Below are 121,896 nucleotides of genomic sequence, written 5' to 3' on the forward strand. Positions count from 1 at the left end.
GCACTTCCTCAACAGATTGCACCCCAGCCAGCCACTCACAGGGGGTGACTTCTTCCTCCAATATGTGAGGCACCGCAGCCTCAGAAGGGTCATCCCTACTTTTTCTCACGATGTTTTCCAGGCTGAGGGATTTCCCCTCCCCAGGACCTCATATAAATGCTCAGCAAATCTGCAAACCTGTTCCTGGGGGTCGGAGATTGGATCACCGTTCTTTCCCCTAATGATGGTAATAGGTGTGGCACAGTAGGTTACTTTTTTGTTGGAATTAAAGAGCGATTTGTGATTGCGGGCCATTGAGGCAGACTCCATCTCCTCAGCAACTCGCGACCACCAATCATCCGTGCAGCGCCTCATGGCTCTCTGAACCTCCGAGCGAAGGCTGCGGTAAACCTCCTCATTCTGCCCCTCACAATTTCGCACTGACTGGTGTTCTCGGTAATAACCTTAGTGATCACTCCTTCATTTTTTGGGTGAGATCACCAGCCAGACCCAAAGCCCCCCCTAAATTGGTTTAGAAGCACTCTATGAGACACTTCAGGACTCAGGCATTTACTAATGATGTGCTTCACTCAGATATTGACAAGGTCTGTGATATCCCCAACCTGACTACGGCTTGGGAGACCTTCAGGTACACGTTTCTCCAAATTCTTTACAAACATGCTCCGTTGGTTAGATTTAAAACTAAAGGCAACCGCCCACCATGGTTTGATCCTTTGATTACAAAGCTCATGAAAACTAGGGACAAGCCTTGGGCATGTGCTCAGAAAAATAATTTGGTCAATGACTGGCTAGAATACAGGATTTTAAAGAATAGATAATAAGCAGTACTGTGCCTGTCTTTTTCTTGACCTTTGCAAAGCTTTTGATACAGTAGACCACAACACCCTGCTTAGTAAACTAAGTTGCGTCGGTTTTTCCGAAAACGCAGTAAAATGGTAAAAAATTACCTCTTTTCTCGCACTCAAACTGTATTCACAGATGGTTGGAGGTCAAACAGTGTTAAGATAACAAAAGGGGTTCCACAGGGTTCCATCCTCGGCCCGCTCTTGTTCTCTCGATATGTCAACGACTTGGGCACTGACCTGGATCATTCCAGGATAAATCTTTTTGCAGATGACACGATACTGATTACTGCTGGCCGCTCTCCGGATGACGTGATTGCTAAGCTACAGGGTGATTTCAACAAACTACAACATCAGCTAGTTGCTCTAAAACTAGTCCTGAATACCTCCAAAACCAAAGTGCTATGCTTCTCACCAGGACTAAAGCAGGAAGTTATTTTTCCCCAATTAGATTCCTTAAATAATTATCAAATAGAGCAATTCAAGATCTATAAGTATATTGGGGTCATCCTGGATTCAAAACTGAATTTTGAAGATCACATTGATTATATTGGTAAAAAGACAAGAATATAAATTGGTTTTCTGTATCGACACAAGCACTGCTTCCCCCCAATGTTCCGTTTGGAATGGATAAAAGCTACCATACTGCCTCTACTTGACTACTGTGACATCGTGTATAAATCAGCCCCAAGTACTGTACTGAAGAAGCTTGATTCCATCTATCACTCGGCCTTAAGATTTGCATTGAACTGCCCATATAGGACTCACCACTGTGATCTCTACATTGGGTCAAACTTAACAATTCTTAATGTTCGACGGCTTGTGCACCAGATCTTATTTATTCACGATGTACTTACAAAAAAAATCCGCAGACTACCTGCTGGATCTCCTCTCTGTTTCAAAGAACAAATTTGAACTCAGGTCTTCGCTCATTTACCAGCTTCACATTCCCTATTGCCGTACAAAAACTGGAGGAAGGGTCTTTGCCTTTGATGCCCCCAGGGTCTGGAATGCTATTGCCAATAAACTGCAACTTGAATCGCTACCAATGAGATCTTCACTCTGCTTTAGAGGAGTTGTACACCCCTAGCTGCCACTGCTATTCAGTGGCCTAAAATAAAATAAAATGTTTCGCTCCGGATGACCGCTGCAAAGTATTATCTGTATTTTGATTTAGTGTGCTGATCTTAAAGGTGCATTGAAAAATGTGATACTCCGACTGATGCTCCTCTTGTTGTGAGTGACTCATGCAGCCAGCTATGGCTCTAGGGTTTGGTGTTACATGTTGTTTATGTCGTTTATTGTGAAAATTCGGTCACAGTTCCTATGATCACTGTTACATTGATTTTATGACTTTATTTTGGTGTTGTTTCAGAACATTACTTTCGTAGATTGGCTGGAAACTAAATTCGTTTAATGTTTGTCGAAAAGTTTTTTGGTTTGGCCATGTTTGTTTGTTGTAGTACGGAGTTAAACTGATGACCTTAGCTAAGTTGTCTTGTGGTTGTTGTTGTTGTTGCTTGACTTGCATCCCACTGGGATTTTTGCACACAGCGTTGGTGTACGGTGCTATTTCAGGAATATTTGCTGTTTTTTCCTGGATTTTCTGTTTGCACAGTCACATAGTCACTTTAAGATGTTTTCTTGTTCATGTTTTTGTTTTTTGTTTGTTGCGGTTGCACCCGATTCAAGAGCCGAATGGCTCACAGGGCTATACCAAATAAATGAAACTCAAATTCTCTGACATGGGATGCTGTAGACGATGAGAGTGGGCCTGTCGGTTTTTCTCAGCCAGCCTGAACACCTCCTCTGTCAGCCAGGGTCTCTAAGGAGGTATGGACTGTATACCCTAAGCAGCCATTGTAGCTGCATGAGTCACAGTCCTAAACCTCGCCCATTTCCCCTCGACATCAGGAGGAGTGGGGGACGATGCCATCCCCAATGATGAAATTCTCGCTTGCAACTATCATCAGCTAACTGAGACCAGGCCACCTTAGGTTTGAATGGGGTCTTGGGTGTACACCCACCACCGGAGTAAAAGAATGGCAGTCGCATCTTACAGATGACAAGTCGATGGTCAGAGGACAGATCAGCTCTACAGTAGGTCATGGTGTGTCACGGACAGCAGATGGTCTTGCTTGGACCCGGCATGCATCCATGATGTTGTGTGGATGCGCCGATGCCATAACAGCATGTTGGTAATTACAAGCCCATGGGCTGCACAATAATCTATCAGCCTCCTACCGTTGTTATTGAGCTGATCTGGCCCATGTCTTCCAATCACTCCAGACCAGGTGCTAGCATCATGACCAACTCGGGCATTGAAGTCACCCAACAAGATTATTCAATCCCGAGGGGCCACTTTAGCCAGCACCTGTGAAAGGAGGTCATGGAGGGCATCTGACTCATCGGCCTTGCCTGCATCCCTCCACGGATGTTCTTCTTCGGTGGGGGCATAAGTAACCACGACCACCACTCCTCGCCTCTGGTTAATGGGAAGGAGAGCCCAAAGTAGCCTGGGGCTTACAGCTTCCCACACCTCACCGCCATGCTCCCACGCCCCTTTCATTCTTTTGTTCAGAAGAAGGGCCACTCCCTGTTGTTTGGAAGTCTCCTGCCCCGAGTAGAGGACTGTCCACCCCTCATGGTGGCAGGAGCCAGAGCCGGACCTCCTGAATACCACAGAGATCCAGGTGGTACCGGTCCAGCTCCCGACAGAGGAGTGGCAGCCTCTCCTCTGCAGTGAGCGTTCGAACATTCCACGTGGCCATCAGTAAGTGGCTTTTCGTTGTTTCTGGAGGAGCCCCGAGGGTAGAGATTCCGTCTCCTGGCTCCGCCAAATGGGGTTTGGCCAGGAGACGTCATAGACGCCTGTCCCCCTGAGGCCTCCGGCACAAGCTTAATAAATGTTTTGCCTCCTAGTTTAGTGGTAGTTAATTGAAGGTGGAGGGGTTACCAGCCCCTCGCACCCATCCAGAGCCCCCATTTAGCCGCTGTGGTGGTTACAATCGCCATGAAGGGAAAGGGCCAATCTACATTGGCCCTTCCCCTACGACACTGCCCACCACAACGTTGCCGTCTGGCACCATGAGGAGGTATGGGGTTGTTATTGCCGGACTCACACACCCTTACACAGACAATCACACACACCCTTACACACTCACATGAAGATCCCCCGTATAGCCTGAACAGACTTTTGGGGCAAGTGCTGTTAGCGAGCACCTATGAAGGCCGGCACGGCACACGAGGGGGTGGGTGGCCAGCATCACGTCCGGCCGCCTTTGTCTCCACAGTGGCGATGTTTACTACACCGCACCAGGTACTCATTTGAGGCTGAGTCGACCTAGGGAAGGCCCAGTACCGGTTCAGATAATCGTCACTGGTGTTGGCCGTGAGCACGAATCGAACCCCGGGTCGCTGGGTTTGTAGCGCAGCGCGCTAACCGCTACACCACAACACTCACACACACCCTTACACACACTCACCCTTACACACTCACACACACCCTTATACACACACTCACACACACCCTTGCACACTCATACACACTCACACACCCTTACACACACTCATACACACCTTTACACACACACTCACACACTCCTTTACACACACGCACTCACACACACACTCACACACCGTTACACACACTCACCCTTGCACACTCATACACACTCACACACCCTTACACACACTCATACACACCTACTCACACACCCTTACACACACACACACGCACTCACACACGCACTCACACACAAACACCGTTACACACACACACTCACACACAAACACCGTTACACAAACAAAGATCCCCCATATAGCCTTAACAGATTGTAGGGGCAAGTGCTGTTAGCGAGCACCTATGAAGGCCGGAACGGTACACGAGGGGGTGGGTGGCCAGCACCACGCCCGACCGCCTTTGTCTCCCCAGTGGCAATGTTTTCATCCACCGCACAAGGTACTCGTTTGAGGCTGAGTCGACCTAGGGGAGGCCCAGGACCGGTTCAGATAATCGTCACTGGTGTTGGCCGTGAGCGGGAATCGAACCCGGGTCGCCAGGTTCATAGCGCAGCGCGCTCACTCACACACAAACACCGTTACACACACACACAAACACCGTTACACACACACACGTACACACACTCACACACCCTTACACTCACACACCGTTACACACACACACACGTACACACACTCACACACCCTTACACTCACACACCGTTACACACACACACGTACACACAAAGCAAGGGAGAGTGGTAGCTTAGCGCCGAGGCTATTTTTATCAAAGGGCCTGGGAATTCGTAATCCTAGCTGCTGTTTAACAATGGCCTCTGAGTTGGCGTGTGGGGTTCGTGTCGGGGTGAGCTGCAAAGGTGGAGAGAAGGCCGGAGGGAAGGGGTTCTGTATGGGGAAGGCGATAAGAGAGGAGAGATTGGTAGGATATCTCTAAAATAGTATTCATGAGAGTAGTGGAGAATATTCCGAGGAAACTAGTTATCGTTTCACTCAGGGTGGAGGCCCGATGAGTAACGTGGCCCAACGAGGTGTCTTATCATAGTCGTGTGGACATTTCAGTCAAATCCTCGAAACGCGTGATGTTCATTAAAACATGTGGAGGGGGGAAAACAGGAGGGCCCGGATAAAACTGCCACACGACGCCGGGGAGAGAGAGAGAGAGACAAACGCAGACTCCAGAGATACAGCAGGCATCGTCAGGGTCGGGATCGAACTCGCGATGTTCACGTGCGGGAGTAAACTCGAGCACCCGGAGAGAAAACCGACGCACGTGCGAGGGGGAAACACTCTATCCGCCATGCCACGAATAGGGTTAACATGTAAATGGATTAGGGTTGACATTTAAATAACGTTTAAATGGACTTATGGTTAACATTTACATAATAAAACTTACACAATTATACAATGTTGGATTTCAGACCTGAACATCTGAGCTCACATTTGAATTCGCGTTTAACTGACTCCTATCTAAACGAGAGGGCCCTTGCCTATAAACATCTGGGCAGTTCGCCAGCATTGGTTCAAGCAGAGCCCGACTCTGATGCTGATGAGACACTACATGTCAAAACCAATCCTTGCCTATAAACATCTGGGCGGTTCGCCAGCATTGGTTCAAGCAGAGCACGACTCTGATGCTGATGAGACACTGCACGTCAAAACCAATCCTTGCCTATAAACATCTGGGCGGTTCGCCAGCATTGGTTCAAGCAGAGCCCGACTCTGATGCTGATGAGACACTGCATGGCGAAATCGGGTCCAAAGCTTTGTGCTTGTAGCGAGCGAATGCTGCGGGAATGCAGACACTCTCCGCGGGTTGCGTGGCTTGATGGGACGTGGGAATAACTGAATGAATGGTGCGAGGGGGGGTACAAAAAATGGGGCGGAGGAAGATCGCCTGTGAGTGGTCATCAGGCGCAGTCACAGCGCTGACTGGAGGGCGAAAGGTGAATTGACAAGCGCAACTGTTTGTTTTATTTCACACGAAAAACTATGTTTTATTCAACCCGGTAAGGCCCTACTGAGCAACACGGCTCTTTATCAGAAGCCACCACTTGTGCTATCACAAATGATAGCTCAACGAAGTGGCGTGTCATGCTAGATGAAAAACAGAAATAGCAGCCAAATACTCTGAAACACGTGATGTTGATTCTAAATATGGAGGGGGGAAAACCCGGAGGACCCGGAGGAAAATCCACGCGACCACGGGGAGAGAGACACCGCAGACTCCAAATATACAGCAGCAGGCATTAGGGTCGGGATCTAAGCCACGACCTCCTGCATACCAGGCGAGGTCGCTAACATCTTCTAGACAGCGTGATGATGATGATGAGAGAGACGTAGACTCCAAATATACAGCAGCAGGCGTCGTCAGGGTCGGGATCGAACCCACGACTTTCTGTATACCAGGCGAAGTCGCCAACATCTTCTAGCCAGCGTGATGATGATGATGATGAGAAAGACGCAGACTCCAAAAAAAGCAACAGCAGGCGTAGTCGGGGTCGAGATCGAACCTACGACCTCCTGTATACCATGCGAGGTCGTTAACATCTCCTAGCCACCGTGACGCCCCTTAATAGACTATTGAAGACCCGTAGTCTCACACAGAGACACATAGATTCACATCGAGACATAGACTCATCGAGACACGTATAGCCTCACATAGAGAAGCATAGACTCACACAGAGACCAATAGACTGGCATAGAGACGCTTAGACTTACATAGCGACACATAGACTCACATAGAGACACGTTGGACTTACATAGAGATACATAAATACCCATAGGCTGATATATAGACCCATAGACTCACATAGACATTCATAGACTCACGCAGAGACCCATAGACTCACACGGAGACGCTTCGACTCACAGAGATGCATGGACTCACACAGAAACGTTTAGACTCACAGAAACGCTTAGACTCACACATAGACTCATAGACTCACACAGAGACTCATAGACTCACACAGAGACCAATCGACTCACACAGAGACTCATAGACTCAAACAGAGACCTCGGCCACAACCATCGCCAACCACTATCACCACAACTGTAATTACAACAACAATTACCAATCACTGTCACAGCCACCATCGTCACCACCACGATCGCCACAACCACCACCATGACAACCACCAGCGCCACCATTACCACCAACACCATGACAACCACCAACACCATGACAACCATATTCTTTGGTTCTTTCCGTAAAGTCACGTAGATAAAATAATAATAATGAAAATAATAAAATGAAAATCACGACGTTTCGGGCGCAACAACAAGCGTCCGTCATCAGGTCGTGATTTAATTTAGTTATTTTAATTTTATTACTTTCATTATTTTTTTTTCATCTACGTGACTTCACCGAAAGAATCCTTGCAACCATGGCAACCACCAACACCATGAGTGGTGGTTTAACCGGGATGTCGAGAGTTGGGAGTCAATGTTCTCATCACGGCGACCGTGAGACGTACCTCTCCACCTACCCTACCCACCTACCTATACACACACCGACATTCCTATAGACTCATTTACCAAAACGTTAAATACAAAAAATCCCCCACAGTAGCCTGTAACAGACTATTGCGCCAAGTGCTGTTTAGCGAAGTAGCAGCACCTAAGAGGGCCGGCACGTGGCACACGAGGGGGTGGGTGGTCAGCCCCACGCCCGGCCGCCTTTGTCTCCCCGCTGTCGATGTTTTGCACAAGGCACCAGCTAGAGTGCCCATGTTGAGGCTGAGTCGACCTAGGGGAGACCCAAGACCGGTTCCGATAACCGTCACTGCGGGTTGGTGGTCGTGAGCGACGGATCTTTCTCGGCTGGCGCGGTTCGCTTATCGCCACCCTAACCGCTCATTCCTACACACCCGTGCCGCTCACGCGTGAACGAGCATTTGCATACAAAGATCACCCGTATAGCCCACGGGGGCTGTTGGGACAAGGGAGCTTGCCTCTTTTTTTTTCGTCTCCCCGCTGCTAGCATGCTCAGCCCAGGCCAGCGCAGTCCACCGAGGTAATGGAACTCTGCTCACACATCGACAAAGATCCCCCCAAGTACGAGCTTTAACAGACTGTTGGGGCGAGTGCTGTTAAAGCGAATAGCGCCTATGCAGGCCGGCACAGCGCACGTGGGGGTGGGTGGCCGACACACACACAGGCACACACACACACAGACACACACACAGACAAAGACAAAATCCCCCGTATATCCTTAACAGACTGTTGGGGCAAGTGCTGTTAGCGAGTAGCGCCTATGAAAGCCGGCACGGCACACGTGGGGGTGGGTGGCCAACACACACACAGACACACACACACAGACGACACACACACAGACACACACACACAGATAGACACACACAGACATACACACAAAGATAAAGATAAAGATCCCCCGTACATCCTTAACTGACTGTTGGTGCAAGTGCTGTTAGCGAGTAGCGCCTATGCAGGCCGGAATAGCACACGAGAGGGTGGGTGGCCAGCACCACGCCCGGCCGCTTTTGTCTCCCCCAGAGCTGATGAATTTATTTTTTACACACCGTACCAGGTACTCATTTAACGCTGAGTCGACTTAGCAGAAACCCTGGACTAGTTCACATATAATCGTCACTGGTGATTGTGACCGTGAGCGTGGAATCGAACTCGGGTGGCCGGGGTTCGTGGCCGCGGCGTTGCTAACCGCTGCGCCACCGCTCCCCGCACGCACACCCAGCCCACCTACACAAACACGCGCGCACAGGTGCACGCAGCCTACTGTTGCTGCTTGCTGTTGGTGACACGTGGTGGTGGTGGTTGGTGGTGGTGGTGGCGATGCTGTTAGCTCCGTGCAGGTGTTGGGGACGCGCCCGTTTGCACAACGCGAGGCGTGCCACGCACACAGAGGCAAAGACAAATGCCCCCCGTGTAGCCTCGGCGGACTGCTGGGGCAAGTGCTGTTAGCGAGTAGCAGGACTTATGAAGGCCGGTACGGCACACGAGGGGGTGGGTGGCCATCACCACGCCCGGCTGCCTTTGTCTTCCGAGTGGCATACAAAGACAAAGATCCCCCGTATAGCCTTAACAGAGTGTTGGGGCAAGTGCTGTTAGCGAGTAGCACCGATGAAGGCAGGTTACGGCACACGAGGGGGTGGGTGGTCAGCGCCACGCCCGGCCGCCTTTGTCTCCCCAGTTGGCGATGTTTACACACCGCACCAGGGACTCATTTGAGTCGACCTAGGGGAGGTCCAGCACCGGTTCAAATATTCGTCACTGGTGTGCTACACACACAGCACACACGCACATACTACATGTGTGTGTACATGCTACATGTGTGTGTGTGCGCGCGCGTGCAATGGGGAGCGGTGGAGCAGTGGTTAGCGCCCTGCACTGCGAATTCGGTGACCGCGGTCACAGAATTTGATTCCCCTTCAAGTGCAACACCCAGTGACGATTATGTAAACCGGCACTGGGCCTCCCCTAGGTAGACTCAGCCTCAAATGAGTACCTGTGTGCGGTGTGTAAACATCGCCACTAGGGGAGACAAAGGCGGACGGGCGTGGCGCTGACCAACCACCCCATCGTGTGCCACAGTGCCGGCCTTCATTAGGAGCTGCTACTCGCAAACAGCATAAAGACAAAGATGCCCCGTATAGCCTTGAAGCGACTGTTGGGGAAAGTGCTGTTAGCGAGCACCTATTAAGGCTGTCCCGGCACACGAGGGGGTTGGTGGCCACAGCACCACGCCCGACCGCCTTTGTCTCCCCAATGCTGATAGGGGGAGTGGGAGGGAGGGACAAACACTCTCACACCCACACACAAAAACAAAGATGACCCGTGTAGCCTTTAACAGACACAAACACACGCACGTACACCTGCACACACACACGCACGGTGCAGAGGCCACTTCTGTGCATCTGTTTGTCTATGCTTGTATTGAATGGATGTTATAACGACTCCTCTCTCTCTCTCTCGCACGCACGGACCCACCCAGCCACCATCAGTCACGGAAGCCAGTGACCCCGGTACCGCCTCTGTCAAACCCAAAGCCTCGTTTTAGTCACGCGCGACTTGGAACACAGCACGTGGGGTCCCAGCCAAGCGCGACGTCTCGCGTCTCCGTGTCCCTGCGTCTCCTCCTCCACCTCCACCACCCTCCTTGTCTCCGTGTCTCCGTGCCTCCTCCACCACCCTCCTTGTCTCCGTGTCTCCGTGTCTCCTCCACCACCCTCCCGTATCTCCGTGTCCCTGCGTCTCCTCCACCTCCACCACCCTCCGTGTCTCCGTGTCTCCTCCACCACCATCCTTGTCTCCGTGTCTCCGTGTCTCCTCCACCACCCCCCGTGTCTCCGTGTCTCCTCCACCTGCACCACCCCCCGTGTCCCCGTGTCTCCTCCACCTCCACCACCCCCGTGTTCCCGTGTCTCCTCCACCTCCACCACCCCCGTGTCCCCGTGTCTCCTCCACCTGCACCACCCCCCGTGTCCCCGTGTCTCCTCCACCTCCACCACCCCCGTGTTCCCGTGTCTCCTCCACCTCCACCACCCCCGTGTCCCCGTGTCTCCTCCACCTGCACCACCCCCCGTGTCCCCGTGTCTCCTCCACCTGCACCACCCCCCGTGTCCCCGTGTCTCCTCCACCTGCACCACCCCCCGTGTCCCCGTGTCTCCTCCACCTGCACCACCCCCCGTGTCCCCGTGTCTCCTCCACCTGCACCACCCCCCGTGTCCCCGTGTCTCCTCCACCTGCACCACCCCCCGTGTCCCCGTGTCTCCTCCACCTGCACCACCCCCCGTGTCCCCGTGTCTCCTCCACCTGCACCACCCCCCGTGTCCCCGTGTCTCCTCCACCTGCACCACCCCCCGTGTCCCCGTGTCTCCTCCACCTGCACCACCCCCCGTGTCCCCGTGTCTCCTCCACCTGCACCACCCCCCGTGTCCCCGTGTCTCCTCCACCTGCACCACCCCCCGTGTCCCCGTGTCTCCTCCACCTGCACCACCCCCGTGTCCCCGTGTCTCCTCCACCTGCACCACCCCCCGTGTCCCCGTGTCTCCTCCACCTGCACCACCCCCCGTGTCCCCGTGTCTCCTCCACCTGCACCACCCCCCGTGTCCCCGTGTCTCCTCCACCTGCACCACCCCCCGTGTCCCCGTGTCTCCTCCACCTGCACCACCCCCCGTGTCCCCGTGTCTCCTCCACCTGCACCACCCCCCGTGTCCCCGTGTCTCCTCCACCTGCACCACCCCCCGTGTCCCCGTGTCTCCTCCACCTGCACCACCCCCCGTGTCCCCGTGTCTCCTCCACCTGCACCACCCCCCGTGTCCCCGTGTGTCCCCCTCCCCCGAGGCCCATTGGTCTACAAGCGACCGAGACCTCCCAGCAACGACGCAGACGTTGACCCCTCCCCCTCGTGTGTGGGGGCGGTGATTGTGGTGGTTGTCATGGTGATAGTGGTTGTCATGGTGTTGATGGTGGTAGTGGTTGTCATGGTGTTGATGGTGGTGATAGTGGTTGTCATGGTGGTGGTGGTTGTCATGGTGATGATGGTGGTGGTGATAGTGGTTGTCATGGTGGTGGTGGTTGTCATGGTGTTGATGGTGGTGGTGGTGATAGTGGTTGTCATGGTGGTGGTGGTTGTCATGGTGTTGATGGTGGTGGTGGTTGTCATGGTGTTGATGGTGGTGATAGCAGTTGTCATGGTGTTGATGGTGGTGGTGGTAGTTGTCATGGTGTTGATGGTGGTGGTGGTGATAGTGGTTGTCATGTTGTTGGTGGTGGTGATAGTAGTTGTCATGGTGTTGATGGTGGTAGTGGTGGTGGTGATAGTGGTTGTCATGGTGTTGATGGTGGTGGTGGTGATAGTGGTTGTCATGGTGTTGATGGTGGTGGTGGTGATAGTGGTTGTCATGGTGTTGGTGGTGGTGGTGATAGTGGTTATCATGGTGGTGGTGGTTGTCATGGTGTTGATGGTGGTGGTGGTGGTGATAGTGGTTGTCATGGTATTGGTGGTGGTGGTGATAGTAGTTGTCATGGTGGTGGTGGTAGTGGTGGTGGTGATAGTGGTTGTCATAGTGTTGGTGGTGGTGATAGTAGTTGTCATGGTGTTGATGGTGGTGGTGGTAGTTGTCATGGTGTTGATGGTGGTGGTGGTGATAGTGGTTGTCATGGTGTTGGTGGTGGTGATAGTGGTTGTCATGTTGTTGGTGGTGGTGATAGTAGTTGTCATGGTGTTGATGGTGGTGGTGGTGATAGTGGTTGTCATGATGTTGATGGTGGTGGTGGTGATAGTGGTTGTCATGGTGTTGGTGGTGGTGGTGGTGATAGTGGTTATCATGGTGGTGGTGGTTGTCATGGTGTTGATGGTGGTGATAGTGGTTGTCATAGTGTTGGTGGTGGTGATAGTAGTTGTCATGGTGGTGGTGGTGGTAATAGTGGTTGTCATGGTGTTGGTGGTGGTGGTAATAGTGGTCGTCATGGTGGTGGTGGTTGTCATGGTGTTGATGGTGGTGGTGGTGGTGGTGATAGTGGTTGTCATGGTGTTGGTGGTGGTGATAGTAGTTGTCATGGTGTTGGTGGTGGTGATAGTAGTTGTCATGGTGTTGATGGTGGTGGTGGTGATCGTAGTTGTCATGGTGTTGGTGGTGGTGATCGTAGTTGTCATGGTGTTGGTGGTGGTGGTGGTTGTCATGGTGTTGGTGGTGGTGGTGATAGTGGTTGTCATGTTGTTGGTGGTGGTGATAGTAGTTGTCATGGTGTTGATGGTGGTGGTGGTGATAGTGGTTGTCATGGTGTTGATGGTGGTGGTGGTGATAGTGGTTGTCATGGTGTTGGTGGTGGTGACAGTGGTTGTCATGGTGTTGATGGTGGTGGTGATAGTGGTTTTCATGGTGTTGGTGGTTGTCATGTTGTTGGTGGTAATGGTGGCGCTGGTGGTTATCATGGTGGTGGTTGTGGCGATCGTGGTGGTGACGATGGTGGCTGTGACAGTGATTGGTAATTGTTGTTGTAATTACAGTTGTGGTGATAGTGGTTGGCGATGGCAGTGGTGGTTGTGGCTTAGGTCTCTTTGTGAGTCTATGAGTCTCTGTGTGAGTCTGTGAGCCTCTGCGTGAGTCTATGAGTCTCTGTGTGAGTCTATGGGTCTCTGTCTGAATCTATGGGTCTCTGTGTGAGTCTATGGGTCTCTGTGTGAGTCTATAGGTCTCTGTGTGAGTCTGTGAGCCTCTGCGTGAGTCTATGAGTCTCTGTGTGAGTCTATGGGTCTCTGTCTGAATCTATGGGTCTCTGTGTGAGTCTATGGGTCTCTGTGTGAGTCTATGGGCCTCTGTGTGAGTCTATGGGTCTCTGTTTGAATCTATGGGTATCTGTGTGAGTCTATGGGTCCCTGTGTGAGTCTATGGGTCTCTGTGTGAGTCTATGAGTCTCTGTGTGAGTTTATGGGTCTCTGTCTGAATCTATGGATCTCTGTGTGAGAATATGGGTCTCTGTGTGAGTCTATCATTCTCTGTGTAATTCTATGAGTGTCTTTGTGAGTGTATGGGTCTCTGTGTGAGTCTATCGGTCTCTGTGTGAGTCTATGGATCTTTGTTTGAGTCTATAGGTCTCTGTGTGAGTCTATGGTTCTCTGTGTGAATCTATGGGACTCTGTGTGAGTCAATGGGACTCTGCTTAAGTCTATGAACCTCTGTGTGAGTCTATGTGTCTCTGTGTGAGTCTATGGATCTCTGCTTGAGTCTATGGTTCTCTGTGTGAGTCTATGGGTCTCTGTGTGAGTCTATGGGTCTCTGTGTGAATCTATGGGTGTCTGTGTGAGTCTATGTAATGGTATGTATAATATAGTATGTTATCTATAATATGATATGATAACTAATATTTACCATACAAGGCATACTTATCACAATCATCACGATCGTCATCACCATCACTCTCATTACACTCTTCACTCACTGTTGCTGGCTCGGTGTTGTTGCTATGACTACGCTGCTATTGTGACGACACGCGCCGAGTCGGCCACCCACGTGGTAATTCCTCGCTCCTAAACTCTCCTAATTCACTCTCGAGTGCCACGGCTTGCACACAGACTCCACCACGGGTCGCTTCCCTCTCTCTCTCTCTCCGCTCTCTCTCTCTCTCTATCCCCACTCTCTCTCCCGCTCTCTCTCTCTCTCTCCCCTCTCTCTCTATCGCTTTCTCTTTTTTTCGATCGGTGTAGTCGGCACTTTGCTTCGTTCATCATTTCGGTTTTTTTTATTTTTTTAATGCTTTGCTTTATGTAACACCCCCCCCCCCCCCCCCAATGTCACTCTCGCTCGCTCTCTCCCTCTCGTTTTTTAACTACGACAGCAGCCCTTCTCGCAGTCCATCGGCCTCCGACGGGTAGCTCATAGCTGCATGCAGAGCTCTCCGTCATCTGCCACCGAGCACACGGCCCTCCTCCAGCGCCCACAGCTCCTTGAAGGCCGGCACGGCGTGGGTCAGCCGCGCATGGCGGAACTCCGGCCCACACACCCTGGCTCCGACCAGAGCACCGGAAGATGCCCAGGCTGCTGGCCGGACGTTGCCCCTCCAGGGCCACCTTCCTCGCCCTGCATACGGCGAGCTTGGCGTGGCCGACGAGCCTCTCCCGCTCTCTCTCTCTCAACTCCACTCCTATGCCGGGGAGGCGCACGCCGTGTCCCTTGAACGTTGGGGGGCCGGTCAGGCCCTCTGCGCCAACACAAAAGGTGCTCGTGGCGGTGTTGGGCACGTGCCGCGGTTGTGCAATGGCGACGTCGCTGTACTCGATGCTGGTGACCCCGTATCGAAAGTGGCACCAGAACCGTTGCTGCTGGCAGCAAATAAAATTGGTTTAAAAGTCACGTCTCTCAACTCCATCATCTAGCTACCCGCTATGTATCTCTCTACATATCTCAACTCCCCACTCTCTATTTCCATCTCTCTCTCTCTCTCTCCCAACTATCTCTACACACACTTTCGCTCCGCACTCTCTCCATTTCTCTCTCCACACTCTCCTCTCACTTCCCACTATATCTCTCTCCCCCTACTCCCGGTCTCTCTCTCTCATCCATCTCTGAACTCTCCAATCTCTACTCTCTCACCACACACGGTCTCGTTCCACACTATCTCTATACCCCACCATCTCTCCACTCGCTCTCTCCACCCTCTACACACTCTTGCTCCAGACTCTCACTCCGCACTCTCCTCTCGCTTCCCGCTATCGCTCTCTCCACTCTCTCCACACTCTCCACACTCTCCCTGTGTTTGTCTGGAGTTGTGTTTCACCGAATAGGGCACATGCGGGTTGGGTTCGGGACGAGTGGCGTTCGAGAGCACCTTGTGTGGCTATGCGTGGGGCTCTGTGTGTGTGTGTGGGGCTCTGTGTGTGTGTGCATGGGGCTCTGTGTGTGTGTGTGTGCATGGGGCTCTGTGTGTGTGTGTGGGGCTCTGTGTGTGCGTGGGGCTCTGTGTGTGTGTGCGTGGGGCTCTGTGTGTGTGTGTGCGTGGGGCTCTGTGTGTGTGTGGGGCTCTGTGTGTGTGCATGGGGCTCTGTGTGTGCGTGTGCATGGGGCTCTATGTGTGTGTGTGTGCGTGGGGCTCTGTGTGTGTGTGTGGGGCTCTGTGTGTGTGTGCATGGGGCTCTGTGTGTGTGTGTGCATGGGGCTCTGTGTGTGCGTGGGGCTATGTGTGTGCGTGGGGCTCTGTGTGTGTGTGTGCGTGGGGATCTGTGTGTGTGTGCGTGGGGCTCTGTGTGTGTGTGTGCGTGGGGCTCTGTGTGTGTGTGGGGCTCTGTGTGTGTGCATGGGGCTCTGTGTGTGCGTGTGCATGGGGCTCTGTGTGTGTGTGTGTGCGTGGGGCTCTGTGTGTGTGTGTGGGGCTCTGTGTGTGTGTGCATGGGGCTCTGTGTGTGTATGTGCATGGGGCTCTGTGTGTGCGTGGGGCTATGTGTGTGCGTGGGGCTCTGTGTGTGTGTGTGCGTGGGGCTCTGTGTGTGCGTGGGGCTGTGTGTGTATGTGTGGCTGTGTGTGCGTGGGGCTGTGTGTGTATGTGTGGCTGTGTGTGCGTGGGGCTGTGTGTGTATGTGTGGGTGTGTCTGCGTGGGGCTGTGTGTGCGTGGGGCTCTGTGTGTGCGTGGGGCTGTGTGTATGTGTGGCTGTGTGTGTGGCTGTGTAGCGGGGCGTTGGTGTAGCGGTTAGCGCGCTGCGCTACGAACCTGGCCCCCCGAGTTCAATTCCCGTTCACGGCCAACACCAGTGGCGATTATCTGAACCGGTCCTAGGCCTCCCCTAGGTCGACTCAGCTTCAAATGAGTACCTGGTGCGGTGTGTAAACATCGCCACTAGGGAAACAAAGGCGGCCGGGCGTGGTGTTTGCCACCTACCCTCTTGCGTGCCGTGCCGGCCTTTATAGGTGCTCGCTAACAGCACTTGCCCCTACAGTCTGTTAAGGCTGCACGGGGGATCTTTGTGGCTGTGTGTGTGGCTGTGTGTGTGGCTGTGTGTGTGGCTGTGTGTGTGGCTGTGTGTGTGGCTGTGTGTGTGGCTGTGTGTGTGGCTGTGTGTGTGGCTGTGTGTGTGGCTGTGTGTGTGGCTGTGTGTGTGGCTGTGTGTGTGGCTGTGTGTGTGGCTGTGTGTGTGGCTGTGTGTGTGGCTGTGTGTGTGGCTGTGTGTGTGGCTGTGTGTGTGGCTGTGTGTGTGGCTGTGTGTGTGGCTGTGTGTGTGGCTGTGTGTGTGGCTGTGTGTGTGGCTGTGTGTGTGGCTGTGTGTGTGGCTGTGTGTGTGGCTGTGTGTGTGGCTGTGTGTGTGGCTGTGTGTGTGGCTGTGTGTGTGGCTGTGTGTGTGGCTGTGTGTGTGGCTGTGTGTGTGGCTGTGTGTGTGGCTGTGTGTGTGGCTGTGTGTGTGGCTGTGTGTGTGGCTGTGTGTGTGGCTGTGTGTGTGGCTGTGTGTGTGGCTGTGTGTGTGGCTGTGTGTGTGGCTGTGTGTGTGGCTGTGTGTGTGGCTGTGTGTGTGGCTGTGTGTGTGGCTGTGTGTGTGGCTGTGTGTGTGGCTGTGTGTGTGGCTGTGTGTGTGGCTGTGTGTGTGGCTGTGTGTGTGGCTGTGTGTGTGGCTGTGTGTGTGGCTGTGTGTGTGGCTGTGTGTGTGGCTGTGTGTGTGGCTGTGTGTGTGGCTGTGTGTGTGGCTGTGTGTGTGGCTGTGTGTGTGGCTGTGTGTGTGGCTGTGTGTGTGGCTGTATGTGTGGCTGTGTATGTGGCTGTGTGCGAATTGAAACCGGCTGCCCAAATTCGATTCCCGCTCACCAGTGACGATTATCTGAACCGGTCCTTGGCCGTTCATAAATGACGTCACACGGCGTCCCACGGCGTCACAAATGATGTCTCAAAGATCTGCCCCCCCCCAAACAAATATAAAACATGCTTCAAATCGCTTTAAACTATTGTCATTGTAGTGCGTATTTAATGTGGCGCTGCACTCTGATGTTGCAGGAGAAAACATTTATCAAAACGTCTATTTAATTAAGTGGAACGTGTTGTCTATATTCATTTAAAGTTGCGCATTTTTACGTGACGTCACATTTCTCAACCCCCCCCCCCCCCTTGTCACACATCGTCACAAATGTCTGACCCCCCCCCCCCCCGGTGCGTGACGTCATTTATGGACGGCCCCATAGGCGGCCGGGCGTGGTGCTGGCCACCCACCCCCTCGTATCCCGCACTGGCCTTCATAGGTGCTACTCGCTAACAGCACTCGCCCCAACAGTCTGGTTAGCTGGGGGGTTGAATTAAAACTGGAAATAATCCGGGAGGCTCAACTGGGAACACATTCTGAACGGTCAGCCCCGCCCACTTTTACATCGCCACGCCCAGTCCACGACTAGCCCCACCCACTACTCAGGGAACCAACACCCTTCTACCTGTGTCATGAGTTGAGGATGAGGCCAGGACATTTGTGACGGTTTGGGACACTGGATCAGTCGTTCGTCGCCTCAACTCAGAATCTTTCATGAGACTGGAGGCATCCGATTAGCGATGACGTTCTTATTCACAGATGTCCAGGATGAGTCAGCTCACGCTCCTCAAACGGACTCTGCTCTGGTCCCTTGAGTTCTCAGCTGGTTCCACCACAACTCGTACTTGAAAACTGAGCCATTTCGGAAACCAGCAGGTCTGGCCCCTTCAGGTTGAGTGCACTTCACCTGTGTGACCGCTAGGGGTCAGATAAAACATTTCAATAAAATGTCGCCCTCATAAGAGAACGCTCAATGTGGCCTTGCAAGCCCACTGCAAGCCTGTGCGTGGCCAGTTTTATATATCTATATAGGCTGAAGCCTCCCGTAACTCCACGTGACTTATGTGCGTGGCCAACTCCTACTCTGAGTCGCTTCCCATCTCCCTGCCCGCTGTGAAAACAGACGCCGCTCCTCCTCTGTGCTCTATCAGCAGCATCGATGACCTGATGCAGCCTCTTAAACAAAAAAACAAAACTATGAACTGTAAAAACTGTTTTTTTTTTAAATATATTTTACCAGGTAAGAACCACCGAGCTCTATAAGTCTTGTTCAGAAGCGACCTGGCCGCAAATGATAGCTCAACGAAGTGGCTTATCACGTGGAAATGTATGGCAGCCAAATACTTCTAAACGCCTGATGTTAATTATAAATGTGGAGGGAAAAACAGGAGGATCCGGAGAAAAATCTACGCGACCACGTGGAGAGGGACATACGCAAACTCAAAATCCATACAGCAGGCGTCAGGGACGGAATCGAAAGCACAACCTCCTGAATTCCAGGCGATGCAATTAACATCTCGCCACCGTGGCGCCCATACTCCTCCTACTCCTCACCTCGCCCTCTTTTCTCTCGCTTCTCATCACCACCACCACCGTCTCATCCCCAGTGTCTTGGCCCGGCCATTCCTTCTCCCTCTCGGCGCTCCCCGTTTCTCTACTCCTTTCCCATCCTATTTCCTCTCATTCCCCGTTCGTTCTCTCTTCTCTTCCTGCATTTCCAATAAATTATACGATCGACTCTACCCTAAGTGCATAAGTACTCGCCTACCAGGGGCGTGCCACGGGCGAATAAAAACGTTCCTTAGTTTGTTGTTGTTTTCCGTAATAGAGGTGTTTAGGTTAGAGTGCGTCAACATAAACGCGTCGCTAATACCCGCCACCACCGGACACAGCCAATTAGCAAGGTTTGCCACGTAAACAAAACGTGCCAATTCGTTACGAGTCTAGCTCACCGATTGTGTGTTGGAGAGAAAAACCCGCAAAATGTGCAATTCTCATTGCGACGTTTCGCCAAGTAATTACGACAACGAGCATCTTCAGGCAACAGCCAGAGTTGGTCGCGAAACCCTACCTGTTAAAGTTGTCGTTGTTGTTGTTGTTATTTGTCACGCAGGAAAATGTCCGCCCTCGGAAACGTGGCCCGAAATCCCAATTAAACGTAACTTTCTGATGTCCATGGATTGAAGCGGGGTGACTGGGAGCAGTGGGGCAGCAGTTGGCGCCGAGCTACAAACCCGGCCAGAGACCCGAGTTCGATTCCCGCTCACGGCCACAAACATCAGTGGCGAATATTTGAACCCGAGTCTTGGGCCTCCCCCGCCCAAGTCGACTCGCTAACAGATTTAACTAAACTACGTTTTAGTTTAGCTCTGTTACAGGTGCGACCTGGCCACAAATCATGGCCCAACGTCGTGGGCGTATCATCACGTTGACATTCATAGCAGAAGCCAAATACTCTCAACGCGTGGCGCTGATTTCTAAATGTGGAGGGAAATTCTACCTGGGAGGTTTCTAATGAGGACTTCAACTTAACTCTCCAACCTTCCGTGGCTATCTTTTGCAACTTGAACGGAAAACTAACCCCAAACGGGCGATGTTTATCTCTGTAGAGGCAGAGGTGCCCAGTCGTCGTGATATCGGCGATTTGTCTGTTAAAGAATCAAGACGACAACTGTGGCACATTCTAAAGCCCTCGCCGCTGTTATTCTGTTGCCATAGCGACCCCGAGATAAGAATGCAGAATTTAGATGTTCGTATTCGCGTTGATTCAATCTGTGCTCGCAATGTGACGGTTTGCGTGCGTTGTGGTGTGGCGAGCGATAGTTCGGTAGAGGCGTAGCGCACTGAGACTACGACGAATCCGCCGACCCGAGTTCGATTCCCGCTCACCAGTGTCGATTATCTGAACCCGGTCCTGGCCCTACTCGAGGTCGACTCAGCCTCAAATGAGTTCCCTGGTGTAGCGGTGTGTAGTAAACATCACCACTGGTTAGATAAAAGCGGCCAAAAGCGGCCGGGCGTGGTGCTGGCCACCCACCCACACGTGTGCCTTGCCGGCTTTCATAGGTGCTCGCTAACAGCACTTACCCCAACAGTATGTTGAGGCTATAGGGAGATATTTGTCTTTGTGGTGTGTGTGGTGGTGTGTGTGGTGGTAGTGGTGTGTGGTGGTGGTGGTGATTTGTGTTTTGGGATGATGTGTGTTTGGTGTGGTGGTGGTGGTGGTGGTGTGCTGTGTGTGCTATCCGTGGGTTCTTTGTCTTTATCTATTTTATTTTATTCTCCAAGGAGGGCGTCTGCCAGTCACCTGGTTCTGTCCCATGACCAGAACACTTGAGCTGGCACCGTTGAGTCGCAGATTCCGATCTGGGGTTATCAGCCACGCGCGATTAAACTGATTTCTCACGTGTAGCGAGTCGATGTGAACTCACCAACGTGGTGGATACACGACTGCAGGCATACAATTAATATCAACGTACATTTTTTACCACTTCATATGGCCAAATTCAGAAACAAAATCAAATTTTATCCTGGAGGAATCCGATGAGCCATGAAGCTCTTTGGGGAAGTGGAGAGATCCCCTCGTGTGCGGATGAGAGGTAACTTGCAGGGATTCTCAGGAGTTGTTCTGTGGTGTCAACTTCCACGGGCCCTTATTCTATTTTTATTGTAGCTCTTCTTTCAGAAGGGACCCCGGCAATCGCAAACGATAGCTCAACGAAGTGGACTTATCATCATCATCATCACGTGGACACTTATAGCAACAGCCAAATGATCTAAACGCGTGATGTCGATTCCAAATATGGAGGGGAAAACCGGAGGTACCCGGAGAAACATGCACGCGACCACGGGAGGAGAGACACGCAAACTCCAAATAAACAACAAGCGACAGATTCGAACCCGCGATCCCCTTTATACCTGGCGACGTAGTTAACATTTCGCCACCGTGATGATGATGATGAGAGAGAGAGAGAGAGACATGCAAACTCCAAATATAGAGGTGTCTGGGTCGAACCCACGACCTCCTGTATACCAGGCGAGGTAGTTAACATCTCCTAGCCACCATGATGATGATGAGAGAAAGAGAGACACGCAAACTCCAAATATCGAGGTGTCAGGGTCGAACCCACGACCTCCTGTATGCCAGGCGAGGTAGTTAACATCTCCTAGCCACCGTGATGATGAGAGAAAGAGAGACACGACCTCCTGTATACCAGGCGAGGTAGTTAACATCTCCTAGCCACCATGATGATGATGAGAGAAAGAGAGATACGCAAACTCCAAATATCGAGGTGTCAGGGTCGAACCCACGACCTCCTGTATACCAGGCGAGGTAGTTAACATCTCCTAGCCACCGTGATGATGATGAGAGAAAGAGAGACACGCAAACTCCAAATATAGAGGTGTCAGGGTCGAACCCACGACCTCCTGTATACCAGGCGAGGTAGTTAACATCTCGCCACCATGATGATGATGAGAGAAAGAGAGACACGCAAACTCCAAATATAGAGATGTCAGGGTCGAACCCACGACCTCCTGTATACCAGGCGAGGTAGTTAACATCTCCTAGCCACCGTGATAATGATGAGAGAAAGAGAGACACGACCTCCAGTATACCAGGCGAGGCAGATAAAATCTTTAGTCACCATGATGATGATAAGAGAATGAGAGACACGCAAACTCCAAATATAGAGGTGTCAGGGTCGAACCCACGACCTCCTGTATACCAGGCGAGGTAGTTAACATCTAACCACCGTGGCGAGGGGGGGTGTTACTGCTCTGCAAGAGTCCTCAACGGATACCTCATCCTATAACATAGACGAGATGATGTTTTATAAAAATATAGGCTATATGATACACGTGCAATATATGACACGTAGATGATGCAAACACAATCGCGTATCTGAATCGGCTCAAGCCTCCCGTAAATCACGTGACTTCTGAATTTTTTTGTTGTACACCGCACCAGGTACTAATTTGAGGCCGAGTCTACCTAGGGAACGGCCCAGCACCGCTTCAAATATGAATCCACCGGATCTCTCACGATAGCGCCTGTCACGCGGGGAGGAATGATACAATCAGCCCCCGTGTGTGTGTGGGCAGGTGCCGTGTGGATGTGTTACATAGCCGGAGATCAACTCACCACCACGAAACATCCCCCCCCTCCCCCACCCCTACAACAACCAAGACAAAGGTCCCCCTTATAGCCTCAACAGACTGTTGGGGGAAGTGCGGGGCGCCACGGTGGTTAGGAAATGGTAACTACCTCACCTGATATGAAGTAGGGCGTGCGTTCGATCCCGACCCTGACGCCTGTTGTGTACTTGGAGTTTGCGCCATCATGGACCTCCCTGTACAAGAGAGAGAGAGCTAGACCCAGGGCTCAAACCAAGCATCTCATCTTTGCCGACTCGGTCTCTCTGACGCAGACATTAGCAGAATTTGTATTCATACTGGAAGGGTTTTGCGTGTCTTTTTCTCTCTCTCTCTCCAGGTCCTACGGATTTCCCTCCACATTTAAAATCAGCGTCACGCGTTGAGAGTATTTGGCTTCTGCTATAAATGTCCACGTGATGATACGCCCACGACGTTGAGCCATGATTTGTGGCCAGGTCGCTTCTGTAACAGAGCCAAACTAAAACGTAGTTTAGTTAAATCTGTTAGCCGGTCGACTTGGGCGGGGGAGGCCCAAGACCCGGTTCAAATATTCGCCACTGATGTTTGTGGCCGTGAGCGGGAATCGAACTCGGGTCTCTGGCCGGGTTCGTAGCTCGGCGCCAACTGCTGCCCCACTGCTCCCAGGCACCCCACTTCAATCCCTGGAAATCAGAAAGGAAAAAATCGAACCGGCTTTCACGTCTCTGTTGCGACAGGTGCTGTTAGCGAGTAGCACCTATGAAGGCCAGGCACGGCACACGAGGGGGTGGGTGGCCAGCACCACGCCCGACCGCCTTTGTCTCCCCAGTGGCGATGTTTTCCACAGGCTGAGTCGACCTACGGGAGGCCCATGACCGGTTCAGATAATCGTCACTGGTGCTGGCCGTGAGCGGGTATCCAACTCGTGTCGCCGGGTTCGTAGCACAGCGCGCTTACCACGAGACTACTGCTCATAACCACGTAACCATCTCTCTCCCTCTCCTGTGTTATTCCGCCTTCGTCAGCCACGCACCTATTAAGTAAGTCAAGGTGATTGCACTCAGGATGGGCACGTAACGATGAGCAAGTAATTTACGGAAGACGAGTTTAATTTACAACTTTAGGAGCAGCAACAACAGACTCTGCCTTTATACGGGCTACACAGGGGATGTTTGTCTTGTGAGTCTATGGGTCTCTGTGTGGGTCTATGGGTCTATGCGTGAGTTTGTGGGTTTCTGTTTGGGTCTATGGCTCTATGTGTGAGTCTCTGGGTCTCTGTGTGAGTCTATGGGTCTCTGTGTGAGTCTATGGATGTATGTGTGGGTCTATGGGTCTATGCGTGAGTTAGTGGGTTTCTGTGTGGATCTATGGGTCTATGTGTGAGTCTCTGGGTCTCTGTGTGAGTCTATGGATGTATGTGTGGGTCTATGCATTCTTATGAAGATGGGTCTGCATATAATCCATGATTCGCGGGTAGCATGTCAGATGCTCATCATGAGGCTACTCTAGCGTGGACATGTACACAATCTCCTCGCCGCATTATACAATGTTAGACTGAACATAGATTGAATAATGTATGATCAGCATCACCGCAATCATTGTGATAATCGTGACTAAGCCGTGCTGGTGGTGGTAGTGGTGATGATCATGGTGACAGTGCTGCTATTATTAATAGATGGCAAAGATGATGATGATGGTGCTGGTGCGAGTGGTGGAAATGATGGTGTAATCTTTAAAATCTAGATCGCTTTGCCACCCACCCCGTCAAACACACGCACGCTCGCACAAATACAAATATACCCCGTATAGCCTGAACAGCATGTCGAGGCAAGTGCTGTTAGCGGGTAGCACACAAGGTGGCCAGGGTCACGCCCGGCCGCCTTTGTCTCCCCAGTGTTGATGTTTACGACACACTGCACCAGGTACTCGTTTGAGGCTGAGTCGACCTAGGGGAGGCACAAGACCTGATTTGGTTAATCGTCACTGGTGTTGGCCGTGAGCGGGATCGTAGCGCAGCGCGCTAATCGCTACACCACTGCTCCCCACACCCACACACCATCACACTCACACCCACACACCATCACAGCCACGCACACTCACACCCACACACCATCACAGCCACGCACACTCACACCCACACACCATCACACTAACTCACACCCACAAACCATCACAGCCACGCACACTCACACCCACACACCATCACAGCCACGCACACTCACACCCACACACCCACACACCATCACACTCACTTACACCCACACACCATCACACTCACTCACACCCACACATCATCACACTCACGCACCCACACACCATCACACTGCCACCTTCACACCATCACAGTCACGCACACACCTACACACCATCACACTTACACCCACACACCATCACACTCACTCACACCCACACACCATCACACTCACGCACCCACACACCATCACATTGCCACCTTCACACCATCACTCCTGCCCACACCATCTCACTCATGTACCCACACATCATCACAGCCACGCATACTTACACCCACACACCATCACACCATTACACTCACTCACACCCACACAACATCACACCATCACACTGCCACCTTCACAACACCACAGTCACGCACACTCACACCCAAACACCCACACACCATCACACTCACTCACACCCACACACCATCACACTGCTACCTTCACACCATCACTCCTGCCCACACCATCTCACTAATGTACCCACACACCATCACAGTCACGCACACACCCACACCATCACACTCACGCACACACCATCACACTCACACACACTGCCACCCACACACCATCACAGTCACGCACACACCATCACACTCACACACACTGCCACCCACACACCATCACAGTCACGCACACACACCATCACATCACACTGTCACCCACACACCATCACACTCACACACACTGCCACCCACACACCATCACGCTGCCACCCACACACCATCACAGTCACGCACACACCATCACACTCACACACACTGCCACCCACACACCATCACAGTCACGCACACACCATCACATCTGCCACCCACACACCATCACAGTCACATCCACACAGGTGACCCTAACTCACGGGTCACAGAGAAGGCGTCAGCACAAAAGACAAAGACCCCCCGCATAGCCTCAACCGACTGTTGGGGCAAGTGCTGTTTGCGAGTAGCACCTACGAAGGCCGGCACGGCACACCAGGGGGTTGTGTGGCCACACCACAACTCCCGGCCGCCTTTGTATCCCTAGTGGCGATGTTTACACACCGCACCAGGTACTAATTTGAGGCCAAGTCAACCTAGTGGAGGCCCAGGACAGGTTCAGATTTTCGTCACTTGGTGGTCCTGGACGTACGCGGGAATCGAACTCGGGTGGCCTGGTTGCTTGGTGTGTGACTCGTGGTGGGGTTGTGTTTGTACGGTGTGTGTATGTACGGTGTGTGTGTGTGTATGTACGGTGTGTGTGTTTACGGAGTGAGTTTGTACGGTGCGTGTATGTACGGGGTGTGTATGTACGGGGTGTGTACGGTGTGTTTATGTATGGGTGTGTGTATGAACGGTGTGTCTATGTACGGTGTGTGTATGTACGGTGTGTGTTTGCACGGTGTGTGTTTGTACGGGGTTGTGTATGTACGGGTGTGTGTGTATGTACGGTGTGTTTATGTATGGGTGTGTGTATGTACGGTGTGTGTATGTACTGGTGTGTGTATATACGGTGTGTGTATGTACGGTTGGGTATATGTACGGGTGTATGTTTGCACGGTGTGTGTATGTACGGGGTTGTGTATGTACGGAGTGTGTGTGTACGGTGTGTGTATGTACGGTGTGTGTGTTTATGGAGTGTGTGTATTGGGTGTGTGTGTGTACGGAGTGTGTATGTACGGTGTGTTTATGTACGGTTTGTGTATGTACGGTGTGTGTGTACGGTGTGTGTATGTACGGTGTGTGTATGTCGTGTGTGTTTACCTACGGTGTGTGTATGTACGGTGTGTATGTACGGTGTGTGTGTATATACGGTGTGTGCATGTACGGTGTGTGTGTGTACGGTGTGTGTGTGTATGTACGGTGTGTGTGTATGTACGGTGTGTGTGTATATGTACGGTGTGTGTGTTTGTGTATATGTACGGTGTGTGTGTATGTATGTACGGTGTGTATGTACGGTGTGTGTGCATGTACAGTGTGTGTGTATGTACGGTGTGTATGTATGTACGGTGTGTGTATGTACGGTGTGTGTGTATGTACGGTGTGTGTATGCACGGTGTGTGTGTGTATGTACGGTGTGTGTGTATGTACGGTGTGCGTATGTACGGTGTGTGTATGTACGGTGTGTGTATGTACGGTGTGTGTGTGTGTATGTACGGTGTGTGTATGTACGGTGTGTGTATGTACGGTGTGTGTGTGTATGTACGGTGTGTGTGAATGTACGGTGTGTGTGTATGTACGGTGTATGTACGGAGGGTGTATGTACGGTGTGTGTATGTACGGTGTGTGTGTATGTACGGTGTGTGTGTATGTACGGTGTGCGTATGTACGGTGTGTGTGTGTGTATGTACGGTGTGTGTATGTACGGTGTGTGTGTGTATGTACGGTGTGTGTGTGTGTGTGTACGGTGTGTGTGAATGTACGGTTTGTGTGTATGTACGGTGTGTGTATGTACGGTGTGTGTGTGTGTATGTACGGTGTGTGTATGTACAGTGTGTGTATGTACGGTGTGTGTGTATGTACGGTGTGTGTGTGTATGTACGGTGTGTGTGAATGTACGGTGTGTGTGTATGTACGGTGTGTGTGTGTATGTACGGTGTGTGTATGTACGGTGTGTGTGTATGTACGGTGTGTGTATGTACGGTGTGTGTGTATGTACGGTGTGTGTGTATGTACGGTGTGTGTATGTACGGTGTGTGTGTATATGTACGGTGTGTTTGTGTGTATATGTCCGGTGTGTGTGTGTATGTATGTACGGTGTGTATGTACGGTGTGTGTGCATGTACAGTGTGTGTGTATGTACGGTGTGTGTGTATGTACGGTGTGTGTATGTACGGTGTGTGTGTATGTACGGTGTGTGTATGTACGGTGTGTGTATGCACGGTGTGTGTGTGTATGTACGGTGTGTGTGTATGTACGGTGTGCGTATGTACGGTGTGTGTATGTACGGTGTGTGTATGTACGGTGTGTGTGTGTATGTACGGTGTGTGTATGTACGGTGTGTGTATGTACGGTGTGTGTGTATGTACGGTGTGTGTGAATGTACGGTGTGTGTGTATGTACGGTGTATGTACGGAGGGTGTATGTACGGTGTGTGTATGTACGATGTGTGTGTATGTACGGTGTGTGTGTATGTACGGTGTGCGTATGTACGGTGTGTGTGTGTATATGTACGGTGTGTGTATGTACGGTGTGTGTGTGTATGTACGGTGTGTGTGTGTGTACGGTGTGTGTGAATGTACGGTGTGTGTGTATGTACGGTGTGTGTGTGTATGTACGGTGTGTGTGTGTATGTACGGTGTGTGTATGTACGGTGTGTGTATGTACGGTGTGTGTGTATGTACGGTGTGTGTGCGTATGTACGGTGTGTGTGAATGTACGGTGTGTGTGTATGTACGGTGTGTGTGTGTATGTACGGTGTGTGTATGTACGGTGTGTGTGTATGTACGGTGTGTGTATGTACGGTGTGTGTGTATGTACGGTGTGTGTGTGTATGTACGGTGTCTGTGTATGTACGGTGTGTGTGTGTATGTACGGTGTATGTACGGTGTGTGTATGTAAGGTGTGTGTATGTACGGTGTGTGTATGTACGGTGTGTGTGTGTATGTACGGTGTGTGTATGTACGGTGGGTGTGTATATACGGTGTGTGTGTATGTACGGTGTGTGTATGTACGGTGTGTATATGTACGGTGTGTGTGTATGTACGGTGTGTGTATGTACGGTGTGTGTGTATGTACGGTGTGTGTGTATGTACGGTGTGTGTGTATGTACGGTGTGTGTATGTACGGTGTGTGTGTGTATGTACGGTGTGTGTATGTACGGTGTGTGTGTGTATGTACGGTGTGTGTGTGTACGGTGTGTGTGTATGTACGGTGTGTGTGTATGTACGGTGTGTGTATGTACGGTGTGTGTGTGTATGTACGGTGTGTGTGTGTACGGTGTGTGTGTATGTACGGTGTGTGTGTATGTACGGTGTGTGTATGTACGGTGTGTGTGTGTGTATGTACGGTGTGTGTGTGTATGTTGAACATTCCAACGCGACTCAGTGTAGGACCGATGCGCGTAGCTCTCTCTCTCTCCGCGTCTCTCCGTCACGTGTCCCCCCCCCCCGCCCAGACCCAATCTTACCGCATTCTTTAATCGCACGACACGTCGAGGGCTTATCTCTCCGCCCCTTGGTCAAAATCTCCCCTTCCTTCCCTTCGAGGGAGGGGAGGAGGAGGTGGGTGGGTGGGTTGCCTCTTTGTCTAATTTTTTTCCCTTTCGAATTATTTTCCCAAAGCGTTCCGTCTTGGTAATTTTTTGTTCAACACTACGAGGACTTCTAGCTGGGTGGGCTTCGGTGACTCGTGCGTTCTATATATTTTTTTGTTGGTGTTCTTCTTCCTCTTCTCCTGCTCCCTGTTTTCTTTTCGTAATTGTTGACGACCAGAGTGCCGCGGGTGCTGAAACTCAACAAACACCGGCCAACGATTCACCCGCAGAGCCTCCAAGCAGACTGTTCAGAGCGAGCGACACCTATGCTGGGAGGCACCCTGGCACACGAGGGGAGGGGGTGGGTGGCCAGCACCACCCCCGGCCGCCTTTGTCTCCCTAGTGGCGTTGCTCACACATCGCGCCAGGTACTCATTTGGGGCCGTCCATAAATGACGTCACGCGATTTTGAACGATTTTTACCCCTCCTCCTCGTCACACGGCGTCACAGAAAGTCAGACCCCCCCCCTCAAATATGACGTCACAAAGCTCTGCCCCCCCACAAAAAAACATGCTTCAAATCGCTTTAAACTATTGTCATTGTAGTGCGTATTTAACGTGACGCTGCACTCTGATGCTGTAGGAGAAAACATTTATATAAAAAAAAAGTATTTTGATTTAAAGCTTTCGTGACTGCAGGGATTCATATTCTTGGTTATTTCGGTAAAGTCACGTAGAAGGGAAACAATAAAATAATAAAAAAAACATAAAACAATAAAATTATCACGACGTTTCGACTGCAACACAAGCAATCATCATCATATTTTTATTATTTTATTGTTTCCCTTCTACGTGACTTTACCGAAAGAACCAAGAATATTAAAAAAGTATATTTAATTAAGTAGTACGTGTTGTCTATATTTAAAGTTGCGCATTTTGATGTGACGTCACATTTCTCAAACCCCCTCCCTCCCCCTCGTCACACATCGTCACAAATGTCTGACCCCCCCCCCCCTTAGGTGCGTGACGTCATTTATGGACGGCCCCTTTAAGGCTGAGTCGACCTCGGGGAGGCCCAGGACGGGGTACGGATAATCCGTCACTGGTGTTCGTGGCCGTGAGAGGGAATCGAACTCGGATATTCGGGTTCATAGCGCAGCGCACTAACCACCGCTGGTGATAGTGTGTGTCTATCTGGGGAGCGGTAGTGTAGCGGTTAGCGCGCTGCGCTATGAACCTGGCGACCCGGGTTCGATTCCCGCTCACGGCCAACACCGATAACGATTATGGTCGATTCAGCCTAAAATGAGTACCTGGTGCGGTGTGTAGTAAACATCGCCACTGGGGAGACAAAGGCGGTCGGGCGTGGTGCTGGCCACCCATCCCCTCGTGTACCGTTCTGGCCTTTATAGGTGCTCGCTAACAGCACTTGCCCCTACAGTCTATGAAGGCTATACGGGTGATCTTTGTATTTGTAGCGGTTAGCGCGCTAACCGCGCTGCGCTATGAACCCGGCGACCCGGGATTGAGGTAATACGGCGAATCTTTTATAATTGGAGAGACAAATGCGGAAAGGAGGCGTAGCGTCTGACTCATTCTTCTTCGTAATGTCACGTCGGAGAAAAGCCGACTCTGATGATTTGCGTTGGACTCGTGCAGTGATGCGGTCCTAGAGTGACCTCTAGAGATCGTTAACACGCATAGCATCCCCACGGGCATCACCAGCATCAGCAGCAGTACAATCTCAACCCGGTCCCAGAGTATTCACTCATAGAGCGAGATGGGACGGCTCAGTGAGAGAGAGAGGGCGACTCAGAGAGAGAGGACGACTCAGAGAGAGAGAGAGAGGACGACTCAGAGAGAGAGGGGACGACTCAGAGAGAGGGGACGACTCAGAGAGAGAGGACGACTCAGAGAGAGAGAGGACGACTCAGAGAGAGAGGGCGACTCAGAGAGAGAGGAGGAACCACAGACGATGAACGGGAATGCAGCAGCAGCCACGTAGTGGTCAGGAGCCGGCGCTACCAACAATCTCGCAGGCTCTGCGGTCCTCATAGATGAAGGTGTTATCGCTCCCATTGAAGAGCGTTAATTTGTGATTATTTTTAGTTTGTTGTCCTACCCCCGCACGGTTGGCTACGTAAGGTGGTAAGAAGTGCAAAGTACCCAAAGATAAAGACACCACGTGCATATACACGTGGGAGGAAACTGGCGCATCCGGAGAAAACTGACGAGTGCGAGGGAGCAACACTCAATCCCGGCTGGAGCCAATACACCCGGCACTGTGATAAGCCATTGCGTTGATACTCATGATAGAGCTGCTCACCCCGAGCTATGAATGCTCTGATACGTGTGGCATTGTCCTGGTACTGTTCACCGTTTGGCGTTCTCTGGTCTGACACGGGTAGTGAGACTGGGCCCTAAAGAAGGCTGTCTCTGGTGTAGGCCAATCCGTTTCAAAGACAATGCCATATTTGTTAGAATGTTCACCACAAGTACAGCGTAACGGTTAACGCAGACTTAATTCCTCGCAAAAGGGTATCTAGTTGGTGTTTGAGCATCTTAACACCCCATGTTGTATTGCCAGAAAGGGTCAGACCGACTCTTATTGTTTCATCATTTTGATACTGGCAAAAAAAAGGTCCCATAGATCAGGGGTCCCTGACCCCCGGGCCACGGACCGGTACCGGTCCCGTGGCCTGTTCGGAACCGGGCCGCACAGCAGCAGGAGGAGGTGAGAGCGGTGAAGTCCGATCACGTGGCCCGCCCACATTATTTTATTATACTGGTAGGAACGAAGTTGTAAACTGAGTGTACCAGCCTGCAATAGATTCATGTGTCCGTCCGTCCGTCCCCTTTCAATACTTTAACGAAGTGAAATCTCGTGCTGTTGGGGTGTAAAAATTAAATTGCGCAAAATTCCAATGTTCCTACCAGCCCACCCTGCAGGGGACCTGTTACCACTTCCATCCGCGCCTCTTTCCCGCACTGCGCACTCAGTCTCAGTCACGTGGTGTTGGTAAGCCCACAAGCTCTAACCCCCTTAGTAGCCGCAATGAGTTAAAAAAACAAACGTCGCTGGAGAGCTTCTTTGAATAGGGGAAAAGACTCATTGATGAACCCCCCCCCCCCCGGTCCGTTAAAATAATAATTGTCTTCCACGAAACCGGTCCATGGTGCCAACAAGGTTGGGGACCGCTCCCATAGATAATACAGGTAGTCCCCGGTTTACGATGGAGATGCGTTACGACGACCCCATCGTAACTCAAAAATATCGTAAGTCGAAGATAGCCTGACCTTCCCAGGAGTCTTACAGAATGGTGATAATTTAGCAAAACAGAGCAATTTACAGTACCGTACTGTATAAACTATATACTGTATGTATGTATTAATTACAATACTGTATTGCACAGTAACATTTCGAGTAAAACAAAAAACAAGGTAAATTTTTTTGCCTAATTATATGAACTGCAATTTAATAGAAAGTTTTTTTTTTCAGGAAACAATCCTATCTGCTATATTTAAAAAAACGTACAGTATCGTACCTCGTACGCTGCCGCGTTTGTCTGCAGCGCGAAATTTAAAATATTTCACAATTTTGTCGTGTCGCTATCGTAAGATCGAAATATCGTAAGTCGGAGCATCGTAACTCGGGGACTATCTGTAATTACCCGGATGGATCGAACCCTGCGGTAGACCGGAGACGAACGACTGCCGCCATCTATTGGTTGGAGCTGCTACGTTTGTAATGTACGAAGATTTGTATATTTGCCATCAGCACTAACAGGGGGGCCGTCCATAAATGACGTCACGCACCTGGGGGGGGGGGGGGGTCAGACATTTGTGACGATGTGTGACGAGGGGGGGGGGGTGTTTGAGAAATGTGACGTCACATCAAAATGCGCAACTTTAAATAAATATAGACAACACGTTCTACTTAATTAAATAGACTTTTTAATAGATGTTTTTCTCCTACAACATCAGAGTGCAGCGCCACATTAAATACGCACTACAATGACAATAGTTTAAAGCAATTTGAAGCATGTTATATTTTTTTACGTCATATTTGAGGGGGGGTCTCACTTTTTGTGACGCCGTGTGACGAAGGGGGATGGGATCAAACATCGTCCAAAATCATTTATGGACGGCCACAAGGTTTGTAGTCCGATTTGTGATCCACGTATTGTAGATCACTGTATATATGAAGGTGTTATCAGACAATTTAAGGGTGTTTACGGACACCGCTGACTATCCCACCAAAGACAAAGATCGCCCGTATAGCTTTAATGGACTGTTGGGGCAAGTGCTGATAACGAGTAGCACCTTTGAAGGCCGGCACGGCACACGAAGGTGCGTGGGTGGCCAGCACCACGCCCGACCGCCTTCGTCTCCCCAGTGGCGATGTTTACTACACGCCGCACCAGGCACTCATTTGAGGCTGAGTTGACCTAGGGGGAGGCCCAGTTCGCAGGCCAGGGTGCTAAGTCACCTCGTGCTGCACAGGGACAGCTGCCACTGGGGGTGCCCCCTTTTCAAATGTGATGATGCACTTTCTCGTAGGCCGCGCGGCTGGCTGGTGGCATGAGTGAGAAATACTTACAGGTGGAGAGAGCCAGACGTGCTAAGGAGACATTGTCTGTTATACGCAAATTGTAATCGTTATTTGGGTTTCCTCTTCAACACGCACCCGGAACAATCTATACTATGGATAATATTGTTCGCGAAAGCCATATAGAGGGTGCTTCAAAAGAATGTTAGCACTTACATGGGACTATCGTTTTCAATGGAAAAAGCACGGATAACACGCTGTGACATGATAACAAATGTAATGTTAATAGATTTTAAAAGTCGACAGAGTCTCTCCCACTTGCTCGCCATCGTTGTCAACGCGTGGCCTGGAATCTTCTCCAGGTGGTCTCGAGAGCCCGAGAGGCAGCAGCACGTGTCACGTGGTTATTGTTGCAAATTCTCACAAGTGTTAAAATATTGCTGACGCACCCTGCATATTAATACCGATAATAGGTTGAAACAAAATTAACAATTAAATGTTTCAATGCCAGCGTGTAAGTAAAGGAAATAGCCCTGCGCGTCCTGACTTTCAGGCCATCGCGCCTGCGATTGCACCACAACAAAGCAGCCCGGCCGGCGCTGTTTCCCCCTAACCACCCCCCACATGAACACACACACACACACCCACGTAGGACCTCGTGGGGAAGTCACCTGGCCTCCAGGCTTTCACCCAGGAGCCCTCGTGGGAACATCCTCCACGGTTTCCTGGGGCCAGGGAATTGGCCGACTTCCCCCAGGTTGAATTGCACTGCGGCGCCGTGAATTGACGTGACATTGCATGGTCACGACGAGCCTACTCAGCCAGCGCGGTTAGAACACACACAGCACGGCAGGTAGAGGGGGCACGGGGCCACGAACGATGGCCTAGAGCACACAGGTGGCAGAATCAGCCGGGTAGGCGCCTGATTGGCTGGGGATCTGCGTGAGCACCAGGGTAAGCGTCCGATTGGCAGGACAAGTGTGCTCGTGCGCCCCTGCCAATGCAGCAGCCCAGCGGCGGCCCCTTTGATGTGTCAAGAGGGATGCGGACGGCGCTGAGACCACCGGTGTGAGGGGATCGATCTGATTGGCCGTGAAGGCCGCCGGATCAGCCGAGCGGTTCCTTTGATGTCGAGGGGGATAAAATGACTTTACAGCCACTCGAACTTCCGTGAGACGAGTCGCAGTGCAGCCAGGATTCGCCCCAAGGAGCTCCGTACGAGTCGAACCGTGGGTACAGGAGATAGAGAGAGAGAGAGAGATTGAGACCAGTGTGAGAATTCCTCGAGAGGGTAACTCAAAATAGGCAGGGCGGATTGGGTTTAGGCTGTCGAGAGATAGAGCGGTTTCCTCACCGATTTCAGCCCTGAGTCACATAGTGGTTAATCCAAGTCACACCGGGAATAAATCGTGAGTGAGCAATAACCTTTTCGTCTGGTTTTTCTGCGAGTGTGGGCAGAGCGTATGGTGGCGTGAGTCCGCTCGTCGTAACACGGAGATGTGCGCGCGAACAACTCTATCGGGGCGACCATTTAAAAATGTGCGAATCCGACGGACGTTCCTCCGCCGTTGTGCCGAGTTTGCGCGCGAATCCGGTCGCCAGTATTCATCATTGCGCAGAGGAGCCGGAGAACGATTAAATACTCGTTCTAAAACCAATCCCGAATACGCGCCCCACCGCCCTTTAAATCATCTCCATTACACACCTTGCGGTGGAAACACGTGCGTGAGTGACGTCACTGCCCTTTGACCCCTGACCCCTCCGTTCAGTTCAGTTCAGTTTCAGTTCAGTTTATTTTGGTATAGCCCTGTGAGCCATCCGGCTCTTGAATCGGGTGCAACCACAACAAACAAACAAAAACAAAAACACGAACAAGAAAAACATCTTAAAGTGACTATGTGTGACTGCAAACAGAAAATCCATGGAAAAAAAACAGCTAAAATTTTCCTGAAAAAAGCACCGTACACCAACGCTGTGTGCAAAAAATCCCAGTGGGATGCAAGTCAAACAACAACAACCACAAAAACTTAGATTAAGGCCATCAGTCTAACTCCGTACTACAACAAAACAAACATGTCCAAACCAAAAAAACTTTTCCAAATCACCAATAAATAAAACCATAATTGCAACGTAACAGTGATCACAAGGACTGTGACCGAATTTTTACAATAAACTACATAAATAACATGTAACACCAAATCCTAAAGCCATAGCTGGCTGCATGAGTTACTCCACAACAACAGAAGCATCGGTCGGAGTATCAAAATTTTCAATGCACCATTAAAATCAGCACGCTAAATCAAAATACAGATAATACTTTGCAGCGTCATCCGGAGCGAAACATTTTATTTTGTTTTACGCCAATGAATAGCAGTGGCAGCTAGGGGTGTACAACTCCTCTAGAGCAGTTTTGAGAGATCTCATTGGTAGCGATTCAACTTGCAGTTTATTGGCAATAGCATTCCAGACTCTGGGGGCATCAATAGCAAAGGCCCTTCCTCCAGTTTTTGTACGGCAATAGGGAATGTGAAGCTGGTAAATGAGCGAAGACCTTAGGTCAAATTTGTTCTTTGAAACAGAGAGGAGATCCAGCAGGTAGTCTGCGGATTTTTTTGTAAGTACATTGTGAATAAATAAGATCTGGTGCACAAGCCGTCGAACATTAAGAGATGTTAAGTTTGACCCAATGTAGAGATCACAGTGGTGAGTCCTATATGGACAGTTCAATGTAAATCTTAAGGCCGAGTGATAGATGGAATCAAGCTTCTTCAGTACAGTACTTGGGGCTTATTTATACACGATGTCACAGTAGTCAAGTAGAGGCAGTATGGTAACTTTTATCAATTCCAAACGGAACATTGGGGGGAAGCAGTGCTTGTGTCGATACAGAAAACCAATTTTTATTTTTGTCTTTTTACCAATATAATCAATGTGATCTTCAAAATTCAGTTTTGAATCCAGGATGACCCCAAGACACTTATAGATCTTGACTTGCTCTCTTTGACAATTATTTAAGGAATGTAATTGTGGAAAAATAACTTCCTGCTTTAGTCCTGGTGAGAAGCATAGCACCTTGGTTTTGGAGGTATTCAGGACTAGTTTAAGAGCAACTAGCTGATATTGTAGTTTGTTGAAATCACCCTGGAGCTTAGCAATCACGTCATCCGGAGAGCGGCCAGCAGTAATCAGTATCGTGTCATCTGCAAAAAGATTTACCCTGGAATGATCCAGGTCAGCGCCCAAGTCATTGACATGAAGAGAGAACAAAAGGGGGCCGAGGATGGAACCCTGTGGAACCTCTTTTGTTACCTTAACACTGTTTGACCTCCAACCATCTGTGAATACAGTTTGGGTGCGAGAAAAGAGGTAATTTTGTAACCATTTTACTGCGTTTTCGGGAAAACCGAGGCAACTTAGTTTACTCAGCAGGGTGTTGTGTTCCGCGCGTACGAGTGGTTCGCGGTACCGTGAGAGAGAGAGAGGCGACGCCGGATCTGAGCGACTGCGTGTAGGCGCGAGTGTGAGCAACAAAGTGCGGGGAGTCTCCTGCGAACGTTTGCAGGAGCGGACGCGTGGAGGCGAGCGATTAATCCCAGGTGGCCGAGCGCCCGCCGCGAGTTATGCCTCACAGGGAGGACCCTGGGGGCGGCGGGTGCCGCGGACTCGAGGGGCACGAGAAGGGGAGTCGGGGGGAGCAGCAGCCCTCACCCCAACGAGGTGACGGGGAGCGGCGACTCTCAAGGGACGGAGGAGTCGGGGTGGGCAGCAGCTGCCCTGGGATCAACCCTCCATCGGGGGAGGAGCCGGAGGCCGGCAGCCTCCACGACACCCTCTACGGACGAAGACTTGACGTTTTTTTAAACGTTTTCCCCCACCCACCAACCCACACGTCCGGCACGGCGTTTAAATTAAATTTCCACTCCGTGGCCGCGTTTCGTAAATGTTACTTTAATTTGTGTCGCACAAATCGACTAAGCCAGGCATGAGAGATCAGAGACAGCGGATAGCACTGAACTGCCTCGCAAAACACCTCGCCGCCTTATCTCGCCGTCACTCGAGGCGTCTGACGGAGCTTTTACAAACACGATGACACAGGGTGGAATGATCAATACGGGGAATTGAGGAATGAGTGACGGCTGCGACGGAGAGGTGCTTGGGATGGTCGCGAATGGGTTAATAGGGGAGGGACGGGAAGGGGTGGAGGGGCGAGGGGAGGGGCGAGGGGAGGGAATGGGCGAGGGAGAAGAAGTGAGGCCTGAAGAGAGGAAAGGTGAAGGAGAGGGACTGCTTCATGTAAATGGGCAGTGTTGAGTCTATGGGCAGTGTTGAGTCTGTGGGCAATGTTGAGTCTATGGGCAGTGTTGAGTCTATGGGCAGTGTTGAGTCTATGGGCAGTGTTGAGTCTATGGGCAGTGTTGAGTCTATGGGCAGTGTTGAGTCTATGGGCAGTGCTGAGTCTATGGGCAGTGTTGAGTCTATGGGCAATGCTGAGTCTGGTGCAGTGTTGAGTCTATGGGTGTCAGCGTTGAGTCTATGGGTAGCAGTGTTGAGTCTATGGGCAGTGCTGAGTCTATGGGCAATGCTGAGTCTGGTGCAGTGTTGAGTCTATGGGTGTCAGCGTTGAGTCTATGGGTAGCAGTGTTGAGTCTATGGGCAGTGCTGAGTCTATGGTGCAGTGTTGAGTCTATGGTGCACTGTTGAGTCTATGGGTAGCAGGGTTGAGTCTGTGGTGCAGTGTTGAGTCTATGGGCAGTGTTGAGTCTGCGGGCAGTGCAGAGTCTATAAACAGTGGTGAGTCTACGGACAATTTTTAGTCTATGGGCAGCGTTGAATCTATGTTCAGCATTGAATCTATGGGCAGTGTTGAGTCTTTTGTTCAGTGTTGAGTCTATGGTGCAGTGTTGAGTCCATGGTGCAGTGTTGAGTCTTTAGGCAGTGTTGAGTCTATGGGCAGTGTTGAGTCTATGGGCAGTGTTCAATCTATGGGCAGTGTTGAGTCTATGGGCATTGTTGAGTCTATGGGCAGCGTTGAGTCGCGGGGCAGTGTTGAGTCTATGGGCAGTGTTGAGTCTATGGAGCAGTGTTGAGTCTATGAGCAGTGTTGAGTCTATGGGCAGTGCTGAGTCTATGGGCATTGTTGAGTCTATGGGCAGTCTATGATGTCGTGAACGGGAAGCCAGTGGGGTTGAAGGAGGAGGAGAGACGGCGTTTGAACCGCGACCACTGAGAATCCGCCTCTTCGTGCCCGCTCAGGGTACCGCAGCCAAGGGGAGAGTTCGTGGCACGATAGAATCATCGACAGCAACAGGGGTTAGAGTCCTCAAAATGATGGACCACGCCGGTCTTTCCATGGGGCGTCACATACATTGCTCCAAAATGTATCATCACCGCACCATTATAGCCAACTTGAAAGAGCACGCTCCCCCAACACTGCAGGAATTGGCCAATAAGTTTAAACAAAAACACGTGTTGCTCTAGAGCATCTACAGTGAGGGAAACAAGTTTTTGATCCCCTGCTGATTTTGTACGTTTGTCCACTGACAAAGAAATGATCAGTCTATAATTTTAATGACAGAATAACAACAACAAAATCCAGAAAAACGCATGTCAAAAATGTTATAAATAGATTTTCATGAGGGAAATAAGCATTTGACTCCCTCTCAATCGGAAAGATGTCTGGCTCCCAGGTGTCTTTTATACAGGTAACGAGCTGAGATTAGGAGCACACTCTTAAAGGGAGTGCTCCTAATCTCAGCTTGTTACCTGTATAAAAGACACCTGTCCACAGAAGCAATCAATCAATCAGATTCCAAACTCTCCAACATGGCCAAGACCAAAGAGCTCTCCAAGGATGTCAGGGACAAGATTGTAGACCTACACAAGGCTGGAATGGGCTACAAGACCATTGCCAAGCAGCTTGGTGAGAAGGTGACAACAGTTGGTGCAATTATTTGCAAATGGAAGAAACACAAAAGAACTGTCAATCTCCCTCGGCCTGGGGCTCCATGCAAGATCTCACCTCGTGGAGTTGCAATGATCATGAGAACGGTGAGGAATCAGCCCAGAACTACAGGGGAGGATCTTGTCAATGATTTCAAGGCAGCTGGGAGTATAGTCACCAAGAAAACAATTGGTAACACTACGCCGTGAAGGACTGAAATCCTGCAGCGCCCGCAAGGTCCCCCTGCTCAAGAAAACACATACATGCCCGTCTGAAGTTTGCCAATGAACATCTGAATGATTCAGAGGACAACTGGGTGAAAGTGTTGTGGTCAGTTGAGACCAAAATGGAACTCTTTGGCATCAACTCAACTCGCCGTGTTTGGAGGAGGAGGAATGCTGCCTATGACCCCAAGAACACCATTCCCACCGTCAAACATGGAGGTGGAAACATTATGCTTTGGGGGTGTTTTTCTGCTAGGGGGACAGGACAACTTCACCGCATCAAAGGGACGATGGACGGGGCCATGTACTGTCAAATCTTGGGTGAGAACCTCCTTCCCTCAGCCAGGGCATTGAAAATGGGTCGTGGATGGGTATTCCTGCATGACAATGACCCAAAACACACGGCCAAGGCAACAAAGTAGTGGCTCAAGAAGAAGCACATTAAGGTCCTGGAGTGGCCTAGCCAGTCTCCAGACCTTAATCCCATAGAAAACCTGTGGAGGGAGCTGAAAGTTCGAGTTGCCAAACGTCGGCCTCGAAACCTTAATGACTTGGAGAAGATCTGCAAAGAGGAGTGGGACAAAATCCCTCCTGAGATGTGTGCAAACCTGGTGGCCAACCACAAGAAACGTCTGACCTCTGTGATTGCCAACAAGGGTTTTGCCACCAAGTACTAAGTCATGTTTTGCAGAGGGGTCAAATACTTATTTCCCTCATTAAAATGCAAATCAAATTATAACATTTTTGACATGCGTTTTTTCTGGATTTTTTTGTTGTTATTCTGTCTCTCACTGTTGAAAAAAACCTACCATTAAAATTATAGACGTACAAAATCAGCAGGGGATCAAATACTTGTTTTTCCCTCACTGTAGGTTCAACACGTAGGCTTTCGCGACCAATATAATCCGTGATAGAGGTTTGTTTTAGGTTAGATCGCGTACAGATGTAAAGGTATTATTGGGCGAAGCTCCATGCAGTTAGCCGGTAGTGCCGGCCACCTGCCAATAGGGGGCAGAAGCGGGGCTGAGCCCCAGGGCTAAGGGACTCTGGCCCACAGGGCCCAACGGTAACCCCCTCTGGAACGACATGCAGACCCCATACCCCAGGGGATGACATCACCCCCAGGTCCTGCTGGAAGGTTCGAGAAGGAAGGCGTGGCCGGGGGCGGAGCGAGCCACGGCTCTGTATAAAAGCCGGACCTCTGAACGGTCCCGGCAGTCTTCGTTCGCTTAAAGACTGAAGAGGGCTACTGAAGACAAGAGCCCAAGGGGCGGAGCCGAGCCCCTGGCAAGGGGTGGAGCCGAGCCCCTGGCAAGGGGCAGCTCCAGCTTCTGCCAGTGAAGGCTCAAGCCTTACTTAAGAAGATGTATATTAGTGAGCGAGAGACGTAATTGTCCGGAGGGGCTACCTCTTTAGCGTATCGGGTGTAAGGGACCCGTTACCACTTAGTGTTAGCAGTTGCTGTTAATAAACCGTGTTGCTTCAAAGAAACGTCTCCAGTTATTTACCCGCTACACATATCTTAATGTGTCTTTAAACCCGCCACCACACTAGTAAGGGTTGTCACGTAAATAAGTTGCAACACTAAGGGACAAGGGGAGGGTGTTTACCACCAAACATGGAACCCCCTTCACTCCGTCTCCTCCAGTGAGCACCCCATTCTTAAGAGCATTCATGGGGGCATTTCCGCACCCGCCCACCTTCACATGTCCGCTTGCTTTTATTTTTCTTCAGGGGCATCCGAACTCAGCAAGAGGGTTGCAGAGTTCATTGAAACATGCGGTTCTAAGACGGGTTTCAGTTGTCGCTGTGATCCGCAATGTGCGTTGTGTGTGCTGGTGTCACCCACCTCGCCCTCCACGCTTTCATAACTTCTGCGTTGTTTCGTACCTGATATCGTTTTTTTATTAATCCACGAAGGGGTGGGTGGCCAGCACCACGGCCGGCCGCCTTTATCTCCCCAGTGGCGATGTTGACACACCACAGCAGTTACTCGTTTGAGGCTGAGTCGACCTAGGGGAGGCCCGAGACAGGTTAAAATAATCGTCACCGGTGGTGGCCGTGAGCGGGAATCGAACTCGGGTCGCCGGGTTCGTAACGCGGCGCGCTAACCACTACACTACAATGCGTTACGCTTCCACGTGCGCGGGTCACATGACAGATTTGACGTCACAGCTCACTGCCGTGCAAAAAATAAATGCATTCTTGAGCTCCCCCCCAAAACAAAAGTATATTTTCATAATGTTTGCATGGTGTACAGTCTGGAAAGTACCCACTTGGCAAATTTCTAGTTGGTTGCATGTCGGGAAGAACGCTAAACACTTTGAACAGACACACATAATCACAACTTTGCCTTTTACATACATGGAGATTGAAACAAAAATACTTTTGAATTACGGACGACAGCAGTGAAAGCGTGGAACCCCGAGGTGGCGGGCAGGGCAGGGCAGGTTTGCGGTGGGAAGTTATCACGTGGTGCTGCAGGGACACGTGCGGAGCGGATCGGACCCATCCCCCCACCGTCTCGGGATCGGTGTGCGTGGGGAGGGGGGCCCCCTCGTCCAGCGGTGGATTGAGCATGCGCCCAAGATGCCGATGAGTCGTAATGAATGGTTCTTTTTTATTTGGTTGGGTTAGAGTCGCGTCAGCATAGTTGTGTCGTTAATCCCGCCACCACCTGACACAGCCCGCCGTTGGGTTTTGTCATAGTTGTAGTGTCGGCGATTCAGAGACAGAGTTTATAGGCGTCACCTTCCTTATTAACCCAACTTCCACGGTCTCGTCCACACACTCTCCACAGCTCAGCCCCAGCCTGTACACGACACGTGCCGTCTAACACCGAGACAGCCAACAACTCTCCCCCCGTAGCGCAGCGTCTAGCGGAGACGTTCAGCGACGAGGGGCGACGAGGCGACAGCGACGACGAGACGAGTTCACTCCCAGCACCGGTGGCCTCGAGCCCCCCCCCCCCTCCCCACGCCGCTCTCGGCTCCTTTGATGCTCCCAGCGCGGCCTGGCTCCGCCCTGGCTGCGCCTCCCCTCTCGAACCCGCCAGTAGCAGGTCCCAGGGCCCTCCAGACGGGGTCCTCCGTGACCCTTGCCCAAGTTCCTCCGCCCTGCCAACACGCCCCCTGTGTGCTGTCTGTCCAACACAGATGCCACTGCTGTCCACCAGCCTGTCCACCAGCCCCCAGACGGGGTCCTCCGTGACCCTTGCCCCAGTTCCTCCGCCCAGCCAACACGCCCCCTGTGTGCTGTCTGTCCAACACAGATGCCACTGCTGTCCACCAGCCTGTCCACCAGCCTCCAGACGGGGTCCTCCGTGACCCTTGCCCCAGTTCCTCCGCCCTGCCAACACGCCCCCTGTGTGCTGTCTGTCCAACACAGATGCCACTGCTGTCCACCAGCCGGTGGTGGTGAAAGCTTTAAATAAAAAAAGGTATATATCTGCTTCGTGTTTGAACATCTTAGCACCTTCTGTTTAATGCCAGAAGGGGTACAGCCTATCCTTATTTTTCATTATTTTAGATACCGACTAAAAGGTCCCATTAATAAATCCAGTAGACCGAATTGATCTAGTATGCTGATTGCCCGCACAACGTAGTAATAACTCAAAGATGTTTCACTTAAGCTCAAACTAATCATCTAAAAACAGTTAAAGAACATTGTTATTCTTGCAAATGTGTATTACAAGTCACGTGCTTAAACCGAACGAATATGTTGCTCCGGTTAATTTTGTGATCTCCCCTACAGTACAGTAGTTGCCAGATCTTTACAACAGTGGGCGGGGTTTGATTGGCGTTGATTGACGTGGCTCTGCTGGGCGGGAGCCGGGGAAGTTTTATAATCACTGAGCACGCGCATCATCGATCGGTCGATCGTTTAGTATTCCTTCTAAATCGAAAGAGCAACAATCGCCATGGTTAGCTGTGCTTCATGTTGAGTGATTTGCCCGATCATTTATTTTTTGAGAAATCCACTGCAGGAGTTGTCAAACCCGTTTAAGTGAGATTGTGTGTTTTTGTATGGATTTTTCGCGATAAACCAAGACCAATACATTCCTCACTTATAAATGTTTGTTTTGTACATTAACAAATTAAATGTTGTTAACTTTAACATAATTGGCATCTATATTAGTGGGGTGGGGGGGGATTGTTGGCATAAAGATCCGTGGAAAACGATTACATATTGTTTTTAATTATCCGCTGCCAGATAATCGAGAATCGAACCGTAGTTTAATCATTTGAACAGTGGTGGGGGGGGGGGGAGCGGGGGTGGTGATGGAGGGTGCAACGTACAAGACACGAGCGATTGAACTGATTGTGAAACGAGGCAGGCATATAGCGGTTGTGGTTTTCTTAAGAGGGTGGGGGTGATTGTGAGTTTATTGCTCTTCACTGCCTGCGCTGCGGGTGATGGCGATGCATTTTCAACTCGCGCCGCGCCAGTCGCGCCTCGAGTTATCGCTCGCAACCTTTGCACAGGATCCAGGCACGGTATTTGCCTTGGAACAAGAAACACAAAGACTAAAATCCCCCCACCCCCCGCACTACCACCCCGTATAGCCTCGGACAGTCGTTCACGAGCGGCACCGGGGCGGGGTTGACGAACACCCCGCCGCCTCGGCCGCCTTTGTCTTCCCCGAGCGGGCTACGTTGTTGACACACCGCACCGGGTGCTCGTTTGAGGCTGAGTCGACCTAAGGGGGAGCCCAGGGTGGCTGTCCAAATCATCCGTCGGCACGCGTTGGCCGTGGCCCGTGACCGGGAATGGAACTCGGGTGGCCGGGTTCGTAGCGCAGCGCCGCTCACTCACAAAGACCACCCTCCCCCCACAGCCTTTAACGCAAGCACAGCAAAAAAAGACAAAGATCCCCCGTATAGCCTTAACAAACTGTTGTGGGGCAAGTGCTGTGAGCGAGTAGCAGCACCTGTGAAGGTCGGCACGGTTACGACAAGGGGGGTTGGGGTGGCCGGCACCACGCCCTACCGCACACGATCAACGCGTACACACACGCACACACTCACACACGCACACACTCACGCACTTCGCTACACTCGCAAGCACAGGCGGACGACACAACAGCACTTTCCCATCCATCCACTGAGACGCGCCGTCTTTCCTCCTCTTAACCGATTTTCGGTTTTCGCTCCGCGTAAAGGGGTCCGGTTTGTTGTTATTTTTTTTGGGGGGGGGAGAGGAGGTAGTGGTGTGACAGTGGTGGTGGTGGTGGAGTGAACGGAGGGCTGCGTGGACCGTTGGTGTGATATTTGTTGCTGTTGTTGTGCGCGCGTGCGTGTGTGTGCGCGTGCGTGTGTACGCGTGCGTGTGTGAGCGTGCGTGTGTACGTGTGTGTGCGCGTGTACGTGTACGTGTGTGTACGTGTGTTTACGTGTGTGTGTGTTGTGTGTGTGTGTCCGGGTGGGATCGCAAAAAAAGCAAAACACCTTTTGCGCGTGTGTGGGTGACCTGGGAAAGATGTGCACGGGAAAATGTACGATGGTCATCGGGGCGGCCCTGGTCCCCATGGCCCTCTTGGCCATCGTGGCCAACGTGCTGCTCTTCTTCCCCAACGCCGAGGTGACCCACCTGGAACAGGGACACCTTTCCGACTTCACCTGGTACATGGCCGGCATCGCCGGAGGCGGGCTGCTGGTGAGTGGTGGTGGGTGGTGGTGGTGGTGGTGATGGTGTTGATGGTGGTGATGGTGGTGGTGGCGGTGATGGTGAGTAGTGGTTGGTGGTGGTGGTGGTGGTGGGTGGTGGTGGTGGTGATGGTGGTGGGTGGTGGTGGTGGGTGGTGGTGATGGTGGTGGGTGGTGGTGGCGGTGATGGTGGTGATGGTGGGTGGTGGTGGCGGTGATGGTGAGTGGTGGTGGGTGGTGGTGGTGATGGTGGTGATGGTGGTGATGGTGGTGGCGGTGGTGGTGGTGGGTGGTGGTGGCGGTGATGGTGAGTGGTGGTGGGTGGTGGTGGTGGTGGTGGAGATGGTGGTGGTGGTGGTGAGTGGTGGTGGCGGTGATGGTGGTGGTGGGTGGTGGTGGTCGTGGGTGGTGGTGATGGTGGCGGTGGTGGTGGCGGTGGTGGTGGTGGTGGTGATGGTGGCGGTGGCGGTGATGGTGGTGGTGGTGGCGGTGATAGTGGTGGTGATAGTGGTGGTGGTGGCGGTGGAGGTGGTGGTGGTGGGTGGTGGTGATAGTGGTGGTGGTGGTGGTGGCGGTGATGGGTGGTGGTGGTGGTGGGTGGTGGTGGCGGTGGTGGTGGCGGTGGTGGTGGTGATGGTGGCGGTGGTGGGTGGTGGTGGCGGTGGTGGTGGCGGTGATGGTGGCGGTGGTGGTGGCGGTGATGGTGGCGGTGGTGGGTGGTGGTGGTGGCGGTGGTGGTGGTGGTGGTGATGGTGGTGGTGGTGGGTGGTGGTGGCGGTGATGGTGGTGGTGGTGGTGGTGGGTGGTGGTGGTGATGGTGGTGGTAATGGTGGTGGGTGGTGGTGGTGATGGTGGTGGTGGTGATGGTGTTGATGGTGGTGATGGTGGTGGTGGGTGGTGGTGGCGGTGATGGTGAGTGGTGGTGGGTGGTGGTGGCGGTGATGGTGATGGTGGTGGTGGTGGGTGGTGGTGGTGGTGGTGATGGTGGTGGTGATGGTGGTGGTGTTGATGGTGGTGGTGCTGATGGTGTTGATGGTGGTGGTGGTGCTGATGGTGTTGATGGTGGTGGTGTTGATGGTGGTGGTGGTGGTGCTGATGGTGTTGATGGTGGTGGTGGTGGTGGTGGTGTTGATGGTGGTGGTGATGATGGTGGTGGTGCTGATGGTGTGGATGGTGGTGGTGGTGGTGGTGTTGATGGTGTTGATGGTGGTGGTGCTGATGGTGGTAGTGCTGATGGTGTTGATGGTGGTGGTGGTGATGATGGTGGTGGTGCTGATGGTGTTGATGGTGGTGCTGATGGTGTTGATGGTGGTGATGGCGGTTGGGTGAGTTGCGACGGTGAGTTCGCTGGTGAGATGGTGAGCTCGTTGTTGAGATGGTGAGCACGCTGGTGAGATGGTGAGCACGCTGGTGAGTTGGTGAGCTCGCTGGTGAGATGGTGAGCATCCTGGTGAGATGGTGAGCACGCTGGTGAGATGGTGAGCACGCTGGTGAGATGGTGAGCACGCTGGTGAGTTGGTGAGCTCGCTGGTGAGATGGTGAGCACCCTGGTGAGATGGTGAGCATGTTGGTGAGATGGTGAGTTCGCTGGTGAGATGGTGAGCTCGTTTTTGAGATGGTGAGCACGCTGGTGAGATGGTGAGAACGCTGGTGAGTTGGTGAGCTCGCTGGTGAGATGGTGAGCACCCTGGTGAGATGGTGAGCACGCTGGTGAGATGGTGTGCACGCTGGTGAGATGGTGAGCACGCTGGTGAGTTGGTGAGCTCGCTGGTGAGATGGTGAGCACGCTGGTGAGATGGTGAGCTCGCTGGTGAGATGGTGAGCACCCTGTTGAGATGGTGAGCACGCTGGCGAGATGGTGAGCTCGCTGGTGAGATGGTGAGCACGCTGGTGAGTTGATGAGCTCGCTGGTGAGATGGTGAGCACGCTGGTGAGATGGTGAGCACGCTGGTGAGATGTGAGCTCGTTTTTGAGATGGTGAACACGCTGGTGAGATGGTGAGCACGCTGGTGAGATGGTGAGCACGCAAGTGAGATGGTGAGCACGCCGGTGAAATGGTGAGCACGTTGGTGAGATGGTGAGCACGCTGGTGAGATGGTGAGCACGCCGGTGAGATGGTGAGCACGCCGGTGAGATGGTGAGCTCGCCGATGAGATGGTGAGCACGCTGGTGAGATGTTGAGCACCCTGGTGAGATGGTGAGCACCCTGGTGAGATGGTGAGCACGCTGGTGAGATGGTGAGCTCGCTGGTGAGATGGTGAGCACGCTGGTGAGATGGTGAGCTAGCTGGTGAGATGGTCAGCACGCCGGTGAGATGGTGAGCACGCCGGTGAGATGGTGAGCACGTTGGTGAGATGGTGAGCACGCTGGTGAGATGGTGAGCACGCTGGTGAGATGGTGAACACGCTGGTGAGATCTCTGGCGAGATGGTGAGCACGCTGGTGAGATGTGAGCTCGCCCGTGAGATGGTGAGCTCGCTGGTGAGATGGTGAGCACGCTTTTGAGACGGTGAGTTGGCTGGTGAGATGGTGAGCTCGTTTTTGAGATGGTGAACACGCTGGTGAGTTGGTGAGCCCGCTGGTGAGATGGTGAGCACCCTGGTGAGATAGTGAGCACCCTGGTGAGATGGTGAGCACTGGTGAGATAGTGAGCACGCTGGTGAGATGGTGAGCTCGCTGGTGAGATGGTGAGCACCCTGGTGAGATGGTGAGCACGCTGGTGAGATGGTGAGCACGCTGGTGAGATGGTGAGCACTGGTGAGATAGTGAGCACGCTGGTGAGATGGTGAGCTCGCTGGTGAGATGGTGAGCACCCTGGTGAGATGGTGAGCACGCTGGTGAGATGGTGAGCACGCTGGTGAGATGGTGAGCACTGGTGAGATAGTGAGCTCGCTGGTGAGATGGTGAGCACCCTGGTGAGATGGTGAGCACCCTGGTGAGATGGTGAGCACGCTGGTGAGATGGTGAGCACGCTGGTGAGATGGTGAGCACTGGTGAGATAGTGAGCTCGCTGGTGAGATGGTGAGCACCCTGGTGAGATGGTGAGCACCCTGGTGGGATGGTGAGCACTGGTGAGATAGTGAGCACGCTGGTGAGATGGTGAGCTCGCCAGTGAGATGGTGAGCTCGCTGGTGAGATGGTGAGTGCGATGGTGAGCACGGTCGTGAGTATGATGGTGAGCATGGTGGTGAGTATGATGGTGAGCACACGGGACTTGCAATCCAGGCGGAGCGGAATTCACCCACGCGGTCATCTCATGGAGGTGGTGATAGATGTGGTGGTTGTGGTGGTTATGATGGTTTTGGTGGTTGTGGTGGTGATGATTGTTGTGGTGGTAGAGGTGGTTGTAGTATTCATGAATGTTGAATTTGTTTGAAGTGGCTGTGGTGGTGGCGTTGGTGTGTCCTGGCATCAACGAATTCCACACTGCTCGTGATGATGGTGTTTGTCGTGTTATTTATGAAGGTTGCCCTTGATGATGCTGATTACACTGATGGTGATGATGGTGACGATGATGATGTTTATAACCCCATGAGTTGCCTCTGACGTGCCCCTGCACTGCTGTGATGGGAGCGGCCCTGTAGATTATCGTGCCGGCCATGCAGCTTATCGGAGCCGGGTCTCGGGACGGCTGCTGCTCCAACAGATGTGGGGTGAGTGGACAGGGTCGTGGTGGTGGTGGTGGTCTGGGTGTTGGTGGTAGTGGTATGGGTGTTGGTGGTAGTGGTCTGGGTGTTGGTGGTAGTGGTCTGGGTGTTGGTGGTAGTGGTCTGGGTGTTGGTGGTAGTGGTTCTGGGTGTTGGTGGTAGTGGTCTGGGTGTTGGTGGTAGTGGTCTGGGTGTTGGTGGTAGTGGTCTGGGTGTTGGTGGTAGTGGTCTGGGTGTTGGTGGTAGTGGTCTGGGTGTTGGTGGTAGTGGTCTGGGTGTTGGTGGTAGTGGTCTGGGTGTTGGTGGTAGTGGTCTGGGTGTTGGTGGTAGTGGTCTGGGTGTTGGTGGTAGTGGTTCTGGGTGTTGGTGGTAGTGGTCTGGGTGTTGGTGGTAGTGGTTCTGGGTGTTGGTGGTCGTGGTCTGGGTGTTGGTGGTAGTGGTCTGGGTGTTGGTGGTAGTGGTTCTGGGTGTTGGTGGTAGTGGTCTGGATGTTGGTTGTAGTGGTCTGGGTGTTGGTGGTAGTGGTCTGGGTGTTGGTGGTAGTGGTCTGGGTGTTGGTGGTAGTGGTTCTGGGTGTTGGTGGTAGTGGTCTGGGTGTTGGTAGTAGTGGTCTGGGTGTTGGTGGTAGTGGTCTGGGTGTTGGTGGTAGTGGTCTGGGTGTTGGTGGTCGTGGTCTGGGTGTTGGTGGTAGTGGTCTGGATGGTGGTGGTAGTGGTCTGGGTGTTGGTGGTAGTGGTTCTGGGTGTTGGTGGTAGTGGTCTGGGTGTTGGTGGTAGTGGTCTGGGTGTTGGTGGTCGTGGTCTGGGTGTTGGTGGTAGTGGTCTGGGTGTTGGTGGTAGTGGTCTGGATGTTGGTGGTAGTGGTCTGGGTGTTGGTCGTAGTGGTCTGGGTGTTGGTGGTAGTGGTCTGGATGGTGGTGGTAGTGGTCTGGGTGTTGGTGGTAGTGGTTCTGGGTGTTGGTGGTAGTGGTCTGGGTGTTGGTGGTAGTGGTTCTGGGTGTTGGTGGTAGTGGTCTGGATGTTGGTGGTAGTGGTCTGGGTGTTGGTGGTAGTGGTCTGGGTGTTGGTGGTAGTGGTCTGGGTGTTGGTGGAAGTGGTCTGGGTGTTGGTGGTAGTGGTCTGGGTGTTGGTCGTCGTGGTGGTGGTGGTGGTGGTGGTGGTCTGGGTGTTGGTGGTAGTGGTCTGGATGTTGGTGGTAGTGGTTCTGGGTGTTGGTGGTAGTGGTCTGGGTGTTGGTAGTAGTGGTCTGGGTGTTGGTGGTAGTGGTCTGGGTGTTGGTGGTAGTGGTCTGGGTGTTGGTGGTAGTGGTATGGGTGTTGGTGGTAGTGGTCTGGGTGTTGGTGGTAGTGGTCTGGGTGTTGGTGGTCTTGGTCTGGGTGTTGGTGGTAGTGGTCTGGGTGTTGGTGGTAGTGGTCTGGATGGTGGTGGTAGTGGTCTGGGTGTTGGTGGTAGTGGTTCTGGGTGTTGGTGGTAGTGGTCTGGATGTTGGTGGTAGTGGTCTGGGTGTTGGTGGTAGTGGTCTGGGTGTTGGTGGTAGTGGTCTGGATGTTGGTGGTAGTGGTCTGGGTGTTGGTCGTAGTGGTCTGGGTGTTGGTGGTAGTGGTCTGGATGGTGGTGGTAGTGGTCTGGGTGTTGGTGGTAGTGGTTCTGGGTGTTGGTGGTAGTGGTCTGGGTGTTGGTGGTAGTGGTTCTGGGTGTTGGTGGTAGTGGTCTGGATGTTGGTGGTAGTGGTCTGGGTGTTGGTGGTAGTGGTCTGGGTGTTGGTGGTAGTGGTCTGGGTGTTGGTGGTAGTGGTCTGGGTGTTGGTGGTAGTGGTATGGGTGTTGGTGGTAGTGGTCTGGGTGTTGGTGGTAGTGGTCTGGGTGTTGGTGGTAGTGGTATGGGTGTTGGTGGTAGTGGTCTGGGTGTTGGTGGTAGTGGTCTGGGTGTTGGTGGTAGTGGTATGGGTGTTGGTGGTAGTGGTCTGGGTGTTGGTGGTAGTGGTCTGGGTGTTGGTGGTCTTGGTCTGGGTGTTGGTGGTAGTGGTCTGGGTGTTGGTGGTAGTGGTCTGGATGGTGGTGGTAGTGGTCTGGGTGTTGGTGGTAGTGGTTCTGGGTGTTGGTGGTAGTGGTCTGGATGTTGGTGGTAGTGGTCTGGGTGTTGGTGGTAGTGGTCTGGGTGTTGGTGGTAGTGGTATGGGTGTTGGTGGTAGTGGTCTGGGTGTTGGTGGTAGTGGTCTGGGTGTTGGTGGTCGTGGTCTGGGTGTTGGTGGTAGTGGTCTGGATGGTGGTGGTAGTGGTCTGGGTGTTGGTGGTCGTGGTCTGGGTGTTGGTGGTAGTGGTCTGGGTGTTGGTGGTAGTGGTTCTGGGTGTTGGTGGTAGTGGTCTGGATGTTGGTGGTAGTGGTCTGGGTGTTGGTGGTAGTGGTCTGGGTGTTGGTGGTAGTGGTCTGGGAGTTGGTGGTAGTGGTATGGGTGTTGGTGGTAGTGGTCTGGGTGTTGGTGGTAGTGGTCTGGGTGTTGGTGGTAGTGGTCTGGGTGTTGGTGGTAGTGGTATGGGTGTTGGTGGTAGTGGTTCTGGGTGTTGGTGGTAGTGGTCTGGGTGTTGGTGGTAGTGGTCTGGGTGTTGGTGGTAGTGGTCTGGGTGTTGGTAGTAGTGGTCTGGGTGTTGGTGGTAGTGGTCTGGGTGTTGGTGGTAGTGGTCTGGGTGTTGGTGGTAGTGGTCTGGGTGTTGGTGGTAGTGGTCTGGGTGTTGGTGGTCGTGGTCTGGGTGTTGGTGCTAGTGGTCTGGATGGTGGTGGTAGTGGTCTGGGTGTTGGTGGTAGTGGTTCTGGGTGTTGGTGGTAGTGGTCTGGATGTTGGTGGTAGTGGTCTGGGTGTTGGTGGTAGTGGTCTGGATGGTGGTGGTAGTGGTCTGGGTGTTGGTGGTAGTGGTCTGGATGTTGGTGGTAGTGGTCTGGGTGTTGGTGGTAGTGGTCTGGATGGTGGTGGTAGTGGTCTGGGTGTTGGTGGTAGTGGTTCTGGGTGTTGGTGGTAGTGGTCTGGGTGTTGGTGGTAGTGGTCTGGGTGTTGGTGGTAGTGGTCTGGATGCTGGTGGTAGTGGTCTGGGTGTTGGTGGTAGTGGTTCTGGGTGTTGGTGGTAGTGGTCTGGATGTTGGTGGTAGTGGTCTGGGTGTTGGTGGTAGTGGTCTGGGTGTTGGTGGTAGTGGTCTGGGTGTTGGTGGTAGTGGTATGGGTGTTGGTGGTAGTGGTATGGGTGTTGGTGGTGGTGGTCTGGGTGTTGGTGGTCGTGGTCTGGGTGTTGGTGGTAGTGGTCTGGATGGTGGTGGTAGTGGTCTGGGTGTTGGTGGTAGTGGTTCTGGGTGTTGGTGGTAGTGGTCTGGGTGTTGGTGGTAGTGGTCTGGGTGTTGGTGGTAGTGGTCTGGATGGTGGTGGTAGTGGTCTGGGTGTTGGTGGTAGTGGTTCTGGGTGTTGGTGGAAGTGGTCTGGATGTTGGTGGTAGTGGTCTGGGTGTTGGTGGTAGTGGTCTGGGTGTTGGTGGTAGTGGTCTGGGTGTTGGTGGTAGTGGTATGGGTGTTGGTGGTAGTGGTCTGGGTGTTGGTGGTAGTGGTCTGGGTGTTGGTGGTCGTGGTCTGGGTGTTGGTGGTAGTGGTCTGGATGGTGGTGGTAGTGGTCTGGGTGTTGGTGGTAGTGGTTCTGGGTGTTGGTGGTAGTGGTCTGGATGTTGGTGGTAGTGGTCTGGGTGTTGGTGGTAGTGGTCTGGGTGTTGGTGGTAGTGGTCTGGGTGTTGGTGGTAGTGGTATGGGTGTTGGTGGTAGTGGTCTGGGTGTTGGTGGTAGTGGTCTGGGTGTTGGTGGTAGTGGTCTGGATGGTGGTGGTAGTGGTCTGGGTGTTGGTGGTAGTGGTTCTGGGTGTTGGTGGTAGTGGTCTGGATGTTGGTGGTAGTGGTCTGGGTGTTGGTGGTAGTGGTCTGGGTGTTGGTGGTAGTGGTTCTGGGTGTTGGTGGTAGTGGTCTGGGTGTTGGTGGTCGTGGTTCTGGGTGTTTGTGGTAGTGGTCTGGGTGTTGGTGGTAGTGGTTCTGGGTGTTGATGGTAGTGGTCTGGGTGTTGGTGGTAGTGGTCTGGGTGTTGGTGGTAGTGGTTCTGGGTGTTGGTGGTAGTGGTCTGGGTGTTGGTGGTAGTGGTCTGGGTGTTGGTGGTAGTGGTCTGGGTGTTGGTGGTAGTGGTCTAGGTGTTGGTGGTAGTGGTTCTGGGTGTTTGTGGTAGTGGTCTGTGTGTTGGTAGTAGTGGTCTGGGTGTTGGTGGTAGTGGTTCTGGGTGTTGGTGGTAGTGGTCTGGATGTTGGTGTTAGTGGTCTGGGTGTTGGTGGTAGTGGTCTGGGTCTTGGTGCTAGTGGTCTGGATGTTGGTGGTAGTGGTCTGGGTGTTGGTGGTAGTGGTCTGGGTGTTGGTGGTAGTGGTTCTGGGTGTTGGTGGTAGTGGTCTGAGTGTTGGTGGTCTGGGTGTTTGTGGTAGTGGTCTGGGTGTTGGTGGTAGTGGTCTGGGTGTTGGTGGTAGTGGTCTGGGTGTTGGTGGTAGTGGTCTGGGTGTTGGTGGTAGTGGTCTGGGTGTTGGTGGTAGTGGTCTGGGTGTTGGTGGTAGTGGTCTGGGTGTTGGTGGTAGTGGTCTGGGTGGTGGTGGTAGTGGTCTGCGTGGAGGTGGTAGTGGTAGTGGACTGGGTGTTGGTGGTAGTGGTCTGGGTGTTGGTGGTAGTGGTCTGGGTGTTGGTGGTAGTGGTCTGGGTGTTGGTGGTAGTGCTCTGGGTGTTGGTGGTAGTGGTTCTGGGTGTTGATGGTAGTGGTCTGGGTGTTGGTGGTAGTGGTCTGGGTGTTGGTGCTAGTGGTCTGGGTGTTGGTGGTAGTGCTCTGGGTGTTGGTGGTAGTGGTTCTGGGTGTTGATCGTAGTGGTCTGGGTGTTGGTGGTAGTGGTCTGGGTGTTGGTGGTAGTGGTCTGGGTGTTGGTGGTAGTGGTCTGGGTGTTGATGGTAGTGGTCTGGGTGTTGGTGGTAGTGGTCTGGGTGTTGGTGGTAGTGGTCTGGGTGTTGGTGGTAGTGGTCTGGGTGTTGGTGGTAGTGGTCTGGGTGTTGGTGGTAGTGGTCTGGGTGTTGGTGGTAGTGGTCTGGATGTTGGTGGTAGTGGTCTGGGTGTTTGTGGTAGTGGTCTGGGTGGTGGTGGTAGTGGTCTGGGTATTGATGGTAGTGGTCTGGGTGGAGGTGGAAGTGGTAGTGGTCTGGGTGTTAGTGGTAGTGGTCTGGGTGTTGGTGGTAGTGGTCTGGGTGTTGGTGGTAGTGGTCTGGGTGTTGGTAGTAGTGTCTGGGTGTTGGTGGTAGTGGTTCTGGGTGTTGGTGGTAGTGGTCTGGGTGTTGGTGGTAGTGGTCTGGGTGTTGGTGGTAGTGGTCTGGGTGTTGGTGGTAGTGCTCTGGGTGTTGGTGGTAGTGGTTCTGGGTGTTGGTGGTAGTGGTCTGGGTGTTGGTAGTTGTGGTCTGGGTGTTGATGGTAGTGGTCTGGGTGTTGGTGGTAGTGGTCTGGGTGTTGGTGGTCTGGGTGTTTGTGGTAGTGGTCTGGGTGTTGGTGGTAGTGGTCTGGGTGTTGGTGGTAGTGGTCTGGGTGTTGGTGGTAGTGGTCTGGGTGTTGGTGGTAGTGGTTCTGGGTGTTGGTGGTAGTGGTCTGGGTGTTGGTGGTCTGGGTGTTGGTGGTAGTGGTCTGGGTGTTGGTGGTAGTGGTCTGGGTGTTGGTGGTAGTGGTCTGGGTGTTGGTGGTAGTGGTCTGGGTGGTGGTGGTAGTGGTCTGCGTGGAGGTGGTAGTGGTAGTGGTCTGGGTGTTGGTGGTAGTGGTCTGGGTGTTGGTGGTAGTGGTCTGGGTGTTGGTGGTAGTGGTCTGGGTGTTGGTGGTAGTGCTCTGGGTGTTGGTGGTAGTGGTTCTGGGTGTTGATGGTAGTGGTCTGGGTGTTGGTGGTAGTGGTCTGGGTGTTGGTGGTAGTGGTCTGGGTGTTGGTGGTAGTGCTCTGGGTGTTGGTGGTAGTGGTTCTGGGTGTTGATCGTAGTGGTCTGGGTGTTGGTGGTAGTGGTCTGGGTGTTGGTGGTAGTGGTCTGGGTGTTGGTGGTAGTGGTCTGGGTGTTGGTGGTAGTGGTCTGGGTGTTGATGGTAGTGGTCTGGGTGTTGGTGGAAGTGGTCTGGGTGTTGGTGGTAGTGGTCTGGGTGTTGGTGGTAGTGGTCTGGGTGTTGGTGGTAGTGGTCTGGGTGTTGGTGGTATTGGTCTGGATGTTGGTGGTAGTGGTCTGGGTGTTTGTGGTAGTGGTCTGGGTGGTGGTGGTATTGGTCTGGGTATTGATGGTAGTGGTCTGGGTGGAGGTGGAAGTGGTAGTGGTCTGGGTGTTAGTGGTAGTGGTCTGGGTGTTGGTGGTAGTGGTCTGGGTGTTGGTGGTAGTGGTCTGGGTGTTGGTAGTAGTGTCTGGGTGTTGGTGGTAGTGGTTCTGGGTGTTGGTGGTAGTGGTCTGGGTGTTGGTGGTAGTGGTCTGGGTGTTGGTGGTAGTGGTCTGGGTGTTGGTGGTAGTGCTCTGGGTGTTGGTGGTAGTGGTTCTGGGTGTTGATGGTAGTGGTCTGGGTGTTGGTGGTAGTGGTCTGGGTGTTGGTGGTAGTGGTCTGGGTGTTGGTGGTAGTGGTCTGGGTGTTGGTGGTTGTGGTCTGGGTGTTGATGGTAGTGGTCTGGGTGTTGGTGGTAGTGGTCTGGGTGTTGGTGGTAGTGGTCTGGGTGTTGGTGGTAGTGGTCTGGGTGTTGGTGGTAGTGGTCTGGGTGTTGGTGGTAGTGGTCTGGATGTTGGTGGTAGTGGTCTGGATGTTTGTGGTAGTGGTCTGGGTGTTGGTGGTCTGGGTGTTGGTGGTAGTGGTCTGGGTGTTGGTGGTAGTGGTCTGGGTGTTGGTGGTAGTGGTCTGGGTGTTGGTGGTAGTGGTCTGGGTGTTGGTGGTAGTGGTCTGGGTGTTGGTGGTAGTGGTCTGGGTGTTGGTGGTAGTGGTTCTGGGTGTTGGTGGTAGTGGTCTGGGTGTTGGTGGTCTGGGTGTTGGTGGTAGTGGTCTGGGTGTTGGTTGTAGTGGTCTGGGTGTTGGTGGTAGTGGTCTGGGTGTTGGTGGTAGTGGTCTGGGTGTTGGTGGTAGTGGTCTGGGTGGTGGTGGTAGTGGTCTGGGTGGAGGTGGTAGTGGTCTGGGTGTTGGTGGTAGTGGTCTGGGTGTTGGTGGTAGTGGTCTGGGTGTTGGTGGTAGTGGTCTTGTTGTTGGTGGTAGTGGTCTGGGTGGTGGTGGTAGTGGTCTGGGTGGAGGTGGTAGTGGTAGTGGTCTGGGTGTTGGTGGTAGTGGTCTGGGTGTTGGTGGTAGTGGTCTGGGTGTTGGTGGTAGTGCTCTGGGTGTTGGTGGTAGTGGTCTGGGTGTTGGTGGTAGTGGTCTGGGTGTTGGTGGTAGTGGTCTGGGTGTTGGTGGTAGTGGTCTGGGTGTTGGTGGTAGTGGTCTGGGTGTTGATGGTAGTGGTCTGGGTGTTGGTGGTAGTGGTCTGGGTGTTGGTGGTAGTGGTCTGGGTGTTGGTGGTAGTGGTCTGGGTGTTGGTGGTAGTGCTCTGGGTGTTGGTGGTAGTGGTTCTGGGTGTTGATGGTAGTGGTCTGGGTGTTGGTGGTAGTGGTCTGGGTGTTGGTGCTAGTGGTCTGGGTGTTGGTGGTAGTGCTCTGGGTGTTGGTGGTAGTGGTTCTGGGTGTTGATCGTAGTGGTCTGGGTGTTGGTGGTAGTGGTCTGGGTGTTGGTGGTAGTGGTCTGGGTGTTGGTGGTAGTGGTCTGGGTGTTGATGGTAGTGGTCTGGGTGTTGGTGGTAGTGGTCTGGGTGTTGGTGGTAGTGGTCTGGGTGTTGGTGGTAGTGGTCTGGGTGTTGGTGGTAGTGGTCTGGGTGTTGGTGGTAGTGGTCTGGGTGTTGGTGGTAGTGGTCTGGATGTTGGTGGTAGTGGTCTGGGTGTTTGTGGTAGTGGTCTGGGTGGTGGTGGTAGTGGTCTGGGTATTGATGGTAGTGGTCTGGGTGGAGGTGGAAGTGGTAGTGGTCTGGGTGTTAGTGGTAGTGGTCTGGGTGTTGGTGGTAGTGGTCTGGGTGTTGGTGGTAGTGGTCTGGGTGTTGGTAGTAGTGTCTGGGTGTTGGTGGTAGTGGTTCTGGGTGTTGGTGGTAGTGGTCTGGGTGTTGGTGGTAGTGGTCTGGGTGTTGGTGGTAGTGGTCTGGGTGTTGGTGGTAGTGCTCTGGGTGTTGGTGGTAGTGGTTCTGGGTGTTGGTGGTAGTGGTCTGGGTGTTGGTAGTTGTGGTCTGGGTGTTGATGGTAGTGGTCTGGGTGTTGGTGGTAGTGGTCTGGGTGTTGGTGGTCTGGGTGTTTGTGGTAGTGGTCTGGGTGTTGGTGGTAGTGGTCTGGGTGTTGGTGGTAGTGGTCTGGGTGTTGGTGGTAGTGGTCTGGGTGTTGGTGGTAGTGGTTCTGGGTGTTGGTGGTAGTGGTCTGGGTGTTGGTGGTCTGGGTGTTGGTGGTAGTGGTCTGGGTGTTGGTGGTAGTGGTCTGGGTGTTGGTGGTAGTGGTCTGGGTGTTGGTGGTAGTGGTCTGGGTGGTGGTGGTAGTGGTCTGCGTGGAGGTGGTAGTGGTAGTGGTCTGGGTGTTGGTGGTAGTGGTCTGGGTGTTGGTGGTAGTGGTCTGGGTGTTGGTGGTAGTGGTCTGGGTGTTGGTGGTAGTGCTCTGGGTGTTGGTGGTAGTGGTTCTGGGTGTTGATGGTAGTGGTCTGGGTGTTGGTGGTAGTGGTCTGGGTGTTGGTGGTAGTGGTCTGGGTGTTGGTGGTAGTGCTCTGGGTGTTGGTGGTAGTGGTTCTGGGTGTTGATCGTAGTGGTCTGGGTGTTGGTGGTAGTGGTCTGGGTGTTGGTGGTAGTGGTCTGGGTGTTGGTGGTAGTGGTCTGGGTGTTGGTGGTAGTGGTCTGGGTGTTGATGGTAGTGGTCTGGGTGTTGGTGGAAGTGGTCTGGGTGTTGGTGGTAGTGGTCTGGGTGTTGGTGGTAGTGGTCTGGGTGTTGGTGGTAGTGGTCTGGGTGTTGGTGGTATTGGTCTGGATGTTGGTGGTAGTGGTCTGGGTGTTTGTGGTAGTGGTCTGGGTGGTGGTGGTATTGGTCTGGGTATTGATGGTAGTGGTCTGGGTGGAGGTGGAAGTGGTAGTGGTCTGGGTGGTAGTGGTAGTGGTCTGGGTGTTGGTGGTAGTGGTCTGGGTGTTGGTGGTAGTGGTCTGGGTGTTGGTAGTAGTGTCTGGGTGTTGGTGGTAGTGGTTCTGGGTGTTGGTGGTAGTGGTCTGGGTGTTGGTGGTAGTGGTCTGGGTGTTGGTGGTAGTGGTCTGGGTGTTGGTGGTAGTGCTCTGGGTGTTGGTGGTAGTGGTTCTGGGTGTTGATGGTAGTGGTCTGGGTGTTGGTGGTAGTGGTCTGGGTGTTGGTGGTAGTGGTCTGGGTGTTGGTGGTAGTGGTCTGGGTGTTGGTGGTTGTGGTCTGGGTGTTGATGGTAGTGGTCTGGGTGTTGGTGGTAGTGGTCTGGGTGTTGGTGGTAGTGGTCTGGGTGTTGGTGGTAGTGGTCTGGGTGTTGGTGGTAGTGGTCTGGGTGTTGGTGGTAGTGGTCTGGATGTTGGTGGTAGTGGTCTGGATGTTTGTGGTAGTGGTCTGGGTGTTGGTGGTCTGGGTGTTGGTGGTAGTGGTCTGGGTGTTGGTGGTAGTGGTCTGGGTGTTGGTGGTAGTGGTCTGGGTGTTGGTGGTAGTGGTCTGGGTGTTGGTGGTAGTGGTCTGGGTGTTGGTGGTAGTGGTCTGGGTGTTGGTGGTAGTGGTTCTGGGTGTTGGTGGTAGTGGTCTGGGTGTTGGTGGTCTGGGTGTTGGTGGTAGTGGTCTGGGTGTTGGTTGTAGTGGTCTGGGTGTTGGTGGTAGTGGTCTGGGTGTTGGTGGTAGTGGTCTGGGTGTTGGTGGTAGTGGTCTGGGTGGTGGTGGTAGTGGTCTGGGTGGAGGTGGTAGTGGTCTGGGTGTTGGTGGTAGTGGTCTGGGTGTTGGTGGTAGTGGTCTGGGTGTTGGTGGTAGTGGTCTTGTTGTTGGTGGTAGTGGTCTGGGTGGTGGTGGTAGTGGTCTGGGTGGAGGTGGTAGTGGTAGTGGTCTGGGTGTTGGTGGTAGTGGTCTGGGTGTTGGTGGTAGTGGTCTGGGTGTTGGTGGTAGTGCTCTGGGTGTTGGTGGTAGTGGTCTGGGTGTTGGTGGTAGTGGTCTGGGTGTTGGTGGTAGTGGTCTGGGTGTTGGTGGTAGTGGTCTGGGTGTTGGTGGTAGTGGTCTGAGTGTTGATGGTAGTGGTCTGGGTGTTGGTGGTAGTGGTCTGGGTGTTGGTGGTAGTGGTCTGGGTGTTGGTGGTAGTGGTCTGGGTGTTGGTGGTAGTGGTCTGGGTGTTGGTGGTAGTGGTCTGGGTGTTGGTGGTAGTGGTCTGGATGTTGGTGGTAGTGGTCTGGGTGTTTGTGGTAGTGGTCTGGGTGGTGGTGGTAGTGGTCTGGGTATTGATGGTAGTGGTCTGGGTGGAGGTGGAAGTGGTAGTGGTCTGGGTGTTAGTGGTAGTGGTCTGGGTGTTGGTGGTAGTGGTCTGGGTGTTGGTGGTAGTGGTCTGGGTGTTGGTAGTAGTGTCTGGGTGTTGGTGGTAGTGGTCTGGGTGTTGGTGGTAGTGGTTCTGGGTGTTGGTGGTAGTGGTCTGGGTGTTGGTGGTAGTGGTCTGGGTGTTGGTGGTAGTGGTCTGGGTGTTGGTGGTAGTGGTCTAGGTGTTGGTGGTAGTGGTTCTGGGTGTTTGTGGTAGTGGTCTGGGTGTTGGTAGTAGTGGTCTGGGTGTTGGTGGTAGTGGTTCTGGGTGTTGGTGGTAGTGGTCTGGGTGTTGGTGGTAGTGGTCTGGGTGTTGGTGCTAGTGGTCTGGATGTTGGTGTTAGTGGTCTGGGTGTTGGTGGTAGTGGTCTGGGTCTTGGTGCTAGTGGTCTGGATGTTGGTGGTAGTGGTCTGGGTGTTGGTGGTAGTGGTCTGGGTGTTGGTGGTAGTGGTTCTGGGTGTTGGTGGTAGTGGTCTGAGTGTTGGTGGTCTGGGTGTTTGTGGTAGTGGTCTGGGTGTTGGTGGTAGTGGTCTGGGTGTTGGTGGTAGTGGTCTGGGTGTTGGTGGTAGTGGTTCTGGGTGTTGGTGGTAGTGGTCTTGGTGTTGGTGGTCTGGGTGTTGGTGGTAGTGGTCTGGGTGTTGGTGGTAGTGGTCTGGGTGTTGGTGGTATTGGTCTGGGTGTTGGTGGTAGTGGTCTGGGTGTTGGTGGTAGTGGTCTGGGTGGTGGTGGTAGTGGTCTGCGTGGAGGTGGTAGTGGTAGTGGACTGGGTGTTGGTGGTAGTGGTCTGGGTGTTGGTGGTAGTGGTCTGGGTGTTGGTGGTAGTGGTCTGGGTGTTGGTGGTAATGCTCTGGGTGTTGGTGGTAGTGGTTCTGGGTGTTGATGGTAGTGGTCTGGGTGTTGGTGGTAGTGGTCTGGGTGTTGGTGCTAGTGGTCTGGGTGTTGGTGGTAGTGCTCTGGGTGTTGGTGGTAGTGGTTCTGGGTGTTGATCGTAGTGGTCTGGGTGTTGGTGGTAGTGGTCTGGGTGTTGGTGGTAGTGGTCTGGGTGTTGGTGGTAGTGGTCTGGGTGTTGGTGGTAGTGGTCTGGGTGTTGATGGTAGTGGTCTGGGTGTTGGTGGTAGTGGTCTGGGTGTTGGTGTTAGTGGTCTGGGTGTTGGTGGTAGTGGTCTGGGTGTTGGTGGTAGTGGTCTGGGTGTTGGTGGTAGTGGTCTGGGTGTTGTTGGTAGTGGTCTGGATGTTGGTGGTAGTGGTCTGGGTGTTTGTGGTAGTGGTCTGGGTGGTGGTGGTAGTGGTCTGGGTATTGATGGTAGTGGTCTGGGTGGAGGTGGAAGTGGTAGTGGTCTGGGTGTTAGTGGTAGTGGTCTGGGTGTTGGTGGTAGTGGTCTGGGTGTTGGTGGTAGTGGTCTGGGTGTTGGTAGTAGTGTCTGGGTGTTGGTGGTAGTGGTTCTGGGTGTTGGTGGTAGTGGTCTGGGTGTTGGTGGTAGTGGTCTGGGTGTTGGTGGTAGTGGTCTGGGTGTTGGTGGTAGTGCTCTGGGTGTTGGTGGTAGTGGTTCTGGGTGTTGGTGGTAGTGGTCTGGGTGTTGGTGGTTGTGGTCTGGGTGTTGATGGTAGTGGTCTGGGTGTTGGTGGTAGTGGTCTGGGTGTTGGTGGTCTGGGTGTTTGTGGTAGTGGTCTGGGTGTTGGTGGTAGTGGTCTGGGTGTTGGTGGTAGTGGTCTGGGTGTTGGTGGTAGTGGTCTGGGTGTTGGTGGTAGTGGTTCTGGGTGTTGGTGGTAGTGGTCTGGGTGTTGGTGGTCTGGGTGTTGGTGGTAGTGGTCTGGGTGTTGGTGGTAGTGGTCTGGGTGTTGGTGGTAGTGGTCTGGGTGTTGGTGGTAGTGGTCTGGGTGGTGGTGGTAGTGGTCTGCGTGGAGGTGGTAGTGGTAGTGGTCTGGGTGTTGGTGGTAGTGGTCTGGGTGTTGGTGGTAGTGGTCTGGGTGTTGGTGGTAGTGGTCTGGGTGTTGGTGGTAGTGCTCTGGGTGTTGGTGGTAGTGGTTCTGGGTGTTGATGGTAGTGGTCTGGGTGTTGGTGGTAGTGGTCTGGGTGTTGGTGGTAGTGGTCTGGGTGTTGGTGGTAGTGCTCTGGGTGTTGGTGGTAGTGGTTCTGGGTGTTGATCGTAGTGGTCTGGGTGTTGGTGGTAGTGGTCTGGGTGTTGGTGGTAGTGGTCTGGGTGTTGGTGGTAGTGGTCTGGGTGTTGGTGGTAGTGGTCTGGGTGTTGATGGTAGTGGTCTGGGTGTTGGTGGAAGTGGTCTGGGTGTTGGTGGTAGTGGTCTGGGTGTTGGTGGTAGTGGTCTGGGTGTTGGTGGTAGTGGTCTGGGTGTTGGTGGTATTGGTCTGGATGTTGGTGGTAGTGGTCTGGGTGTTTGTGGTAGTGGTCTGGGTGGTGGTGGTATTGGTCTGGGTATTGATGGTAGTGGTCTGGGTGGAGGTGGAAGTGGTAGTGGTCTGGGTGTTAGTGGTAGTGGTCTGGGTGTTGGTGGTAGTGGTCTGGGTGTTGGTGGTAGTGGTCTGGGTGTTGGTAGTAGTGTCTGGGTGTTGGTGGTAGTGGTTCTGGGTGTTGGTGGTAGTGGTCTGGGTGTTGGTGGTAGTGGTCTGGGTGTTGGTGGTAGTGGTCTGGGTGTTGGTGGTAGTGCTCTGGGTGTTGGTGGTAGTGGTTCTGGGTGTTGATGGTAGTGGTCTGGGTGTTGGTGGTAGTGGTCTGGGTGTTGGTGGTAGTGGTCTGGGTGTTGGTGGTAGTGGTCTGGGTGTTGGTGGTTGTGGTCTGGGTGTTGATGGTAGTGGTCTGGGTGTTGGTGGTAGTGGTCTGGGTGTTGGTGGTAGTGGTCTGGGTGTTGGTGGTCTGGGTGTTGGTGGTAGTGGTCTAAGTGTTGGTGGTAGTGGTTTGGGTGTTGGTGGTAGTGGTCTGGGTGTTGGTGGTAGTGGTCTGGGTGTTGGTGGTAGTGGTTCTGGGTGTTGGTGGTAGTGGTCTGGGTGTTGGTGGTCTGGGTGTTGGTGGTAGTGGTCTGAGTGTTGGTGGTAGTGGTCTGGGTGTTGGTGGTAGTGGTCTGGGTGTTGGTGGTAGTGGTCTTTGTGTTGGTGGTAGTGGTCTGGATGTTGGTGGTAGTGGTCTGGGTGTTGGTGGTAGTGGTCTGGATGTTGGTGGTAGTGGTCTGGGTGTTTGTGGTAGTGGTCTGGGTGGTGGTGGTAGTGGTCTGGGTATTGATGGTAGTGGTTTGGGTGGAGGTGGTAGTGGTAGTGGTCTGGGTGTTGGTGGTAGTGGTCTGGGTGTTGGTGGTAGTGATTTGGGTGTTGGTGGTAGTGGTCTGGGTGTTGGTGGTAGTGGTCTGGGTGTTGGTGGTAGTGGTTCTGGGTGTTGGTGGTAGTGGTCTGGGTGTTGGTGGTCTGGGTGTTGGTGGTAGTGGTCTGGGTGTTGGTGGTAGTGGTCTGGGTGTTGGTGGTAGTGGTCTGGGTGTTGGTGGTAGTGGTCTGGGTGTTGGTGGTAGTGGTCTGGGTGTTGGTGGTAGTGGTTCTGGGTGTTGCTGGTAGTGGTCTGGGTGTTGGTGGTCTGGGTGTTGGTGGTAGTGGTCTGGGTGTTGGTGGTAGTGGTCTGGGTGTTGGTGGTAGTGGTCTGGGTGTTGGTGGTAGTGGTCTGGGTGTTGGTGGTAGTGGTCTGGGTGGAGGTGGTAGTGGTCTGGGTGGAGGTGGTAGTGGTAGTGGTCTGGGTGTTGGTGGTAGTGGTCTGGGTGTTGGTGGTAGTGGTCTGGGTGTTGGTGGTAGTGGTCTGGGTGTTGGTGGTAGTGGTCTGGGTGTTGGTGGTAGTGGTCTGGGTGTTGGTGGTAGTGGTCTGGTTGTTGATGGTAGTGGTCTGGGTGTTGGTGGTAGTGGTCTGGGTGTTGGTGGTAGTGGTCTGGGTGTTGGTGGTAGTGGTCTGGGTGTTGGTGGTAGTGGTCTGGGTGTTGGTGGTAGTGGTCTGGGTGTTGGTGGTAGTGGTCTGGATGTTGGTGGTAGTGGTCTGGGTGTTTGTGGTAGTGGTCTGGGTGGTGGTGGTAGTGGTCTGGGTATTGATGGTAGTGGTCTGGGTGGAGGTGGAAGTGGTAGTGGTCTGGGTGTTAGTGGTAGTGGTCTGGGTGTTGGTGGTAGTGGTCTGGGTGTTGGTGGTAGTGGTCTGGGTGTTGGTAGTAGTGTCTGGGTGTTGGTGGTAGTGGTTCTGGGTGTTGGTGGTAGTGGTCTGGGTGTTGGTGGTAGTGGTCTGGGTGTTGGTGGTAGTGGTCTGGGTGTTGGTGGTAGTGCTCTGGGTGTTGGTGGTAGTGGTTCTGGGTGTTGGTGGTAGTGGTCTGGGTGTTGGTGGTTGTGGTCTGGGTGTCGATGGTAGTGGTGTGGGTGTTGGTGGTAGTGGTCTGGGTGTTGGTGGTCTGGGTGTTTGTGGTAGTGGTCTGGGTGTTGGTGGTAGTGGTCTGGGTGTTGGTGGTAGTGGTCTGGGTGTTGGTGGTAGTGGTCTGGGTGTTGGTGGTAGTGGTTCTGGGTGTTGGTGGTAGTGGTCTGGGTGTTGGTGGTCTGGGTGTTGGTGGTAGTGGTCTGGGTGTTGGTGGTAGTGGTCTGGGTGTTGGTGGTAGTGGTCTGGGTGTTGGTGGTAGTGGTCTGGGTGGTGGTGGTAGTGGTCTGCGTGGAGGTGGTAGTGGTAGTGGTCTGGGTGTTGGTGGTAGTGGTCTGGGTGTTGGTGGTAGTGGTCTGGGTGTTGGTGGTAGTGGTCTGGGTGTTGGTGGTAGTGCTCTGGGTGTTGGTGGTAGTGGTTCTGGGTGTTGATGGTAGTGGTCTGGGTGTTGGTGGTAGTGGTCTGGGTGTTGGTGGTAGTGGTCTGGGTGTTGGTGGTAGTGCTCTGGGTGTTGGTGGTAGTGGTTCTGGGTGTTGATCGTAGTGGTCTGGGTGTTGGTGGTAGTGGTCTGGGTGTTGGTGGTAGTGGTCTGGGTGTTGATGGTAGTGGTCTGGGTGTTGGTGGAAGTGGTCTGGGTGTTGGTGGTAGTGGTCTGGGTGTTGGTGGTAGTGGTCTGGGTGTTGGTGGTAGTGGTCTGGGTGTTGGTGGTAGTGGTCTGGGTGTTGGTGGTAGTGGTTCTGGGTGTTGGTGGTAGTGGTCTGGGTGTTGGTGGTCTGGGTGTTGGTGGTAGTGGTCTGGGTGTTGGTGGTAGTGGTCTGGGTGTTGGTGGTAGTGGTCTGGGTGTTGGTGGTAGTGGTCTGGGTGGTGGTGGTAGTGGTCTGCGTGGAGGTGGTAGTGGTAGTGGTCTGGGTGTTGGTGGTAGTGGTCTGGGTGTTGGTGGTAGTGGTCTGGGTGTTGGTGGTAGTGGTCTGGGTGTTGGTGGTAGTGCTCTGGGTGTTGGTGGTAGTGGTTCTGGGTGTTGATGGTAGTGGTCTGGGTGTTGGTGGTAGTGGTCTGGGTGTTGGTGGTAGTGGTCTGGGTGTTGGTGGTAGTGCTCTGGGTGTTGGTGGTAGTGGTTCTGGGTGTTGATCGTAGTGGTCTGGGTGTTGGTGGTAGTGGTCTGGGTGTTGGTGGTAGTGGTCTGGGTGTTGATGGTAGTGGTCTGGGTGTTGGTGGAAGTGGTCTGGGTGTTGGTGGTAGTGGTCTGGGTGTTGGTGGTAGTGGTCTGGGTGTTGGTGGTAGTGGTCTGGGTGTTGGTGGTCTGGGTGTTTGTGGTAGTGGTCTGGGTGTTGGTGGTAGTGGTCTGGGTGTTGGTGGTCTGGGTGTTTGTGGTAGTGGTCTGGGTGTTGGTGGTAGTGGTCTGGGTGTTGGTGGTAGTGGTCTGGGTGTTGGTGGTAGTGGTCTGGGTGTTGGTGGTAGTGGTTCTGGGTGTTGGTGGTAGTGGTCTGGGTGTTGGTGGTCTGGGTGTTGGTGGTAGTGGTCTGGGTGTTGGTGGTAGTGGTCTGGGTGTTGGTGGTAGTGGTCTGGGTGTTGGTGGTAGTGGTCTGGGTGGTGGTGGTAGTGGTCTGCGTGGAGGTGGTAGTGGTAGTGGTCTGGGTGTTGGTGGTAGTGGTCTGGGTGTTGGTGGTAGTGGTCTGGGTGTTGGTGGTAGTGGTCTGGGTGTTGGTGGTAGCGCTCTGGGTGTTGGTGGTAGTGGTTCTGGGTGTTGATGGTAGTGGTCTGGGTGTTGGTGGTAGTGGTCTGGGTGTTGGTGGTAGTGGTCTGGGTGTTGGTGGTAGTGCTCTGGGTGTTGGTGGTAGTGGTTCTGGGTGTTGATCGTAGTGGTCTGGGTGTTGGTGGTAGTGGTCTGGGTGTTGGTGGTAGTGGTCTGGGTGTTGATGGTAGTGGTCTGGGTGTTGGTGGAAGTGGTCTGGGTGTTGGTGGTAGTGGTCTGGGTGTTGGTGGTAGTGGTCTGGGTGTTGGTGGTAGTGGTCTGGGTGTTGGTGGTAGTGGTCTGGGTGTTGGTGGTAGTGGTTCTGGGTGTTGGTGGTAGTGGTCTGGGTGTTGGTGGTCTGGGTGTTGGTGGTAGTGGTCTGGGTGTTGGTGGTAGTGGTCTGGGTGTTGGTGGTAGTGGTCTGGGTGTTGGTGGTAGTGGTCTGGGTGGTGGTGGTAGTGGTCTGCGTGGAGGTGGTAGTGGTAGTGGTCTGGGTGTTGGTGGTAGTGGTCTGGGTGTTGGTGGTAGTGGTCTGGGTGTTGGTGGTAGTGGTCTGGGTGTTGGTGGTAGTGCTCTGGGTGTTGGTGGTAGTGGTTCTGGGTGTTGATGGTAGTGGTCTGGGTGTTGGTGGTAGTGGTCTGGGTGTTGGTGGTAGTGGTCTGGGTGTTGGTGGTAGTGCTCTGGGTGTTGGTGGTAGTGGTTCTGGGTGTTGATCGTAGTGGTCTGGGTGTTGGTGGTAGTGGTCTGGGTGTTGGTGGTAGTGGTCTGGGTGTTGATGGTAGTGGTCTGGGTGTTGGTGGAAGTGGTCTGGGTGTTGGTGGTAGTGGTCTGGGTGTTGGTGGTAGTGGTCTGGGTGTTGGTGGTAGTGGTCTGGGTGTTGGTGGTATTGGTCTGGATGTTGGTGGTAGTGGTCTGGGTGTTTGTGGTAGTGGTCTGGGTGGTGGTGGTATTGGTCTGGGTATTGATGGTAGTGGTCTGGGTGGAGGTGGAAGTGGTAGTGGTCTGGGTGTTAGTGGTAGTGGTCTGGGTGTTGGTGGTAGTGGTCTGTGTGTTGGTGGTAGTGGTCTGGGTGTTGGTAGTAGTGTCTGGGTGTTGGTGGTAGTGGTTCTGGGTGTTGGTGGTAGTGGTCTGGGTGTTGGTGGTAGTGGTCTGGGTGTTGGTGGTAGTGGTCTGGGTGTTGGTGGTAGTGCTCTGGGTGTTGGTGGTAGTGGTTCTGGGTGTTGATGGTAGTGGTCTGGGTGTTGGTGGTAGTGGTCTGGGTGTTGGTGGTAGTGGTCTGGGTGTTGGTGGTTGTGGTCTGGGTGTTGATGGTAGTGGTCTGGGTGTTGGTGGTAGTGGTCTGGGTGTTGGTGGTAGTGGTCTGGGTGTTGGTGGTAGTGGTCTGGGTGTTGGTGGTAGTGGTCTGGGTGTTGGTGGTAGTGGTCTGGGTGGTGGTGGTAGTGGTCTGGGTATTGATGGTAGTGGTTTGGGTGGAGGTGGTAGTGGTAGTGGTCTGGGTGTTGGTGGTAGTGGTCTGGGTGTTGGTGGTAGTGGTTTGGGTGTTGGTGGTAGTGGTCTGGGTGTTGGTGGTAGTGGTCTGGGTGTTGGTGGTAGTGGTTCTGGGTGTTGGTGGTAGTGGTCTGGGTGTTGGTGGTCTGGGTGTTGGTGGTAGTGGTCTGGGTGTTGGTGGTAGTGGTCTGGGTGTTGGTGGTAGTGGTCTGGGTGTTGGTGGTAGTGGTCTGGGTGTTGGTGGTAGTGGTCTGGATGTTGGTGGTAGTGGTCTGGGTGTTGGTGGTAGTGGTTCTGGGTGTTGGTGGTAGTGGTCTGGGTGTTGGTGGTCTGGGTGTTGGTGGTAGTGGTCTGGGTGTTGGTGGTAGTGGTCTGGGTGTTGGTGGTAGTGGTCTGGGTGTTGGTGGTAGTGGTCTGGGTGTTGGTGGTAGTGGTCTGGGTGGTGGTGGTAGTGGTCTGGGTGGAGGTGGCAGTGGTCTGGGTGTTGGTGGTAGTGGTCTGGGTGTTGGTGGTAGTGGTCTGGGTGTTGGTGGTAGTGGTCTTGTTGTTGGTGGTAGTGGTCTGGGTGGTGGTGGTAGTGGTCTGGGTGGAGGTGGTAGTGGTAGTGGTCTGGGTGTTGGTGGTAGTGGTCTGGGTGTTGGTGGTAGTGGTCTGGGTGTTGGTGGTAGTGGTCTGGGTGTTGGTGGTAGTGGTCTGGGTGTTGGTGGTAGTGGTCTGGGTGTTGGTGGTAGTGCTCTGGGTGTTGGTGGTAGTGGTTCTGGGTGTTGGTGGTAGTGGTCTGGGTGTTGGTGGTCTGGGTGTTGGTGGTAGTGGTCTGGGTGTTGGTGGTAGTGGTCTGGGTGTTGGTGGTAGTGGTCTGGGTGTTGGTGGTAGTGGTCTGGGTGGTGGTGGTAGTGGTCTGCGTGGAGGTGGTAGTGGTAGTGGTCTGGGTGTTGGTGGTAGTGGTCTGGGTGTTGGTGGTAGTGGTCTGGGTGTTGGTGGTAGTGGTCTGGGTGTTGGTGGTAGTGCTCTGGGTGTTGGTGGTAGTGGTTCTGGGTGTTGATGGTAGTGGTCTGGGTGTTGGTGGTAGTGGTCTGGGTGTTGGTGGTAGTGGTCTGGGTGTTGGTGGTAGTGCTCTGGGTGTTGGTGGTAGTGGTTCTGGGTGTTGATCGTAGTGGTCTGGGTGTTGGTGGTAGTGGTCTGGGTGTTGGTGGTAGTGGTCTGGGTGTTGATGGTAGTGGTCTGGGTGTTGGTGGAAGTGGTCTGGGTGTTGGTGGTAGTGGTCTGGGTGTTGGTGGTAGTGGTCTGGGTGTTGGTGGTAGTGGTCTGGGTGTTGGTGGTATTGGTCTGGATGTTGGTGGTAGTGGTCTGGGTGTTTGTGGTAGTGGTCTGGGTGGTGGTGGTATTGGTCTGGGTATTGATGGTAGTGGTCTGGGTGGAGGTGGAAGTGGTAGTGGTCTGGGTGTTAGTGGTAGTGGTCTGGGTGTTGGTGGTAGTGGTCTGTGTGTTGGTGGTAGTGGTCTGGGTGTTGGTAGTAGTGTCTGGGTGTTGGTGGTAGTGGTTCTGGGTGTTGGTGGTAGTGGTCTGGGTGTTGGTGGTAGTGGTCTGGGTGTTGGTGGTAGTGGTCTGGGTGTTGGTGGTAGTGCTCTGGGTGTTGGTGGTAGTGGTTCTGGGTGTTGATGGTAGTGGTCTGGGTGTTGGTGGTAGTGGTCTGGGTGTTGGTGGTAGTGGTCTGGGTGTTGGTGGTTGTGGTCTGGGTGTTGATGGTAGTGGTCTGGGTGTTGGTGGTAGTGGTCTGGGTGTTGGTGGTAGTGGTCTGGGTGTTGGTGGTAGTGGTCTGGGTGTTGGTGGTAGTGGTCTGGGTGTTGGTGGTAGTGGTCTGGGTGGTGGTGGTAGTGGTCTGGGTATTGATGGTAGTGGTTTGGGTGGAGGTGGTAGTGGTAGTGGTCTGGGTGTTGGTGGTAGTGGTCTGGGTGTTGGTGGTAGTGGTTTGGGTGTTGGTGGTAGTGGTCTGGGTGTTGGTGGTAGTGGTCTGGGTGTTGGTGGTAGTGGTTCTGGGTGTTGGTGGTAGTGGTCTGGGTGTTGGTGGTCTGGGTGTTGGTGGTAGTGGTCTGGGTGTTGGTGGTAGTGGTCTGGGTGTTGGTGGTAGTGGTCTGGGTGTTGGTGGTAGTGGTCTGGGTGTTGGTGGTAGTGGTCTGGATGTTGGTGGTAGTGGTCTGGGTGTTGGTGGTAGTGGTTCTGGGTGTTGGTGGTAGTGGTCTGGGTGTTGGTGGTCTGGGTGTTGGTGGTAGTGGTCTGGGTGTTGGTGGTAGTGGTCTGGGTGTTGGTGGTAGTGGTCTGGGTGTTGGTGGTAGTGGTCTGGGTGTTGGTGGTAGTGGTCTGGGTGGTGGTGGTAGTGGTCTGGGTGGAGGTGGTAGTGGTCTGGGTGTTGGTGGTAGTGGTCTGGGTGTTGGTGGTAGTGGTCTGGGTGTTGGTGGTAGTGGTCTTGTTGTTGGTGGTAGTGGTCTGGGTGGTGGTGGTAGTGGTCTGGGTGGAGGTGGTAGTGGTAGTGGTCTGGGTGTTGGTGGTAGTGGTCTGGGTGTTGGTGGTAGTGGTCTGGGTGTTGGTGGTAGTGGTCTGGGTGTTGGTGGTAGTGGTCTGGGTGTTGGTGGTAGTGGTCTGGGTGTTGGTGGTAGTGCTCTGGGTGTTGGTGGTAGTGGTTCTGGGTGTTGGTGGTAGTGGTCTGGGTGTTGGTGGTTGTGGTCTGGGTGTTGATGGTAGTGGTGTGGGTGTTGGTGGTAGTGGTCTGGGTGTTGGTGGTCTGGGTGTTTGTGGTAGTGGTCTGGGTGTTGGTGGTAGTGGTCTGGGTGTTGGTGGTAGTGGTCTGGGTGTTGGTGGTAGTGGTCTGGGTGTTGGTGGTAGTGGTTCTGGGTGTTGGTGGTAGTGGTCTGGGTGTTGGTGGTCTGGGTGTTGGTGGTAGTGGTCTGGGTGTTGGTGGTAGTGGTCTGGGTGTTGGTGGTAGTGGTCTGGGTGTTGGTGGTAGTGGTCTGGGTGGTGGTGGTAGTGGTCTGCGTGGAGGTGGTAGTGGTAGTGGTCTGGGTGTTGGTGGTAGTGGTCTGGGTGTTGGTGGTAGTGGTCTGGGTGTTGGTGGTAGTGGTCTGGGTGTTGGTGGTAGTGCTCTGGGTGTTGGTGGTAGTGGTTCTGGGTGTTGATGGTAGTGGTCTGGGTGTTGGTGGTAGTGGTCTGGGTGTTGGTGGTAGTGGTCTGGGTGTTGGTGGTAGTGCTCTGGGTGTTGGTGGTAGTGGTTCTGGGTGTTGATCGTAGTGGTCTGGGTGTTGGTGGTAGTGGTCTGGGTGTTGGTGGTAGTGGTCTGGGTGTTGATGGTAGTGGTCTGGGTGTTGGTGGAAGTGGTCTGGGTGTTGGTGGTAGTGGTCTGGGTGTTGGTGGTAGTGGTCTGGGTGTTGGTGGTAGTGGTCTGGGTGTTGGTGGTATTGGTCTGGATGTTGGTGGTAGTGGTCTGGGTGTTTGTGGTAGTGGTCTGGGTGGTGGTGGTATTGGTCTGGGTATTGATGGTAGTGGTCTGGGTGGAGGTGGAAGTGGTAGTGGTCTGGGTGTTAGTGGTAGTGGTCTGGGTGTTGGTGGTAGTGGTCTGGGTGTTGGTGGTAGTGGTCTGGGTGTTGGTAGTAGTGTCTGGGTGTTGGTGGTAGTGGTTCTGGGTGTTGGTGGTAGTGGTCTGGGTGTTGGTGGTAGTGGTCTGGGTGTTGGTGGTAGTGGTCTGGGTGTTGGTGGTAGTGCTCTGGGTGTTGGTGGTAGTGGTTCTGGGTGTTGATGGTAGTGGTCTGGGTGTTGGTGGTAGTGGTCTGGGTGTTGGTGGTAGTGGTCTGGGTGTTGGTGATTGTGGTCTGGGTGTTGATGGTAGTGGTCTGGGTGTTGGTGGTAGTGGTCTGGGTGTTGGTGGTAGTGGTCTGGGTGTTGGTGGTAGTGGTCTGGGTGTTGGTGGTAGTGGTCTGGGTGTTGGTGGTAGTGGTCTGGGTGGTGGTGGTAGTGGTCTGGGTATTGATGGTAGTGGTTTGGGTGGAGGTGGTAGTGGTAGTGGTCTGGGTGTTGGTGGTAGTGGTCTGGGTGTTGGTGGTAGTGGTTTGGGTGTTGGTGGTAGTGGTCTGGGTGTTGGTGGTAGTGGTCTGGGTGTTGGTGGTAGTGGTTCTGGGTGTTGGTGGTAGTGGTCTGGGTGTTGGTGGTCTGGGTGTTGGTGGTAGTGGTCTGGGTGTTGGTGGTAGTGGTCTGGGTGTTGGTGGTAGTGGTCTGGGTGTTGGTGGTAGTGGTCTGGGTGTTGGTGGTAGTGGTCTGGATGTTGGTGGTAGTGGTCTGGGTGTTGGTGGTAGTGGTTCTGGGTGTTGGTGGTAGTGGTCTGGGTGTTGGTGGTCTGGGTGTTGGTGGTAGTGGTCTGCGTGATGGTGGTAGTGGTCTGGGTGTTGGTGGTAGTGGTCTGGGTGTTGGTGGTAGTGGTCTGGGTGTTGGTGGTAGTGGTCTGGGTGGTGGTGGTAGTGGTCTGGGTGGAGGTGGTAGTGGTCTGGGTGTTGGTGGTAGTGGTCTGGGTGTTGGTGGTAGTGGTCTGGGTGTTGGTGGTAGTGGTCTTGTTGTTGGTGGTAGTGGTCTGGGTGGTGGTGGTAGTGGTCTGGGTGGAGGTGGTAGTGGTAGTGGTCTGGGTGTTGGTGGTAGTGGTCTGGGTGTTGGTGGTAGTGGTCTGGGTGTTGGTGGTAGTGGTCTGGGTGTTGGTGGTAGTGCTCTGGGTGTTGGTGGTAGTGGTTCTGGGTGTTGATGGTAGTGATCTGGGTGTTGGTGGTAGTGGTCTAGGTGTTGGTGGTAGTGGTCTGGGTGTTGGTGGTAGTGGTCTGGGTGTTGGTGGTAGTGGTCTGGGTGTTGGTGGTAGTGGTCTGGGTGTTGGTGGTAGTGGTCTGGGTGTTGGTGGTGGTGGTCTGGGTGTTGGTGGTAGTGGTTCTGGGTGTTGGTGGTAGTGGTCTGGGTGTTGGTGGTAGTGGTCTGGGTGTTGGTGGTAGTGGTCTGGGTGTTGGTGGTAGTGGTCTGGGTGTTGGTGGTAGTGGTCTGGGTGTTGGTGGTAGTGGTCTGGGTGTTGGTGGTAGTGGTCTGGGTGTTGGTGGTAGTGGTCTGGGTGTTGGTGGTAGTGGTCTGGGTGTTGGTGGTAGTGGTCTGGGTGTTGGTGGTAGTGGTCTGGGTGTTGGTGGTAGTGGTCTGGGTGTTGGTGGTAGTGGTCTGGGTGGTGGTGGTAGTGGTAGTGGTCTGGGTGGTGGTGGTAGTGGTAGTGGTCTGGGTGTTGGTGGTAGTGGTCTGGGTGTTGGTGCTAGTGGTCTGGGTGTTGGTGGTAGTGGTCTGGGTGTTGGTGGTAGTGGTCTGGGTGTTGGTGGTAGTGGTCTGGGTGTTGGTGGTAGTGGTCTGGTGTTGGTGGTAGTGGTCTGGGTGTTGGTGGTGGTGGTCTGGGTGTTGGTGGTAGTGGTTCTGGGTGTTGGTGGTAGTGGTCTGGGTGTTGGTGGTAGTGGTCTGGGTGTTGGTGGTAGTGGTCTGGGTGTTGGTGGTAGTGGTCTGGGTGTTGGTGGTAGTGGTCTGGGTGTTGGTGGTAGTGGTCTGGGTGTTGGTGCTAGTGGTCTGGGTGTTGGTGGTAGTGGTCTGGGTGTTGGTGGTAGTGGTCTGGGTGTTGGTGGTAGTGGTCTGGGTGTTGGTGGTAGTGGTCTGGGTGGTGGTGGTAGTGGTAGTGGTCTGGGTGGTGGTGGTAGTGGTAGTGGTCTGGGTGTTGGTGGTAGTGGTCTGGGTGTTGGTGGTAGTGGTCTGGGTGTTGGTGGTAGTGGTCTGGGTGTTGGTGGTAGTGGTCTGGTGTTGGTGGTAGTGGTCTGGGTGTTGGTGGTAGTGGTTTGGGTGTTGGTGGTAGTGGTCTGGGTGTTGGTGGTAGTGGTCTGGGTGTTGGTGGTAGTGGTCTGGGTGGTGGTGGTAGTGGTCTGGGTGTTGGTGGTAGTGGTCTGGGTGTTGGTGGTAGTGGTCTGGGTGTTGGTGGTAGTGGTCTGGGTGTTGGTGGTAGTGCTCTGGGTGTTGGTGGTAGTGGTTCCGGGTGTTGATGGTAGTGGTCTGGGTATTGGTGGTAGTGGTCTGGGTGTTGGTGGTAGTGCTCTGGGTGTTGGTGGTAGTGGTTCTGGGTGTTGATGGTAGTGGTTCTGGGTGTTGATGGTAGTGGTCTGGGTGTTGGTGGTAGTGGTCTGGGTGTTGGTGGTAGTGGTCTGGGTGTTGGTGGTAGTGGTCTTGGTGTTGGTGGTAGTGGTCTGGATGTTGGTGGTAGTGGTCTGGGTGTTTGTGGTAGTGGTCTGGGTGGTGGTGGTAGTGGTCTGGGTATTGATGGTAGTGGTCTGGGTGGAGGTGGTAGTGGTAGTGGTCTGGGTGTTGGTGGTAGTGGTCTGGGTGTTGGTGGTAGTGGTCTGGGTGTTGGTGGTAGTGGTCTGGGTGTTGGTGTTAGTGGTCTGGGTGTTGGTGGTAGTGGTTCTGGGTGTTGGTGGTAGTGGTCTGGGTGTTGGTGGTCTGGGAGTTGGTGGTAGTGGTTTGGGTGTTGGTGGTAGTGGTCTGGGTGTTGGTGGTAGTGGTCTGGGTGTTGGTGGTAGTGGTCTGGGTGTTGGTGGTAGTGCTCTGGGTGTTGGTGGTAGTGGTTCTGGGTGTTGATGGTAGTGGTTCTGGGTGTTGATGGTAGTGGTCTGGCTGTTGGTGGTAGTGGTCTGGGTGTTGGTGGTAGTGGTCTGGGTGTTGGTGGTAGTGGTCTGGGTGTTGGTGGTAGTGGTCTGGGTGTTGGTGGTAGTGGTATGGGTGTTGGTGGTAGTGGTCTGGGTGTTGGTGGTAGTGGTCTGGGTGTTGGTGGTAGTGGTCTGGATGTTGGTGTTAGTGGTCTGGGTGTTTGTGGTAGTGGTCTGGGTGGTGGTGGTAGTGGTCTGGGTGTTGATGGTAGTGGTCTGGGTGGAGGTGGTAGTGGTAGTGGTCTGGGTGTTGGTGCTAGTCGTCTGCGTGTTGGTGGTAGTGGTCTGGGTGTTGGTGGTAGTGGTCTGGTGTTGGTGGTAGTGGTCTGGGTGTTGGTGGTAGTGGTTCTGGGTGTTGGTGGTAGTGGTCTGGGTGTTGGTGGTCTGGGTGTTGGTGGTAGTGGTCTGGGTGTTGGTGGTAGTGGTCTGGGTGTTGGTGGTAGTGGTCTGGGTGTTGGTGGTAGTGGTCTGGGTGTTGGTGGTAGTGGTCTGGGTGGTGGTGGTAGTGGTCTGGGTGGAGGTGTTAGTGGTAGTGGTCTGGGTGTTGGTGGTAGTGGTCTGGGTGTTGGAGGTAGTGGTCTGGGTGTTGGTGGTAGTGCTCTGGGTGGTGGTGGTAGTGGTTCTGGGTGTTGATGGTAGTGGTCTGGGTGTTGGTGGTAGTGGTCTGGGTGTTGGTGGTAGTGGTCTGGGTGTTGGTGGTAGTGCTCTGGGTGTTGGTGGTAGTGGTTCTGGGTGTTGATGGTAGTGGTCTGGGTGTTGGTGGTAGTGGTCTGGGTGTTGGTGGTAGTGGTCTGGGTGTTGGTGGTAGTGGTCTGGGTGTTGATGGTAGTGGTCTGGGTGTTGGTGGTAGTGGTCTGGGTGTTGGTGGTAGTGGTCTGGGTGTTGGTGGTAGTGGTCTGGGTGTTGGTGGTAGTGGTCTGGGTGGTGGTGGTAGTGGTCTGGGTGTTGGTGGTAGTGGTCTGGGTGTTGGTGGTAGTGCTCTGGGTGTTGGTGGTAGTGGTTCTGGGTGTTGATGGTAGTGGTCTGGGTGTTGGTGGTAGTGGTCTGGGTGTTGGTGGTAGTGGTCTGGGTGTTGGTGGTAGTGGTCTGGGTGTTGATGGTAGTGGTCTGGGTGTTGGTGGTAGTGGTCTGGGTGTTGGTGGTAGTGGTCTGGGTGTTGGTGGTAGTGGTCTGGGTGTTGGTGGTAGTGGTCTGGGTGGTGGTGGTAGTGGTAGTGGTCTGGGTGGTGGTAGTGGTAGTGGTCTGGGTGTTGGTGGTAGTGGTCTGGGTGTTGGTGGTAGTGGTCTGGGTGTTGGTGGTAGTGGTCTGGGTGTTGGTGGTAGTGGTCTGGGTGTTGGTGGTAGTGGTCTGGTGTTGGTGGTAGTGGTCTGGGTGTTGGTGGTAGTGGTTTGGGTGTTGGTGGTAGTGGTCTGGGTGTTGGTGGTAGTGGTCTGGGTGTTGGTGGTAGTGGTCTGGGTGGTGGTGGTAGTGGTCTGGGTGTTGGTGGTAGTGGTTCTGGGTGTTGGTGGTAGTGGTCTGGGTGTTGGTGGTAGTGGTCTGGGTGTTGGTGGTAGTGCTCTGGGTGTTGGTGGTAGTGGTTCTGGGTGTTGATGGTAGTGGTCTGGGTATTGGTGGTAGTGGTCTGGGTGTTGGTGGTAGTGCTCTGGGTGTTGGTGGTAGTGGTTCTGGGTGTTGATGGTAGTGGTTCTGGGTGTTGATGGTAGTGGTCTGGGTGTTGGTGGTAGTGGTCTGGGTGTTGGTGGTAGTGGTCTGGATGTTGGTGGTAGTGGTCTGGGTATTGATGGTAGTGGTCTGGGTGGAGGTGGTAGTGGTAGTGGTCTGGGTGTTGGTGGTAGTGGTCTGGGTGTTGGTGGTAGTGGTCTGGGTGTTGGTGGTAGTGGTCTGGGTGTTGGTGTTAGTGGTCTGGGTGTTGGTGGTAGTGGTTCTGGGTGTTGGTGGTAGTGGTCTTGGTGTTGGTGGTCTGGGAGTTGGTGGTAGTGGTTTGGGTGTTGGTGGTAGTGGTCTGGGTGTTGGTGGTAGTGGTCTGGGTGTTGGTGGTAGTGGTCTGGGTGTTGGTGGTAGTGCTCTGGGTGTTGGTGGTAGTGGTTCTGGGTGTTGATGGTAGTGGTTCTGGGTGTTGATGGTAGTGGTCTGGCTGTTGGTGGTAGTGGTCTGGGTGTTGGTGGTAGTGGTCTGGGTGTTGGTGGTAGTGGTCTGGGTGTTGGTGGTAGTGGTCTGGGTGTTGGTGGTAGTGGTATGGGTATTGTGGTAGTGGTCTGGGTGTTGGTGGTAGTGGTCTGGGTGTTGGTGGTAGTGGTCTGGATGTTGGTGTTAGTGGTCTGGGTGTTTGTGGTAGTGGTCTGGGTGGTGGTGGTAGTAGTCTGGGTGTTGATGGTAGTGGTCTGGGTGGAGGTGGTAGTGGTAGTGGTCTGGGTGTTGGTGCTAGTCGTCTGCGTGTTGGTGGTAGTGGTCTGGGTGTTGGTGGTAGTGGTCTGGTGTTGGTGGTAGTGGTCTGGGTGTTGGTGGTAGTGGTTCTGGGTGTTGGTGGTAGTGGTCTGGGTGTTGGTGGTCTGGGTGTTGGTGGTAGTGGTCTGGGTGTTGGTGGTAGTGGTCTGGGTGTTGGTGGTAGTGGTCTGGGTGTTGGTGGTAGTGGTCTGGGTGTTGGTGGTAGTGGTCTGGGTGGTGGTGGTAGTGGTCTGGGTGGAGGTGTTAGTGGTAGTGGTCTGGGTGTTGGTGGTAGTGGTCTGGGTGTTGGAGGTAGTGGTCTGGGTGTTGGTGGTAGTGCTCTGGGTGGTGGTGGTAGTGGTTCTGGGTGTTGATGGTAGTGGTCTGGGTGTTGGTGGTAGTGGTCTGGGTGTTGGTGGTAGTGGTCTGGGTGTTGGTGGTAGTGCTCTGGGTGTTGGTGGTAGTGGTTCTGGGTGTTGATGGTAGTGGTCTGGGTGTTGGTGGTAGTGGTCTGGGTGTTGGTGGTAGTGGTCTGGGTGTTGGTGGTAGTGGTCTGGGTGTTGATGGTAGTGGTCTGGGTGTTGGTGGTATTGGTCTTGGTGTTGGTGGTAGTGGTCTGGGTTTTGGTGGTAGTGGTCTGGGTGTTGGTGGTAGTGGTCTGGATGTTGGTGGTAGTGGTCTGGGTGTTTGTGGTAGTGGTCTGGGTGGTGGTGGTGGTAGTGGTCTGTGTGTTGGTGGCAGTGGTTTGGGTGTTGGTGGTAGTGGTCTGGCTGTTGGTGGAAGTGGTCTGGGGAGGGACGGGAAGATGTGGAGGGGCGAGGGACGAGGAAGGGATTCAGCAATGGAGAAGAGGTGAGGCTTTAAGAGAGGGGCAGTGTTGAGTCTATGGGTAGTATTGAGTCTACGATCAGTGTTGAGTCTATGCGCAGTTTTGATTTAAAGCTTTCGTGACTGCAGTAATTCATATTCTTAGTTTTTTCGGTAAAGTCACGTTGAAGGGAAACAACAAAATAATAAAATATATATAAAGGTCTAAACTTTGCAGTCACACCTAAACACATACCAGTTAATGATATAATTGCCCAAGTAGACGTTGCTCTCAGGGGCCTGGGTCACATCGCTGCAGACGTAGCAAGATCTGAAATCGCTGCAACCCTCAAAAACGCTAAGATGCCAGCTAGCAACCTCAGCAAAGATGAGCGTTTTGAATTATATAAATTAAAAAAGAGGAATGATATTGTAGTCCTCTCAGCTGACAAAGGCAATGCTACTGTCATCATGGATAAAATAGAATACAACAACAAAATTAAAGAATTACTCGACGATGGTAGTTATACAAAAATAAAAAGAGATCCCACCAACAGCCTCGTCACACAAACCAACAAAATAATTTCTGATTCAACCGCATTAATTGATCAATCTAAACAGTTTTCGTTGAAACCTTCTGCTGCCAGGCCACCAAGATTATACGGCTTACCAAAAATACATAAAGTAGATACACCCCTTCGTCCCATAGTCTCTACTATCGGCTCCCCCACCTACAAACTAGCTCGTTTTTTGTCTGAAATCTTGCGTCCTTTCACTGGAAAGACCACCTCTGCGGTACAAAATTCTACTCACCTGGTATCGACAATCAAGGGTATTTCCCTGTCCCCAGACGACCTGCTTGTCAGTTTTGATGTAGTTTCCTTATTCACCAAGGTTCCTGTACCTGACACCATTGCAATCATTGAAGACTTGGTTCATCAAGGACTAAACACTGAGGTACCCCCCCCTGGTGAGACACTGTTTAACCAATACATACTTCACTTGGAATGGAACTTTCTACAAACAAACTGAGGGCACCCCAATGGGCTCCCCCCTTTCTCCAGTTATAGCTAACATTTTCATGGAGAAATTTGAGACTGACGCCATCCAGACTGCAACTCTGCGCCCAACCTTATGGAAGAGGTACGTGGATGACACTTTTGTCATCTGGCCACATGGCCGGCCTGCTCTAGACCAATTCTTCGACCACATCAATTCCATACACCCAGCCATCAGATTTACCATGGAAGTCGAAATAGATGGCAAGATACCTTTTTTGGATGTCCTAATTAAAAAGAGACCTGATGGTTCAATGAGCCACTCTGTCTACAGGAAAGCTACCCATACGGATGCTTATCTGAAACCGGATTCCCACCACCATCCATCACAGAAGAATTCTCTCATCAAGACTCTGTATCATAGAGCCCAATGCATATCCGACCAGGAACACATAAGCAGTGAACTCAAGCACGTACACCAAGCTCTTAGGGCTAATGGTTACTCCGACTATACAATCCGCAAAGCTATCACTCAAACCATGAAGAAGAACCCTCTTGAGGAGCCTTTCAAAACCATCACTTTACCCTACATTGCGGGGATCACAAAAAAGATCTCCAAAATCTTGAATAAACACAAGAATCAGGTCCATTTCAACACATTACATAAAATCCGTGATCTGGTTCCGTCTGCAAAAGATGTGATTCCGGACATACAATACCCTGGTGTCTACAAACTAAGTTGCCTCTGTAGTAGTAGTTACATTGGAGAAACCAAACGCCATGTCTCGGACCGCATTCGTGAACACAAAGCAGACCTTAAACACGGTAGGACCAACACCTCGGCCGTGGCAGATCATTGTTCTAATTCAGTAGGCTCACATGCCATTGACTTTTCCAAGACAGAGGTTCTTTGTAAGCCATCTGGCTTCCATGAGAGATTCGTTCATGAGGCTATCCACATATACAAGCACAGAGACAATTTCAACCGAGAAGATGGATTCTATCTTAGCAATCATTGGAAAGATTTGATAAACCATTTCAGGTCTTAATTGATTGTTCACGCTTACAGTGGCTTTCAGACAGCATACATTATAAAAAATTTCGTCTCCCCCCTCCTCTTTTCAGAATATAGATGGACTAGTCCTAAATAAACTGCCAAATCGTTGCGCGTGGCGCTAACGTTTTTTAAAAATAAATAAATAAATGCCCCGTTTAAAAATAAATTTATGCACACGAACACACCTGAAGATGACCGTTGAGTTATGGTCGAAACGTCGTGAGAATGTTTTAATCTATGGGCAGTGTTGAGTCTATGGGCAGTGTTGAGTCTATGGGCAGTGTTGAGTCTATGGGCAGTGCTGAGTCTATGGTGCAGTATTGAGTCCATGGGCAGGATTGAGTCTATGGGCAGTGTTGAGTCTATGGGCAGTGCTGAGTCTATGGGCAGTGTTGAGTCTATGGGCAGTGTTGAGTCTATGGGCAGTGTTGAGTCTATGGGCAGTGTTGAGTCTATTGTGCAGTGCTGAGTCTATGGTGCAGTATTGCGTCCATGGGCAGGATTGAGTCTATGGGCAGTGTTGAGTCTATGGGCAGTGTTGAGTCTATGGGCAGTGTTGAGTCTACGGGCAGTGTTGAGTATATGGGCAGTGTTCAGTCTGTGGGCAGGGTTGAGTCCATGGGCAGTGCTGAGTCTATGGGCAGTGTTGAGTCTCTGGGCAGTGTTGAGTCTATGGGCAGTGTTTAGTCTATGGGCAGTGTTCAGTCTATGGGCATTGTTGAGTCTAGGGGTAGTGCTGAGTCTATGGGCAGTGTTCAGTCTATGGGCAATGTTGAGTCTACGGGCAGTGTTGAGTCTATGGGCAGTGCTGAGTCTATGGGCAGTGTTGAGTCTATGGGCAGTGTTGAGTCTGTGGGCAGTGTTAAGTCTCTAGGCAGTGTTGAGTCTATGGGCAATATTGAGTCTATAGGCATTGCTGAATCTATGGGCAGTGTTGAGTCTATGAGCAGTATTGAGTCTATAGGCAGTGCTGAGTCTATGGTCAGTGTTGAGTCTATGGGCAGTGTTGAGTCTATGGGCAGTGTTGAGTCTATGGGCAGTGTTGAGTCTATGGGCCGTGTTGAGTCTATGGGCAGTGTTGAGTCTATGGGCAGTGTTGAGTCTATGGGCAGTGTTGAGTCTATGGGCAGTGTTGAGTCTATGGGCAGGGTTGAGTCTATGGGCAGTGTTGAGTCTACGAGCAGTCTTGAGTCTATGGGCAGTGTTGAGTTCATGGGCAGTGCTGAGTCTGTGGGCAGTGTTGAGTCTATGGGCAGTGTTGAGTCCATGGGCAGTGTTGAGTCTACGAGCAGTCTTGAGTCTAAGGGCAGTGTTGAGTCCATGGGCAGTGCTGAGTCTATGGGCAGTGTTGAGTCTATGGGCAGTGTTGAGTCTATGGACAGTGTTGAGTCTACGGGCAGTGTTGAGTCCATGGGCAGTGCTGAGTCAATGGTCAGTGTTGAGTCCATGGGCAGTGTTGAGTTCATGGGCAGTGCTGAGTCTATGGGCAGTGTTGAGTCTATGGGCAGTGTTGAGTCTATGGGCAGTGTTGAGTCTGTGGGCAGTGTTGAGTCCATGGGCAGTGCTGAGTCTATCGGCAGTGTTGAGTCTATGGGCAATATTGAGTCTGTGGGCAGTGTTGAGTCCATGGGCAGTGCTGAGTATATGGGCAGTGTTGAGTCTATGGGCAGTGTTGAGTCTATGGGCAGTGTTGAGTCTATGGGCAGTGCTGAGTCTACGAGCAGTCTTGAGTCTATGGGCAGTGTTGAGTTCATGGGCAGTGCTGAGTCTATGGGCAGTGTTGAGTCTATGGGCAGTGTTGAGTCCATGGGCAGTGCTGAGTCTATGGGCAGTGTTGAGTCTATGGGCAATGTTGAGTCTATGGGCAGTGTTGAGTCTACGGGCAGTGTTGAGTCCATGGGCAGTGCTGAGTCCATGGGCAGTGTTGAGTCTATGGGCAGTGTTGAGTTCATGGGCAGTGCTGAGTCTATGGGCAGTGTTGAGTCTATGGGCAGTGTTGAGTCTATGAGCAGTGTTGAGTCTGTGGGCAGTGTTGAGTCCATGGGCAGTGCTGAGTCTATCGGCAGTGTTGAGTCTATGGGCAATATTGAGTCTGTGGGCAGTGTTGAGTCCATGGGCAGTGCTGAGTCTATGGGCAGTGTTGAGTCTATGGGCAGTGTTGAGTCTGTGGGCAGTGTTGAGTCTATAGGCAGTGCTGAGTCTATGGGCAGTGTTGAGTCTATGGGCAGTGTTAAGTCTGTGGGCAGTGTTGAGTCTATGGGCAGTGTTGAGTCTATGGGCAGTGTTGAGTCTATGGGCAGTGTTGAGTCTATGGGCAGTGTTCAGTCTATGGGCAGTGCTGAGTCTATGGGCAGTGTTGAGTCTGTGGGCAGTGTTGAGTCCATGGGCAGTGCTGAGTCTATGGGCAGTGTTGAGTCTATGGGCAGTGTTGAGTCTATGGGCAGTGTTGAGTCTATGGGCAGTGTTGAGTCTATGGGCAGTATTGAGTCTGTGGGCAGTGTTGAGTCTATGGGCAGTGTTGAGTCTGTGGGCAGTGTTAAGTCTCTAGGCAGTGTTGAGTCTATGGGCAGTGTTGAGTCTATGGGCAGTGTTGAGTCTGTGGGCAGTGTTGAGTCCATGGGCAGTGCTGAGTCTATCGGCAGTGTTGAGTCTATGGGCAATATTGAGTCTGTGGGCAGTGTTGAGTCCATGGGCAGTGCTGAGTCTATGGGCAGTGTTGAATCTATGGGCAGTGTTGAGTCTATGGGCAGTTTTGAGTCTATGGGCAGTGTTGAGTCTATGGGCAGTGTTGAGTCTGTGGGCAGTGTTGAGTCTACGGGCAGTGTTGAGTCTGTGGGCTGTGTTAAGTCTCTAGGCAGTATTGAGTCTATGGGCAGTATTGAGTCTATGGGCAGTGTTGAGTCTATGGGCAGTGTTTAGTCAATGGGCAGTGTTCAGTCTATTGGCAGTGTTGAGTCTATGGCCAGTGCTGAAACTAACGTTGCAGGGTTGTTGTTGTTGTTTGTGCACCACTACCAACGGTGCAACAACAACAACAACAGCAGCAGCAGCAGGGCCACAGCCTCTCCCCAGCAACGCCACTACGTCTCCTCCACAGATGCTGACGTCCGTCCTCTTGTCGCTGGTGGGCGTCGCGGGCGCCCTCTACTGCCTCGTGGTCTCCACCGTGGCGCTCGTGGAGGGCCCCATGTGCCTCTTCAAGAACGGAAGCAGCGAGCAGTGGGACTACCCCTTCGGGAAGATCGACAAGTGGGACTTCCAGATCCTGGAGTAAGGGTCTCGCCCGGCGGACGGAGCTCCGGAGGGAGTGGGGGATGGTTGGAGAGTTCGTAACAGACACAAAAAAATGGTTTAGTTTATATTAGTCTGTAACTTTGTACACGTGACTTGTTTGGCCTTCCTATATTCTGCACTCCTATCGCGTGTTTTTCTTTGTATTGTGTTTATTGGTTGCAACGTTCTGAGCCTGCGCCCCCTTCCCATCACATCTGTGAAAAATAGCTTTACAGTATAAATACAAATTCTGCTCATGGCTGTGTCGGTGAAACTGAGTCAGCACAGATGAGATGCTGGGTTTGAGCCCTGGGTCTGGCTCTTTCTTACAGGGGGTTCATAATGGCGCAAACTCCAAGTAAAAAACAGGCGTTAGGGTCGGGATCGAACCCACGAGCTCCTGTATACCAGGCGAGGGAGATGACATCTCGCAGGCTCTGGGATCGAACCCACGACCTCCTGTATACCAGGCGAGGTAGATGACATCTCGCAGGCTCTGGGATCGAACCCACGAGCTCCTGTATACCAGGCGAGGGAGATGACATCTCGCAGGCTCTGGGATCGAACCCACGACCTCCTGTATACCAGGCGAGGGAGATGACATCTTGCAGGCTCTGGGATCGAACCCACGAGCTCCTGTATACCAGGCGAGGGAGATGACATCTCGCAGGCTCTGGGATCGAACCCACGACCTCCTGTATACCAGGCGAGGTAGATGACATCTCGCAGGCTCTGGGATCGAACCCACGAGCTCCTGTATACCAGGCGAGGGAGATGACATCTCGCAGGCTCTGGGATCGAACCCACGACCTCCTGTATACCAGGCGAGGGAGATGACATCTTGCAGGCTCTGGGATCGAACCCACGACCTCCTGTATACCAGGCGAGGGAGATGACATCTCGCAGGCTCTGGGATCGAACTCACGACCTCCTGTTTACCAGGCGAGGGAGATGACATCTCGCAGGCTCTGTGATCGAACCCACGACCTCCTGTGTACCAGGCGAGGGAGATGACATCTAGCCAACGTGGCACCCTGAATCGCTTGAGACGCCTCACTCGACCCCGTGCTCCATCTCCCGTGTCCGTGTGCCCCCTGACCCCCTGCTGTGCCTCAGCACGAGCTACCTCTTCAACTCATCGCTGTGGAGCGTTTGCAAGGCGCCCGTGTGGATCGTCGAGTGGCACATCTCCCTCTTCTCCATCATGATGGCCGTGGGTGCCGTGGAGGTGGCTCTGTGCCTGGTGCAGGCCGTCAACGGCTTCGTGGGCGTCCTGTGCGGGACGTGCCGCAAGGAGAAACCCAGAGAGAGCTCCAGCCAGGCGCCACTCTACTCCATGGACTCGCTGCCGCGCTACTGAGACGGGATGGCGGGGACTGGGTGATGGGATTGGGGCGATGGGATGGGATGGTGGGACCTAATTATTGGACGGGATTATGGGACGGGATGATTGGACGAGATGATAGGACGGGATGACGGGGACTGGGTGATGGGTTTGGGTGATGGGACGGGATGATGGGAAATGATGATGGGACGGAATGATGGGAAGGGATGATGGGAAGGGATGATGGGAAGGGATGATGAGATGGGGTGATGGGATGGGATGATTGGACGGGATTATGGGACGGGATGATTGGACGAGATGATAGGACGGGATGATGGGGACTGGGTGATGGGTTTGGGTGATGGGACGGGATGATGGAAAATGATGATGGGAAATGATGATGGGACGGAATGATGGGAAGGGATGATGGGAAGCGATGATGGGACCTAATGATTGGACGGGATTATGGGACGGGATGATTGGGCGGGATGACGGGGACTGGGTGATGGGTTTGGGTGATGGGACGGGATGATGGGAAGGGATGATGGGACGGAATGATGGGAAGGGATGATGGGAAGGGATGATGGGACGGGATGATTGGACGGGATTATGGGATGGGACGATTGGACGAGATGATGGGAATGGAATAAAGGGATGAGATAATGGGACTTGATATATTTGTAATTCGTCCGCTATAAGTATCCACATTAGATTTGTCACTAATTAGGTGAAATCTAAGAGTTAAAACAAATGCGCGGTTGTGATAGCCGTGCGAAACAACCATCGTACGGCAGGCCACGTGAAGCAGATGCAGCGCCACTTTGCGTGGCTCGCCACAAGAAGGCAGCGCAGCAGGTCGTGTGCGAATCTCCATCTGTTCCATCTGTAGGCGGAAAAGAGTGTGGCCCTCCCCCCACACCCCCCCCCCACCCCGTGTATAAAACTAAAACTATCAACTATTTTTTTTTTCATTTTGTTTTACCAGGTAAAAGCCCACTGAGCTACGTAGCTCTTTTTCAGAAGCGACCTGGCCATCCCAAACGATAGCACGACGAAAATGGGCTTATAATCATCACGTGGCAATGTACAGCAGCAGTCAAATTACTCGAAACGAATTATGTTGGTTCTAAATTTGGAGGGAAATCCCCCGAGGATCCGAAGGAAAAATCCACGCGACCACGGGGAGAGACACGCAAACTCCAAATATACAGCAGCAGGCGTCAGGGTTGGGGATCGAACCCACAACCTCCTGCGCACCAGGCGAGGTAGTTAACATCTCGCCACGGGGAGAGAGAGACACGCAAACTCCAAATATACAGCAGCAGGCGTCAGGGTTGTGTTTGAACCCACAACCTCCTGCGTACCAGGCGAGGTAGTTAACATCTCGCCAAGGGGAGAGAGAGAGAGACACGCAAACTCCAAATATAGAGCAGCAGGCGTCAGGGTTGTGTTTGAACCCACAACCTCATGTGTACCAGGCGAGGTAGTTAACATCTCGCCACGGGGAGAGCGAGACACGCAAACTCCAAATATACAGCAGCAGGCGTCAGGGTTGTGTTTGAACCCACAACCTCCTGCGTACCAGGCGAGGTAGTTAACACTACACGTGACGACGTAACCGCTGGACAATTCGCGACGCTATAGAGTGATGAACCTTCGCCCCGGTCACTGCAGCGTGGTTGGTGCCGGTGGTGGTGGTGGTGGTGGTCGGTAGGCAGCGGATGTTTTACCACTTCCGGGGCGAAACACGCATTTGTGTACATTGTCATTTGGAGTAATTTATTGGTGGAGATGCCGGTTTCGCTGATGTGCAAATGATGAGCTGCGGATGAGTAGGAGGACGGATGTCCCGGTGTGAAAATTAAGAGTCGGTTTGTACCCCTTTCTGGCAACAGAACAGGAGATGCGTTAAGATGCTCAAATACTAAATAGAAACCTTTTGCATGTAATCAAGTGACTGCATTCATCGCACGCGGTACTTGTGGTGAACATGCAGTCAAGACGTGGCTCCGATAATATTGTATGCATTGGCCTGCATCAGAGACAGCCTTTTTGATGGCCCAGTCTCACCATGTGTCAGAACAGAGAACGCCGAAAGGTGAACGGCTACAAGGACAACGCCACGCGTATCTGAGCGTTCATAGCTCGATGCGAGCAGCTATATAATGGCACCTTTTTGTGCCGGTATCAGAGTATGAAAAAGAATCATGGGTTTTACCCTTGCTGGCAATAAAACAGAAGGTGAGGTGTTCATACACCAAACAGAAACCTTCGCAAAGAATTATTCTTTGGGTCTTTCGGTAAAGTCACGTAGAAATAGAAAATAATAAATTACATAATTATGAAAATAATAAATTACATTAATTATTATTAAATAATAAATTATGAAAATAATAAATTACATTAATTTTTATTAAATAATAAATTACATAATTTATTATTTTCATAATTATGTAATTTATTATTTTCTATTTCTACGTGACTTTACCGAAAGAACCAAAGAATAATTCCTGCAGTCTCGAAAGCGCCAAATCAACTTCGGCAAAGAATCAAATACAGTAAAACCTTGGATTGCGAGTAACTTGGTCTGCGAGTGTTTTGTAAGACGAGCAAATTTTTTAAAAAAAAACTATTTGATAAACGAGCGAGGGTCTTGCAATACGTGCAGTGTACGTACACTCTTTGTCTGCCGAGCGTCACGTGATCACAACTGATACACGAGTGCTTTGATATACGAGTGCTTTGGATTACAAACACGTTTTCGGAACGAATTATGCTCGCAAGCCAAGGTTTTACTGTACTGCATTAACCACACGCAGGCACACGTGATGAACACGCAAACAAACATGGTTCTGACAATGGCATTGTCTTTGAAACTGATGGGCCTACATCAGAGACAGCCTTCTTCTTGGTTATTTCGGTAAAGTCACGTAGAAGGGAAATAATAAAATAATAAAAATAACATAATAAAAATAAAACATGCTAAAATATTACTGTTATATATTTTTATTATTTCATTATTTCCCTTCTACGTGGTGACTTTACCGAAAGAACCAAGAAGATGAATCCCTGCAGTCACGAAAGCTTTAAATCGAAAAGAGACAGCACTTCTTGATGGCCCAGTCTCACCAGTGTCAGACCGGAGAACGCCAGAAGGTGAATAATAAAGGCGGTGTTTTAGCATCCTAACACCTGTTTTATGACCATAAAGGGTCAAACCTATTCTTACGTTTCACACATTGATCTACCCCCCGCGGCAAAAAAAAAAAAACGTCAGCAAGAGATATCACCCGCCCCAGCTGACGAGACAATTGTCATGAAGAATGCGTTAAACCTACAAAAATATAATAATGCTGCCGAAACAAATAAATATATACGTAAGGTTTATTTTAAAATCCAATTAGTATTCCGGAAGAGAGCTCCATCTGGTCGCCAACCTATTACCCACGACTCCTATAATTATCAGTGGGGTTGTGGTGGCTGTGGTTGTTGTGATGGTTGTGGCGGTGGTTGTGATGGTGGTGGTGATTGTGGAGATGGTTGTGGCTGTGTTGGTGTCCACGCTGCTGCAGGTAGCGTGTCACCATCCAGTGCTGTGGAGGCAGCAGCAGCAGCAGCAAGGGTTGGTGGATCACCGTAGCACAGATGTTGTTGTGAAGCTCCCTTCCTATATAAATAAATATTCTGATTCTGAACCGTGGATCTCAGCAGTTCTGGATCAATCTCTCCGAAACGAACCCCCTTGAGTGAGAGACGCCGTGACCCAGGGCTCGAACCCAGGCTCTCAGCAGTGTTGGCTCAGTGTCTCTGACATGGCCATTGAGAACCCCCTTAGACACAGACAACCAGACCCAGGGCTCGAACCCAGGCTCTTAGCAGTGCTGGCTCAGTGTCTCTGACATGGCCATTGAGAACCCCCTTAGACACAGACAACCAGACCCAGGGCTCGAACCCGAGCTCTTAGCAGTGCTGGCTCAGTGTCTCTGACATGGCCATTGAGAACCCCCTTAGACACAGACAACCAGACCCAGGGCTCGAACCCAGGCTCTTAGCAGTGCTGGCTCAGTGTCTCTGACATGGCCATTGAGAACCCCCTTAGACACAGACAACCAGACACAGGGCTCGAACCCAGGCTCTTAGCAGTGCTGGCTCAGTGTCTCTGACATGGCCATTGAGAACCCCCTTAGACACAGACAACCAGACCCAGGGCTCGAACCCAGGCTCTCAGCAGTGCTGGCTCAGTGTCTCTGACATGGCCATTGAGAACCACCTTAGACACAGACAACCAGACCCAGGGCTCGAACCCAGGCTCTCAGCAGTGCTGGCTCAGTGTCTCTGACATGGCCATTGAGAACCCCCTTAGACACAGACAACCAGACCCAGGGCTCGAACCCAGGCTCTCAGCAGTGCTGGCTCAGTGTCTCTGACATGGCCATTGAGAACCCCCTTAGACACAGACAACCAGACCCAGGGCTCGAACCCAGGCTCTCAGCAGTGCTGGCTCAGTGTCTCTGACATGGCCATTGAGAATCCTCTGTAGCTTGGGTGATGACCCACCCTCTGTGGTCACGAGTCTCCGGCGCAAAGTTAATATTTGAACCCTGGCTCTGACTCTACGACTTCCTCGTGAATTCCCTCCAATGTCGCAACGTCAATTAACTCACCCGCTCCCTCCTCAGCCCCACCCCCGCAAAGACAAAGATCCCTTGTGCAGCCCTAGCGGACTGGCCAAGCACCACGCCCGGCCGCATTTGTCTCCCGCGGTGGCGATGTTTACACACCGCACCAGCTGCTCATTTGAGGCCGAGTCGACCTAGGGGACGGCCCAGGACCGGTTCAGATAATATCGTCACCGGTGTTGGTGGCCGCGAGCGGGAATCGAACCCGGTTCGCCGGGTCCGTTTGCACACACAAAGAGGCCCTGAGCTCACAAATACGAAGACCCCCCCTTATAGCTTTGAATAGACTGTTGGGGCAAGTGCTGTTCGCGAGGAGCAGCACGCACGACAGCCGGCGCGGCACGCGACGGGGGGAGGATGGCCAGCACCACGCCCGGCCACCTTTGTCTCCCCAATGGCGATGTTTACACACTAGCCCCCTGCCCACCCCCCACATAGTATCTGACTTAACGTGAAGTGTGCCCATTTCGTGGGACAGCTTTTCATCATGATTACCGCCAACACAAGATAGTGTTTGTATTTACGTAACAAGGCAAGGCCCCACTGAGATATGCAGTTCTTGTTTTCAGGTGCGACCTGGCGGTCACAAATGATAGCCCAAAGAAGTGGGCCTCATCATCATCGTCGTCGTCGTCGTCGCGTGTGTAGATTCATAGCAGCAGCCAAATTACTCTAAAAGGCGCGGTGATGTTGATTCCAAAAAGTGTGGAGGGTGAAAAACCGGAGGAGCCCCGGAGAAAAATCCACGCGACCACGGAAAGAGAGACACCGCAAACTCCAAATACACAGCAGCAGCAGGCGTCAGGGTCGGGATCGATCCCACTACCTCCTGTGTAGCTGGCGAGGTAGTTAACATCTCACCACGGAGTGAGAGAGAGAGACACGCAAACTCCAAATATACAGCAGCAGCAGGCGTCAGGGTCGGGATCGAATCCACGACCTCCTGCATTCCAGGCGAGGTAGTTAACATCTCACCATGGAGTGAGAGAGAGACACCACAAACTCCAAATATACAGCAGCAGGCGTCAGGGTCGGGATCGAAGCCACAACCTCCTGTGTACCTGGCGAGGGAGTTAACATCTCACCATGAAGTGACAGAGACACACACAAGCTCCAAATATACAGCAGCAGGTGTCAGGGTCGGGATCGAACCCACAACCTCCTGTGTACCAGGCGAGGGAGTTAACATCTCCTGCGATTCACGGTTCATCACAATCATCATCACAATCATCATCATCAGGGTCTATCCACTGCTGGATGGAGATCAATGTGACGATGTGTCTATCCTGCGTGTGTTCTCTAATCCGCGTGTTCACCTCTCTGTCTCTCAGTGCTATTCCAAGCAAAGGTCAGTCTCAATAAACCATTAACACGTAATTTGCATGCTAAATTTACAAAACAAATTGAGTGAGTACAGCCCTGAGCGAATCCAAGCCTCCTCGTTGCCAAATGTAATCATTAGCGTCGTCGTCGAGAATATAATTCACAGAATAATTACGCAGACTACTCGAAACCTCACGTGTCCTGCACACCACATGAGACAACAAATTGTAGCCGCTGTTGTTTTTGTACACATCCCGTCAGCCGCGCGGCTCCCTGAGAGTGAATGTATTTCAATCGGCCTCGGTTTTTAATACACAACCCTGGACCGGTTTCCACACTCGGGTGTCTCATCAGCAGTCAGGCTTTGCGTGAGCCAATACCCGTGAACTGCAAGATGTCCATGTGCAAGGGCTGGTTTCGACATTCATTGTATCATCAGCAGTCAGGCTCTGCGTGAGCCAATGCTGGTGAACTGCAAGATGTTCATTTGCAAGGGCTGGTTTCGACATTTCATTGTATCATCAGCAGAGTCAGGATTTGCTTGAGGCAATCCTGTGCCTTGCCGACAAGAGAGTGACAGTTCACTGGTATTCACATAATAGTCATATAATAATAATAATAATACTCATTATTATAACGATGCATTCCACCCCCAAGATAAGGAATGATATATAAGCCGGCAAGTGAATCGCATGAAGACACTTCACTCCCACAGTTGCGATCGCACGCCCTCGCGTCGTGCGTGCGTGATGTCTCGAGACATCCGATGCGCATCGACGCAAGGACGATGATTCGGGCAGCCGTCACGTGCGTCGGATATCTGAACCGGTCCTGGGCCTCCCCCTAGGTTGACTCAGCCTCAAATGAAGAGTGTGTAACCATCGCCGCTCGGGGAGACGACCTTCATAGGGTGCTGCTACTCGCTAGCAGCATTTGCCCCAACAGTCTGTTGAGCCTTTACGGGGAATATTTGTCTTCATGTATCTGAGTGTGGGGAGCGGTGGCGCAGCGGTTAGCGCTACACTGCGCAACGGAACACGACGACACGAGTTCGATTCCCGCTCACGGCCAACACCGCTGACGATTATCTGAACCGGTCCTGGGCTTCCCGTAAGGTCGACTCAGCCTCAAATGAGTACCTGTTTGCGGTGTCGTAAAACATCGTCACCGGGGAGACAAAGGCGTCCGGGCGTGGCGCTGGCCACCCACCCCCTCGCGCGCCGTTCCGGCCTTCATAGGTGGTGCGACTTCGCCAACAGCACTTGCCCCAGAAAGTCCGTAGAGGCTACAGCGTGGGGTCTTTGCCTTTTGTGTTGAAGAGGCGGACCAAAACTGCGACATGCGAACAGTGGAGCGTGGACGGGCGGGAAGTGACCTCGTCAAAAGCCATGCAAATTAGCACGTGTTGAAATAATGGAATTTGTTGATGAGCACGAGTGAAGATGACTGCGACGATCATCATGATGATGAGGATGATGTCTCGTTAATTATCTCCCGGCTGAAGATCCATTCCAACTCGCTCGCTCGCGGTCCAGTGGATTTTTGCGAGCCGGTGGTGGTGGAGGGGCGCGCGGGGGGTGGTGAGACACAATGTTACAAAAACACACGCATTTTTTACTTGCATAGTAAAGTAATTGTTCTTTGGTTCTTTCGGTAAAGTCACGTAGAATGAGAAGAAATTGTTTTTTTTTTCTCATTTGCTATACAGCCAGATAATACGACACATCGCTAACCTTAAACACACAGTCATTCATAAAAGTTGAAGGTGGTATAGTACTATAGTAATAGAGCAAGTGCAGAATCGCTGAACCGGAATTGATAGCTTGAAAGCATTTAGCGCGCGGCCCTTGAAAGTGCGGGGCCCGTAGCTACTTCATGTGTAGCTACTTTTGCTACTAGGATAATCCGGCACCACTGGTAGCAGCACATATGAAGGGCGCCACAACAACAACAACAAACACGGAGGTCTTTATTTTATTTTAGGAAAACGATTTGGTGATGATGCTGCTGCTGATGCTCCTGGGTTGGCAGTGATGTCCTGCCCCCGTACCTCCGATTAGCGCGCTCGTTCTACGTACGGTGCGAAAGAAGATCAACATAGACACCAACACAAACACAGCCACCATTCGACACTAAGTGACGAATGGTGACCACGCGAAGTGTCCAAGTGCTCGCTGACAGGAAGCCACGGGAAAGACCCAGGTGCCATGAGTTGGCTGACTGAGATGACTGGCCGATGCAACACCTGTGCCCCCTACTGTGCCAACCTGCCGCATTTTATCCGCCCGGCGCTCCGCTCGTTGTTGTGAGCGTCGCTCCTCTGCCCTCCGTTGTTGCTGGAGGGCGACCGCCTCCAACTGCCCAGTAGCGTCCTTCACGAGCCTCCTCCACAGAGGCCGATCTTGACACCGCTGGTACCAGTCATCGGCAAGTCCACTCAGCTCCACATCCTCCCGTACCGCATCACTACATCTCTTCTCTAGCCCGTGCCGCGCCGTACATACTGTACACACACACACACGTACGTCTGCGTTCTTACACTCTGTTAGCCAGAGGTTATGATGTCCCCTTTCCTTCCTCCCGGATCCGGGTGAGATTATAGGATGGTGATAGCAGCAGCAGGAGGAGCAGCAGCAGCAGCGCGATCTCAGAAGGGATGGGTGGGTATTGGGATTTGAGTGGCCATCGAGGCGACATTGTCAAGGTCTTGGTGGTGGTGGTGGAGGTGGTGGTGGTGGTGGTGGTTGTAGTTGGAAAGAGAAAAGTGCCAACTCCCTTGCAGGAGCAGTTTGTGCGCCCAGGTCTCTGCGGATATTTTGGTTGGCAGAATGTTCGAGAGAACAGGAGAGCCAGGAGGATTGGCGTCGCATTGTTGAGAATCGTGGTCTTACCATTCCGGTCTTGCCATCACCATCATGGTCATCACCATCATGATCATCATAATGATGAACCATCATGAGTATCACCATTAACCACCTCGCCTGGTATACAGGAGGTCGTGGGTTCGATCCCGACCCTGACACCTCTATACTTGGAGTTTGCGTGTCTCTCTCTCATCATCATCACCACGGTGGCTAGGAGATGTTAACCACCTCGCCTGGTATACAGGAGGTCGTGGGTTCGATCCCGACCCTGACACCTGCTGTGTATTCGGAGTTTGCGTGTCTCTCTCTCATCATCATCACCACGGTGGCGAGATGTTAACCACCTCGCCTGGTATAGAGGAGGTCGTGGGTTCGATCCCGACCCTGACACCTGCTGTGTATTTGGAGTTTGCGTGTCTCTCTCTCATCATCATCACCACGGTGGCAAGATGTTAACCACCTCGCCTGGTATACAGGAGGTCGTGGGTTCGATCCCGACCCTGACACCTGCTGTGTATTTGGAGTTTGCGTGTCTCTCTCTCTCTATCCCCGTGGTCGCGTGGATGTTTTTTTTGTTCTCCAGTTCTCCGCGTTTTCAAATCTACATTTAAAATAAACATCACGGGTTTAGAGCATTTGGCCAATGCTCTACATTCCCACAAGATGATCCCTCGATGACGCCACTTCGTCGAGATATAATTCACAGAACCGGGTCGCTGCTGACAACACAGCTATGGAGAGCTCAGTGAGCCCTTACCTGGTAAAATATAATCAAACGTAATCGACTTCAAACGTTCGTGACTGCAGGAATTCATACTCTTGGTTCTTTCGGTAATGTCACGTAGATAGAAAATACCAAAATACATTAAATAAAAATATAAAAAATAAATTGAAAATAATAAAAGCAAAAAGCCCGCGACGTTTCGGTCGCTACACCAGGGGTCTTCATCGGTCGGAAAGTTTTTTTTGCTCTTATTATTTTCAAAAATTATAATTTTATTTCTATTTTCTATTTACGTGACTTTACCGAAAGAGCCAAGAATATAAAAACACAATCGGGTTAGTTTAAGATCTTCGGACCGGACCGGAGGGGGGAGGGGAGGGGTGTTAATGTGTCACATTTCATCCCGACGATGTGCGCGCAGCAACCTCGATCAATGAGTATCGAGGGTTCAACTCCGCCAGCGTGTTTCCCCAAAGCTCCCCCCCCCCACCACCACAGCCCCCCACTACCCCTCACTACCTCCCTCTCCCGTGATGGTGATGATGGCTCATGTGACACTCGGCCCGCGACCGTCGCCCGCATTATAAAGGCCAGGGGAGTGCGTGGACCCGCAGCGAGATCGGAGACCGCGCATTGCCCGCCGAGTTCTGATGCGCCTGTAGATTTCTCAACAGTTCAAACTCTTTCTTGGATATACATTTTTTGTAATTTTTTTAAGTTTTATTTTTTTGTTTACGCGTGCGTGTGTGTGTGCGTACGTTTCTCTCTCTCTCTCTGTTAGTGTTTTTTATTTCATCGGTGCTCGCTAACAGCACTTGCCCCAACAGTCTGTTAAGGCTATAAACGCAAGATCTTTATCTGTGTGTGTGTTTATTACATGCGCCGCGTTGGACTTCCTCCGTGTCTCTCTTGTAGTAGCACTTGTCCCAGCAGTCTTCTGAAGGCTACGCGAAGGGGGGGGGGGGGAGTTGAGGAGGATCTTTGTCTTTATCTTTGTGCTCGTTAAGCTATCGTTTGGGGCCAGGTCGCTTCTGCAAAAAAAGTAAAAAGAGCGATACATCGAGAGCGCAGTGGGCCTTAACCTGGTGAAGTAAACATATTTCAGCTTAGTAAGCGAGCGGCTCTTCCACGTACACCGCCAGCCTTTTCCTTTGCTGGTCGGACCCGAGCAATAAGCACCCTCCGATTAGCACGGTTTGGCTACGTACGGTGCGAAAGAAGTTCAACACACACACACAGGTATACACACGTCGCAACAATGTGCACGGGCAAATGCACTATATGCGTGGGCATCTCTCTCATCCCGCTGGCCGTAGTTGCCATCCTGGGCAACGCGCTCATGTTCTTCCCGTACGGAGCCATCAACCACATTTCCAAGGAGGACCCCACCGCTCGCATCACCGTCTATGCACTCTACCTGGGAGGCATTGGAGGCGGTGGAATTCTGGTGAGAATGTCTCTCTCACTCACTCTCTAGCTCACACACTCTCTCTCTCTCAAACACACTATATTTATCTCTCTCTCGCTCACTCTCTAGCTCACTCTCTAGCTCACTCCCTCTCTCTCTCACACTATATTTATCTCTCTCACTCTCTCTCGCTCACTCTCTAGCTCACTCTCTAGCTCACTCTCTCTCTCTCACACACTCTCTCTCTCTCACACACTCTATTTGTCTATCTCTCTCACTATATTTATCTCTCTCACTCTCTCTCTCACTATGTTTATCTCTCTCACTATATTTCGCTGGTGACTTTGTGTATTTCATATCGGAATCGCTTCCAGTGCTTTTGCTGCTGGCGGCAATGAAAGTTGTTAAAAAGTCAAAAGTCTCTCGCTCTCTCCCTGCCCATCACTCTCTCGCTCACTCCCTCCCATATCTCGCTCTCTCCCTCCCATCTCTCGCTCTCTCCCTCCCATCTCTCGCTCTCTCCCTCCCATCTCTCGCTCTCTCCCACGTCTTCTTCGAACGCTGGGGAGCGGGAAAAGCCCCTCTCTGTACCACCAGCGTGGACGGCACCACCCCACGTGTTCACCTTCTGAAGCGCTCGCTCGTCAACGTGTCGTGCGCGATGACCACCACCACCACCACGTGACTTTTCTTTCGTGTTGTGCGCGGTGCTTTTTAGCGCCACAGCGCGTGGATTTATAGCGGTTGTTTTATTTGTGTTGCTGGTGACTTTGTGTATTTCATATCGATTATCGCCTCCAGTGCTTTTGCTGCTGGCGGCAATAAAAGTTGTTTAAAAGTCTAAAGTCTCACTATTATTTATCTCCCTCTCTCTCTCACACACACTCTATTCCTCTCTCTCTCTCACTCTCTCTCTCACTCACTCTATTTATCTCTCTCTATGTTTAACGATCTGCTTTGTCGAGCGAGTCGTGCGTAACGACGTCACGTTGCTGCGATGCGCGTATGGCGCGCGCAGTGTCACGTGCCCACGGGGAGCGTGTTTGTGACGTTACGCACGTAAAGCTGTACTCGATTGTGGTTTTTGTATCGAAATCGGCTCCAGTGTGTTTTCTGCTGGCAGCGATGAAATTGGTTTAAATCTTCTCTTTCTCTCTCTCTCATTCTCGTGGATTATAGCGATTATTCGTTTGTGTTGATGGTGACTTTGCGTGTTTCATATCGAAATCGCCTCCAGTGCTTTTGCTGCTGGCGGCGGCAATAAAAGTTGTTCAAAAGTCAAAAGTTAAGTCGCATTGCTCTTTGGTTCTTTCGGTAAAGTCACGTAGGTAAAAAATAAAATAAATCACGACGTTTCGGACGCAACACCAAGCGTCCGTCATCAGGTGGGAAAGCGTGGCCTGCTGCTGAGGCAGACTGCTTTTAAAAGGTTTGAAATGGGTGTAGCCCAAGGGTCATAAAGAAGTGGCCAGGGCTAGTGATGTTAATGTGAGAGATTAGCATGATGTTAATGTGAGAGAATAGCATGATGTTAATGTGAGAAATTAGAGGGCACGGAAGTGGCTATGTTAATGTGAGAGATTAGCATGATGTTAATGTGAGAAATTAGAGGGCACGGAAGTGGCTATGTTAATGTAAGGGATTCTCATGATGTTAATGTGAGAAATTAGAGGGCACGGAAGTGGCTATGTTAATGTGAGGGATTAGCATGATGTTAATGTGATGAATTAGAGGGCACGGAAGTGGCTATGTTAATGTGAGGGATTAGCATGATGTTAATGTGATGAATTAGAGGGTACGGAAGTGACTATGTTAAAGTGAAAGATTAGCATAATGTTAATGTGAGGGATTAGAGGGCACGTAAGTGGCTATGTTAATGCGAGGGATTAGCATGATGTTAATGTGATAAATTAGAATTATGTTAATGTGAGAAATTAGAGGGCACGGAAGTGGCTATGTTAATGCGAGGGATTAGCATGATGTTAATGTGATAAATTAGAGGGCACAGAAGAGGCTATGTTAATGTGAGGGATTATCATGATGTTAATGTGAGAAATTAGAGGGCACGAAAGTGGCTATGTTAATGTGAGGGATTAGCATGATGTTAATGTGATAAATTAGCATGATGTTAATGTGAGAGATTAGCATGATGTTAACGTGAGAGATTAGCATGATGTTAATGTGAGAGATTAGCATGATGTTAACGTGAGAGATTAGCATGATGTTAATGTGAGAGATTAGCATGATGTTAATGTGAGAGATTAGGATGATGTTAATGTGAGAGATTAGCATGATGTTAACGTGAGAGATTAGCATGATGTTAATGTGAGAGATTAGCATGATGTTAACGTGAGATATTAGCATGATGTTCATGTGAGAGATTAACATGATGTTAATGTGAGAGATTAGCATGATGTTAATGTGAGAGATTAGCATGATGTCCATGTGAGAGATTAGCATGATGTTAACGTGAGAGATTAGCATGATGTTAACGTGAGAGATTAGCATGATGTTAATGTGAGAGATTAGCATGATGTTAACGTGAGAGATTAGCATGATGTTAATGTGACAGATTAGCATGATGTTAATGTGAGAGATTAGCATGATGTCCATGTGAGAGATTAGCATGATGTTCATGTGAGAGATTAGCATGATGTTAACGTGAGAGATTAGCATGATGTTAACGTGAGAGATTAGCATGATGTTAACGTGAGAGATTAGCATGATGTTAACGTGAGAAATTAGCATGATGTTAATGTGAGAGATTCGCATAGAACTGTAGAGAAGAAGTAGAAGAAGAGCGGTCTCCTCGACGAGGGAGTGCAACCCAACGGATGTAGCAGGAGGCCGCTCTCCTATCTTACAGTTACACGCTAATTACTCACATTAACATCATGCTAATTACTCACATTAACATCACCATACCCGGCCACTTCTTTATGACCCTTGAGCTACACCCATTTCAAACCTTTTAAAAACAGTCTGCCTCAGCAGCAAGACCACGCTTTCCCACCTGATGACGGACGCTTGTGTTGCGCCCGAAACGTCGTGATTTATTTTATTTTCTACCCACGTGACTTTACCGAAAGAACCAAAGAGTATGGATTCCTGCAGTCACGAAAGCTTCAAATCAAGATCAGACTTCATTATATCTCTCTATCTTTCTTTTCCTCTCTCTCTCTCTTTCACTCTCTCATTCTCTCTCTCTCGATCTATTTTTCTCTCTCTCTCTCTGCAAGCCCTCCCCCCATACGGGGTGTATCTTTATCTATTGTTAGCGATGTTATTGTTGCTGAAGGTGGTGATGATGATGATGCCTATTGTTGAACAGGTCCTGCTTTCAGCGATGCAGATGATCTGTGCCGGACTCAAGAGGAGCTGTTGCGCCAACAGATGTGGGGTGAGAGCCCGGGGGAGCACACGCCACGTCACGAGAAAACCCTGAGCACACAAAGGCAAAGATCCCCCGTATAGCCTTCAACGGACTGTCGGGGCCAGTGCTGTTAGCGAGCAGCACCTATGGAGGCCGGCACGGCACACGAAGGGGGGTGGGTGGCCAACACCACGCCCCTGCCGCCTTTGTCTACCCCAGTGGCGATGTTTACACAGCGCACCAGGTACTCGTTTGAGGCTGAGTTGACCTAGGGGAGGCCCAGGACCTGTTCAGACAATCGTCACCGGTGTTGGCCGTGAGGGGGAATTGAACTCGTGCCTCCGAGTGTGTAGCGTAGCGCGCTAATTGCTACACTACCGCCATCGCATCACTATCAACATTCTCATCATCATCATCATCATTGGCCAAAGACAACATTGTCCATAGACTAACATTGCCCACAGACTAACATTGCCCATAGACTATCTTAGCCCATAGACTAAGATTGCCCATATACTCAGCACTGCTCATAGACTCAACACTGCTCATAGACTCAACACTGCCCATAGACTCAACACTGCCCCATAGACTCAACACTGCTCATAGACTCAGCACTGCTCATAGGCTAACATTGCCCAGAGACTAACATTGCCCATAGACTAATATTGCCCATAGACTAAAATTGCCCAGAGACTATCTTAGCCCATAGAGTAACTTTGCCCATAGTCTTGACGTGCATGCTTATGAATCCTTGACACTTGACTTGTACAGTTACAAAGTTGATAGCAATAACGACGACGATGTTGACGATGTTGTTGTTGTTGTTGTTTGTCCGATCTCCAAACAGATGTTGATGTCGGTTCTCTTCTCCGTCGTGGGCCTGGTGGGGTCTGGCTATTGCCTCGCTGTGAGCACCGTGGGGCTCATTCAAGGGCCCAAATGCATCGTGAATTCCACGTCGGAGGAATGGGTTTATCCATTCGAGCAGCCCCTCCACAGCGTCAACCAGGCCAACGTGCAGTAAGTGCCACGAGTCGCATGCACGTACGCGCGTTTGTTCCTCTTTCGCTTGCATACGGACGTGGCCAAGCGTGCTAATCGTGGGTGCGGGGTCAAGCACGAGGCGCTGGACACGTGCCCCGCTCGATGAAAGGAACGGGCCTGTCAATGGAGATGATTTTGAAGAGCGCCGTAGCTACACGCGGCGGCTTCCCGAATATCGGCACGAGCGCTGTCCAGACGGCCCGCTGCAAGCGCGTCTGAGAGCGTTCGGCCCGTCTCTGTACGACGGCTGAGGGGCCGTCCATAAATGACGTCACGCACCTAGGGGCGGGGGGCGGGGCGGGGTCAGACATTTGTGACGATTGCTCATTGGTTTTTTTTCGGTAAAGTCACGTATGTAGAAATACCGTTAAATTATATTAAAATCATATTAAGATAAATCAATCGCGACGTTTCGACCGCAACACAAGCGATCTGCATCAGGTGCCAAGAACAAATCATGGAGGTAAAAACAAGAAGAAGACGAGAGACGAGAATTCAACAAGCCTAAGAAAAAATTACGTGGTGCACAACCAGTCAGGCCAACAACACAGTAAGACACTTAGCTGGCGGACCTCGAATTTCAGAAGAGTGTTAAATTGTGACGATGTGTGACGAGGGGGGTGGGGGTTGAGAAATGTGACGTCACATCAAAATGCGCAACTTTAAATGAATAAAGACAACACGTTCTAACTTAATTAAATAGACTTTTTAATCAATGTTTTCTCCTGCAACATCAGAGTGCAGCGCCACATTAAATACGCACTACACTGACAACAGTTTAAAGCAATTTGAAGCATTTTTTTTATTTGCAAAATCGAAATATGTTTTTTTTTTGGGGGGGGGAGGCAGAGCTTTGTGACGTCATATTTGAGGGGGGGGGTCTGACTTTTTGTGACTAGGGAGGGGGGTCAAAAAATATCCAAAATCGCGTGACGTCATTTATGGGCGGCCCCTGAGCCAAAAGTCGCCGCTGCTGCTGCTGCTGCTGCCGCGAGGATGACGCGGAGTGTTCCGCGTGCTGGATGGGGGTGGTGGTTTTACGCTCCTTGACGACGTCAGCAGTGAGGTCACCGTCTGTGGGTCACGTGCGGGCGAGCGCTCTGCGTGCGTAACGAGCGGCGGCTCGGAGGTCCAAAGCTCGTTCATGGGCCAGACGACATACCTGGATTGACATACCTGGATTGACATGCCTGGATTGACATACCTGGATTGACATACCTGGATTGACATACCTGGATTGACATACCTGGATTGACATACCTGGATTGACATGCCTGGATTGACATACCTGGATTGACATACCTGGATTGACATACCTGGATTGACATACCTGGATTGACATACCTGGATTGACATACCTGGATTGACATGCCTGGATTGACATACCTGGATTGACATACCTGGATTGACATGCCTGGATTGACATGCCTGGATTTACATACCTGGATTGACATGCCTGGATTGACATACCTGGATTGACATACCTGGATTGACATGCCAGGATTGACATACCTGGATTGACATACCTGGATTGACATGCCTGGATTAACATGCCTGGATTGACATACCTGGATTGACATACCTGGATTGACATACCTGGATTGACATGCCTGGATTGACATACCTGGATTGACATACCTGGATTGACATACCTGGATTGACATGCCTGGATTGACATGCCAGGATTGACATACCTGGATTGACATACCTGGATTGACATGCCTGGATTGACATACCTGGATTGACATGCCAGGATTGACATACCTGGATTGACATACCTGGATTGACATGCCTGGATTGACATGGCTGGATTGATATAACTAGATTGACATACCTGGATTGACATGCCTGGATTGACATGCCTGGATTGACATAACTAGATTGACATAACTAGATTGACATGCCTGGATTGACATGCCTGGATTGACATACCTGGATTGACATGCCTGGATTGACATGCCTGGATTGACGTACCTAGATTGACATACCTAGATTGACATACCTGGATTGACATACCTGGATTGACATACCTGGATTGACATGCATGGATTGACGTACCTAGATTGACATACCTGGATTGACATACCTGGATAGATATACCTGGATTGACATGCCTGGATTGACATACCTGGATTGACATACCTGGATTGACATACCTGGATTGACATGCCTGGATTGACGTACCTAGATTGACATACCTGGATTGACATACCTGGATTGACATGCCTGGATTGACATACCTGGATTGACATACCTAGATTGACATACCTGGATTGACATACCTAGATTGACATACTTGTATTGACATACCTGGATTGACATACCTGGATTGACATACCTGGATTGACATGCCTGGATTGACATACCTGGATTGACATACCTGGATTGACATACCTGGATTGACATGCCTGGCTTGACATACCTGGATTGACATACCTGGATTGACATGCCTGGATTGACATACCTGGATTGACATACCTGGATTGACATACCTGGATTGACATGCCTGGATTGACATACCTGGATTGACATACCTGGATTGACATACCTGGATTGACATGCCACGATTGACGTACCTAGATTGACATACCTGGATTGACATACCTGGATAGATATACCTGGATTGACATGCCTGGATTGACATACCTGGATTGACATACCTGGATTGACATACCTGGATTGACATACCTAGATTGACATACCTGGATTGACATACCTGGATTGACATACCTGGATTGACATGCCTGGATTGACATGCCAGGATTGACATACATGGATTGACATACCTGGATTGACATGCCTGGATTGACATACCCGGATTGACATGCCAGGATTGACATACCTGGATTGACATACCTGGATTGACATGCCTGGATTGACATGGCTGGATTGACATAACTAGATTGACATACCTGGATTGACATGCCTGGATTGACATGCCTGGATTGACATAACTAGATTGACATAACTAGATTGACATGCCTGGATTGACATGCCTGGATTGACATACCTGGATTGACATGCCTGGATTGACATGCCTGGATTGACGTACCTAGATTGACATACCTAGATTGACATACCTGGATTGACATACCTGGATTGACATACCTGGATTGACATGCCACGATTGACGTACCTAGATTGACATACCTGGATTGACATACCTGGATAGATATACCTGGATTGACATGCCTGGATTGACATACCTGGATTGACATACCTGGATTGACATGCCTGGATTGACGTACCTAGATTGACATACCTGGATTGACATACCTGGATTGACATGCCTGGATTGACATACCTGGATTGACATACCTAGATTGACATACCTGGATTGACATACCTAGATTGACATACTTGTATTGACATACCTGGATTGACATACCTGGATTGACATGCCTGGATTGACATACCTGGATTGACATACCTGGATTGACATACCTGGATTGACATACCTGGATTGAAATGCCTGGCTTGACATACCTGGATTGGCATACCTGGATTGACATGCCTGGATTGACATACCTGGATTGACATACCTGGATTGACATGCCTGGATTGACATACCTGGATTGACATACCTGGATTGACATACCTGGATTGACATACCTGGATTGACATACCTGGATTAACATGCCTGGCTTGACATACCTGGATTGACATACCTGGATTGACATGCCTGGATTGACATGCCTGGCTTGACATACCTGGATTGACATACCTGGATTGACATGCCTGGATTGACATACCTGGATTGACATACCTGGATTGACATACCTGGATTGACATGCCTGGATTGACATACCTGGATTGACATACCTGGATTGACATGCCTGGATTGACATACCTGGATTGACATACCTGGATTGACATACCTGGATTGACATACCTGGATTGACATGCCTGGATTGACATACCTGGATTGACATACCTGGATTGACATGCCTGGATTGACATACCTGGATTGACATACCTGGATTGACATACCTGGATTGACATACCTGGATTGACATGCCTGGATTGACATGCCTGGCTTGACATACCTGGATTGACATACCTGGATTGACATGCCTGGATTGACATACCTGGATTGACATACCTGGATTGACATGCCTGGATTGACATACCTGGATTGACATACCTGGATTGACATGCCTGGATTGACATACCTGGATTGACATACCTGGATTGACATACCTGAATTGACATGCCTGGATTGACATACCTGGATTGACATACCTAGATTGACATACCTGGATTGACATACCTGGATTGACATACCTGGATTGACATACCTGGATTGACATGCCTGGATTGACATACCTGGATTGACATACCTGGATTGACATGCCTGGATTGACATACCTGGATTGACATACCTGGATTGACATGCCTGGATTGACATACCTGGATTGACATACCTGGATTGACATACCTGGATTGACATACCTGGATTGACATACCTGGATTAACATGCCTGGCTTGACATACCTGGATTGACATACCTGGATTGACATGCCTGGATTGACATGCCTGGCTTGACATACCTGGATTGACATACCTGGATTGACATGCCTGGATTGACATACCTGGATTGACATACCTGGATTGACATACCTGGATTGACATGCCTGGATTGACATACCTGGATTGACATACCTGGATTGACATGCCTGGATTGACATACCTGGATTGACATACCTGGATTGACATACCTGGATTGACATACCTGGATTGACATGCCTGGATTGACATACCTGGATTGACATACCTGGATTGACATGCCTGGATTGACATACCTGGATTGACATACCTGGATTGACATACCTGGATTGACATACCTGGATTGACATGCCTGGATTGACATGCCTGGCTTGACATACCTGGATTGACATACCTGGATTGACATGCCTGGATTGACATACCTGGATTGACATACCTGGATTGACATGCCTGGATTGACATACCTGGATTGACATACCTGGATTGACATGCCTGGATTGACATACCTGGATTGACATACCTGGATTGACATACCTGAATTGACATGCCTGGATTGACATACCTGGATTGACATACCTAGATTGACATACCTGGATTGACATACCTGGATTGACATACCTGGATTGACATACCTGGATTGACATGCCTGGATTGACATACCTGGATTGACATGCCTGGATTGACATGCCTGGATTGACATGCCAGGATTGACATACCTGGATTGACATGCCAGGATTGACATACCTGGATTGACATGCCTGGATTTACATACCTGGATTGACATACCTGGATTGACATGCCTGGATTGAAGCGCCCGGGTTACGGGGAAGTAGCGGAGTTCACGATGGCTATGTCAGAAACACGGTGGTCATGGCTTTGAGATCTGAGTGTCTATCTGAGTGTCTATCTGAGTGTCTATCTGAGTGTCTATCTGAGTGTCTATCTGAGTGTCTATCTACGATGGGTGGGGGGGGGTCTCTTAGCAGAGTTCACGATGGCCATGTCAGAAACACGGTGGTCATGGCTTTGAGATCTGAGTGTCTATCTGAGTGTCTATCTGAGTGTCTATCTGAGTGTCTATCTGAGTGTCTATCTGAGTGTCTATCTACGATGGGTGGGGGGGGGTCTCTTAGCAGAGTTCACGATGGCCATGTCAGAAACACGGTGGTCATGGCTTTGAGATCTGAGTGTCTATCTGAGTGTCTATCTGAGTGTCTATCTGAGTGTCTATCTGAGTGTCTATCTGAGTGTCTATCTACGATGGGTGGGGGGGGGTCTCTTAGCAGAGTTCACGATGGCCATGTCAGAAACACGGTGGTAATGGCCTTGAGATCTGAGTGTCTATCTGAGTGTCTATCTGAGTGTCTATCTGAGTGTCTATCTGAGTGTCTATCTGAGTGTCTATCTGACTGTCTATTTGAGTGTCTATCTGAGTGTCTATCTGAGTGTCAATCTGAGTGTCTATCTGAGTGTCTATCTGAGTGTCTATCTACGATGGGTGGGGTTTGGTCTCTTAGCGGAGTTCACGATGGCCATGTCAGAAACACGGTGGTCATGGCCTTGAGATCTGAATGTCTATCTGAATGTCTATCTGAGTGTCTATCTGAGTGTCTATCTGAATGTCTATCTGAGTGTCTATCTGAGTGTCTATCTGAGTGTCTATCTGAGTGTCTATCTGAATGTCTATCTGAGTGTCTATCTGAATGTCTATCTGAGTGTCTATCTGAATGTTTATCTGAGTGTCTATCTGAGTGTCTATCTGAGTGTCTATCTACGATGGGTGGGGGGGGGGTCTCTTAGCAGAGTTCACGATGGCCATGTCAGAAACACGGTGGTCATGGCCTTGAGATCTGAGTGTCTATCTGAGTGTCTATCTGAGTGTCTATCTGAGTGTCTATCTGAATGTCTATCTGAGTGTCTATCTGAATGTCTATCTGAGTGTCTATCTGAGTGTCTATCTGAGTGTCTATCTGAATGTTTATCTGAGTGTCTATCTGAGTGTCTATCTGAGTGTCTATCTGAGTGTCTATCTGAATGTTTATCTGAGTGTCTATCTGAGTGTCTATCTGAGTGTCTATCTGAATGTCTATCTGAGTGTCTATCTGAGTGTCTATCTGAGTGTCTATCTGAGTGTCTATCTGAGTGTCTATCTGAGTGTCTATCTGAATGTCTATCTGAGTGTCTATCTGAATGTCTATCTGAGTGTCTATCTGAATGTTTATCTGAGTGTCTATCTGAGTGTCTATCTGAGTGTCTATCTACGATGGGTGGGGTTTGGTCTCTTAGCAGAGTTCACGATGGCCATGTCAGAAACACGGTGGTCATGGCCTTGAGATCTGAGTGTCTATCTGAGTGTCTATCTGAGTGTCTATCTGAGTGTCTATCTGAGTGTCTATCTGAGTGTCTATCTGAGTGTCTATCTGAGTGTCTATCTACGATGGGAGGGGGGGGGAGTCTCTGAGCGGAATTCACGATGGCCATGTCAGAAACACGGTGGTCATGGCCTTGAGATCTGAGTGTCTATCTGAGTGTCTATCTGAGTGTCTATCTGAGTGTCTATCTGAGTGTCTATCTGAATGTTTATCTGAGTGTCTATCTGAGTGTCTATCTGAGTGTCTATCTGAGTGTCTATCTGAATGTTTATCTGAGTGTCTATCTGAGTGTCTATCTGAGTGTCTATCTGAATGTCTATCTGAGTGTCTATCTGAGTGTCTATCTGAGTGTCTATCTGAGTGTCTATCTACGATGGGTGGGGGGGGGGGGTCTCTTAGCAGAGTTCACGATGGCCATGTCAGAAACACGGTGGTAATGGCCTTGAGATCTGAGTGTCTATCTGAGTGTCTATCTGAGTGTCTATCTGAGTGTCTATCTGAGTGTCTATCTGAGTGTCTATCTGAGTGTCTATCTGAGTGTCTATCTACGATGGGTGGGGGGGGGGGTCTCTTAGCAGAGTTCACGATGGCCATGTCAGAAACACGGTGGTAATGGCCTTGAGATCTGAGTGTCTATCTGAGTGTCTATCTGAGTGTCTATCTGAGTGTCTATCTGAGTGTCTATCTGAGTGTCTATCTACGATGGGAGGGGGGGGGGGAGTCTCTGAGCGGAATTCACGATGGCCATGTCAGAAACACGGTGGTCATGGCCTTGAGATCTGAGTGTCTATCTGAATGTCTATCTGAGTGTCTATCTGAGTGTCTATCTGAGTGTCTATCTGAGTGTCTATCTGAATGTCTATCTGAGTGTCTATCTGAGTGTCTATCTGAATGTCTTTCTGAGTGTCTATCTGAATGTTTATCTGAGTGTCTATCTGAGTGTCTATCTGAGTGTCTATCTGAATGTCTATCTGAGTGTCTATCTGAGTGTCTATCTGAGTGTCTATCTGAGTGTCTATCTGAATGTCTATCTGAGTGTCTATCTGAGTGTCTATCTGAGTCTCTATCTGAGTGTCTATCTGAATGTCTATCTGAGTGTCTATCTGAGTGTCTATCTGAGTGTCTATCTGAGTGTCTATCTGAGTGTCTATCTACGATGGGTGGGGGGGGGTCTCTTAGCAGAGTTCACGATGGCCATGTCAGAAACACGGTGGTAATGGCTTTGAGATATGAGTGTCTATCTGAGTTTCTATCTGAGTGTCTATCTGAATGTCTATCTGAGTGTCTATCTGAGTGTCTATCTGAGTGTCTATCTGAATGTCTATCTGAGTGTCTATCTGAGTGTCTATCTGAGTGTCTATCTGAATGTCTATCTGAGTGTCTATCTGAATGTCTATCTGAGTGTCTATCTGAGTGTCTATCTATGATGGGTGGAGGGGGGGGGAGTCTCTGAGCGGAATTCACGATGGCCATGTCAGAAACACGGCGGTTATGGCCTTGAGATCTCAGTGTCGATCTGAATGTCTATCTAAATATCTGAGTGTCTATCTACACTGGGGTGTGGGGGGGGGCGGTCTCTGGCCAGCATCACGCCCGACACAGCACCCCCTCGACCCTACACGAGTAGCTACCCTCCCCCCCTCCACCCTTTCTCTCCGTCCCCCGCCCCCACAACCCATCGAGCAGAAGCAGCTACCTCTTCAACAAGACGTCGTGGTCCGTCTGCGTGGAGCCCCTGGGCGCCGTGACATGGCACGTGGCCTTCTTCTCGATCGTCGCGACCACGGGAGCAGTCGAGGCGCTGCTGTGCGCTGTTCAGTTCATCAACGGCTTCCTGGGCGTGCTGTGCGGAACGTGTCGCAAGGAGAAGGCGGCGAAGAATCAGCTACCGCTCACGCGAATGTAAAGCGCGTGGAGTGGGTGGGGGGAGGGGGGTGTCTGGGGAGTGGCCGTGGAGGTGGGGGTGAGTGGGGTACCGGGGAGGGATGGAAGGGGGGGGGGCGGATTGGATTCCTTATTCGAAAAGGACGAAACGCCGATGCTTGCGCTTGTGCGTAGATGGGGAGCGGTGGTGCAGCGGTTAGCGCTACGCTGCGCTGTGAACCTGGCGACCCGGGTTCGATTCCCGCTCACTGACCACACCGGTGACGATTATCTGAATGGGTCCTGGGCCTCCCCTAGGTCGACTCAGCCTCAAGTGAGTACCTGGTGCGGTGTGTAAACATCGCCACTGGGGAGACAAAGGCGGTCGGGCGTGGTGCTGGACACCCACCCGCTCGTGTGCCGTTCCGGCCTTCACAGGTGCTCGCTCACAGCACTTGCCCCAACAGCCTGCTAAGGCTATACGGGGGATCTTTGTCTTTGTGTGTTATCTACGAGTCGGCCATACTCCTCCGCTGCCCCTCTCGATCAGATCACGGCGCTTACACTAAGGGGCCGTCCATAAATGACGTCACGCACCTGGGGGGGGGGGGGTCAGACGTTTGTGACGATGTGTGACGAGGGGGGGGGGTTGAGAAATGTGACGTCACATCAAAATGCGCAACTTTCAATAAATATAGACAACACTTTCTGCTTAATTAAATAGACTTTTTAATAAACATTTTCTCCTACAACATCAGTGTGCAGCGCCACATTAAATACGCACGACGATGATAATAGTTTAAAGAGATTTGCAGCATTTTTTATTTGCAAATTCGAAATATAGTTTTGTGACGTCATATTTGAGGGGGTAGGGGGTCTGACTTTTTGTGACGCCGTGTGACGAAGGGGTGGGGTGGGGGGTCAAAAATCGTCCAGAATCGCGTGACGTCATTTATGGACGGCCCCTTACACCTGTACCTGAACCTCGTTCAAGTCCAGCGACTCGCACGGCCAGTGGCGTGAGAACGTCGCTGTTTGATTTTTTTTATTTCACTTTAAATCGTTATTGGGGTTTTTGTTTTTCTTGGTTTGTAGCTGAACCCTCATAGCATCGATTTCGCAATGGTTTCCTCGTGGGCTAGCGCCGAATGATTGCAGTCGCATCGAAATCCTCGCGTGATCAAGTTGCGAGAAACGGATGGTAGTGACCCCGTCCCCATGTCACGGGCGGATGGACACGCGTGCAGACACGCGGACACGCGTACAGACACACGGACACACGGACACAGAGACACACAGACATACAGACACTCAGACACACGGATATACAGACACACGGACATGCATACAGTTATACAGACACACGGACATACATACACACAGACATACGTACAGACACACAGACATACAGACACGCAGACACACGGATATACATACATAAATACATACAGACACACGGACACACGGACATACAGACACACAAACATACAGACACTCAGACACACGGACCTACAGACACACCGACACACGGACACACATACAGACACACCGACACTCAAAACACTCAGAGACACCGACACACCGACACAAACACACGAACATACAGACAAACGGACGTACATACAGTCAGACACACGGACACACGGAGATACAGACTAAAAGACACAGGCATACATTCATACATACACACATACAGACACAAGGACATACAGACACTCAAGACACGCAGACACACGGACATGCAGACACACGGACATACATACGTACATGCACACGGACACACGGACATACATTCACACGGAGACCCGGACATACAGACACACGGACACACACGAACACACAGACATATCTGTGTGTTCGCGTGTATCTGTAGATATCTCTGTGTGTGTACCCGTGCTTATTATATATCCGTGTGTATCTCTCTGTGTATCTATGTATGTATCTCTGTGTATGTACCCGTGTGTGTGTATCTGTGTTTGTGAGATAGCTGCCTGCCGAGTAGTGCAATCAGTACACACACAGTACACACACACACAGTACACACACACAGTACACACACAGTACACACACAGCACACACACACAGTACACACACAGTACACACACAGCACACACACACAGTACACACACAGTACACACACAGCACACACACAGTACACACATAGTACACATACACAGCACACACACAGCACACACACGCAGTACACACACACAGCACACACACAGCACACACACCGGTAAACACACGCAGTACACCACATTACAAAGTATACACAAACAGTACACACAGTACAGCCACATAGTACACACACAGTACACACAACAGTACACACCGTACACACAGAGTAAACACACAGTGCACCCACAGTACACACACACAGTACACACACAGTGCACAATGTTGTCCCACGTCCGACCGCAAAGCCGAGTGAACTGAATGGGCACAGCGTGACGAACGGGGCAATCTCGCGTGCAGCCGCAATCCACCGCGTGAAATCGCACAAAGCGAACCCCCAGCACAGAGCGAGGGCGCCCCCCCCCCTCTCCCCGGGAGCCCCCCCTCCCTCCTGGAGCCCCCCTCCCCCCCGATGGGAGCCCCCCCCCTCTCCCCGGGAGCCCCCCCCCCCCCCTGTGAGCTCCCCCCTTCCCTCCCCCCTCTGTAGTAAGGTAGGACACTGGTAAGGGGTTGACTGGTTTGTAGTTGTGAGTATGGTGGTGAGTGTACTAGTGTAATGAGCGACTTCTGCGACACGTCGTCTGGGGGGGGGTGCTTCTTTATTTCTCACCACTGGGCATAACACAGACCAACCTTATCCGTCTCACACCGAGTACAACACTTTATATGTTAACGCCTCCACTGGCTACACACACAGCCGATCACTCGGCGCGGTTCCACCGCCCTCACTCCGCTACGCCGCTGGCTGGCGGCGTAGACGAGGAATGGCGATGGACACCTCGCAGGAGACCTTCCACGTGGCCGGACGACGGAGAGAGATGACGGTGAGCAGCGAGGCAGTCCGGACCCAAGAATCCTCACGCGAACCTCGAGCCCCGGGTCCTACCCCCGCTTATATCTCCCCGGGCGCGGCTAGGCTGCGCCTCCGGCCACGCCCTCTCGTGGAACCTTCCAGCAGGTTCCTGGAACATCTCGGCCAACCCCGCCCATTTATCTCCCTTTCAGATTGGATGTTGTCTTAGCGGTACCCGTACCCGCGCTTCCCTTTCACAGCCAGCAGGTGTCATCATGTCATTACACTAGTGGCGAGTGTACTAGTGGCGAGTCATTACACTAGTGGCGAGTGTACTAGTGGCGAGTCATTACACTAGTGGCGAGTGTACTAGTGGCGAGTCATTACACTAGTGGTGAGTGTACTAGTGGTGAGTGTACTAGTGGTGAGTGTACTAGTGGTGAGTGTGGTGGTGGGTGTTCACAAACAAATAGACAAAAAATAATTATCATTACAAGAATACCGGGTAAACCGTATGGGTTGACAGGTATGTGCATGGGACCATATTGGTCTATATGGGGCCCTATTGATCTATATGGGAGCCTATTGATCTACATGCATACCTGTCAACCCCTGATCAGTGCCCTACCTTATTACAGACCAATTCAGACCTTAGTGCTCACACCGTGTCCTTATAAATATCAACGTTCATCCTACAAAGTCCCATCACAAGGGCAAAACACAAATGGACAAAACATTTTTCTACCCGTATTGAAACGGCTGTACGCCGTATGGACCTGAAAATGTAATTTCCCTGTACAAGACTTCGGAATAAACCGGATGGTTTGACAGCTGTGCGAACCTCACCGCTCTGATTAAATTAAAATTTAAGATACAAATAAAATAAAAAATGTGGTGCAGTAAATGAAAGCATTTCCAGACAAAAAAAAATAAAATTTAAACCGCGTTTTTAATTAATGAGATGTTTTTTTTTTACACTGTTATTGAAAACAAATCTCATGGTGGTTGTGATAGGGGGGCCACTCCCTGCAGAGCGGGATTGAAAATATATTGTCACGACTTGAACAATGATGATGATGAGTGTATTCGGGGTTATGATTACTCGCTGGCTAGAGACGCCAGTTGTTATCGGTGGTGGTGGTGGATGGCTGAATCGGAATACGTTTTAAAGCGTTTTCAAGTCAAGATTCATTGGAGGATGCTCATCCGACTTTCCGCTTATTTACCTAAAATCCGGAAGTGCCACATTGGTGAGCGGCAGCTCATCTGTTACAACACTAAGTCTCAGATGGAACAGATGGAGATTAGTCCACGCACTATTCTGTACCGCACCTCCGAACAAGCCACGGGATACGGCTACTACTCGACACCCACTGGAAGACACCAGAATCCGGATCAGAACATTTATACTGCAGGAATCCGATGAGCTAAGAAGCAACTTTTTTTTCCATCAACAACAACATCATCTGTGCGTGATGCACCAACCCTCGCTGCTTCCTCCACAGCGCTGGATGAGAGGTCACGTGCAGCTTAGCCACCAAACACCGCCGCCATCCAGCTTGTAATGAGATTACAAATTGTTTACAGAGCTTGTAATCAGATTACAATTATTTGCGCGGTTGATTCATGGCTCCTACTGTGATTTAAACGTGCCTAAGGATGTATATTTTACTGACCCGTGTGCTCGTGGACAATCGGGCTTTTCCGTTTGCGTTTACCCGAATCTTGCCAAAGTTTTAAATCTAAACAAAAAACGACATTGATTACGTTTAAAAAAAGAAAATAAAGTGTATTTGGAAGTTTCGAAATATATTTGTCCGATGTGAGTAAATGAGTGGCTGATGTACATCTGTCCTAATCATGTCTGTGAATGGTCATAGAACAGAGTGGTGGGAATCCCAGTGATGATCTAGAAGGGCTAGAGAGCTGAGTGACTGATGTACAACTCTAGTGATGATCTAGAAGGGATAGAGAGCGGAGTGACTGATGTACAACTCTAGTGATGTTCTAGAAGGGCTAGAGAGCTGAGTGACTGATGTACATTCTAGTGATGTTCTAGAAGGGATAGAGAGCTGAGTGACTGATGTACAACTCTAGTGATGTTCTAGAAGGGCTAGAGAGCTGAGCGACTGATGTACATTCTAGTGATGATCTAGAAGGGATAGAGAGCTGAGTGACTGATGTACATTCTAGTGATGTTCTAGAAGGGATAGAGAGCTGAGTGACTGATGTACATTCTAGTGATGATCTAGAAGGGATAGAGCTGAGTGGTTGATGTACAACTCTAGTGATATTCATATTCTTAGTTTTTTCGGTAAAGTCAACGTGACTTTACCGAAAAAACTAAGAATATGAATTACTGCAGTCACGAAAGCTTTAAATCAAAACTCTAGTGATGTTCTAGAAGGGATAGAGAGCTGAGTGGCTGATGTACTACTCTAGTGATGATCTAGAAGGACTAGAGAGCTGAGTGACTGATGTACAACTCTAGTGATGCTATAGAAGGGCTAGAGAGCTGAGTGACTGATGTACAACTCTAGTGATGTTCTAGAAGGGCTAGAGAGTTGAGCGACTGATGTACATTATAATGTTGTTCTGGAAGGGCGAGGAGAGCTGAGTGACTAGAGAGCTGCTTGACTGATTGTTACAATCCACGCTGACAATAAGACACCAACAACAACCACACCAATGGTTAGTAGGGTCGCTCGCCTCCGTAACGCGAGGCCACAGGTGGCAGCTGCCCGATTGCCGTGGCAATTAAAACGGCCGTGACTGTTAGCAAAGGCAAAGGTGGCCCCGTATAGCCTCGGCGGACTGTTGGGGCAAGTGCCGTTAGCGAGTAGCAGCCGTGAAGGACTGCACGGCACACGAGCGGGTGAGGTGGCCCAAGCGCAGCGCCTGGCCCCCCTTTGTCTCCCCCAGATGCCGATGTTGTACACACAGCACCAGGTGCCCACTTAAGGCTGAGTCGACCTAGGGGGAGGCCCAGGACCGGCTCCAGACAATCGTCACTGTTGGTGTTGGTGGCCGTGATGGGAGAATTTTAGAACTCGGTTCGTGGCGCGGCGATCTCACCATTGCGCCACCGCTCCCCCACTCTCACACACAACACGTGGCGCCCTAACCACTGCGCCACCGCTCCCCCCACTCTCACACTCAACACGTGGCGCCCTAACCACTGCGCCACCGCTCCCCCACTCTCACACTCAACACGTGGCGCCCTAACCACTGCGCCACCGCTCCCCCCACTCTCACACACAACACGTGGCGCCCTAACCACTGCGCCACCGCTCCCCCCACTCTCACACACAACACGTGGCGCCCTAACCACTGCGCCACCGCTCCCCCACTCTCACACTCAACACGTGGCGCCCTAACCACTGCGCCACCGCTCCCCCCACTCTCACACTCAACACGTGGCGCCCTAACCACTGCGCCACCGCTCCCCCCACTCTCACACTCAACACGTGGCGCCCTAACCACTGCGCCACCGCTCCCCCACTCTCACACTCAACACGTGGCGCCCTAACCACTGCGCCACCGCTCCCCCCTCTCTCACACACAACACGTGGCGCCCTAACCACTGCGCCACCGCTCCCCCCACTCTCACACTCAACACGTGGCGCCCTAACCACTGCGCCACCGCTCCCCCCACTCTCACACACAACACGTGGCGCCCTAACCACTGCGCCACCGCTCCCCCCACTCTCACACTCAACACGTGGCGCCCTAACCACTGCGCCACCGCTCCCCCCACTCTCACACTCAACACGTGGCGCCCTAACCACTGCGCCACCGCTCCCCCACTCTCACACACAACACGTGGCGCCCTAACCACTGCGCCACCGCTCCCCCCTCTCTCACACTCAACACGTGGCGCCCTAACCACTGCGCCACCGCTCCCCCACCCTCACACTCAACACGTGGCGCCCTAACCACTGCGCCACCGCTCCCCCCTCTCTCACACTCAACACGTGGCGCCCTAACCACTGCGCCACCGCTCCCCCCTCTCTCACACACAACACGTGGCGCCCTAACCACTGCGCCACCGCTCCCCCCTCTCTCACACTCAACACGTGGCGCCCTAACCACTGCGCCACCGCTCCCCCACTCTCACACTCAACACGTGGCGCCCTAACCACTGCGCCACCGCTCCCCCCACTCTCACACACAACACGTGGCGCCCTAACCACTGCGCCACCGCTCCCCCCTCTCTCACACACAACACGTGGCGCCCTAACCACTGCGCCACCGCTCCCCCCACTCTCACACTCAACACGTGGCGCCCTAACCACTGCGCCACCGCTCCCCCCTCTCTCACACTCAACACGTGGCGCCCTAACCACTGCGCCACCGCTCCCCCCTCTCTCACACTCAACACGTGGCGCGCCAGAGCGGCCGCTCCACTGTTGCCAGGAGATGAGTGGGGGGTGGTGGGGGTAGTGGGGGGTGGTGGGGAGGAGTGTGGGTGGTGGGGGTGTTGGGGAGCACTGGGGGTGGTGGGGAGGAGTGGGGGTGGTGGGGAGAAGTGTGGGTGGTGGGGGTGGTGGGTAGGAGTAGCGGGGTGGGGTGGTAGGGTGGTGGGGAGGAGTATGGGTGGTGGTGGGGAGGAGTGTGGGGGGTGGTGGTGGGGAGGAGTGTGGGGGGTGGTGGTGGGGAGTGCTGCGCGGCACGCGAGTGGTAGACCCGGGGTGGCTGCCTCCTTCTGCCCGCCCCGTGAATGGGCGGTGTGGACGCGTCACGGTGGCTAGGAGATGTCAACTACCTCGCCAGGGGTACAGGAAATCGCGGGTTCGACCCCGACCCTGACGCCTGTTTATTTGGAGTTTTGCGTCTCTCTCTCTTTCTCTCTGCCCGTGGTTGCGTGGATTTTTCTCCGGGGCACGGTTGCATGAACAGACACACACATTGAGGATCGACATCACGACTTCAGAGTGTTTAGCTGCTGTACATGTCCACACGTTAAGCCCACTTCGCCGACCTATCATTTGTGGCCATGCCGCTTCTGAAAAAAAAGTTAATAGCTCAGTCAGTGAGCTTCCGCTGGCAAAAATAAAATATAGTTTACTTTTATTTGTTCATATTTTTGTTTAAAGCAATTTGTTTAACTTTCCCATACTTTGCACTCATATCGTTGTTTTTTTGCATTCTTTGTTGTTGCAACGTTCTGACCCCGTGCCGCCGCCACCCCCCCCACGCCCCCTACTGGTCAAAGAGCTTCATAGCTCATCGGATTCCTCCTCGGGCAATAAATAAGGAAATATTCTGATTCCGAATGCGGTGAACATTGACACTGCGTGAAAATTGAAGTGACTGATGAGCACAAGCCACGGATGTCTGATCCGCTCGCATGAATACAGAGCAAAACGGGCAGCGCGTGGTTCCCATCTCAACGTGGAACCGACTTGGCGCCCAACGTTGTGAAGCGCCACCGAACTTGGAGCCCGGCGAACCCCGAGGTTCGACCTCCCGCTCACGGCCAACACCGGTGACGATTATCCGAACCGGTCCTGGGCCTCCCTGAAGTCGACTCAGCCTCAAAATAAGTACCTGGTGCGATGTGTAAACATCGCCACTGGGGAGACTAAGGTCACCCACAGCCACGTGCGCCGTGCCGGCCTTCACAGGGCCCTCGCTGACAAGCACTTGCTCGAAGAATATGTCAGAGGCTATACGGGAGATCTTTGTCTGTGTATGGGAGAGGGAGGGATGCGAGGGGGGGGGCTGTGTTTTTCCAGAGGCCGGAGTGTGTTTGTGAAGAGTGGAAAATGAGGTAGTAGGGGGTAGGGGGAGAGTTGGTCGTGAGGAGCAGTGCTTAGCAGAACAAACACAATTGGCACGGTTGCATGAACAGACACACACACACACACCGTGACACACACACGCACACTGTGTCACACGCGCCGCTAGCCTCACACAAACATCTGTTCACCTGGCCGGGGACACCAGGTTGGTTCACAGACCCACGGAGCAAGGTGAGTCCCTGCACTGATGCACCACGCACGCACATCGCCACTGATGCACCACACACCGCTACTGATGCACCACACACGCACACCGCCACTGATACACCAGACACGCACACCGTCACTGATGCACCACACACGCACACCGCCACTGACACACCACACACGCACACCGCCACTGATACACCACACACGCACACCGTCACTGATGCACCACACACGCACACCGCCACTGACACACCACACACGCACACCGCAACTGATGCACCACGCACGCACACCGCAACTGATGCACCACACACCGCCACTGATGCACCACGCACGCACACCGCCACTGATGCACCACACACGCACACCGTCACTGACACACCACACACGCACACCGCCACTGACACACCACACACGCACACCGCCACTGACACACCACACACGCACACCGCCACTGACACACCACACACGCACACCGCCACTGATGCACCACACACGCACACCGCCACTGACACACCACACACGCACACCGCCACTGACACACCACACACGCACACCGCCACTGATGCACCACACACGCACACCGCCACTGACACACCACACACGCACACCGCCACTGACACACCACACACGCACACCGCCACTGATGCACCACACACGCACACCGCCACTGATGCACCACACACGCACACTGACACACCACACACGCACACCGCCACTGACACACCACACACGCACACCGCCACTGACACACCACACACGCACACCGCCACTGATGCACCACACACGCACACCGCCACTGACACACCACACACGCACACCGCCACTGACACACCACACACGCACACCGCCACTGACACACCACACACGCACACCGCCACTGACACACCACACACGCACACCGCCACTGATGCACCACACACGCACACCGTCACTGATGCACCACACACGCACACCGCCACTGACACACCACACACGCACACCGCCACTGATACACCACACACGCACACCGTCACTGATGCACCACACACGCACACCGCCACTGACACACCACACACGCACACCGCAACTGATGCACCACGCACGCACACCGCAACTGATGCACCACACACCGCCACTGATGCACCACGCACGCACACCGCCACTGATGCACCACACACGCACACCGTCACTGACACACCACACACGCACACCGCCACTGACACACCACACACGCACACCGCCACTGACACACCACACACGCACACCGCCACTGACACACCACACACGCACACCGCCACTGATGCACCACACACGCACACCGCCACTGACACACCACACACGCACACCGCCACTGACACACCACACACGCACACCGCCACTGATGCACCACACACGCACACCGCCACTGACACACCACACACGCACACCGCCACTGACACACCACACACGCACACCGCCACTGATGCACCACACACGCACACCGTCACTAATGCACCACACACGCACACCGCCACTGACACACCACACACGCACACCGCCACTAATGCACCACACACGCACACCGCCACTGATGCACCACACACTCACACCGCCACTGACACACCACACACGCACACCGCCACTGATGCACCACACACCGCCACTAATGCATCACACACGCACACCGTCACTGATGCACCACACACGCACACCGCCACTGATGCACCACACACGCACACCGTCACTGATGCACCACACACGCACACCGTCACTGACACACCACACACCGTCACTGACAAACCCCACACACCGTCCCTGACACACCACACAGCGTCACTGACACATTATACACCGTCACTGACACATTATACACCGTCACTGACACACCACACACCGTCACTGACACACCACACACCGTCACTGACACATTTTACACCGTCACTGACACACCACACACCGTCACTGACACATTATACACCGTCACTGACACACCACACAGCGTCACTGACACACCACACACCGTCACTGACACACCACACAGCGTCACTGGCACACCACACAGCGTCACTGACACACCACACACCGTCACTGACACACCACACACCGTAACTGATACACCACACACCGTCACTGATACACCACACACCGTCACTGACACACCACACACCGTCACTGACACACTACACAGCGTCACTGATACACCACACACTGTCACTGACACATTATACACCTTCACTGACACACCACACAGCGTCACTGACACACCACACACCGTCACTGACACACCACACACCGCCATTGATACACCACACACTGTCACTGACACACCACACACCGTCACTGACACACCACACACCGTCACTGATACACCACACAGCGTCACTGACACACCACACAGCGTCACTGACACACCACACAGCGTCACTGACACACCACACACCGTCACTGACACACCACACACCGTCACTGACACACCACACACCGTCACTGACACACCACACACACGCACACCTTTCCGATCATCTCGCTTTATTTACGTCCTACGACGACCAAAAAGGGTCATTCCCCGAAACGTTGTCTTGTTATATTATTTTTTTATTTCGAGGCCACGCACACAACGTTATGGACGAATGCGTTGTTGAGTTTTACGTATAAATAAATATATTTAGTTGTACGTCATAGCGAGACAAATAATATGAGCCGTGTGGTATTTTATTACTTATATATACGGCTGTATTTTATTATCTGTGTTCTGCCAATAAAATGTTTTGCTACACAAGGGCACTGCATCTCAGCCCGACCCAAAGAGTGACCACCATCACACCGGCTATTGCTGAACTCTTAACTCATTGCTACGTCTTTTTTGTTTACGTGACAAACTTTACTCATTTGCCGTGTCGGGTGGCGGCTGGATGGACGACACATGTTTGTATTTACGCGAGCTAACCCAAAGAAACCTCTTTTATGGATAACATTGGAGGGCGAGAGCTTCTGCTACGACTGCGACCAACGCAGATGTAAGTGAGAGGTTTACGACATAGAAGCAGACGACCTGGTGATGATGATTATGATGATGAGGATGATGATGGAGGCAGTGGATGAGCAGGTAACAGGCACTATATGGACACACATCTGTAGGAAGGACATTAACAGGAACATTTACAGTGTGTTGTTGATGTTGGTGTTTAGTTTTGACTTCATCCTGTACTAAGCCAGCCAAAGAGTGATCAACGTATAAGTAATGAAAATGGTTGTAGCATAGAAGAATACTACCTGATGATGATGATGTAGGCAGTGATGAGAAGAGAACTGGCACTATTAGGACACATATCTGTAGAATGGACGACAACAATTACATTCAAAGTATGTGGTTGTGGTTGTTGTAGTTGTGGTTGTTGTTCGGGGAAAATGTAAGGAACCCAGAGAAAGAGAGAGAGAGGGAGAGAGGAAGAGCTCACGGAGAATTTGTCTTGACGACGTCGTCAGCAGAGATTCGGTGCCAGGAAGTGGCAGCCACGGCTTGTGGGCCATGCCGGCAGCACGGGGACAGAGAGGGAGACGTGGAACCAGCACGTGGCGACTTGTGCACTGAAGCACCCCGCTACGGGACTGTCTGCCCCATGGGTCGTGATGGTGATGATGGTGATGATAGTGATGTATAGCTGCCATAAAAAAGAGACCTGATGGTTCAATGAGCCACTCTGTCTACAGGAAAGCTACCCATACGGATGCTTACCTAAAACCGGATTCCCACCACCATCCATCCCAAAAGAATTCCCTCATCAAGACTCTGCACCATAGAGCCCAATGCATCTCCGACCAGGAACACATAGGCAGTGAACTCAAGCACGTACACCAAGCTCTCAAGGCTAATGGTTACTCCGACTACACAATCCGCAAAGCCATCACTCCAACCATGAAGAAGGACCCTCTTGAGGAGCCTTTCAAAACCATCACTTTACCCTACATTGCGGGGATCACAAAAAAGATCTCCAAAATCTTGAATAAACACAAGATCCAGGTCCGATTCAACACAGTACATAAAATCCGTGATCTGGTCCCGTCTGTAAAATATGTGATTACAGACATACAGTACCCTGACGTCTACAAACTAAGTTGCCTCTGTGGTAACAATTACATTGGAGAAACCAAACGACATGTCTCGGACCGCATCCGTGAACACAACGCAGACCTAAAACACGGTAGGACCAACACCTCAGCCGTGGCAGACCACTGTTATAATTCAGTGGGCTCACATGACATTGACTTCTCCAAGACAGAGGTTCTCTGCAAGCCATCCGGCTACCATGAGAGATTCGTTCATGAGGCTATCCACATATACAAACACAGAGACAATTTCAACAGAGAAGATGGATTCTGGCTTAGCAATCATTGGATGGATGTGATAAACCATTTCAGGTCTTGATTGATTTTGTTCACGCTTACGGTGACTTTCAGACCGCATTCCATTCTCTTCTCTCCCCCCTCCTCCGTTCCGAACATAGATGGACTCGTCCATCTGAACAACTGCTAGTCGCTGTCCGTGGTGCTAACGTTAAGAAAAAACCGCCACTTTTTTTCAAAAAATTTTGCCGTGCTTTTCACACCTGATGATGATTGCTTGTTGCAATCGAAACGTCGTGAGAATTTGATTGTTGCATTTTTTTATTTTATTATTTCCCTTCTACGTGACTTTACCGAAAGAACCAAGAATATAACATACACTTGGCAACGTTTCGGGCAATGACCATCATTAATCGCAGTATATCACAACACAATTTTAATTATGATAATAATTGACCTAGTTGATGAATTATTCC

General features: G+C 52.0%; 2 protein-coding genes across 2 annotated transcripts; both read left to right on the forward strand.

Annotated features, from left to right (window-relative positions):
• Positions 1 to 44,560: 44,560 nt before the first annotated feature.
• On the forward strand, positions 44,561 to 86,353 carry LOC116954434 (transmembrane 4 L6 family member 1-like). Its single transcript, XM_032974941.2, has 4 exons — positions 44,561 to 45,529; positions 49,103 to 49,171; positions 82,538 to 82,710; positions 83,830 to 86,353. The coding sequence occupies exons 1-4, from the start codon at positions 45,353 to 45,355 to the stop codon at positions 84,071 to 84,073; spliced, it is 663 nt and encodes a 220-aa protein (XP_032830832.1). The 5' UTR covers positions 44,561 to 45,352; the 3' UTR covers positions 84,074 to 86,353.
• A 7,830-nt stretch (positions 86,354 to 94,183) lies between these two features.
• On the forward strand, positions 94,184 to 109,741 carry LOC116954504 (transmembrane 4 L6 family member 5-like). The gene is made up of 4 exons (XM_076052344.1): positions 94,184 to 95,074; positions 98,367 to 98,435; positions 99,256 to 99,428; positions 108,017 to 109,741. The coding sequence occupies exons 1-4, from the start codon at positions 94,886 to 94,888 to the stop codon at positions 108,234 to 108,236; spliced, it is 651 nt and encodes a 216-aa protein (XP_075908459.1). The 5' UTR covers positions 94,184 to 94,885; the 3' UTR covers positions 108,237 to 109,741.
• Positions 109,742 to 121,896: the final 12,155 nt, after the last annotated feature.

This window comes from Petromyzon marinus, chromosome 55, assembly GCF_048934315.1.
Source record: "Petromyzon marinus isolate PM22_M1 ecotype Great Lakes invasive population chromosome 55, UKy_Petmar_22M1.pri1.0, whole genome shotgun sequence".
Lineage (NCBI taxonomy): Eukaryota > Metazoa > Chordata > Hyperoartia > Petromyzontiformes > Petromyzontidae > Petromyzon > Petromyzon marinus.

Excerpts from the sequence above, each read along its gene's own strand:
- LOC116954434 (XM_032974941.2), top strand. The coding sequence starts at position 45,353 with ATGTGCACGGGAAAATGTACGATGGTCATCGGGGCGGCCCTGGTCCCC. Across the intron at positions 45,530-49,102 it reads TCGCCGGAGGCGGGCTGCTG|ATTATCGTGCCGGCCATGCA; the intron begins GTGAGTGGTGGT and ends GCGGCCCTGTAG. Across the intron at positions 82,711-83,829 it reads TGGGACTTCCAGATCCTGGA|CACGAGCTACCTCTTCAACT; the intron begins GTAAGGGTCTCG and ends GCTGTGCCTCAG.
- LOC116954504 (XM_076052344.1), top strand. The coding sequence starts at position 94,886 with ATGTGCACGGGCAAATGCACTATATGCGTGGGCATCTCTCTCATCCCG. Across the intron at positions 98,436-99,255 it reads GTTGCGCCAACAGATGTGGG|ATGTTGATGTCGGTTCTCTT; the intron begins GTGAGAGCCCGG and ends ATCTCCAAACAG. Across the intron at positions 99,429-108,016 it reads GTCAACCAGGCCAACGTGCA|AAGCAGCTACCTCTTCAACA; the intron begins GTAAGTGCCACG and ends CCCATCGAGCAG.